This window comes from Equus caballus, chromosome 13 (genome assembly GCF_041296265.1).
Source record: "Equus caballus isolate H_3958 breed thoroughbred chromosome 13, TB-T2T, whole genome shotgun sequence".
NCBI classification, from domain to species: domain Eukaryota; kingdom Metazoa; phylum Chordata; class Mammalia; order Perissodactyla; family Equidae; genus Equus; species Equus caballus.
In genome coordinates this window covers 13174541-13292679 of record NC_091696.1, presented here as the reverse complement: position 1 = coordinate 13292679, position 118139 = coordinate 13174541, and the positions used below count along the sequence as shown (strand labels likewise).

Here is a 118139-nt window from a genome sequence, read left to right as displayed (position 1 = left end):
GTGTTGCCAAGCCCCCGCCCAGAGCTCAGGACCACCCTCCTCTTTTTGGCAGAAGGGAAGCACCTGGGCGGCGAGGGAGGATGCCGCGGGGAGCAGGTGCCGGGAGAGCGGCTCCCGCCACCCCTGCCTCCCCTCCCCCTCCCCCTCGCCTTGTCCCTGCGCTGATTATTGCTTTATTACTGTTTTCAGTCGGATATAATTCCGGCGTTTTCTATAATCTCGATCCTTTCATTGATACCAGATTGTTATACAAAGATTTGTATATGAAATGATTATGTACCCACCAGAATACATTCCCCAGCAATTAGGACGTTTAAGATGCAGCGCCTCACGCTCCTTCCGCACATCTCTCATTTATTACTTCTGAAAGTGTTTTGTGATTTTTTTCTGGTGGATGTGTTTACAAATCCAGTAACAATTCTCAATGAGAGTTGCAAAACACGAAGCCGTTTTGAACCCAGACAGATGGCAGCTAAATGAACTTTAATTAAAGAATGAGGGCTTTCAAAATGCAGGACGCTGAGATTCTGGAGAGGCTGCAGAAACAGCATCTGGGCTCTTCCGCGGAAAGCAGGGCCTGCCGGCGAGCAAAGGGAGTCTCGGGGAGGCAGCCCCGCGGAGCAGGGGCCGGGCGGGCGCAGCGCAGCAAAGCGCAGGCGCGCGGCCCGCGCCCCCGAGCACGTCCTCGCCCTCCGTCCTCGGCCGGGACGCTCCTCCCCAAGCCCGGCGCTCCCGGGACGAGGGGAAGCGGACACAGGCCCTTTCCTGGTTCAAAGGCTTCGACTTGGCAGGGGGTGGAGGCTCCCCGTTCTGCTTTATGGAATAGGGTCGGGCACCGAGGCGCGCGAGTTTGCTGCACTGACCCGGTTAATTGCACGCGTCCAAACAGCGAGAGTGAAACTAGCCAGCCGGCGGGCCGGGGCTCTGGGGCGCAGCGCCGCGGGATCGGGACCCGGCCCCGCCCCGGCTCCCAGGCTCCCCGCGCAGCCGCCCGCGGGCACCGGCTCTGGCCCTTCCGGCTCTGGCCGCAGATCTGAGCGGCGGGGCGGGGGCGGCCAGGGCCGGTCTAGACGACCCACCGAGAGGCGCCAGCCGGCCGCCGGGCGGGCTGCGGGGGCGCCAGGTGGGCCCAGGCCCCCAGGCCGCGGGGAAGCCGGTGCCCGGGCTGCAGCCCCTCACTGCTCGGTGGTGCCGCGGAGAAAGGGGGCAGGGGAGGGGGCCAGACCAGGAGGAGCCAAGAACTCAGTGCTGTGGGGAAGGAGAAGCAGTGGAGGTTTTTAAATCAGGGAGAGACGGGATTAGACGGGGAGAGGATGGGTGCCAGGAGAGGGGGCTGAAGGCAAGGCGGCAGCTGCCAGGCTGTCCTTGATTTCACAGGCAGTTTCTGCCTTGGGGGGGGGGGTCACTCTAGGCCGTCGCCCCTCCCCTGATCCTGGAGAGAAAAGGGCAGAGGTCTGAGGATGGAGGGCCTGCCCTGGCAGGTTCTGGGGCCACTGGGATGGGGAAGGGAGGTGGTGGCACCAGCAGAGAGAGGAGCAGTTTGGCCGAGGTGTGCCAAGCCTGTGGTTTCTGGCTCCTCGCATCTTTCCAGGAGGAAGCAGAGTCCGGAAGGCTGGGACGGGGCCTTCCCTCCCAGCTCTGGGCACCAGCTGAGCCAGAGGGCTGGCCAAAGCTCCTGGACTCTTTGGATCATGTCCTGAGCTGCCTCAGGACTCAGGTCCTCTAAGTCGTAGGCCTGGTTCTGGACCTTGGCTGGATCCTGCGGTCACCCTGACCTCTCCACGCCCCAGCATCCCTTTCCAGCTGACCTCTGCGTTCTGTTGGCTGGCCTCCTTGGTATTTTCCACCTGGCCCAAACCACCGCCAGCTCTTGCTGGAACGACTACAAGAGCCTTCCACACGGTCTGCCAGCTTCTCCTCTAGCCTTGGTTTCCTTTCTGCAGTAAGCCAGGCCCTTCCAAAATGCAGATCTGGTCCTGGCTATCACCCCCGCCCCCCAATCTCCTTTGCCTAGCCCACAAGTCCATCCACACGGGCCACTGAGAAAAAGCACACAGCTTGGCCCGAGTGCATGGCTTGGCCAGCAGGACCCAAGCTGCATTTCTGCCCCCTCCCTCCTCTGCAGCTCAGCACCATGAACAGGGCACAACCTGCTGACCGTCCCCACCTACCCCTGCTCTTACCTCCGGCCACTCTCCTCAGGTCCTCTGCTCCAGCGACTCCCCGTTCCTGGAACACCCCAGTTCAGTCCAGCCTCTCTGCAGCCCTTACACGCAGCTCTCCTCCTGGAATGCCCACCTGCCCCACCCCTCCGCATTAGGTCCCACCAACACCTACCATGCTCTTCAAGACCCACCTTCCAGGACCCTTTCCTGCTGCTGCACCAGGTGAGGGCCCCTGCTCTTCCCGTCAGGACCGGTGGCCCGCATGCCTGTCTCCCCACCAGGAGTGAATGAGCAGCCACGCTGGGCCAGGCCCTTCAGTCCTTCTGCTTCCAGTCTTCTTCCTCCCTTCCCTTCCCACCCACCCCCAAAGTGGTCTTTCTGAGACACAGCGGTGGCCCATCGCTCCACTGCTCAGATGGCCTGACCTTGACTGAAAACCCCTCCAGGCCCAAGGCAGAGCCCTCCTCCAAGATGCCTTCCCTCCCGCCATGGGGAGTCCACGTTTGATGGTCATGCCAACACTTTGACTTCACCTGAGTTACTGGGGCCAACAGCCCCTACCACATCGTGCACCCTGAGGCCAGGGGCTCGGCCTGGCGCTTTGCCTTTGGTGGCGCCTCATCCCAAGGTCGCGTGGCCCCAGCAACAGAGAAATGAGTGAAGTCTGTGCCCAGACACCAGGCCCAGCGGTGAGGGACACCACCTCTGCTTGGGCAAGGCAGGAGGGCCCTGGCCGGTCCCGTGGCCGGGGTCCTGACCTTGTCCCAGTGATGGCTTCGGCCGCAATTCCAAAAGAGAACATACAACAGTTAAGAGCAAAGGCAACTTTTTTTTTTTTTTTTTTTTTTACTTATTTAAAAAGGCCTTGGTGGCAGGAATATAGTGTAAAAATCCTTGGAAAAACTAAAAGGCATCGATACATATCCGAATATACATTTTGTACATAAATTACATTTCCTTAGTCTTTCTGAGTGAGGTCCTGACGGCGCTGAGGTCTAGTAATTCAGGGGTCCTGGGAGCTGCACGTTCAGGCCGGCATAGTCCACCATGTACATTGGCCATTGCTAGAGAGAGGGGACAAACGTCCGGGTTAGGACTCCAGGTGAGGCAGAAGAATGCCAGAACACTTAGCTCTGCTTTCAGAAAGGCTTCCTCAGACGCTGGGCCCAAGGAAGGCACGTGCGCTGCTCAAGGCCCCATGCTTCACCAGTGGTCACAGAGCCCTGGGACGAGAGCCCCCCTGTGTCCTGGGGCTAATGATGTGGGCCTGCCATGAAGGCCTGAGGAACTGGGGCTGGGCTCACAACTGGCAGCCACCCCCATAACCTCAGCCCCCCCAGGCCTCATCCTCCAAAGCAGCTGTCACGTCTCTCTGTGGTGGCAGGAGCTGGGGAGCCTCTGTGAGCACTCAGCCAGCTAGGGAGGATAAAGGACAGCTTGACCTTTGGGGTTTTCCAGGGAGGGGGTGAAGGGAAACATGGTCACAGGACAAAGAAATCCTAAAATCCAGGAGAAAAAAGAACTCTGTGACTATGTATGGTGAACGGATGTTACCTAGACCTACTGTGGTCAGCATTTTGCAACAGATACAAATATCGAATCGTTATGTTGTACCCCTGAAACTAATATAATGCACTGTATGTCAATTATACCTCGATTAAAAAAAATAAAAAGAAATCCTAAAATCATTTTCAAATGTGTGCCAATATCCTCCCCCTTTGGACTCACGCTGGCAAAGCTAATATTCTGAAGTCACAGTGAACTCTCAAGTGTGAGCCCCCAGTGAGCTTCTCCTCTCGCGGGGAGGGAGCCCAGCCCGGCCTCATGGCAGAACAGGTGGGCCTCTGGAGTGGGTCCTCCGACCCTTGTGCTCCTCGTCTACACAGGGTGGGTAACACCCACCCCTCACAGGGCTGTGGCAAGGCTCGGAGTGATGCAAGCACAGAGATCAGCCAGGCCTCTGGCTGCCCGGGAACCCAAGAGTCTGCTGGGGGTCCTGCTCTGGCACTGCCCAGGGGGCTGGGCAGGTCCCTTCCCGTTCCTGGGCCTCGGCTTGTGCACCTGCCCCGTGGGGATGTGACCTCTGCCCAGGCCCTGTGAGCACCTGATATGAGGGGCACTGTCTCTGGGTAGGACAGGTAGCTGCGCCTGTAACCCTGAGGCTGCAGAGCCCCTCCGAGCCCACCGCCCCACCGCCCACCGCCCCCCGCCCCAGAGCAGGTGGCCCTGCCCGGTGCGGGCAAAGGCAAAGAGCAGAGGGCAGGGCCAGCTCTGTGCAACTTTACCACGAGGGAGATCTGGTTGGAGGATGCCACGGGCTCCGGGTTGGAGGACGAGGACGAGGAAGACGAGGAGGAAGAGGAGACGGAGTTCCCCTCAGAGACCCGCTTTCTCTTGCGCTTGGGAACGCTGCTGTCTTTGGCTGGTGGGAAAGGAGGCTGCTGACGCTGGATGCCAAGGCCACGATGTCTCGGCTTCCCTGCCCCTCTGGAGAGGCCTTTTTCAGGTTTAAAGTCGCCTTCTCAGCATCCGAGGCTCCACACCCACCAGCGGCTGAGGCCGCCTCTCCGGCGTCCTTCCCTAACCAGGCCCCGCAGCCCATTCGCCCATCCTCTGGCCTCGGCTAACACGAGACCCGCACCCCGAGGCGGGCTCAGGCCCAGGCCTCGTCACACCCTCCCCACACCATCCAGCCTGCAGGGTCCCAGCCTCCCCAGAACTCCCAGAGCCCCCCGGGGCCCTGCATGCCATGGTGAAGAGCATGGCCTTCGGAGCGGCACAGACTTGGTCCTTGGTGACCGTCAGTGAATGGCCCTGCACCGTCACTTCCTCACGAGTGAGACGTGAGTAAGATCCTGCAGGGCTGCTGTGAGGGCCTATGAGATAATGCACCTGGCCCGCATAAACACTGAAAAACTGAACTGCTAGCATATCGTTGTTAGTGTTAGTGCTGATGTGGGATGACCTGGACCTGACAGTGCCGTTCCAGATGACGGTTCACAGGTCTGAGTCAACAGGCAGTGTCCCAGTGGAAAGAAACTCTGCTTTAGAGTCAGAAGTCCTAAGTTCAAGTTCCATGGCTGCCACTTTCTAGCTGTGTGACCATGGGCAAACGGATTAATCTCTCTGAGCCAAATGGGGAAAACAATGTGATGTGAGACTCAAAGGAGATTGTGTGAAAACGCCCAGTACCAAGCCCAGCAGAGAGCAGGACTCAGCAGGGGTTTGGTTGCTGCTGTGTCAAATTGATGAGGATACACAAGACTTAGAAACAAGATGTGGAGCTGTGTAGGGCGTGGGGCTTGCCTGAGTGGACCAGCCACTGCGTAGAAAATGGACACAGCCCACCAGAGGCGTCATAATGACACAGTGTGAAGGCAGGCTGGGCCCACGAGGCAACTGTGGGTCCAGCTGGTGAAGAAAGACCGGAGCCTGGGACCTGTGACATGGCACAAACAGAGATGCTGGGAGACAGAAGGCTCCGGAGCAGAAGGAGCCCAGGGAATGAGCCAGAGAGGAGGGAATTTTGTGGGAGAAGCCACAAAAAAAGAAGTCAGAGGTGCTGGTCCAGGGCTGTGGCCATCCTGGGGTCACCATAAGACCCTCAAGACGGCCACGGTTGGGGAGTGGTGGATGTAAGTGTCGCCATCCGCCCTCTGGGCATCTTCCCCCAGCTCTCCTCCTGGAGGCCTCTGCGGGCCTGTCTGCGTCTCTGCCCTGGACTTGAGGGCAGCTCCCAAAGCTGGCCGCCTCGCCACCCCCGGGGTCTAGGGCCGTGCCTAGCCCTTGGGATCAGTGCAGGATAGAAGGAGGTGGCTTCTGGCTGGACCGTGCCATCCTGGGCTGTGGACTTCCACGTGAGCTTGGACTCATCTGGAGCTGAGACCTCAGGTCAGGCCAGGGTGGGGCGGCCTTGCTGAATCCATCACTGTCCCCACTGAGCAGCCACCAACTGACTCCGTGGCCTTGGTGAGTCCCTTGCCCTCTCCGGGCCGCGGTTTCCCAGCTGTACAGGGAGGGGTGGGATGTCTCTTGATCCAGGTTTCTTGATCAGAGGCGCACCTCCCAGTCACCTGGGGCACGTCCTCCTGAGTCCTACGGAACACCTTCTCACACAGAACCATCACACCAGCAGGCCCGCAGGTCCCCACAGACTGAGAGGCTCTACGAGCCCAGGGTCTGGAGCAGGCGTGCACCCTGCGAACGCGGGCAGAATCGGGGCGGGTCCAGCCCACCTTGGGCAGCGCAAACCTGCGTACCCGCTGCCGGCCACACGCCACCCCCGCTTCCCTAGGCGGCTTCCACCATGCTACTGGCATCCCCTCCTCGTGGCTCCAGCCTGCCCCTCGTCCAGTCTAGCTGGTCTGACATGCTCAGCTGTGCTGTGGCAGGGCCCCTCTGAAGGGTACCCGCAGGCCTCTTGGGCCTTCTGGGGACACTGGCCCTGCAGATGGAAATCTCAGGCTCCCTGGGGAGGCACTGGGCAGGGGGACTGTACTTTTCTCTAGGCGGTCAGCCACTTGTTGCATGCCACCTGGACCAGATCTGTCCACAGACTGGTCCCCAACAGGCAGAACGGTGGCCTCTCCAGCCTGGGACTTACCTGGCATCTTGGTGTCATTGCAGATTTCTGCAAAAGGTCTGAAAAAGAAAGAAATGAGGTAGCAGTTGGAAATGGGGCTTTCCTTCTCCCTCTGCCCCGCTCCCCAGACATGGCGCCATCTCCCAGGAGATGAGATGCTGCCGCCCCTGGAGCCTGGTCAGCTAAGACCTACACGAGAACGGTGAGCATCCCCTGGAGCAGGTGGACACTGGCCGGCCTGGCGCCGTCAGTGCCGTGCCAGGCAAATCGGCCCCTGCACTGGGCCTGGCTTCCCCGTCTCCGAAGCGAGGGTGCTTTCTGACCAAGGGGTCAGAAATGTGTGCCCAGACTTATGGAAATGGATATTCGCCACAGAGTTATTTTTTATGTATCTTTTAATTTTTATTTTATTATTTTACTTGTAGTATTATTTACACGAACAACAACAAGAAATTAAACACAACCTGAATATCCATCAGTGGAGGACATTGTGGTGTATCTACGCAGTCATTAAAGGGAGCCGTCATGGACATGGATGACGCTCCCGTGTGTACAAGCCAGCCAGACAGGAAATGTCAATTTTGTTTACTGTCTACAGATAAACACCCTATGATCTCAGTTTCATTTTCTAAAAGCATATTTAATAGGCATTAAAGAAAACTGGAGACACGGCAGGAAACCTCCAGAACGTCTTCAGTGGTTCCTCTGGGATGTACGCCTATGGGGTTGGACATTTTTGCCTGGGGTTTCCTGCATTTTCCAGTAGTTACTTCAGGGGGTGGACTGTAGGTGGGAGGGGAGGAAGGGTCTCTACTTTTCATTTGAGACCCTTCTGAATAATTTTATTTATTTATTTTTGGTGAGAAAGATTGGCCCTGAACTAACATTTGTGCCAATCTTCCTCCATTTTGTACGTGGGATGCCACCACAGCATGGCTTGATGAGTGGAGCTAGGTCTGCACCTTGGATCTGAACCCATGAACCTCAGGCTGCTGATGCAGAGTGCATGAGCTTAACCACTAGGCAACTGGACTGGACCCATGAATAATTTGAATTTTTTTGACACATGCAAATATTATTTTAATTTTAAAACATCTACTGTAAAATTGAAAAGAAAATATGTGTCAGGGTAAAAGTACAAAAGAAATGTCCCAGAGCATTGATTCTAAAAGGAGAGTTACAGTTATGGGTTATCTTCTTCTTTTCTTCTACCTTTTTGTATTTCCCAAGTTTGCTGCAAGTATTTTTTTTAATTGAGGTCTAATTGACATACAGGTGTACAATGTAATGATTTGATGTTTGCATACATTGTGAAATGATCACCATCGTAAGTCTAGTTAACATCTGTCACCACACCTAGTCACAAAATTTTTCTTTCTTGTGATGAGAACTTTTAAGATCTACTGTCTTAGCAACTTTCAAATATGCCATATGGTATTACTAACTATAGCCACCATGTGTAATCTTTTTAAATCTGAAAATAATCAAATAAACTATTGTACTTTTTTAAAAAAGACTGTAAGGATACATGGCAAAATGTGGAGAGAGATTATCTCTGGCTGACCAGACTACTGAATTTCTGTTATTTTCTAAATATATTAAAGTGGGTAAAAATTAACAGTATAGTCAGAAAAAGTCAAATTTAATTAAAATTTTAAAAATAGACACCCATGAATGTTGAGGCTGTGTTTTTCAGTAGAACGGGGCTGGAATCAGGACACCTGGTGCCATCGACTGAAGGTCTGTGTCCCCCACCATTCATGTGTGGAAACCCTATCCCAGTGCAATGGCACGAGGAGGCAAGGTGTCTGGGAGGTGAGGAGATCGTGAGGGAGGGGCCCTCGTGAATGGGACTGGTGTCCTTATGAACCCCGGAGAGCTCCCTTGCCCCTTCCGCCACGTGAGGACACAGAGAGGAGACGGTCATCTGCGAACTAGGACGTGAGTCCTTGCCGGACACCCAGTCTGCTGGCAGCTGGATCTTGGACTTCCAGCCTCCAGAGCGGTGAGAAGTACATGTCTGCTGTTTATAAGGCACCTGGTCTCTGGCACCTGTTGCAGCAGCCTGAATGGAGTCAGATGCCCGGGTTTGGGTCCCCGCTGACCCACCATGACTTACACTGTCCCTTTCCTCGCTCTGGGTATCAGTTCCCTCATCTTTGAGATGAGGGTGTGAAGCTGCCTGTCTCCTGGATTCTGTGAAGTGAAGGTCTCTCTCTCCTCTCTCTTCAACTCCTGGCTGGTCTGCTTGGGGACTCCCCTCCCAGATCCAAGCGGAGCCCTCCGTGCCCTCGCCTGCTCTGCCCCGGCCCCGGCCACTGGGCACTCACTGGAGCTGGTTGATGATGACCATGCGGACGCGCTCCCGGGCCTTCAGGATCTTCTCCAGCCGGTGGATGTCGTACGTGTTGGGGTTCCGGAAAGGGATGTCATCGGGCAGGCCCGTGACCTCGACGGCGTCTGGGCTGTCCCGGATCAGCTTGTAAGGGACCAGCACAGGCCGGTTCAGGCCCAGGGCCTCACCTAGAGGACACAGGGGGTCAGGGCAAAGGGAAGATGCCCCCTGTGAAAGGCCCAGCGCTCTGGGGAAAGGGCTGGAAGCTGGCAGGGCCCAGCTTAGCAGCCACCACACTGCAGAGTTAAAAAATCAATACACACACGATTTTTTTTATCCAACTAGCAAAATTAAAAAGCTAACACCCAATGCTGATATTTGTTAGGATTTGTTAAGTGCGCACCCCTAGAACTGACAAATGAGGACTTGATGTCTGCTTAAAATCCACCATTATTACGTAAGAAAAAAGAGAGTCCTTACTTGAGTATTTACGGATGAAATGATATCATATCTTGGATTTGCTTTAAGGACTAAAAATATAAAACTGTGTATGTGGACAGAGATGAAATACGATTGGTAAAATGCTGATAATCAGAGAAGCTGGGTCTGGGTTACATGACGGGCCATTATGTCATTCCCCTCTGCTTTTGTATACGTTTGAAAACTGACTGCAAAATTAAAAGTGAAAAAGACACCACCACAAACCACCAGCAGAGTGGCTTCCCGTTGCTCTCAAAATGAAACCTCAGGCTTGCCCACCTCTCCCCTTCCCTCCCCGGGCGCCTCCCCACCGGCTGCTCAGGCTCCTGGCCGTCTGTTCCAGCCTGACACTGAGGCCTCAGCCGAGATGTCCCATCTTCCAAGGGCTTTCCTGCTCACCGGCCCAGAGAGGCCGTGGCTCCCTCCCCCGCCCCGCAGCATTCTCGGTCACGCTCGCTACTGCAGTTTCTTCTTTTCCTTTATCACGTTCTGAAATTCTTCTGTAAAATTTTTTTTTATTACTGCCTGTCTCCTTTGCTACAATGCAAAATGGAGATAATACTAAATTCAGCACAAATACAACGTCACGTATGTAGAGGCCCTGTCGCAGCCTGGCCGTCAGCGATCCAGAAAGTGCTCCATCAGCCGCAAGTGGGTCACTAACTGCCCTGTCGGGGGCTCTGCCCTGGCGCCCTGGGGCCTTCAGCACAGAGCCTGGCATCTCGGGGCTCCCATCTACCCCACGTTCACCTCCCGTGCAGACTGAGCCCCAAGACGGCGGGATAAGCCCCTTCCTCTAGAGGCCCGGGCAGACGGGCGCCTGCATGAGCCAGCACTTGGCCATGGGCCACCCCTCTGGGTACAGCCCGGCCCTGGGGGAGCACAAGCGCTGACCGCTGTCACTGCCGTGCGCCACAGACCGGGGTCTTTCCCCTTTCTCGGATGGGGAATGAGAGTCAGCTCCCATCAGTCATGGGCAGGGCAATCGTGTCCCCAGGGAGCAGGCAGGCCAGCGGGGGGCACCCGGAGGAGATGCTGGCTGCAAAGTGAGGAGGGGCCACCCAGGAAGGCTGGCCCCACAGACCCTGCCCCCTGGGCCTGTCCCCGGCACTGACCGTATTTCTCATTGAAGAGCTCCTTCACCTGTTCCCGGAGGATCACCTTCTCCCCCAGTCTGTTGGCATCATCTTCATCTACAAGAGGAAGATAAGGGGGCATGAGTGCTGGCACAGCCTCAGCCACTGGACCTGTTCCTTCTCCCATGTGGTGTCCCTGATCCTCACCTGCCGGAGCAGTCTCTCCAGGCCCGGACCACACCCTTGCAGCCTGTTTCTCACCTCAGTTGTCTGTTTGCATACATACCCACTCACCCACTCACCAACCAGCTACCCACCCACCCACCCATCATCCATCCACCCACCCATCCATTCACCCATCCCACATTCTCTGAACAGCTCCCCAGCATAGGCCCTATATCAGGCACGGAACACCCTGAGGAGAGGGAGGCAGGGACCCTCCTCCAAGGAACTTATAGCCTAGAGGGGTGGTACACAAGCACAGCGCCCACCCAGAAGGGCGACGGGATGCACCCACAAGGAAACATGGGGCATGAATCCAGGTGCACAGCCCCGTGTGTTCGAGTCGGGGAGGCCCCCAGGGAGAGCAGGATGTTTAAGTGGTCTCTCGGGAGGCAGGCAGGGATGGTGATGGAGGGGGTGGGGGTAGGAAAAGACACCCTCAGGACAGCATCAGAGGGTGAGAGGTCAAGCTGGATGCGGCTAGAGCACAGGGTGTGCCCGGGGAGGCAGCTGTGATGGCCTGGGGGTGCGCCACGGAGGTCTGCGGTGTGCTGGCGGGAGTGAGCTGGGCCAGCAGGAACTCAGCCTGGTTGCCTCGCAGAGTGAGAGCCCAAGGCTTCGGCCCAGAGAGACCCTGTGCACCCTCCCTGCCCAGCGGCCAGGCAGCCCTTCGTGGGCACCTGTGCCTGGACCCCGGGCTCCCTCCTCCCTTTCCTGAGCCTAGAGGAGCAGCTGCGGCCAGGCAAGCGCAGGAGACAGGGCCTGGGCTGGGTGGGGAGAAGTGGGCAGTGGGAGAGGCTGGGCTGGACGGGATGCGGGGGTCCTGGGGCAGAGCAGCCTGTGGACCTGTGCCCTGGGCTGGGGAGGGGAGCTGGTCCCGGGGGGCCCCTGTGCACCATCACACACGGTACCCACAGTGGCCGGGCCTCTGGGGCGGGGTGGGAGCAGGCAGGGAGCCAGGGCCTGAGCGATGAGGGCAGAACAGACAGAATGGGTTCGTGCAGAAAAACGACGCCTGTTTTAATCTGGAAAATCTCGCAGCACTCAGTTTCATGTTGGAGGCCAACCCGGGACCTGCATTTCCCAGGCCCCGCCCTCCCCCTGCACCCACTGCCAGGGAGGAGCCCCAGTTCCCAGGCCGGGCGCCTGTGCCGCAGGGCAGACAGCTTCCCACACAGGGCCTGCTGCCCCCTCCTGCCAGAGCTCCTTTACCCGCCACCCGGGGCCTCCCAACTCCCAGCTGCACTGTCTGGTCCCCTTCAGGCCCACACCCCTGGCTCTGCAACCGAGAGTCCCTGCATCCTTCTCTCCTCTACCACAGCCAACCAACTGCCTGGGCGCCCCAGGCCCCATCCCGCCTAACGTCCTCCTCCTGTGTCCCCGTCTCAGGGAGTGACGGCCCTACTCAGCCACATCAAGACCCCAAACTCAGCAGCCCCTAGATCCCCCTCCTTCCCACGTGCCCTGACACGGCCCTTCCAGGTGGTCTCTAGGACCACAGATGCGGCAAGAATCGACTTGACCCTTCCCCAGGTTCTGGCCCAGGGCCACCCAGAGCCTGAGGGAGGCGGAGGACGCTTTTCTTCCGTCCCCTCCACCAGGGGTTCATCTGGTGGTCAGGATTCTGTGCAGGCAAAGCAGCTTGGCACAGGACAGGGCACGGAGCGCCTGGATCCACACCAATGCGGGCCAGACGCTCTGCTAGCAGCTTCCCCAGACACCCCTCACCACAGCTGAGGACAGAGGCTCAGAGAGGTTAAGTAACTTTTCCGAGCTCACATAGCCGCTAACTGCCAGGAATAGTCTGCCTGTCGGACCCCAAAGCCTTGGTCTTCTGCTCCACCACGAGCCCCAGGTTTCCGGAAGTCTGTCTCCCCATCCGTACTAAGCAGGGCTGACCTGTGAGCCACGGGTCTACATTTGTCTTCGGAGTCCAGGGCAGGGCCGACCCAGCGGAACTCCACAAAGCCAAAGGAGGCGGACAAGCACCTCGAGGACGGGCCCCACACGTGAGGCCTCCGTGCATGGCCGGATCCAGAGCACGCATCTCACACCCATCTGCCTCCCTGGAAGCTCCCTTGGCCATGTGGGGGAAGAGACACAGCCAGCCACCTAGGCCTCACTCCGCCCTTGCCTCGGGGAGGTGATGCCAGGCCCTGGGAGGGCACAGAACTTGGAGTCAGAAACCTAGGCTTGCGGGCCATGGGACGTCCCCTCACTGCCTCGTTTGTCCCCTGGACAAAGACTTCGTGAACACAGTTGCATGTTGGGGTGGTGCGTCCCTGGGCATTTAGCAGCGTACAGAAAACGGCCCTACTCTGAGGAGGGAGATGGCGGGCTTGGTAACTGTCAATGCAGGGCCGTGGGGGTCCCAACCCAGCCTGGGATCAGGGAGGGCTTCCTGGAGGAGGTGACAGCCATGCGGCCTCAGCTGCTCATCAGGGCTCCAGGTATCCTGTGGGCACTCAACACGTTAGCAGATGCGGAAACATCCCCTTCTCCTTCCAAGTCCTGCCTCATCTGCGGGGGGAGCACCCCCAAACCAGGCTGCAGCTGACAGGGAGAAGTGACACCATGGGGCAGCCAACAGAAAGCACGCTTGGGTCCTGGGCAGGACACTGCAAATGGTGGGAGCAGTTCAGTGCCGGGAAGGTGGGACCTGGGCTGCCTGCGGAACGCTGGGGACACCAGGAGGTGCCTGAACATGTGCAGAGCCAGGCTCCTGACACCCCCAACCCGCTGTCTGGAGGGGATGGCCAGGCCTGCTGGTCACCAGGCAGCCCCCAAGGACTGCTGTGGGCAGCACTGCCCTCGCCTCGGCTGGGGCAGCCCGGGCACTGCACCTCTAAGTCTGGTCTGCTCGTGGGCAAAACAAGGAGAACAGGGGGCAGGGCCACCGGGGGGGGGGGGGGTGGGCACAAATCCTGGGGCTCTGCGGGGCCTCGGCCACCAGCCCAGAGGTCTTCCCCAGCCTCTAAGTGCAGCTCTGTGGCCGGGAGTTAAGAACACACACTGAGTCAGACCGTCTGGGTCCAAACTGTGGCTCTGTCATTAGCTCCCGACCTGGGGTGACCACTGGCTTTCCTCGTTCGGGAAACAGAGACAACAGCAGGACAGACCGTGCGGGGCTGCTGCGGGGATGAAGGGAGGACACATGCCAGTGACTGGCACGGTCGAAGGGCTGGTTATCACTGTGCTGAACCCTGAGTCAGCTACTCTGTTCTGGGGGCGCCTGCCTGAGCTCCACAGACCCAAGCTGGTGGTAAGGACACCAACAGTTGCCAACTTTCCAGGATATTCTCCACTTGGAAATGCCAGAGTTAGGGCTCAGTGCAGGGTGAGCATGTGTGTGTCCTAACATACCTGCTGGATGCCTATATGCAGTGGGGAGGAAGGGGGTCCTCAGGGCCAGCGACAGGGAAGTTCCCAAGCCTGGTAGATAGCAAGGCAATCTTGATTGTAACCCTAATGCCGTGTGGCGTTCGGAAAGTCACTCAACCTCTCTGGGCTTCAGTTTCTAGATCCCTCAAATGGGAATCCTAGCCTGTTGGGAGGATCCAATGATGTCACATATAAAAAAGTTAAGGTGGGGCCGGCCCTGTGGCCAAGTGGTTAAGTTCACATGCTCCGCTTCGGAGGCCCAGGATTTCACTGATTCGGATCCTGGGCAAGGACATGGCACCACTCATCAAGCCATGCTGAGGCGGCATCCCACATGCCACAACTAGAAGGACCCACAACTAAAAAAAATATACAACTATGTACTGGGGGGCTTTGGAGAGAAAAAGGAAAAATAAAATCTTTAAAAAAAAAAGTTATGGTCTCACGCCATCAAAGGCAAGTCATCGTTGATGTTATTAACTAGATCAATGCCTCAATTATCCTGTAGTCTCAGGAAATTAAATTTTACATACGAGACTCTTTCAGATAAAGGAAGTTTATTCTCTTAATTCCTGGGGTTTGTTTTACCCATTCTGGGTAGAACATTTTCTAAACGGCATCAAGTACCCCTTTCTCATTAAGCACGCAGTGGGGGGTCACCCTCAAGGCCCGCCCCCCAGTGCCATCCAGAACGTGCTGCTGAACCTGTTCCCCCCCGGGGACCCGCTGCCCCCTTGCCCCTGGGCAGCAACACCCTCCGCGGACACCCCGCCTGCCTTCCTCCGCCCCTTCCCCTCCCGCACTCCCGCGTTCTGGTCCCCTCTCACTGCCTTTCTGATCGGCTGGCTGTTGGCCGAGGACTAACGGAATTTTCCCCAGGGAAAAAAGCAGCCAATCTTATTCAGCCACAAGTTGGACATAACTTGAAGCCAGTTGGCTTGAGGCGATGCTGGGGTGGCCCCACAGCCCTCTCCTGGGGCACAGTACAGGAAGCGGGTCTGCACTCAGACTGATGACTGTGCTGCTGTCACCACCGTAAAGGGCACCGAGGCAGCCGGCGGGCGGGCGGCGAGGGAGGGCTGCGCGGAGGGGCAGCGGGCTCCGCGGCCAGGGTGGAAACAGTCCTCCTCTCCCCTCTCGGAGCGCCTCCACGGCCCCTCCTCCGCCCGGCCCGGCTGGGGGATCCAGGCATAAAGCAGACCCTCAAGAGAGCAGACGGGGGTTCCCACCCTGGCAGAACAGCGGCCTCGTGCAGGGAGCAGGGGCTCCTGTGACATGGCTTGCACACCTCCCCTCCCTGGCACCAGACCTTTGCCAGGACAAGAAGGCACCCTCGGGATCACCTTTTAACCCCTTCTCAGGCCTGCACACAGGTGCACAGGGACCCCATCATCTCTTCACAGATGGAGAAACTGAGGCTCAGGAGGGCAGAGGCCGGTGATCTCATGTCCCCAGGGGAACTTTTGTAGATGTGCCAGAGGAAACACGTTCAAGAATGTTAATGGTTTGGGCCGCCTGGTGGCACAGCGGTTAAGTGCGCACGCACTTTCTGCTTCTCTGCAGCCCGGGATTCGCAGGTTCGGATCCCGGATGCGGACATGGCACCGTTTGGCACACGTCCCACATACAAAGTAGAGGAAGATGGGCATGGACATTAGCTCAGGGCCAGTCTTCCTCAGCAAAACAAACAAACAAACAAACAAACAAAAAACCAGAGAGAGAGAGAGAGAGAGGAGGACTGGCAGTAGTTAGCTCAGGGGTAATCTTCCTCCAAAAAAAAAAAAAAAGGAATGTTAATGGCTCTCTTAGGAACAGCAAGACCACGGGAGCAACCCCAGTGGCCTAGAACAGCTGGATGAATCACTCAGTCACTCAACGGAATACTAAGATTCCACACAAAGGAATGTCACGGAACAGGGAAGACAAACGAGCTGCGGCTACACAGCTCAACATTATGTCACATAAGGTGAAGTGACAGAAGCAAGTCCCAGCCTTGACACACCAGGATACCTCGCTCATAAAAGTCAAGAAACAAGGAAAATAAAACAATTTGGGTTTAGGCAAATATTATACGCAACAAAGCCATTTGAAACATCAACCTGTGAACAATGATTACATCCCAGGGGAAAAGCACCATCACAGACATTCGGGGGAGTTTGAGGAGCGGCTGTGCACTGGCTGAAGGGAGCTGTGAAGCTGCCCGGTGGCTAGTGGGCGAGGCCATGCTGAAACATTTAGGCTGAAGAGTCAAGATGTCTTGCAATTTACCGCAAATGGGGAAGGAGAGAGAACGGAATAAACGGGGCGGGGCGTGTGGGGGGACAGAGGGGAACATGGCAAATGTTAAGAATCAACAAATCCAAAGACGAGATATACAAGCAGTCATTATAGTATTCTTCCATTTTTTTCTGCAGTTTTAAAATTTTGGAGGAAAAAACCCATGAGAATGACACATAGAAAGTTGGGGATATTTGTTCTGGGGAGAGAGGGGGGCAGGGTGAGGGGGCACATGGGGGTCACGCTGCGGGACTGTTCTCATTCTTATACGGGTGCTGGGTTCATGGGCACTCAGTGTAGTGTCTACAAACAAGTAAACAAACGAGGGATACGAATGAAAGAATAAAGATAAACGAACACTAAATGCAATGTGGGATCCGGGAACATAAAAAAGGCATTATGGAAAACTGATGAAATCTTTTTCTTTTTTCCTTTTTTTTGAGGAAGACTGGCCCTGAGCTAACATCTGTGCCCATGTTCCTCTATTTTGTATGTGGGATGTGGCCACAGCATGGCTTGACAAGTGATGTGTAGGTCTGTGTCTGGGATCCAAACCCGTGAACGCTGGGTCACTGAAACAGAGCACGCCGAACTTAAACCACTACGCCACCGGGCCGGCCCCACAAAAACTGATGGAATCTTAATGTAAAGTCTGTAGTTTGGCAAATTGCACGCACTCATTAATGTTAATTTCTTGGTTCTGACAAATGTACCACGCTTATGCTGACCCTACGGGGGGCAAAGCCTGCATTTGGGAATTCTATACTATCCTTGCAACTGTTTGGAAGTTAAAGATTATTTCAAAATGAAAAGTTCTATCCATCAATCAATTGATCTTTACATGCAGGGATCGGTGGCAGAGCGGGCCATGAACCCAGGACCAGGACTGATCTGAGCAGAGAGCTCCCCTGCCGAGGGGCGGGGAGGGGGGGTGGGGGGGGGGGAGGAAGCAAGCCCTCTGCCTGAGGCCGCTCTGTGCCCCTCCAATCCAGCTCCCTTCTCAGGGGTGGGAGAAAGGTGCTGGGTGGAGGTTGGGTGCTCCATGTTCCTCCCTGGACCCACTGTCTGATTCCTGCTGACCCACCACACACGAGGGGCTGGTCCAATGGCCAACAGGGGCTCTCTGGCTGGGGCCCCCTGGACAGGCTGCCAGGCCCTCTTTGCCCTCTCGGCTGCCAGACTGGGCTGCAAATCCCATGCCGCCTGACTTCATGCCCACTGGAGGCTGTGCACGGCCACTTACCCAGTGATGTCCTCTACTCCTCATGACAAGCCTGATCTCTAGGTGTTATGATCCCATTTCACAGATAAGGAAACTGAGGCTCGGAGGAGTCAAGTGTCTGCCCAAAGCCACCAAGGCCACATGGTCTGCAATCAGTGGCGCTAAAACTTGAATCCAGATCTGTGTAATCCTCAGGCTCTGCTTTCTGCCTGAGAACAGCCCAGCACCTTCTTGGAGGGCTGTCTCACAAAGTGCCCTGCAGCCTGTGGCTCGAACTCGTGAGCCACGCTGGGCAGAGCATCAGCAGGTTTTCCCCTGACGGCTGGCCCTGCCCCAGGGAAATCCTTCCTCTCCTCTCCTCCTGCCTCCTCCATGGTCCCAGCTACACAGCCGAGCAGGCCAGGGACAGCCCTGACCCCAGGCTGGCCGACCTCGAGGGAGAACTGCAGCCATGACTGGCCAGGCACAGAATGCCACGCACTGAGCACGCTGAGCTCCGCCTGGGCGAAGGTGGACAGACCGGGGCAGCAACCGCACAGGCCAGTGGAAAGGATGCGCACTCTGCTGCATCAGCTTGGGGGCGGGGTGGGGGCTGATTTCAAGGACACGATCCTCACGGTTGTACAACCGCAGCAGCCAACAGCCAGCTCCATGAGAACAGACGCCCCTGTGGGCTGAGACTGGCGTCTACGCTCATCCGTCTGTTCACGACGACAGCCCAGCACCCACAACGATACGTGACACATGGTGGTGCTAAATAAATGTTTGTTAGAGAAAGCAGGCTCTCACATGCCAGGCACCATTCTCAGATCTTTGCACGGATTCCTTTATTTAATCCTTCCGACAACCTATGAGGCTGGTCCTGTGCATGTTTCCATTTTACAGACGAGGAAACTGAGGCACAGAGAGAAAGTGACCTACTCCAGGTTAACAGAGAGTAAGTGGGGAGCCGGGACTTACCCCAGACTTCTAACCACCTCGCGGTGCAGCCTCTCTGTCCTGGCTGCGAAGACAGCGGGAGAGTGTCTGAAACCCAGGCTTTCATCCTGCTGACTGCTCATCAAGAGGTCTCAAGTTAAGACTAGAGCTACCATATGATCCAGCCATTCCACTGCTGGGTATTCATCCAAAGAACTTGAAAACACAAATGCATAGATACCTGCACCCCTATGTTCACTGCAGCCTTATTCACGATAGCCAAGACTCGGAAGCAACCCAGGTGCCCATCAAGGGATGAAAGGATAAAGAAGATGTGGTATATACACACAATGGAATATGACTCGACCGTAAGAAATGATGAAATCCGGCCATTTGTGGCAACATGGATGGTCCTTGAGGGTATTATGCTAAGTGAAATAAGTCAGAGGAGAAAGTCAAATACTGTATGATCTCACTCATAAGTAGAAGATAAAAACAATGACAAACAAACACAGACAAACAGACTGGATTGGTGGTTACCAGAGGGGAAGGGGGTAGTAAGGAGGGGGAAAGGGGTGATGAGGCACGTGTGTGTGGGGATGGATTGTCACGAGTCTTTGGGTGGTGAACATGATGTAATCCACACAGTAATCAAGATACAATGATGTATACCTGAAATTTATCTAATGTTATAAACCACTGTTACTGCAATAAAAAATTAAAAAAAAATAAAAAGGAAGCCAGTACAGTAAAAAACAAAACAAAATCCCTTGTGTGCACATGGAGGGGGCAAGCGGCTCTTGCTCCTACCCCTCCACGATGCGGGCCCTCCTCCCGCCTCTGCACCTGCAACCCCCAAACCCACGCTTCCACCGGCCTCAAGCACCTGACTCTGCACGTCCCCGAATGGCCTCTCCGACCTGCCGCTCCTCCCTGGGCTTCTTGTGGGTCGCTGGCCGCACACTCTTACACGGGTGCTCAGGACAGCAACCCTGGCTGCCTCCAACCCTGGCTGCCTCCAACCCTGCAGCAGGCTGAGTAGCAGCCCCAAAGCTGTCCTCATCCTAATGCCGGAGCCTGCAACTGTGTTTCTCTATAGGGCAGAAGGGACGGCTGGTGTGATGGAGTCACAGATCTTGAGATGAGGAGATCATCCTGGACTATTTAGACGGGCCCTAAACGTAAGGCATCCTTGTAAGGAGGAGGCAGATGGACAAAAGCAGCAGAAGGTGAGCGATGCACTTTGAACGCGAATGGGACCCAATCGAGGAATGTGGGCGGCCTCTAGAAGCTGGAAAAGACAAGGAAACGGATTCCCCGAGAGCTGGGGGGGGGGGGGGGGGGAGGGGCGCACCTGGCTGACACCCTGACTTTGGCCCTGTGAGGCTCATTTCAGACTTCCTACCTCTAAGACTTCAAAGGGATAAATCTGTTCTGCTTTAAGACGCCGACGTTGGGGTAATTTGTTACAGCAGCCACAGGACTAGCACAAACGCCCTGCGCCCCCTCGCTCCATCCACAAACCCAGGCGGTGACCGTGATGGGCCACTTTCCCATCCAAGATGCATCCTGCAGGTGCAGCCCACCGCCCACGTCACTGCGGCAACACCTCTCCCCGCCTCCCCAAATGCATCCTCTCTTCTAAACAGTCCCTCGTTTAAAGCCTACTGAGGGCTCTTGGTTGTTCACGAGCCAAGTGCATCCTTCTTCCCCTGGTAAACAGGATCCTCCGCTGGTCTGATGCTTCGTGTTTTCGCCCAGCTCCTGTGCTCTCATCCTGCTCTGCCACTCCCCGTCCCCACGCGAGAGGCCATGAGGAACTCGCTCAGTTTCATGCACAGACAATGGAAACTTGGGGCTCCCCCACCTCAGGGAGCATGGAGGGGCGGCCTTCTCCCCCTGCCCCACCTTGTGTGGCATCTCTAATTCTGCATACGGGGTCACACCTAGGACATGCCACGCCCAAGCCTGGGTCCTGCTGAGAAGCCGTCACTGCTCAGGGCCTGACCCCAGTGTCCCCATGGGACACTCAGCCAGGTCCCTGGGTTGTGGGATCTTCATGGCCATGAGGGGCAAGGGGCTCTCCCCAGGGAAAAAAGGGAGTTTCCCACTGAGCTCTAGGACACCACCCAGTCCTGGGTGCCTGCTGCCTCACCCGCTCCTCACCCTCCTGAGCCATGAGAGCTGAGGGCACCAGAGCTCCAGCGGCCTGACCCGACCCCCTGCTGCTGACCTTCTGCTTTACGGCTTTAAATACCAATGAGACGCTCCCGACTCCCAAACCAAACCTCAGGCCTGGACCGTACCCCTCAGCCCCCGACCTGAGCACGGAACCGCTACTAGATGGCACCCCAGACTTAACACGTCACACACGGAGTGCCTGCCACACCACCCCTCCCCAGCCGGCTCCTCGCACATCTTCCGTCTCAGCTGCTGGCACCGCTGTCCTTCGAGAAGCTCATCAAGATCCCTGAAGTCAAACAGGCCTCCTCTCTCCCTCTCATAGCACACCCCAGCAGGTTCCGCTGGTTTTAGCTCCAAAAGTCCTGGAGCCAATGACTTCCCCCAACTGCCACCACCAGGCCTCAGCTGGCTCTCCCTGCTTCCACCCAGCAGCCAGAGGGATCCTCTTAAATCCCAAACTGGAGTCTGTCTCTCCTCTGCTCGGAAGCCTGCACTGGCTCCCAGCTTACTCGGAGCAAAAGTCCACATTCTTATCCGGCCCCAAATAATCTTCCTTCTCTCCTCATTTCCACCTTATCTCCTACCACTTCCCCCCTCCTTCCTCCAACACCCAGGCAGGCGACCCCAGGGCCTTTGCGGATGCTGTTCTCTCAGCTCACAGGGCCCTTCCCGAGCCTCCTGGCTCACTACCGCCCCCTTCAAGCACTTTACTCAAAAGCCCTCCCTGGCCTCCACCCATCTAATGCTGCAACCCCTAAAAAAGAACACAACCCCTCCTAGCTGCTTCCTTGCTCCTCCTTAGCTCTCCCCCCTAATACGTTGTATACCTGGCAGTGTGTATTCTCTGCACCTGCACCAGCGGGTACGTGCTGTGAGGAGGGTTCTTCATCGGTCTCGGTCAGAAGCCCAGCACCCCGCCCAGTGCCTGGCCCCACAGACACCCTGGAACGGTCCCCGGGGCAAGTAACTGTGCCCGAGCTCCCGAAGGCCCGAAGGGCCCGCCCCGTCCCCACACCTGGGGGCTCCAGAGGGCTGGGGCTGTGGTCCCAGGCCTACATCCCACTGTGGGAACCCTGGGTCACCAGACCCCCCCCCAGGAGGCATGAGAGAGGGAGTCCTCCCAGGCAACCACATGTGCTGGGCCCCCCGCGCCCCCGCCCCCACTGTGGCTCTGGGACACGGCTCAGCCAGCGCCAGCGGGGGCTTCTGGTCAGCCCGTGGAGCCCGGCGACCCCCATGCTGATCTCACTCCAGCCTAAATAAAGGCATTGGTTGTTCCCGTCAGCCTGGGTGGTCCCAGCTGGGGAAACAGTTTCAGTGGAGCTTTCTGGAATGTTGCAGAGGAATCTGAAGCCCCCACCGCTCCTTTCTGGGGCCTGTGAGCCCCCCATCTAACAACCACTGGGAAACCTGAGCCCCTCCCCCACCTGGCAGGGCTGGGGGCCGCCGACCAACCCAGGGGCAGGACGGGGCTGCCCTGAGCCAGCGGAGCCCCCCAGGCAGGGAGGGGGCAGCCCCAACGTCACAGGGTGCCATCGCGCCTGGAAGAAAGGAGGCAGCGGGCCAACCCCGGCCGGCAGACGGTCTGCCCACCAGGCCTCCAGGCCCCGCCCTGCAGATGCCAGCTCTTCCCGGGAAGGCAGAGGGAGATCATGACTGGAGCCTAATTAACAGAGAAAAGCAGAGATAATTGAGTGGAGAAACATGTGGCTGGCGCTGGAATTGTGATATCTTTAGAAACCTGAGCAAGGATGGTTTTATTTTGAGCTCTCAAGAGCATGACAGAGCTGTGGGGAAGGCCGAGAGAGGGAGGCAGGGACCGAAGGGTTGAGCCAGTGTGCGGCTGGGAACGAGAACACGACACTCAGGTCCTGGGCGGTGGGAGGGGGAGGGCAGGGGGACCACGGAGGGCGGGCGGCTCTGCTCCATGCCACCTCGAGGCTCAGAGATGGCAGTTAACTTACCAAGATCACAGACAGTCAGTTAACTTATCCAAGATCACACAGCTCGGAAGTGGTGGAATTGAGGGGCAGAAGGGGACCTGACCCCGTGACACCCTCTGCTGAGGTCAACCTCACGCTGGCATCTCAGGTCCCCTTTTCCGGGAAGCCCGGTTCGCACAGAGGGATCGGAGCCCTCTGCTTGGCAGGCCCTTCCTCCACGGCAGAGCTTCTCAAACTGGGCCTCAGACAGCGCCGGGGTGCAAAGGGAATGAGGCCGAATTTCCTATTTTCCTTAGCAGAATGTAATTTAACATAGTTTCACAAATTAAAACCCAAGTGGAGACTTTGTGGAGTGGACGATGTGAGAATGCCCTAGATAAAGCTGGGGCCCCACAAGAACTTGGGCCCTGGCTCCAGCCGCGGGGACATCAGTGCCGATGCTGGGTCTGCAGGTGCAAGTCCACGCCACAAAGCCACGCCCTCCACACTCCAGCCTAGTGGCCTCTCTGCCTCGCCACCTCGGCATGAGACAGGCCCTTCGTTCCTCCCCTCTTTGCCTAGGCTGTGTGCCCCAGGACACCCCTGGTGTGGGACGTTTCCCATTTTACAGGTAGGGAAACTGAGGCCCAGGTAAACCTGACTTGCTGGAGTTGGACAGGAAGCCAGCAGCCCTGCTGCATCCCAGTGTGGAGGGGCCTGGCTACGCCTCGGGGGTACATGGAGAACCAAAGGAGAGGAAGCTGGCCTGGGTCCCCGGAGAGCCCTGGGTCGCCCAGAAGGGGCCAGGGCAGGGCAGCTGGGCCTGTAACTCGGGGTGACCATTTGGTTCCCAAACGTGCGAGGAGCAAGGGAGCCGCCTGGGGGCATCCCGCCCCCCACGCCCTCCCTAGTTCTCAGGGGCCGGGCTCCGGGCAGGCAGGCACAGACAGGCACCACAGAGGTGGCTCTGGCAGGGACCGTCCTCCCGCCCTCTCCTGTAGCCCGCCCCGTGGAAGGGGCCTCTCAACCTCTGCTCAAATCCCTCCAGTGACAGGAAATCCACCACCTTCCAAGTCTTTTTTTTTTTTTAAGCCACCGCTATTTGAGAAGTTCTAGAATGTTCTCTATTTCCTTCATCCCTCTGGTGTTGCCCAGAGGACTCTGCACACAGCTGCCCGATTCAGCTCTTCTTGCCCACAAATTCCTCTACCTCCTTTCCTCGGGCTCAGCCTCCCTCTATTCCTTCAAGGTCCCCTGGAGGTCAGTGTGTGCGTCCCCAGGCTGCCCTGGCCCCTCTGCTAGCTCCTGAGCGGTGGCAGCAGCTGCCACCTTCACATGACACTGCGACCCTGCCGGCTCTAAGCACCACCAGAGCCCCGCTGACTGCACATTTGCCCCTGGAGCTCTCACAGGCCTGCAGATCTAGCCTTGGGGATGAGCACCACGGTCACCCTTTCAGAACCTTCCGCCCTCTCTCCCTCCTCACACCCCTAACTCCACCCACCTCTGGGTCCCACAGCCCCACGGCCTGGTGTCACTGCCCCAGTTTTGCCTCCTGCAATCCACCTGTGGTGGCTGAGAGCCTGGTTACCATGGCAATCACAAGACAGTGCAAACCCGAGCCCACCATTTTGTTGACTGAAAAAACTTCCAATGTCACAAGACAAAGCTGGAGTCATAGCGTGCAGGTCAAGGCCTCTTCTAAGCCAGGCCTCACTCTTTTGTCACCCCCCCCACCGCCCCCCTCCCAAGGCTGGGGCTGGCTGGGGCCCCGTGCCACGTAACTCCGCCTCTCTGAGCCTCAGTGTGCTCAGCTGCAAAATGGGAACGACGGCAGTGTCTCCCTCACGGGCCTGTCTCGAGGACTCAAGGCTTGCTGTGACACAGGGTCCATAGCGCTGTGGGCAAAGGTGGGATGTGGTCACTTCACGGCTCCCTACCTTTCCCGAGGCTGCCACTCAGTCTGGAATTCCTCCATCCCCTTCTCCGCCTGGGGGACGTCAGCCCCAGAGCTCTCCCTGACCCCAGAGCGGGTGGCCTGCCCGTGGGAGCTGGTTCTCCCCGGGGTGGGGGGAGCAGAGGGCCGGGTCCTTCCTGCAGGTGGCGCTGACCTTGCACGGCAGCTGCGGCTCAGGAGACCAACACCGCTCCGTCACGTTTCCTGGGGATCAGCCTGCGTGCGACACGCCGCTGGCCGTTTGTACCTCGACCTCCTCTCCTCCCTCTGGCCACGTCCACACCTCTGGTCATCAGCATCATGGCCCCTCCAGGGTGTCCATATCACGCATGCTTCTCTGACTGTCCCTTCCCATCTTTCCAGCCCTCCCTCTGGGATCCTGACGCCAACAACCCCTCATCCCCATCGGGGCGCACAGTCCCCAGGGTCCCCTTCCCCGTCCCTCTCTGAGGAGCCGGCAGAGGGGCTCGCACACAAGCTCTCAGCCCCCTTCTCCCGCCCCACTGACCCCCACCCCCCGGCTGCATCACTCATTTCTCTGAAGTCATGCTGTCCCCTCCTGATCCCACTACACCCTGCAGCTCCCACCCGGCTCTCCTCCTGCCCCTGCAGAGTCACCCGCCCCTGGGGGTTCCACGTCTCTTCTCTCTCCCTCCTAAGCCCACCAGTCCACCCAGGTCCCCAGCCCTCCCCGAAACCGTCTCAACTACTCCACTCCCGGGCCTGTGGGTCGCACTGTCGCACGCTCCCGTCTCAGGTCCCCTGGACGTGACCTCGCAGCAGCATTTGGGCCCAGGAGTCACTCTCCTTCAAGTTTCTCACTTGGCTTCTGGAACACCATGCCCTCTGGGGGGGCCAGCTGTCTCACATCTCTCCAGTGCCTCAGTGCCGGAGGGCCCGTCCCGTTGTCCACACTCACAGCCGCTGTGACCCAGCTTCATGACTTAAATGCAGAACAGCCCCCAACTGCACGTCTCCAGCGGGACCCTCCCTGAACTCTAGATCAGCCCGTCCTGCCTGTCCACTTGGGTATCAAACTTGCCCATGAGTCAGATGCTGCCCCATTCGCCTCCAGCTGCTCATGGCAGATCTTTTCCTCACACCCCACATCCACTATATCAGCAATCCTGTTGGCCCTACGTACAAAATATATCCAGAGCCCCAGGGCCTTTGCGCTGACTGGCTCCTCCCCCGGATGCTCCAACTGGCATTTCTACATGGCTCATACCCTCACCTTGTTCAGGCCTTATCTCTTGGTGCAGCCTGTCTAAAGCTGTTCTCCCGACAGGCAGTCCTGTCTCTGTTGTATTTGTCTCCATGGCACTTGTCACCATCGAATATACTATTTATTCTTCATCTGTCTCTCTCACTAGAATATAAGCACCACGAGGGTAGAGATTTTGGTCTATTTTGTAGTCTCAGATCTTGCTTGGCATAGAGCAGGCACTCAACAAATTTTTTTGGTACAGATAGATGAATCTGAAGGATTAATTGCGAGCCTAAAGGGTTACAGACAGGACCAATGTTATAGATGCTGGTAGCCAGAAGGGGGAAGCAAAGAGCCATCCAGTGTAGATGAAAGATGAGGGGGAGGAGAGAACGCGCATATGCTGTGTGATCTCTAGCAAGTTCCTTAACCTCTCTGAGCCTCAGTTTTCTACTGTAAAACTAGTTACTGGGGGAGATCACATGTGCTCAGATGGGAAGGCTTTGTAATTGGCAAATCATGAGCATGATGAGTATGCTAGGTGTCCACGGTGTGAGGAGTTACCCAAATGTCCCCAATGGGGGACAGGGCAATTACGTAATCATGATGCAGCCAGACGAGGGACTATTATAAAGTGCTTTTAAAGACATGGGAAAATGCTTTTGTTTTAAGTGTATGTATAAATTTATAGAAAGAACAACAGATGTAAAATTAATAAGCTTGGGGAAAAATCTGGAAGAAATGTATCATCGTAAAAAGGAACAGCCATCTGGGGAATGAGATTTCTAAATTTCCTAAATTTATTTTTTCCTAAATTTCCACCACAGGCATGGGACCTGTGGCCCTGTGGCATCTGTTCCCGAGCCGGGCGCCTGGGGCTGTGAGGGCAGACTCCTGGGAGGTGTCCTCAGGCACCAGCCTCTCCGCCCTGTGGCCAGGCCCCCAGCTTACGTCAGCACTGCCCAGGCAGGTGGGAGAGGTGGGAGCAGCCCAGGCTGGGGAAAGGAGCGACACTGGTGTGCCGGGTGGTCCACAGTGTGGCTACAGGAGCGACACTGGTGTGTACCCCTCCCAGCACCCACTCGCTTCGGCCCTGGGGTCAGGCCTGGCTTACCTCGGCCCCTTGTGGGAAGAGCTGGAGCTCACTGGGCACCCCAGCCCCCAACCAGGCCCTCCAGAAGCACGCCCATCCCTTGGGGATCCTGTGACGCCCGGGCCCACAGTGCCCCCCGCTGAGGCCTGAAGTCCCCCACCGACCTCCAAGGCTCGGTCCAAGTCCCCTTCCTCTCCAGCCCAGCACCTGCCCGGCGCTCAGCATGGGCAGGAAGCGCCACTAGAACCAGTGGGGAAACTGAGGCCCTGGGGGCAGATGAGCTGTACCCTGTTGGGACAACACCAGAAGCCTCCTAGGGTCATCTCTTTTGACCCAGAACAAAACTAGCCCAGCAGTGGCCATGCCCCGCCGCACTCCGGCGGCCACAGCTCCAGGAAGCATTAGGAGAGCCGCAGACTAGAAAAGCGGCCTATCTTCAAAGCATCCTTCCCTTCTCTAGAATTCCTTCTCGAGACAGTGCTGTCAGAAAAGCTTCAGTAAGTGACCCAGGAAATCTCAGTGCCATCCTGCACAGGGTCTCTCCCCTCCACAGAAGGCCCCTCCGCCCTAAGCCTCACACCCAAGGCCCTCTCCCCAGCACCCCCTCCTGCTGGCGCCACCTCCCCTGGGCAGGGGTCCGCTCACGCTCAAACCCTCTGAGTGTGAAAGTGGCAGCAGGGGTGGGCTTCCTAGATGGTTCCAGGCCCCGGGGTCCTCCATGGGCAGGAACAAGGGGCATCTCTCCAACTACCAGAGAGGATGGATGTCCGTGGGTACCAATGGCACACACGACATTCAAAACTTGATGGGTCCCCGCTCTAACTTCTTGGCACTGTGAATGCTTCTGGCACTAGGCCACATGCTCAGGAAAAAGGAGATCCTACAAGGACTCAGATTAAGGTTCTGCCACTGTGTATGGGGCTTTTGGGAGGAATCTAGTTCAATTTCAGAAGAACAAAAAAGAAAATTCACATGTCTCACTTACACTTTTGAGTTTGCAGACTAACGCATATTCCACCTTTTTAGAAGAGGGTGAGAGAAAAAAGAAAAGTCTCTGGAAGTTTCCACTGTGCCCAGGATAAGGCCTGCCTCTTTGGCCTAACACGCCGCACCCCCTGAGCCTGGCACCTCCTGGCCGCGCTGACTCCATCATCCCCCACTGGTGCCCCAGCCACGTCCCCTGGACACCGCCCTGTGCCTTCCCTAGGCTGTGCCCTGTGTCAACACCACACATAGTTCTGCTCACCATCAGTCACCAGCTCAACGTCACCTCCTCCAGGAAGCCTTCCTAAGCCCCAGGGATAACAATAACAACCGCCAGCCCCACTGTGAAACACCTTACAAAGGAAAGTTGGTAAAGGAAGACTTTACAGACCTCTCGCCCAAGCGTCAGGACGATGCCTGGGCGCAGCAGGGGGAACAGCCCTCCAAGCTCACCCCCTCCACCCACCGTGCATCTAGTTCAGGCCACGCGGAGGACAGGCATGCCTCTCTCCACCTGACAGTGGAGGGACACGAAACCACATGCCCAGCCATACAGCTGGTTAGAGGGGCAGGGATTTGGACCCGGTCCGTCTGGCACCAGTGGTGCTTTCCCACGGCCCACATGCTTCCTCGGTCCCGCGATCCCAAAGTAGCTCGCAGCCGCTCCACCACACGGCCAGGGCACCCGCCTCCCGCACTGCCCACTGCCCTCCAGACCTGGGGCCGGGCTGCAGCAGGCCTCCGCGAGCGCCCGCCGGAGGGCTTGGGAGCAGCCTCTCTGGGGTGGGAGCAGCCCTCGACAGCCTCTGTGAAGCCTTGGAGGCTCCTGGGAGCCTGGACACCTTCCCAGCCCAGTCTGACAAGTGGCTGAGGAGGCGTGGCGCCAGCCTGCCAACCCACTGCTCGGGCCCCTCCAGGCGGACACCGGGCCCAGGTGCCAATGCCCAGAAAGGCGCTGCAGCTCTCTCCCGAGGGCTGTGGCCAGGGCCGCTTCCCCGTCGCCTCTTCCAGGCAGCCTGCCACCCTCTCCACACCGTGTGGGTAGAGAAAGCACTTCCACAGGTGCATGCTGCACAAAGGAGCCAATGGGAAGGCCGATGGGCGGGCAGGTGGGTGGACGGCTCAGAGATGGTGGGCAGGAGCTCCCCATGGGGCAACGGCTGAGATTCGAGAAGCTGTTCACACAGCAAGACGGGACGCCAGCTCCCTAGGCCGGAGGGCGAGCCCCAGTTGGTGGAGGAGGCCACGTCCCGAGGGGCCCAGGAGCCCTGCGGTCTGCGTGAGGCCTGCTGCCCCCTGCCCCAGGGCTCCTCCCCGAAGCCTGGCACTCCACCGTCTGGCGCAGGCTCCACAGTACAGCGGCCACCCGCCATCGGGGGCCCCTGGCCAAGCGCAGGGAGCCGGGCGCTGGAGCCACAAGTTCCTTCGCTACAGGTGGGGCATCTCGGCAAGGCACTGAGCTTCCCTTGCTTCAGTTTCTTCATCCATAAAAAGGGGACAGAAAAAGATGACAGCGCTGCACGCTGAACTGCCAGCCCGGCACACATGAAGTGTCATGAACGGCTCTTCCTCTTCTGCTTTCCAATCTCATTAAAAACATGCGTGCCCCTCGAGCACGGTATCTTCAGGCCTCCACAGGACCCTTCCTTCCGGAAAGGAGGGGTAGGCAGTGGAAGGGAGGGTGCAGAGGGGAGGCTGACAAACCCCCTCCTGCGTCTCTGCTCTCCCTCAGCAAAGGGGGCCCGGCCAGGCAGTGGAGGGAAGCTGACTTGGTGGCACTCAGCACCGATGTCTATCAGCCTGGAGATGGAAGCCAGCGGGCCTGAAACCATGGATGGGGCCTGGGGCCTCTGCCACGGGGCAGGTGAGCGGACCACAGACTGCCCACCATGGTCCTAGACCAAGGCTGGTCGACAGAGGGCCGAGACGGTCCAGGGGCCACGGGGGCACCAGGAAGGTGTGTGTCCTGGTTTCTGTGGCCGATGAGAAGGGAGCTGTGCTGTCCACAGGCCTGGGATGGCCATTCCTCTCCCGCCAGGCCCCACTGTCCCCAGCTGGCTTCCTGCGGAGGGACTCACCTCCGATGTGGCCGTCCCAATGGCGCAGCCCCCGGTTCCACCCCGCCACGGGTGTGCGAGAGGGATCTGGAGCCGCACGGCCAGAGCTCCACAGCACGGGCCTTGAGGCCTCGGGGCCACCTGCTGCCGTGTGACGCAGGCACATCGCTGACACTCCAAGCCTCTCTTTCCCCTGTAGGTCGCCCTTGCACCTACCTCACAGGTCTGCGGAGTAAACGAGATGCCCCCTGTGTGTTCATCGCTGTGACCTGGGGCCTAAAACACCGCATGCCGAGGCAGAGCCTTGGCAACAGTGCAGGACCCCAGGTGACATGGCCGGCGCAGCATCTGACACCTGGGCATCTCCGGGCACAGTCCCACTGGGCTGCCACGGCCACCGTCTCCGCCTCACTGACATCTGCTCGCTCCCACACTGCTGAGAGCTCTGGAAAACCACCTCTGGGTGGCCTTGGACCCCTGCTGCTCACCCACCAAGCATGTCCCTCTCCCCCGGTCTTCCCTGAGGCCCAAGGGAGCTGCCCATCACTCCACTCCCAGGAAGTCTGTCCCCTCCAGTGTGATGGCCTCTCGCCCCTTCTCCAGAAGCCCAGCAAGCCAGGCCTGGGCACAGGGAGTGAGCAGCTCCAGGGAGCAGGGTGCGTGGCCCTGAGGCAGGGGGGGAGGGACGTCACCGTGGCTGTGACATCAGATTCCTGTCCTGCAGGTCCCCTCTGTTCTGGGCACGGCCGCTTGCCCGCTCCCAGAACATGGGCACGGCCTCCCCAAGGGCAGGGCTGGCTGGCCTCCTGGGGCGGGGTGGCCGGGCGCCCTGTCTCTCTACACACAGGCTCTAGGTCAGCAGGTCAGTGTGTGCAGCTTCCTCCTGGGAGGCCCGGAACACTCACAAGGTGGCTGTGTCGCCCCCGCAGGGACAGCTCTGCTCATTCAGGGTGGGGAGGGCCAGGACTCAGCCGTGGAGGAGACGCAGGGGGATGGATGCCTCGAACAGGGGTCAGGAGGCACATTTACCATCTAAGGGCGGTAAGCCACATCTTACCACCAAGCTCGCGGTCTCCACAGAGACGCCCTACCCTCTGAGACCAGGAACCCACCCGCCATCAACCTCATCCACTCAGCGAGGTCAATAAGGCCCCTTAGGTCAGGAGCAGTCGGGGCTGGGTCCCCCGAGCCCCGGCTGAGTGAAGTTTAACCGTCGCCAGTGCCATCCCATCCCCGTCACTGTCCGGGTTCCCGCCTCGCCTTCCTCCTCCCACGTGGACAGGAGCCAGGTGAGCGGCAGGGCAGAAGGGCAGCCTGGCTCCCGCTCCAGGGCCCAGACCCGGGGTCCCACGGGGAGCTCAGCTCCAGCCTCAGGCACCAGCACTGTGGCCGGCCCCCCATGCCAAGTGGTCCCCCCACAACAGGCGCCTCTTACCAGGCTTTGGGATGAGTCCTTGGAAGGGCCTGGAAGAGAAAGAGAGACGGAAGTGTCGGTGGGGGGCGGGGGGCCTGGGAGCTCATGAGAACTGTCTACCGCCTCAGAATCGGCATTTTAACAAGATGCTCGGTGATTCACGTGCACAGGCGGGACACTGTGACTGTGGCAGGAAGGTGACAGGGTGTCCTGCTAGCTCTGCCCGGGCTGGCTCTGCAAGCTTGGGCAAACCACTTGTCTGGTGTCCCCCCTCTGAAGTGGACGAGTGCCTCTCCTGGGGGCTATGGGCAAGAAGGGCCCACGAGGGCCGCCTTGCTGCGGCGGCTGAGGTGGGGCTGGGTCTCACCTCTGTGGGGCTCCCCGCAGCCCGGCTGGCCTGCAGCCCCCCTCAGCCCCCCGGGATGGCGCTGGGAGAGCTGTCTGTCCAGCAGGGAGGGCAGGACCCCAGCAGCACCGGCTGGAGGGAAAGGCCAAGGTCCCCTGGAGCAAGCCCGCCCACACTGGTCTTGCCTCCTCCCTCCCCCGGGGTACCTGGTGACCGTGAACTTGATCTTGTCGGCCACCGCAAGGATCCTCTCCAGGTTCTGGGAGCCGAAGGTGCAGGGCTTTCGGAACGGGATGCCTGGGGGCAGCCCCTCAATGATCACTGAGCCGGGGTTGCTCTTGATCCGCTTGTAGGGGACCTGCACCGGGTACTTGATGCCCAAGGCTTCCCCTGTGGACGAGAGGGACAGAGGAAGTGCTGTCAGGAGCCAGAGGCGATGCCGGCGTGTGGGTGTGACGATGCTCCGCGCACGAATGGGACAGGTCACGCACACAGGGGTGTGAGAAAGCTGTCGTGTGGCACGTGGAAGGGCGCGGCCGGTGGAGGATTGGGAGTCAGGGGGTGTGTGGTGCAGGGCCAGGGCCGGGCGGGGCAGGTGTGGCCACAGCTTCTGGGGAGAGGACAGCAGCTGAGGCTGCTCAGCCTCACGGCCTGGGGACCGAGAGCCCGTCTCGAGGATGGCCCTTTGGGGGCACAGCCGGCCCTGCCTGTTCAGGACCGGCTGGCTGGGGGGCAGACTGCACCGGGAGCAGGGAGCCGGTGGAGGCCAGCCAGGGGTGGCTCAGACCCCGGGCCCTCCTCCTGCGTTGGGCGCTGGCCTCATTCCTGGCACCAACCCCCTGTGGAGGGCTGGGCCTGCCCACCCCAGCGACTGCACTCGCTCTCACAAGTGGCCTGGGGGCAGTCCCGGGGAGGGGTGGCTGCTGCTGCCCCATCCTCAGCCGGGGCCATCCCTGAGGCTCCCCCCTGTGGTCCCTGCCCGTGGGGGCAAGGACCTCATGTAGGCACTGCAGCCCTGGATGCTGTGAGGCTGGCATGAGCATCCATGGCTCCCCGAGGCTCAGATGGGTCCAACCCTGGAGCCCCTCCTGGACCAAGGGAGGGAGCTCACAGCACCCCCCAACCCAGGGCTTGTTGAGAGACCCACCCCAGGGTGGCAGGATGCTTCCTATGATGACACATTGCAGAAATCTCCACACGTCTCAGCCCTGGGAGGAAAAGCTTGACTTTTTCTGTGCAATAAACTAATGTTTTCTCATGGACACTGGGAATGGCATAACTGACCTCCCTCCCCTTTTGCTCTGGCTCCCAGGAAACTCAGAGCCTGATTTGTGCCCTGCATCTAGCAAGGACAGAATTTCTGTGTCTTCCTGCTACCCCCAGCTTCTTGCCATGGCTCCAGCCTGTCTGTTTTTTCTACAATTGAGATAGAATTCACATACCATAAAATTTACCATTTTGAAGTGTATCCAGCGGTTTTTAGTACACTCATGAGGCTGTGAGATCACCACTATCCAACTACAGAATATCTTCATCGTTGCAAAGAGAAACCCCATGCCCTGTGCAGTCACCCCCATGCCCTGGCAACCACTAATCCACCTTCTGTCTCCATGGATATCCAGTCCGTCTTTAATTCCTTATCCTGACTTTGCTGCTGACAAGTTCATATGCCATTGCAAAGAGATCCTTTTTGAAATGAAAAAAAATCAGACAGAAAGGAAAATTGACCCCCACAATCAATGAGAACCCTGTCGTCTCTGCCTCTTCACCTCTCGCCTCCAGAACGGCTCTTGCTACCATGACCGATGGCCGCCATGTTGCCAAATCCAGTAGCCAATTGTAGTTCTTTCGGCAAAACGCGACATGGATGACCACTCCCCCCACCCCAGCCCTCTCCTCGGCGTCCATCTTCCTGGGTTCCCCTCCTTGATCTGCCCTCTAAACGCCAGGCTCCTTGGCCCTCAGTTTGTAGCCCCAGGAGAGCCAATGGGTCATCTCCACTTATCCCCCAAACTGACCATCCAAAATGGAGCTCACCATCTTCCCCCTCCTCCTTGGGGAGGACACTGCCCCTTCTTCCTGGCTGGCAGTTTCGGTGTCCACCTGTCTCGAGTGGCCCAGGGGCTCCACTCCCTCCTCCTCCCTTGTCACAGTGACAGGTCCAGGTAACCCCATGAGCATGTGGCGGTTCCCTGTCACAGGGACTGGGTAAGGAATGGACATATGACTCAGTGAGGATCAATGAAAACCAAGTGGTGGGCTCAGGGAATTCTGGGAAAGAAACGACCTGGCTCTCTTGGGAGTGCCTGTGGAAGAGCCAGCCCTCTCCCTTCCAGGAGGTGCAGGCGGGCTGTCTGGACTGCTGTGGCCATTCCGTCAGCAAGCAAGAAGCCAGCCTTAGGCGATGCTGAGACGGTGGAAAGATAACAAGGACATCTCTGAGCTGCTGGATCCAGCTGATCCTGAAGGCCACCCTACTGCTGGACTTCTCGTGTTACGAGCTATGGTTGATTATACAGTCCCAAGAAACCTGCACCAATATTTCTCTCATCCCACATGTTCCTCTCTTAACAGTGTACCATCAACACTCCCCCACAGAGAACTAGGACCTGTGTCCCCTCCCCTCGAGCCTGGGTGGCACTGTGTAACTGCGTCAACTAATAAAGTATGGCAGAGGTGATGCATGGCCTGAGGCTGGGTCATAAAGGGCAGCAGCTTCCACCTGGCTGGGAATCCAGCTACCTAGAGGCGCTGTGCTGGAAAGCGACGTGCAGAGATCACATGGGAGTCGAGCGAGATGCCTGAGGGGCCCAGCTGCTCCAGCACCAGCTGGTTCCCTGCCCGGGGGCCACACCTGCAAGTGAGGAAGCTGTCGGGACGGCCCGGCCTCAGTCACCTGACTGCAACCTGGGGAGAGACCCTGAGCGACAGCCACCCAGCTGAGCTGCCCCCGACTTCTGGACTCACTGACGCCCCAAGGGATAGCGAACGGTCACTGTCATTCCAGGCTGCTGTGTTTGGGGTGATCCTTCTGCAGTCCCAGTAACTGAATCAGGAGCCCATTCACCCCCTTACCGGTGAAGCCAGCTTGAGTTTGTTTTTGTTCCTCGAGACCAAAAAGCACCTTAACGGACCCTGGCTCATCTTCCTCAAGCTGGGACTCGCTCGGCCTGGCTGCCTCCCCTGCCTGGCCAGCACAGCCCCAGGGACTCCAGCTGAGGCACATCTGCCCCCGGCTGCTTTTCTCCAGCACCGCCAGCATCTCTCTCGCCTGAATTACGGCTCCAGCCGTGGAGCTGGTCTCCCAGCGTCCCTCCCTGCCCTCCTGCAGCCTTTCATTGTCCTCACTGCAGCCAGGAAGACACTCTACCAGTACAGCTCCAGCCACTTCTGTCCTCCCAACAAAATACAAAGCAACATCACGGTTCCCTCCAAGGCCCTGGATGACTGGGCCCGCCTCCTGGCCAGCTCTACTGGGCTCCTCTTCTCCCCAGCCACTCTCATGCTTCAGCTTGCTGCCCCTTCTTAGAACAAGCCTCAGGGCCTTTGCACGTGCTATTACCTCAGCTACAATGCCTTTCCTTCCCACTCTGCTTGAGTAAGTCCTCACTCATCCTCCAGTTCTTTCTTCAGAGGCCTTCCCTGGCTCCCAATAAAGTAAATACCCAAATTGTTCTCTCGTGAGCAGCCTGATATTTTCCTGCATAATGGGACAATTCCTCACTGTTACTGGATTCTGTGTATAGCTGCTGAATCTGTGTCTCACCTCACAGGTCGACACGGCCCACGAGGGCAGGGTCTGTGTCTGTTATATTCACTACTGTCTCCCCGGTGCCTGGTGCATAATTAGTGCTCAGAAAGTATTTGTAAGTGGATGAATGGTTTTCCCAGAGTGATCACGGCCAGACCTGGGAAGCTCCGGCCCCCGCCCTGCCGTCATCCCTCCCCTGCGCCCAGGGCTCACCGTATTTCTTATTGAACAGGTCCTGGACCTGCTCCCTCAGCGTGTTGGCGATGTCGATCCGTGAGAGTCGGGCGTCGTAATTTTCTGCAAAGTGAAAAACAATTATGGATTTGAGCTGTTAAATTAAAAGGCACTTGGTGACTTTTAAGGAATACGATTTCCTAATTATAAGGAACTCCTTCTCTGGCAATTATCAGCTCCTCGGAGGGGGCCCCCCAGAGTCCTTCAGAACCAATATCTTCACGGAGATGGGTTTTTCCAGAAGGACTCACACCGTTGCGACAACAGCAGTGAGTCAGAAATTAAGTTAATTGTTGACATTTGAAAACTGCCAAACCAATAAATAAGCCCTGAAGGTGAGATCCACGGGAGAGGCAGGGGTCCCTGACAGTCGGTGGGGAGAGGGGAAGAGGGCACAGCTCAGCCAACGGGGCGGCCCCTCAAGGCAGAAGCTGGCCTGGCACCTCCCGGGGCCACTCCCTCACCCAAAGGGGCCTGAGAAGGAGCCCATGTGCCAGCACCGCCCTGGGCCCCGGGCCCCTGACCCCGCGAGATTGCAGCCCGGCTCTGCTCCTGGGCAGAGAGTAGGGGCCAGGTGGGAGTGGATCTCTGGGCTGTTGGATGGAGGGAGTGAGGACCCTGGTCTGCTAAAAGGGCTGGGGATGAGGAGCCATGGGGTGAGGAGAGATATGAACTTCTCTCATGACAGAAAGTTCTAGAAAGGAGTGAGAGAGACTGGGCAGTGAGCAGCTGCCCCTCCAGGATTTGGGTCTTCTCTCTCCGGGTTCCCCCACTCCCAGGGCTGGCCCTTCCTGCCACTGGTCTCACTGACCCCACTTTCTCCTCAGAGCCACAGTGACCACCCAGGGCCACCCACCCGGATCACTCCCAGCCACATCCTGGAGCTGCCCCGGCAGGCATGGGGATGGCTGTTCTCAGCCATGGCCCCGCCCCGGATGCCACACTTGATCTTGCCCAAAGGCCGAGAAGCAATACAATCCCCGTCCCTGATGGGAGGGCCGGAGGAGCCCCCTGGCTCTCGCCCGACCCCCGCCTGCTTGTTTCTCTGTTTCTCACGCCCAGTGGCCACTCAACACCTTCACTCAAGGCACTCCCCTTCCCCGTCTCTCCCTGGGCTCCCTCCTCTGCCCCCTCCCAGCCGGCTGCAGTCCCCTCCTCCAGAGAGCCCTCCTGGCCCTTGGTGCCCTGTCCCTCCTCTGGTGCCAAGGCACGAAGGGCTCGGCGGGTGGCCAACACACGGTGGGCAGCTGGCTGGCTCTAGCGCCCTGGGCCCCACTGTCCCCACCCCAGCGCCCCCCACGGAGCCCCTCCCTCAGAGCTGGCAGGCAACAACCCTGCCCCGGCTGCCAACCCCTCCCACCCCAGCCTGGCCCTCCAAACCCCAGCCAGGTCAAGGTCCTGGCACCGGGACAGCTGACCCCCTCCTGAGCTGCCACCTTACCTTGAAAGCCCTGCCTCTTCAGGCTCTCGTCCACCAGAGGGTCCCCGGAATCCCTCTCTGGGGGCGGGGGAGAGAAGCCACATGAGCAGGCAGCTCCTGGGACCCGGGGACAGAGGTGGAATCTGGTGGGGCAGACCCGACGGGAGGGTGGTGGGGGAGTCCTAGGGGAGGAGGGGACCAGGACCGAGGAAGCAGGAGGAGGGTGCTGGCACAGGCCTGGGACCCCCCAGTGCCCGCCCGTGACCCCGAGCAGGGTACCTTGGCTGTCCGTGACGGGCTCTTTGACTCCCTCGGTGAGCAGTTCGGGCCTGGAAAATACCACCAGCAGGGCTGTCACCAAGGTCGCTCCAGACCCCCTGGTCCTGCTCACCTGCCTCTCGGGGCCTCAGTCTACAAATCCATGCAATGGGCGGCCCCCCGCCCCCCGTCCCCCCCACTCTGGACAGCCCAGGTCTGGGTCCCTGCCCCAGCTCCCAGCCCCGGGCAGCTATCCTGCTGACCCAAATGGGAGATGTGGCGGCTGCACTGGGCTCTGAGGATTCAGCCGGAGCAAGAGCAGCCCAGCCTGGTGCTGAGAGGCTGACACCCTCACCTGGGCTCCAGGACCCTGTATGTCTGCCACCGCCCAGGGCAGAGACGTGGTCCAGGGGGCTTCCCACAGAGGGGACTTGAAGTGTGGAAGCAGTCGGGGCTGACTGGGCGGCGAGGTCTCGGAGGGGCAGGCGGGGTCCAAGGCATCTGGCTGACACCAGAGTCGGGGGCCCTGGGGACCAGGCCCAGCTCTGCAGGGACGTCTGTGTCTCCACAGACTCCACAAGGCCCTTCCCAGCACAGGTCACCCGCCCTCTGCCCTTGAGGCGGGACTGTTCCCATGGTCCCGTCCATGTCCCATCGGAGGGCGAGGAGACTGAGGCAGCTGGACGCTGAGTCACATGCCCCAGGGCACATGGCCAGAGGAGGGGTTAGACCTGGGTGCCCCACCCCTCCCCACCCCCAGCCTCTCCAGCTGAGGGACCCCGCCCCCGGGCCTCTGCTTTCTCATCTGAAATGGGATAACCCTGCCCTGGCTCAAAGAGAGGGGAGGGGGCCCCCCAGATCCAAGTGTGCTAAGGCGACACAGGACGCTGGAAGTACTGAGACCCGGGAGTTGGGACCCTGTGCACCTCGACTGTCACAGGGGACTGTGGGAATGTCATTCCACTCCCTGGGCCTCAGTTTCCCCATAAGGAGAAGGGGAGAGGTGGCAATGGGGGCTCTAAATGCAGCCTGAGGCCTTTCAGCTCCTGAGATTGTGGGTAAGGGCAGGGCTGTGCCTCGTCCCTCCTCGGCCCTGGCCTTGGGAGCTCAGCTCTGTGCCAGGCGGCGGGCTCATGCCCAGAGCTCAGGCAGACCCATCCGCACACAGGAGCCCGGCCCAGCATCCCTTTCCTTCCGGAGATGTGAAGGAGGGGCTCTGCCACCTGCCCACCCCACCAAGCCTGTCAGCCTCCTCCGGCCAGCCTGACGCCACCAGTGCCCTCAGCCTGCCACAGACCCCAGACTCCCCCACCCGGACAGGCCTGCTCTAGCTGGACAAAGGCTGTGCTGAAAAGGGGCATTTAGAATCAGTGATGGGCGAGGAATTCTGTCTGGTCCACGCCCCTGGTTCCTGGGAGAGAACCTCAAATCTTTGGAGTCTCTCCAGTGACAGGAGTGTCTTTGCTATTCACAGTGGGACCCTTGATCACACCTAAATTTATGCTAATAAGATGACTCATGATTCAGGAAGCCTCCAGCGAGTGGAGCCCCCTGATAACAGCTCACCTCCTGACTCCTAGAGAGGGGAAGGGGCTGGAGATGGAGCTCAGCCAAACGGCCAATAATCCTACTCAGCGTTCCCACCTACCGAATCCCAAGACAAACTGTGGACACGAAGCTCGCTGGAGCTGCCGAGATGGGGACACACCACGTGCTGGGAGGTGCCGGGCCTTGTTTCACGGGCAGAGGGCGTGGGGGCTCTGAGTGCGGCACCCTCCCAACCCTCACCCTCTTGTGTCTCCTCATGTGTGTCCTTTATACAAAGCTGTCCTCGTAATATAGCATTTTCCTGAGTTCTGTGAGCGTTCTAGCTCATTACCGAGCCTGGAGGAGTCGTGGAAAGCCCCAAATTTGGAGCCAGTCACTCAGAAGTGCAGGTGGTCTAGGGACCCCTGAACTTGTGGCTGGCGTGTGAAGTGGGGGCAGCTTGGCTGAGGACCGTGCCCTAAACCTGTGGGGCCTACAAACTCCAGGCAGTCATCGTGAGACCCACACTGCAGCCCCGCCACCACATGCAGCTTCCCCCCACATCCGCCCTGGACCTCCGTCTCTTGTCCCTGTGAATCCACCCAGGCTTTAATTTCTCTTTTTTTAAAAATTATTTTATTGAGGTCATAATGGTTTATAACATTGTGAAATTTCAGGTGTACGTTGTTATACAATGTACATGGTGAAATTTCAGGTGTACAACGTACAGGTGTATATTGTACAGACTGCATCGCGCTCACCAGTAATGGTCTAATTTTTATCCATTACCGTATATATACATCCCTTCACCCCTTTTGCCCACCCCCCAACGCCCTTCCCCTCTGGTAACCACTAATCTGTTCTCTTGTCCGTGTGTTAGTTTATCTTCCACATATGAGTTAAACCATACGCACTTGTCTTTCTCTGTCTGGCTTATTTCGCCCAACATAATACTGTCAAGGTCCATCTGTGTTGTTATGAATGGGACAATTTTGTCTTTTTTATGGCTGAGAACTATTCCATTGTATATACCCCACATCATCTTTATCCAGTCAGCAGTCCATGGGCCCTTGGGTTGCTTCCACATCTTGGCTATTGTGGACAGTGCTGCAATGAACATACGGCTGCATAAGTCTCTTTGGATTGTTGATTTCAAGTTCTTTGGATAAATACCCAGCAGTGTGACAGCTGGCTTGTATGGCAGTTCTATTTTTAGTTTTTTGAGAAATCTCCATACTGTTTTCCACAGTGGCTGCACGAGTTTGCATTCTCACCTTTCATTTCTAATCTTATTTCTTTGAAACCTTTCTTTTTTCTTGGTGAGTCTGGCTAAGGGTTTGTCAATTTTGTTTATCTTCTCAAAGAACCACCTCTTAGTTTCATTGAGCCTTTCCTACTGTTTTTGTTTTGGTTTCTATTTCATTTATTCCTGCTCTAATTTTTATTATTTTTCTCCTTCTGCTGACTTTGTTTGTTCTTTTTTTCTAGTTCTGGTAGGTATAGTTTAAGATTACCTATTTGAGATTTTTCTTCTTTGTTGAGGTGGGCTTGTACTGCTATGAATTTCCCTCTTAGAACCACTTTTTGCTGCATCCCCTAAGAGGTGGTATGATGTGTTTTCATTTTCACTTTTCTCCAGATATTTTCTGATTTCTTCATTGATCCAATGGTTGTTCAGTAGCATGTTGTTTAGTCTCCACATATTTGGGACTTTCCCAGCATTTTTTCTTATAGTTGACTTCTAGTTTCATAGCATTATGGTCAGAAAAGATACTTGATATGATTTCGATCTTGTTAAATTTATCAAGCTTGCCTTGTTTCCCAACATATAGTCTATCTTTGAGAATGTTCCAGGTGCACTTGAGAAGACTATGTATTCTGCTGTTTTGGGATGGAATGTTCTACTCTTATCTATTAAGTCCATCTGGTCTAGTTTTTCGTTTACTTCTACTATTTCCTTGTTGACTTTCTGGTTGGATGATCTATCCATATTTCTCCCTCTAGGTCTGTTAATAGTTGCTTTATGTACTTTGGTGCTCCTCTGTTAGGTGCATTTGTATTAATAAGTGTTATAGCTTCTTGGTGGAATGTCTCTTTTATCATTATACACTGCCCCTCTTTGTCTCTCATGGCCTTTTTTATCTTGAAGGCTATGTTGTCTGATATAAGTATGGCAACACCTGCTTTATTTTGTTTGCCATTTGCTTGGAGTATCATCTTCCATCCCTTTACTTGGAGCTTATGTTTGTCTTGAGAGCTGAGATGTGTTTCCTGGAGGCAGCATATTATTGGGTCTTGTCTTTTAATCCATCCAGCCACTCTGTGTCTTTTGATTGGAGAATTCAATCCATTTACATTTAGAGTGATTATTGATATAGGAGGGCTTAATGCTGCCATTTTATCTCTTGCTTTCTGGTTGTTCTATATTTTCTGGTTGTTCTATATTTCCCTTGTTTCTCTTCCTGTGTATTTCCTTTTTTTTTTTTTTTTTAACACTTTTTAAAATTCTTCTCCCCAAAGCCCCCCAACACATAGTTGTATATTCCAGTTGTAGGTCCTCTGGTTGTGCTGTGTGGGACACTGCCTCAGCAAGGCCTGTGAGGGGTGCCATGTCCACACCCAGGAGCCAAACGGGTGAAGCCCTGGGCCGCCAAAGCAGAGTGCACAAACTTAACCACTCAGCCACGGGGCCAGGCCCTCTTCCCGTGTATTTCTGACTGCCATTTCAGTTTGGTGATTTTCTATGATGGTTTTCTCAGTTTTCTCTTCATTTATCAGTGTGTCTCTCTTCTGATTTTTATTTAGCGGTTACCATGAGGTTTGTATAAAAGATCTCATAGATGAGATAGTTCATTTCCTGATAGCCTCTTGTCTCCATTAGCCTAAGCAGGTTCCACCCCTCTCCTCTTCCCCTTTTGTTATTGTCACAACTTATTCCGCATTTCGTTGTGAGTTTGTTATTAAAATGAAGTGTTTATAGTTATTTTTGATGCTTTCTTTCCCTTTATCTTTAATGTTACAGTTAAGTGTTTGCTAATGTGTTCTGATAGACAGGTGCAGTCCTCCTTGCTCAAGGCTCTGTAAACCTTTTCCTTTTGTTTCAGGTGTGAGGGCCTTCTTGATCATTTCTTGTAGGGGGCTCTTGTGGGGATGAACTTCCTCAGCTTTTGTTTATCTGGGAAAGTTTTTATTTCTCCATCGTATCTGAAGGATAGTTTCACTGGCTTGAGTATTCTTGGCTGACACTTTGTTTTTCAGTATTTTGACCATATCATTCCACTCTCCTCACCTGTAAGGTTTCTGCTGAGAAATCTGCTGAAAGGCTGATAGGGGTTCCTTTGTAGGTTATTTTCTTCTGCCTTGCTGCCCTTAGTATTTATTCTTTGTCATACTTTTGCCAATTTTACTAATATATGCCTTGGAGAAAGTCGTTTGACGTTGATGTAATTAGGAGTTCTACTAGCTTCATTTATACGTAATTCCAGTTCCTTCCCCAGGTTTGGGAAGTTTTCAGGTATTATTTCTTTGAACAGGCTCTCTGCTCCTTTCTGCTTCTCTTCTCCCTCTGGAATGCCTATAATCATTATGTTGCATTTCCTAATTGTCTCATATTTCTCAGAGCATTTCTTCATTTTTTTAAAGTCTTAATTCTCTCTCCTCCTCCACCTGAAGCATTTCTATATTTCTGTCCGCTAAATTACTAGTTCACTCCTCCAGAATGTCAGCTCTGTTTTTCAAGGTTTCTACATTGTTTATCTCATTCATTGTGTTCTTCATCTCCAGCATTTCAGTTCGGATTTTTTGTAAAGTTTCAATCTCCTTTGTGATGAATTTCTTCTGCTCATTTTTCCCTGAGGAAAACTTGCCTGCGCTAACCTCCGTTGCCAATCCTCCTCTTCTTGTACGTGAGCTGTTGCCACAGCATGGCCACTGACAGCTGAGTGGTGTTGGTCCAGCCCAGGCCGCTGACGTGGACCATGCCAAACTTAACCACTAGGCCACCGGGGCTGGCCCTCCTCTTTAATTTTATTCCTGAGTTCGTTCAACTGCTTTTCTGAGTTTCCTTGTAACTGAAGTTTCTTTATGATAACTATTTCGAGTTCTCTGTCATTTAGTCTGTAAATTTCTGTGACTTTAGGATTGGGTTCTGTCTTCCCGTTTTCCTTCTGTTCTGCAGTGTTAATGTATTTCTTCATGGTGTTTGATGAAGCGGACCTTTGCCAGCATACAGGGGTAGTACCTGGTCACAGATTCCACCTGCCACTGCTGGGGAGGGGCAGGGGCTGTGTTTTCTGAACCCACCATTTTTGCTGGAAGTCACAACGAGAGGGCTCACCTGCCTCCTGGCTGCGCTGCTTGGCGGGTCACACGGGCAGGTGCAGGTGCTCTCGTGCGGATCTGCTGCCCTGGCTGGCTGGCAGAGCTGGTGTGCCAGGTGGGAGGGGAGAGCAGGGGTGCCTTCTTTTGCGTGCATGAGCCTGCTCTGCACTCACTGGCAGCCCACCTGGGCTGCTCGCCTTGGTGAGGGCACCCACGTGGTGGCTCAGCCACCTGAGTGTGGAGCGTTCCCACAAGCTGGGATGCAACTCCAAGTGTGAAAGTGTTCGCTTGGAGGCTGCATGTTCCCCTGCCTCCTCTCACAGTCACGTGCCTGCCGGGCTGTTGTGTGTGGACCAGTGACCCAGATCGCCCCCGCTGCTCACCTCCTTGCACTGTTTCCCAGGATCCAGGAGCCCCACCTTCAGACGTGCGGCTGTGTGGAGCTCTCAGACGTCCTACTGTGCTGTGTGGGTTGTCCTCCGTTGGTTAGTGAATATCCCTTTGGTTGTATTTCAGGGGAGAGAGACTAAGGGAATGGCTCACTGTGCCATGATGCTGACGTCACCTCTTCCCAAATCACATCTCTATAAAATTTCATAAATCCCCCAAGTAGACTTTTTAGGAGTCAACAAAAAGTACTTCTCCAAACCATTTCCCAGCTTTTGGTGTCCCCCAGCATCGTCCCTACAGCTCCTGCGGTGGCTCCTGTGGCCTGTGCAGGTCACGGCACCACCGAAGCTGCAGCAGAGCCACTGGGGCCACTAAGGGCAGGTGAGCTGGGATCCCGACCTAGGCCGGAGTGAGCAGGGATGTCCCCAAGCTTTTACATTTCTGAAAGGTTTTTTTAACTTTGGAGAATTTGTGGAAAGCAAGGGACCCTACCCCTAGAAGGATGCATGGGAGAATATGAAAAGTTCGCATACGAGTTCAAGGGTCTGGGTTAAGAATGTTTTTGGACCAAAGGTTTAGAAAGTTTAATCTGATTTCATGTGAACTCTAATTGACCAATAGTGATTGTCTGGAGAATTGTGGATGTGGAGGTCAGGCTCAGGCAGAAAGTGTCAATCAATTACCAATGTCTGCCACAGATGATGACGTCATAAATATACATATGTGTATATATTTTTATGGGCTGAATTGTGTCCTCCCACAAATTTTATATATTGAAGCTCTAACCCCAGTACCTCAGAATGTGGCTGTACTCCAAGACAGTGTCTTTAAAGAGGGGATGAAGTTAAAACCAGGATGTGAGGGTGGGCCCTAATCTGGTCTGACTGATGTTCTCATGAGAAGAGATTAGGCCATACAGAGAGTGGCACCAGGACGTGTGAGCACAGAGAAAAGACGATCTGAGGACACGGCGAGAAGGCGGCCGTCTGCCAGCCAAGGGGACAGGCCTCAAGAGAAGCTGAACCTGCCAACACCTTGACCTTGAACTTCTAACCTCCAGAACTGCGAGAAATAAATTTCTGCTGTCTGAGCCACTGGGTCTGTCATACTTTGTTACGGCAGCCTGAGCAAGGTAATAACGCACATACACGCTTTACTGAGATTGACTCCCACGCTGTCAGCTCCCTCTTTTCAAGAGCCCCAACCAGTGGTTTTCAGTCTATTCCCAAAGTTGTTTATGCAGCTGTGCGTCTATCTGATTCCAGAACATTTACCTCACTCCAAAATTGCACCCTTTGTTAAAGTAAGATTAAGAGACATGGGTTGTTTTTCACTTAATATTCTCAACAGTATTTTTTGATAATTTTTAAAATGAGGAATAACAAAATAAATATATTCAAGTGCTCCACCTCTCTCCATTATCTCTTAAAATCACCCCAACAAAGTCTTTGGTCCCCTCTCCCCCCCAGCTGTTGAGCTTGACAAAGTGAACCACTCTGTCCTTCTTCATGTGCCTTTTAGGAAGCTGGAAGTAGTGAGATTCACCTTTTAAAATTGATACATGTTTTAAAGACGTGAACTCCTGAAGGGCACCACAGGTGAATGTCAAAAGCATTTTACTAAGAAAAGAAGCCAGTCACAAAAGGCTGCCCGCCGCACGATTCCACTTAGAAGACATCCCTGAAAAGGCAAAACGATGACACAAAATCCAGCAGCGGATGTCCGGGGCGGGGCTGCAAACAGAGGGGCGCGGGGAAGTTTCTGGGGTGATGCGACTGTTTCATTTCCTGATGGTGGTGGTGGTTACGACTGTAGCAGTGTCAAATCTCAAAGAACTGTACATTTTTTAAAAGGGCCAATTCTACGGAATGTAAATTAAACTTCAATAAATGTGACAATAAAAAAAGACCCACCTTGACTACAGCACGCCAGGCCCTTGACCTCCACTGCCACCCCACGTGGCAGCACAGCGCTCCCCACCCAACACCCAGAGCAACCTGCCCAAGGTCACGGGGGGTCACAGGAGCAGCTGGGCGCAGACCCAGGACACTGCCTCCCAAGTCTGCCACGGGGCCACCGGGCCAGTGGGCCTCCCTTTCTAAATATAAAGTGACATTACAAAATGCTCCTGCGCACAGGGAGAGGCCTCTGTGGGTCAACAGTGGGAAACGTCAGTTCTCGAGGAGCCGCTGATGATCTGGCTCCACGTCTGAGCTGCCTGAGTGCTTCCTGGTCAGGGCTGGAGGAGTGGATGGGGGAGCAGCCCCCGCGTTACGTCCCTCTGAACAGGGACAGCTCCCAACGTCCCATCCTCACCCTCCTCTCCCCTGAGCATTGGGTCCCGAGTCCCGTCATCCACCCGCCGGCCGGGCCCGGAAGGCCTCACGCACCCCAAACATAACACGTGTGAGGCCCAGCTCTCGACTGTGACCTCCACCCGCATCGTCTCCGTCCTGGAAAACGGCATCTCTGTCAGCCCAGTTCTCAGCCCCCAACTCTCACAGCCCACACCCAATATATCAGCAAATTCCGCCCCCATCTTCAAAACAGTGCCTGAATCTGACAACCTTCACCACCCCGACCTTTACTGAGTCCACGCTGCCACCCTGTCCCCAGGGCAGAGTAAAGCCTCCTCGCTGGTCCCTGTCTTCTGTCCCTGCCCACATCCCCAAATCCCCCTCTGCCTCACAGCTGGAGAAATTAAAAACAAAAAAAGACCAGATTATGTCACACCCTCCTCAAACCTTCCAGTGAGTTTTCAGTAAGTTGGAAATAAAACCTAAACTCTTTAAACCAGCCCAAGACCCTATACGATCCAGCCCTGCTAACCCCAGGTCTCACCACTCACCACTCTTCCCTCGCTCGCTCTGCACCAGCCACACCGGCACCTTGCTCGTCTTCAAACATGCAAACATGTCCCTGCCTCAGGGCCTTTGCACCTGCAGTTCCCTCTGCCTGGATACCCTTCCACCAGCTATTTGCAAGGCTCGCTTTGTTAGGTCTCTGCTACAACGTCATCTCCACAGACAGCTTCCTCCCGCTCCCTCACCCTGTGTTACACCATTTATCTCTACCTGACAGTATACTGTGACTTTATTCGGTGAGATCAGCCCACTCAGTGGCACTTGCCTGGTACACAGTGGGCACTCAAGATGTATTTGTTGAAGGAAGGAACCATGTATCTGCTATCTGCATCTCCTGCAGCACCACGCTCCCTGCTTCTCCTGGTGCAAACCAGGCCCCGTGGGAGGGCTCCCTGCCCCGCACTGTCACCAGCCTACCCCTCTAGGTGAGAAGGACACCACAAGTCCCCTAACTTGCGGGCCATCTACTTCCCCCTCAGGGGGAACAAACCCTTAAGCCTCTTCTCCTTCTTGCCACTTTCAACCAAACCAAGCCGAAATCTACAAGACACTACAGTAACGCACAGAAGCAACAAACACAAACAGGTTCTCCCAGGTCCACCCCTCAACATCCTTTTTTTTTTTGGTGAGGAAAATTGTCCTCAAGCTAACATCTGAGTCAATCTTCCTCTATTTTGTACAGAGGATGCTGCCACAGCATGGCTTGATGAGCAGTGCTAGGTGAGTGCCCGAGATCTGAACCCGCGAACCCCAGGCTGCTGAAGTGGAGCGCGAGAACTTAACCGCTGTGCCACTGGGCTGGCCCTCCTTCTTTTTTTAATCAACAGCGGCGTCTCTCTCCTCCAGAGGGACTTCGTGTCCAAGCTGGGCACACAGGCTGGATATGCTGGAGCCCCACTGGGCCCTCGCGGACAAAAATGAGAGAGATGTCCAAGGAAACAGAAAGGACCCGGAATGCCACCGCCTGCCTTTCCATTCCTGGGGCAACAGTGCCCGATGCCCCCTGGCCCACACACCATACACCTGCCTGAGAATCTTCAAAAGGGCCCAGGAGAGCAAGCGGCGGGTGAATTCCCATCCAACGGGGTAGCACACTGGACACTGAGGGTGTCAGTCCGGTGCTTGTGTCTGGCCGGCCTGGGCTAGGCCCGGGCCACCTCACGCCTGCCCACTGCAGCCAAACCGCCCCCGGCCCCCGCTGTTTAAGAACAACAAAATCTGCCCCCGGCTGAAGAAGAAGACGGAACCTGCTGCTGCTCAGGCCTGGGGGCCCCGGAACCCGGCCTTACCTCTTGATGACAAACTGGATGCTGTTGCTGGCCTCCAGGATCTTGCGCAGCTTGGCGATGCCGAAACAGTTGGGCCTGCGCAGGGAGATGCCTTCCGGCAGCCCCACCACGAACAGCTCCTCCGGGTACATCAGGAACTTGGAGTAGGGCACCTTGACGGGCTCCGAGATGCCGATGGCCTTGGCTGCAGAGACACAGCTGCTGTAGGGCCAGCCCGAGCCTCAACTCCCACCCCACGTCTGCCTGGGGGCCCTCGGGTGTCAGAGCCCCGTTGAGTTGGTTCCCAACCATCCTGAGAAGTGCGTACTGAGACCCTAGGTCTGCAGGTGAGAGACCGGAACTCAGAGGGGATGCGATCCTTGAACTGGGGGAATGTGAACCCCAAGCTCCCCCGCAGTCTGTGCCCTAATGCCTGGCAGTGCAGGAAAACCCCTGATGGCTGGGAGATCTGGTGTCTGCCCCACCCAAGTCCATTTGTCCTCGCCCTCCCAGAAAGGCCCTCCAGCAAGGCCCCACTGTCGCCATCAATGACAGCCAAACGCCTGTGTGGCCAACACCACACCTCAGGAATGGGACAGATCTGAGGCCCAGGCCAGGTTTTGCCACTCACTAGGTGTGAGGCCTCGGCCAAGACACACACTTCCCCAGCCTCGTTTGTCCTCATCTGTAAGACGGGTATTAGGGCACAGGGATTCTGTGAGGTGGGAGAAGTCCTGTGAGCCCCAAGTCAATGCCTGGCGAACCACCGGGGCTCCATACAGAACAGCCTTCTCCCTGCCTCCCCATCCTCTCTCCTGGTCTCTAGCAGGAAGGTGCTCGCTAGGTAGGAGTCCTCCTGAGGAGCCCAGACGAGGGTGTCCTTGAGGGCGGAGGGGCGGTCGTTACAGTGGGGAGAAAAGCCGAGCTGAGGCAGAGGCAGAAGTGCGTGGGGCCGAGCCTTCTGACAGAGGAGGCCGGTGTGGCGTCTCAGGTGGGGTTTTCTGGCAGTGACTCAGTCTCCCCAGGTGGGGCGCCTGGAGCTGAGGGAGCGGCTGGCCCGGGAGCCCAGGACACCCACGACCCGCTAGCCCCTCGCTCACCGTAGCGCGTGTTGAACAGCAGCTCCACCTGCTTCCGCAGCGGCCGGATCGCGTCGCCGTGGCTGTCTGCAAGGCAAAAGGCAGCTGTGGGGCCGCCCGGCGGCCTCAGCACCCTGCTTCTCAGCTCATGTCCCAGATCTGCCGGCACCACGAATGACCCTGTGCTGGGGCCTGGGAATGGGGAAGGCCGGGGGCGGGTGGGTGGCAGGTAACCTATGTCCTCAGAAACGGCAGCCCCAGGTAGGGCCACAATTCCTGGGCTCAAATATCTGCTTGTGAAATCGGTTCTAGGGCATCTCCAGGCCTGAACGGAGCTTTGGAAAATTTTCTGGCCTAAAAATGACCATGGGCCTTTCCAGATGAGTGTCACTCTAGACCAGCTTAGTAAGTGACTTAACTAGTGGGTGAACATAAGCCTGCAAATTGAGTGTGCTGCCACCAGGTGGCAGTGGACTTTGCTAACCTCGTGGTCATGTCGTGTCCCTGCCTCCCCACCCAGGGCGGCTGGGTTTGTGGAAATAACACTTCTCTCTGACACCCACTCATTCTATCTCAGGGCCGGATACCCCAAGAAGAAAGAGGCTCATCCTCATCTTAACCTCCCTTCCTGTCCTATTCCCACTCTTAAGAGCTTTGTGGAGAAAAGCCAGGTGTGTATAACAAAACGAGGCTTTACAACGTCCCTTCCCAGAGAGGTGTTGTGCCCCTGCCCAGGTGCCTTAGTTCTGGAAGACGGGTCTACAAACCTCCTCCCCTTCAGGCAGCCCACAGGATCCCCACCCAACCCGGATGCTGCAGAGACGGGGTGGAGAGAACCAGACACAAAAGGGAGACAGGGGCAGGGAGGGGGAGAGACGGGGGGTGAGAGGTGGGAGGTGGACAGCGCCTCACCCTCCACGGGCCTCTCCTCGGGCCGCGGATCCTCGCCAGGGCCTTTGTCTGAAAGAGAACAGAGGGTGCCAGGAAGCCACGTCTGCCCTCCCCTGGACTCTGCGCCACAGTCAGGCCAGACAAGTGAGGAGCAGCAGGCCGGCAGCCCAGACCCGGGAGCACGGCACGGAGACCCCCAGACAGCATCACAGACCCCGATTCTGCATGGGCACCCCGCCCTCGCCTTGGCATGACGAGGGCAGGTTTGGAGGCCAGGTGTCCATCACATTCGGGACCAGGCCCGTGTCAGCCCATCCTCCTTCCACTGCGTGCTGTTCTGCTCTACACTGAGGACACAGGGGAACGAGACAAAGCCGTGTCGCCCCGGTGTGACGTCAGACACGACACGTAACGCCAGACGGTGGTGACAGCATGAGGAAAACAGAGCTGGAGAAGAGGACAGAGGTGAGGCCAGCGGGGGCGTGGAGCCACCCCAGGTCAGGTGGCCCAGGGGTCCTCTGACAAGGTGGCCCCGGCCCTGGCCTGGCTCACAGCAATGGACACAACCTTATCCCCAGACACTCATCTACAGATGGTGAGGACAGGGTACAGTGACGACGGGGAGGCTAGCACTGAGGCTGGGTGGGTGTGAGATGAGGGTCCCTTGCTGGCCTGGGGCTGCCAAGGAGGGGAGGCTTCCTGCAGGACGGGAACACCTGGGTCGGATCCAAGTGTCCAGGAAACGCAGTAGGGCGAGAGGAACACAGCAGGGAGGGAGAAGCGGGGGGCGACAAACTCGAGATGACAAGTTTCAGCTGGAGGATGGAGTGTAAGTGCAGACAGCAGGAGTAGGGGGAATGTGGCGGGAGGCGGGGCCTCGTTCGACAGCAGCCCTTTATCACCAGGGCTGGGGGAAGGCACCGAGGGATGGTTAACACCTGAACCAGCGGACAGGAGCTGTAATCTAGGAAGCTCGCAGGTGCTGCCACATGCAGGGCTGACCCCCAATGGCCCCTTCCAGCCCACGACATGCAGCTGAGCTGGTGAGCGGTGGAGCAGTGGAGCCCAGGTCCGCAGGCTCCCTGCCACTGCCTGCTGCTCTCCTGCCAGCTCGGAGAGCGCCCTTGCCGGGGAGGAGGGATGCAGGGCGCTGTTCCAGGTGGGACCGCGAGCTGGAAGGAAAGGGGCTGATCTGGGAGAGCTGTCCACGGTCCAGGCCTGCTCATCTGGGATTGCTGGACAAGCCTGAGCCTTGGGACTCAGCCTGGAAGGAGCTGGAAGGTTCTGGAGGGTTTCACCTATGCTCAGCCACTGACTTGAAAAGGTGGAGGGCCGGCCCTGAGCTTTAGGTCTAAACTTTCCTCAGAGACATGGACACGCTGTGGGCAGCAGCTGCTGGCCCACCTGCCTGCCTGCAGGCTTTATTCTGGCTGCGGAGCAGAACCCACCAGCTGCAGGCACTGTGGTCACCACTCCAGAAACAGCTGTCAACCAGTGACGAGGGGCAACTGGGCGGATCCCCAGCCCAGCTCCCTGCCCAGTCAGCTGCACTGCCTCAGGCACCGGATTGACGTGGCTCTGGTCCCTCTGCTCGGCTGCCTGCAGCGGTGCGGGCCTGACAACACTGCTGTATGGTCTCAGGCCTGGACAGGTGTTCCCGGGGCCTCCTCCCAAATGAACCGATGCAGTTGTCCCAGAGCAGCTTCCGGGGATCCCAAACTAATAAACCTCACTTTTGCCATTTCTAGACGGCGTGGAAATTAATAAACCTCAACTAAACTGGAGTCAGAAAGCGTGGCGGGTGGGGGGAGCTCTCACACCCTATCAGAGAGCGTCAATTACACCGTCCAGGAGGAGGCTGGAAGTCTGCATCTTCTACAGGAAGTAGCACTACTTTCCTATGGAAGGCAGATTTCTCTCCCACCCAGCCACAGCCCAGCCAATGGGAAACGCTGGAGCTCAGCCAATGAGAACCCGTTACTGCCCTGGATGCTTCCTTTCCCCCATGAACTTGCATTTAGAGCACCCCTTCCCTACCTCCCCTTTTTCCTCTTTCGAAGCAGCTCCCCTCCTTTGTCTTCTGGCTTTGCGAACGGTTTGCCATAGGAGGCGCATCCCAAATTGCAATCCTCTGGAGCATTCCTGAATAAACTCATTTTGGGCGTAAAATAACAGGTGAATTTGCTGTCTAAGTTGACAACGGGAGAGAGGGGCAGACAGGAAGAGACTAGTCTGGTGGGGACAGAGGAACAAGCAGGGGCACCAGGGAGGGTTTCCCTGGGCAGGGGCCTGTGACAAGGGCTCAGGCGGCTGTATCCATCCCGGTGAAGGAAGCTGCCCAGGTACCACACCTGGAGTGAGCACAGATTAAGTTCACGAGGTGGCCTGTGGGGGGCAGGAGGGAGACCTGGGCAGGGAGAATGTCCCGCTGTGAGCTGTCTGTGTGCAAAGCAGCCCCTCAGGCATGGCAACAATCCAGAGCCAGGCAGGAGATGACCAGACAGCCATGCTGACGGGGGCCCCACTCGGGCGTCTGCAGGTCCCTCTCGGGTGGGGGCTTCTGCCAGCCTTGTTGTTGGGCCCGAAAAACAGAAGGAAGCTGGGCGGGGTCCTCTGCTGTGGTGGGGGGCCTTTCAACGGCCGAGGGAGACGACCCGAGTCCTTTAGGGGCTCAAATTCCAAACATGAGGAACTCGCCTGATTCTCCACCCAGGCATGGAGGGCTGGGCCATCTACCCCCAACAACCCGTCCTCTGCCCCCCGTTTCCAACAGCAACTGAAAACCTCAACAAAGGATGAGTGACACGCACGCCAACAGGACAAACGGCACGCCAACAAATCCCATCCATGTCGCTGCAGACACACGTCCAAGGACCCGCGGCATCAGGGGAGGGGAGGGGTGGGACGGAGGAACAACTGGTATGATACAGCGACAACACACGTCACCAATGTGTGGAGAAAAGCACAAGAAGGATGGAGACGAACCAGCAGGTGCCGAGGAGGCGGTGGGGGCTCTGCCCTTATGGGTCACAGAGTTCCACATTATTTTACAACACACATGTGTAAACAGAAAAAGCACACACACACGGACACACAAATACACACGTCCACAACCCTCTAATCCACAGCGGTCCTGGAAACCTCAGAATCTCCGTGATTCATCAGCTTTGAGCGGGTGCCTTGAAAGGAGCCCTGGATGGGGACTCGGCAAACTGGCTCCCACCCAAGGCTGTGTGACCTTGGGGAGGTGGATTGGCCTTGCTGGGCCTCAGCTTCCCACTCTGTCAAACCAGGAGGGAGAAGCCTTTCCCACAGAAATGGCACCATACTGGTCCACGCCCCCCAAACCCCCACGGTCTCCGGACTGAGACCCCCATGGTGTTCTCCACTACCAACATGAACACAGCCAGGCGCCATGTGACCTCTTAGCGGCCAGGCCACCCTGTCAGCTCATGCCACGCCTCTGGTCAGCTAACCCCCCCCACCACCAAGTCTCAGCAGAGGCTGCTGTAAGTCCGGTCATGCACAGCCCACGCCTGGACAATGACATCCTTTCTTCATTAGCAGGGTTTGAAAAGCATATCATAACTGATTTAGGAAATGAAAAAAAAAATAAATCACTTAACCTAACGTAGCTACTGTTCCAATATGTCCTTTCTTTTTTTTAAACCAGTGATGATGTCTTCAAGTCAGTTGTAAACACAGCACAGGCGTATCTTCTACATTCTCTCTTGCCTTGGTGCCTATTTTTAGTGGCTGCATAACAGTCCACGAGAACCCACCATAACGTCTCCCCGACAGTTGCACAGGCTCCTTCCAATTTGTCACTGTCATCATTAACACCACCACAAACATCTCTGTGCAGAAAATGCTGCCCATGTTTCAGATAATTTCCCAGGACTGGATTCCTGGAACTACCAGGAGGTGCTCATTTTCATGGCTCTTCAAGCTGACAAATTTCTTTAAAAAGCAACCGCCAATCTGCATTCTTCCCAGTGCCGTCTAAGTGCCCGCTGCCCAATATGCTCAACGAGAGTTCTGTCCAATTAGAACATGCCGAAGGCATCCCTCCATTCAAGCCCTCACTCCTCGGCGGCTGCACACGGTTCTTCATTCGCTTTTTTCGTGCAACTATCCACTCACATTGTGGTGGACACTGGCATGGACCGCCCAGATCCCCAGCTTGGTGCTCTAGCAGAGGGGACTATGGTCAGCAGGCAGCCCACAGTGGTCACTCCTTCCAGGACTGCCCTTCTGGGGCGGCCCACGTCCTGTGACAGATTGCGGTCGGGGTATGAAGGCCAGGACATCCCAGTTCAACTTGAACAATTCTAAGAGGCCATTCTGGCTCCAGAGCTCCGTGCAGGGCTGCACCCGCCTGTCACTGGGGCTGCACCCTGGCTCTCCCGCTCCCTCTGCCCGCTCACGCTTCCATCCCTCCCATTACAGACGTTGATCCCAAGGGCAGCCCCTAACAAACACCCCACATTAAACTCCATCTCAGGGTCTGTTCCCCAGGGAATGCAACCCATGACACACATCCTTGGGCCATGAATTCTTCTTGTGGCCTTTAGTCCAATGTTCTGGTCTCTCAAAGCCCAATGTTCTGGTCTGACAGGGAACATCACTCTTGGGTGGACTTTCCATTCCTTCCCAAGGCATCTGCAGATTGTATAATCCTGCTGCCTGAGATCCCTTCATCCAATGAACTGATCAATGGTCGAGGATGGAGTAAGTCCTCCAAGATGACTACGGGAAACCTTGCCTAGGTGACGGCAGCCCCTGCTTCCCCAGCTGGCCCAGGGTCAGCCTGGGATCCTGAGGTCCTCTGAGCTGACTCACCCCTAATGAATGACCCCACACTGGGTCCCTTCTAATGGCTCACAGTCTCTTCGAGAACTGTGCCTGGGAATGACGCACAGTCTACCTGTTTGCAATTTGGGTAAACCTTCATCTTGCAGTCTGTCTTCCGCTGTCAGCTTCTCTTCCGTCCAGCGTGACTCCTTGAACGCGCTGGATGGCTGTTATCTGCCCTGCGTGTTTCCTGCCCGGGACTGCCTCAGCAGAAGCTGATCTAGCCTCCTCCACTCTGCAGACCCTGCGTCTCTCCTCACTGGACTCCCAGGTCTTCCCCACTCTTTCCCGTTTCCAGACCACTCTCTCTGATGCATAAGATGACAGCAGACGAGGAGTGGAGACATTCTGCCTTTATTCTGTCACCAATTAACGTGGCACCACCCACCCGGGCCTGCAGGAAACCTTATTTGTTTTTCCAGTCATTTGTTTGCTTTTGGTAGGGGAAAAGTTAAACGGTGCAGGAAAGCATACAGAATGTTATACTCAACACCACGTACCCACCAGCTGGAACGAATATATATGCTAGTCTTCTGTCGTATTTGCACCTAATTTTTTTTTTTTGGTGAGTAAGATTAGCCCTGAGCTAACATCTTTTGCCAATCTTTCTCTTTTTGCTTGAGGAAGACTAGCCCTGGAGTAACATCCGTACCAATCTTCCTCTATTTTGCATGTGGGATGCCCCCACAGTATGGCTTGATGAGCAGCGTGCAGGTCCACACCCAGGATCCGAACCCATGAACCCCGGCCATTCCTCTGGCCAAGATTTCTGCAGTGCCCAGTTTCTGTCTTTATCTCCACTACTCTGCAGTCTATTCTCAGAGTAAATACTGTGGAAATGTCCCTTGTTAGCTCAACCCCCCAGTGGGTCCTGTCTCCTGAGTCAAGCCCCACTCCTCCCTTTGATGTACACGACCCTGCATAACCCAGCTCATCACCTCCCTGATCTCACCCTCCCCACCTCACTCTGCTCCAGCCACCCGGGCCTCCTTGCTTTACTTGGACATGCTGGGCATGGCCCACCTCAGGGCACTTGTACTTGCTGTTTCTGCTGCCTGGAAAGCTCTTTCTTTTTCTTTTTTTTGAGGAAGACTGGCCCTGAGCTAACATCCCTGCCCATCTTCCTCTACTTTATATGTGGGACGCCTGCCACAGCATGGCTTGACATGTGGTGCCATATCTGCACCCGGAATCCAAACCAGCCAACCCCAGGCCACCAAGAAGCAGAATGTGTGAACTTAACCACTGCACCACCGGGCCGGCCCCAGGAAAGCTCTTTCCTGATATCTGCCTGCTCCACCCAATCCCCCCACACTGCCTTCAGGTCTTTGCTCCAATGTCACTTTCTCAGTGAGGTCCTCTCTGACCACACAAAACCTGTAGTGACAGCCCCTCCTGCCCCCAACACTTCCCCTCCCGGCTCTGTCCCTCCACAGCACCTACCCCCTCCCCCCAACTTTCCACTTTACTCAGTGATTTGCTTATTCTCTGTCTCCCTGCACTGGGAGGTCAGCCCCACGAGGGCAGGGCCTTTGGTCTGTCTGGGTCACTGGCCTGTCCTCAGAACCTTGCATGGGACCTGGTACACAGCAGGTACTCAATAAATAGTTGTTGAATAAACAAACAGGTTAATCCAAATGGGGGCTCCTGAGAAAGATGTAGGAACCAGACTTCCCACAACGCAAAGCCTACTTCGAGTTTTCAGAGAGGAACCCAGCCTGGAGGCCGGGGGCGGGGGGGGGGAGGGTGCAGTTAGGCATACACTGGGATTCCTCTAAGGGGCAGTCAATACCAAGGAAAGCCTGGGGGCTTCCTGGCCCACCCCTCTCCCAGTTACACCCCAGGGAGGAGGGTCCCCAGCCTATTTCTTACCAGTCAGCATCTCCATCCCATAACCAGAATCTTCTGAGGGCAGATGCCCAGGCATCGAGTCTGTCATTTCCTCAGAAGTTGGCGAAGGGTCTGGAGACAAAACTCCAAATGACAAGAGCATCTGCTTGTCCCACCCCATCACGGTCCCTCAGGGACCCCTAGCCCAGCATGCCCGCAGCAGACCCTTAAGGAAGCCGCACCCCGGCACTCTGGCAGGGCCACCTGAATGATCAGCTGTTCCCAAGGCCAGGCAGGGGCCCGAGCGGCCTGCAGCCCTACCAACTCCCAGTGGTTACCCCACGCTGAGCTTCCAGAAGCCAAGCACACCCCTGTCTTCACAGATACAGAAACTGAGGCTCGGGGTCCCAAGTCTGGAATCAAACTCAGATCCACTAACTCCAGTGCCTTTTCTTCCCCTCCCTCCTGCCTCGCAAATCCCAGGGGATCCAGGCCAGGGAGGTAAAGGCTGGGGGCCCTTTAGGAAGGTCAGAGCCGAGGCCCAATTCCCAGCAGAGGGCAGGTGTGGCTGCAGAAAGCACACGCGACACCCCACTTCTCTCGGAATCAGACTAGAGAAACAGCATCCTGGGGACGCCGCCGTGGCGGGGCGGGCCCTCAGGAGACAGAGGGGACGGCCAGGGGTGGGGCGGCGGCTCCGGCAGGTGCAGGTGCCCGGCTTGCGGGGCTGCTCGGTTCCTGCGGGTCAGGCAGGGGCAGCCCTTCAGATGTCTGTCCCTTACCTGGGATGGTGACCTGAATGATATCCAGGTCCTCCGGCTCAATTTTGATGGGCCTCAGCCCACCCAGCTCCCCGGAGGTTCCTGTGAGGAGGAGACAAGGGATCCAGTTAGGTGTGAGCATGAGCTTGGCCAGGCAGGGCAAGCCATTCCAGAACATTCTCATGTCTATGACTTGTTAGTAGCGCCCAGGAAAAGTCATGTCAGCCCCCACGCTCCTGCCCAGACCAGGAATGGAAGGTCAGGCAGGCCCTCAGGCCTGTCCTGGTGTCTCCAACGTACAGACCTGGCATCTGAGGCCCACAGGAGGAAGCTGCCTACCATGGACGTACCAGGAGCTGGTGGCAATGCCAGAACCTAAGTCTCCCAACTCCCCCTCAACACCACCCACACCCCCCTGCCCCTCCCAGCCCCCTAGTGAGCTCCCAGCATGCTCTGAGGCCTGGCAGGGGCAGACAGAGGGGGCAGAGGAAATTCACTAGGACTCCAGGCTCACAGTCGGAGCTTGTCTCCTCCCCAAGGCTGCTGGGTGGGGCTGGCGGATGCCCTCCCACCCCGTGATGCACACAGCGGGGCCCTGCTCCCCCTCACCTGCCCCACAGTCTTGGGAGATACCACTCTTGTCGGATCTGCAGGAAGGAAGCCCAGAAATGACATGGCATCGGCCTCATGTCCCTCCAGGCAGTCAGGGGCCCACGGTGGCTGCCAATTCAGAATGCACCCCTGGGCCACACTCGCTCCCATCCCCAAGGGGGATGGCCCTTCCCCTTGAGCCAGAGTCCCAGTACCCTGTTTCCAGGGACAACAGTCCCCTGTCCACCCAGCTGAGATCCTGCTCGCTATCCTGGGGTGAGCAGTCTGGGCGCCCACCTTCCCCACCAGCTGGGAGGCCTGGGTCGCCAATCTGAGGGCCCCACAGCTTAGCACAGTGAGGGTTTGATCAGCGCTTGTGAAGGAGATTGACAGCTGCAGGACCACCACCCGGAGGGGGTATGGAAGTCTGAGGAGGGGGCTGGGGAGCAAAGATGGGCAGGGCTCCTAGGATTAATGATTCAGTTAATTCACAGAGTACTGTGGGGGGAGGCCTGGGCTGGATGCGGGGATTCCGGGGTAAATGGCCCATCCCTGGCCCCCAGTGGCCCAAAGCCTGGGTGGGGGCAGGGCAGATGGTGACCAGGCCGTGAGCTGAGTGAGGGCCTCGTGGACATGCAGGGCAGATGCCTGCCCTGGTCCGGGTGGCAGGGAAGCCTTCCGAGACCAGGCAACATACGGCCAGATCCTGAGGAGGGACAAGCGTTCTCCAGGAGGAGAAAATTGGCAGTCTCTGTCCTCCTCTGTCCCCTTAGATTCTCCCTGGGGACAGTGGGGTGAGGGCACACGGGTGTGTGGGGGGTGCCTGTAGGGGATGCCGAGGGGTCAGGAGCCGCTGGGCGCAGCATCCTCTGGCCAGCCCCAGGCCTTGCTCCCCCTGCAGTCAGACCACCTCAGGCGCGAGCAGGGTGGCCCTGGGCTGGGAGCTGGTGTGGGCCCTCACCGAGCAGTCCCGGCCAGGTCGAGGATGGCGGCTCGGGAGACCTCTGCAGAGGCGTCCTCCGGCGGGCTGGCGGGCTCCAGCTTTGTGGGGTCTTTGGTAAACTTGTTCCCTGGGTGGAGAGCAGGGCCGGGTGGAGGTCAGGGCGAGGGCTCTGCAGGCTCCCCTTGCCCGCGGGCACCTGGCCAGGGGCCTCCGCGTCAGCTCTGGAGGGACCCCTCGGGGGTCGGCTGGCCTCTGCCCCTCCTTCTTGTGGGCTCCAAGTCTGGCCAGCAGCCAGGAATGGGTCCTAGGGAGAGATGCCTCCCCTGGGAGAGGGAATAAGGGTCCCAGTGCTCGAGGAGCCCAGGATCCAGGGGAACTGAACAGGAGGAAGGGGAGACGTCAGCCGGAAACCGCTGTCCTGACCTCGCATACACTACTGGGGCCGAGGGAGCCCTCAGAAAGGGGCCGAGCCCCCCAAGGCTGCACCACGGGACCATGCTCTCTGGTGATTATCCCAGGAACCCAGAGGAAGGCACTCATCAGCCCACTTCACAGATGTGGAAAGTGAGGCCCACAGGACCCTGCCCATGGTCATAAAGCTGGTGGGAGGTGGGGTGGGAACGGAGACCCGGGTGCGTTGCACCCCAAGTTCATGCTCCCTCTGCTGCACCAGGCAGAGTCCGCCTCGCCCTCCTGAGGGGTGAGCCACCACTGGTGACGGCCTGGCTCTGCCGGCAAGTGCCTGGGTTTACAGCCAGGCCCCATCGCTCGCTAGCTGGGCCTCCGGGGAAAAATGAGAACCCACTTCCTGGCGCTGTCGAGAACTAAATGAAGTTAAAATGAACTGTGCTGACAGCTTGGAAGAGTCTCTGACACACGTTAGTATCCAGTTCTTCCCTGTCCAGGGCATCCCGAGTCTCGAGGGGCTGTCTGCACCTGGGAGCTGGGGTCCCTGTCTGCCCCAGCATGCCAAAGCCACCTGCGGGCTCCCTCCCCGCCCCAGGGGCCGGGGTGATGGCGGCTTCAGAAGGACTAGAAAGTACCCACACATACCTGTGAAAATTCGCTCATCAAACATCCTGGGGAGAGAGGAGAGCCGGCATGAGAGCAGTGCAGGCCCAAAAGACCCCCTGGGCTCAGAGAGCTGGTCACCAGGTCCCCTAGTGACCCCATATGCATGGCTCTAGCTGTGGATCTGAGCACTGGGCTGGCCACACATGGGGGCCGGAGAGGGCACAGTCCAGAAGAGCCAGGTAGCCCACACTGTTTCTCCACAGCCAGGGCAGGCACGGGCCTGGAGGGTCCAAAGTGTTCTTCACGATGCCCCAGGAGCTTCCCCCAACCCTGAGCTCTCCCTGGCCACAGCCACCAGGGTCCCGTGTCTCAGTGACAGGCACAGGATAGGCCCTGCTCCCAAGCTCTCCATTGACTGCAAAGCCAGGCGTGCCACCAGACCACAGCCACTCAGAGTGACACGTGGGACCCCTCATGTGTGTCTCAGAGGCCAAGGGGGCCCAAGCAGGGAGGGACTTGGGAAAGACTTCAGGGAGAAGGAGACAGCGAGCTCAGGTGGGATGGCTGAGAGGTCCCCCAGGGACAGGCATGGGGTGGAGCTGGGGGCTGCACCTGGCTGGCTGGAGGTGGCCTGCGTGAGGTGACCAGCCTTCAGGGCTGTGCTAGGGCGCATGGTCTCTACCCTGTGGGCAACGTGGAGACCCCAAGGGATGTGGCACCATGAGATCACTCCATCACCAGATAGGGGACAGACTGGAGGGGGACGGCTGGGGGCCCAGGGCCCACTCAGGGACCCCTGAGTCATCCTGATAAGACCCCTGGAAGGCTGGGCAGGGAAAAGGAGGATGGAGTAAAGGACAGTGAGGAGCTGGGCTCCCCCAGGGCTGGTGTTCGTCCTATTCTACCTGCGGCCCGCACCAGGGCAGCCCCCATGGGCTGGGGAGCCTCAGACAGCTGGTCTGGGGGGCCTGCAGCAGAGACTCGTGCCATGGAGCCACTGGACAAGGGGACAGGACCATGGTCACTAACCTCAGGCTGCAGAGGCAACATGGGACAAATGAAGGGATGTCTGAGTCTGAGTACAAGGGGGTCTGACAATGAACAAGGGGTGCCCAGTGGGAAATTCAAACAGGCAAAAGGCCGTGGCAGCAGGCAGAGCCTGGGTCCCCGTGGCAGTGGGACCCTGGGCAAGACTTCCATTCCCATCCTGAGAGGCCCCCGGTCCCACTGCAGCTCCTAGAGGCCCACACTCCTCAGGGTCCCACAAGGCCGAGGGGCAGCAGGGAATCATCCTGGGGAAAGCCTTCTCCTCAGGTCCACCCAGCGGCCGGCAGACCTGCGGCGTTAGCACTCGCGGCTCTGTGCATTCATTTGGAGGGAGAGTATGGCGGCTTGCACAGGTCCCTGAGGGCTGTGGACCAGGTGGCAGGGAGAAGGTCTGAGGTGCCTCCAAGACCGTGACAGACACCCTCACGGGCCGCCCGGTCTGGAATGCCCGCCTGAGGGGTGTGGAGAGGGTCTCTGTCGATCGACCACAGCACACCCCGGATACTCCTCCCTCTCAAGTTCTGGCCTAGGTGGAAGCCACACGTCCGCCCCTGAGAGGTGAGCTCACCCTCTCACTTGGGGCTACTGTCCTGGTGGGAACAGGGTATTTGGAGGCCAGAGCTCGGCACTAGTGGGGGCCCGGGGGCTTCTCCCTCTGGCAGGAGAGCACCCTGACCTCCCTCGACCTCGCAGACACGGGGGCCGGGGCAGGGACTCCCCCTCCCAGCTGCTTCCTAAGCCCTCTTTTCTCCTCACTTCTGCTAAGATGATCCGGAATGCTCCACTGGAGAGGCTGGGATGGGCAACAGTGGAGAATGTACTGAGGGCTCAGGACCGAGCAGCCAGACCCAAGCACTTTATTCAAACCCAGTCATGAGGTCTCCACTCTGAGGCATGGACAATCATTAGCCCCATTTTATGGATGAGGAAAGTGAGGCACAGAGCAGTTAAGTAACCTGCCCAAGGACACACAGCTGGGAAATGGTAGGGCCAGGATTAAACCCAGACCTTCAGTGCCGATGTGCTTAACTACTCCTTTACACACAGGGGAGACGAGGTCGAGGAACTGGACTCGTGTTTACCGAGCATTCCCCACGTGTCAGGTGTGTTCTGTCCACCTCCTCATTCTATGTTGAAAAACACTGAGGGCGAGGGGCATCACTGCCCCCATTTTGACAAACAAGGAAAGTGAGGCACAGAAGAGAAGTGTTATTCAAGGTTGCGGCGCTGCGAGTGAGTGCTAGCCTAGTCTGGCTGGTGCCAAAGCTGCCTCCTCCACAAAGCCCCACAGGCTTGCTGCTCAACTGCCACTGAGTCTATACCTGGAAACGTGCTGTTCTGACACACCCTGGACTCATCACAACAGTGACCACTTCCCATGACTGGCATGGCCTCTGGGGACGGGGGGACTGTGCCTGCTGTTTCCTGCAGTCCTCGGTAGAGCCCGGTGGAGGGCTGGGCCTGCAGGAGGTGCCCAGCAGACGCTGGTGAAGAATTAGATAACTGACAGTTTGACTGGAGGGAGATCAAGGTCAGCCACGGTGAGGACCCAGACACCACGCCAGCCCATAAGGGGACACCAGGCGTCCTTGCTGCTCTCTTCTCCCCTCACCCCTACGCCCCTAGCAAGAGTCAACTGAGGGAAAAGGACTCAGCAGCAAGAGAGACTGAAGCTAGACAACAGCAGGCACTGCCCGACAGAAGGGCGACTGATCTCAATTCACCTTCAGAGTCAGGTATCCAGCAGGACCCACAGTAGGGGTGGTGAGAGCGCAAGAGGCGGCTCAGAGGTGGTCCCACTGCCGCAAGTGAGCAGATGCGGACAGGGGAGGGCTGCTAGACGCAGAGAATACGAGCCTCGAACGATGAAGATGGGGCAGGTGTGTAGAGGCGGGTCCAGGCAGCGGGCAGAGCGCGCAAAAGCCAGGAGGCAGGGAAGGCGGCGGGGAAGGGACGCAAAGGCCGGCACAGTGGCTGCCGACAGGCCAGAGCATGCGGCTGCACCAAGAGCAAAGGAAGGTTCTGGGCGGGAGACCCACAGGGCCAGGCTGACCCTCAGAATCATCCCAAGATGCCCACCCTCTCAGCCTCTGCTGCTGGCAGCCCCACGCCCCCTCCCTCGGCCTCTGGGGTCTCTAACGTGGCATTCCCCTCTCGCCTCTATTTCTCGCCCCACCCTGTGACCCGTTCCCAGCCCACACTGACAACTCCAGTTTGTCTCCAACCTGGACCTCTCTCCCAGCTTCTGACACCGCCTGGCCTCCAGCAGTTCCGTCTCCCGAGCATCTCCGAGCTCGCACATCTGGGACGAGCTCACCATCCTGCCCAGGCTCGCTCCCCTCAAGCACAGACTCAGACGCACAGGTGATCCCGGCCTCCCCACTCCAGGTCCCATCCATTAGCAAATGCCGTCACCAGCCAGGGTCTGCCCCAAGTCCAGCCACTTCTCTCCCTCCGCCCCACGCTCCTGGCCCCACTGCTGTGGCCTCGTTGCCAGTCTCCCCCATCTGCTCTCACCTCCCTAGTCCGTTCCCCGCAGCAGCCTGAGGGCCCCACCTCAAGCACCCTGCAGAGCTCCTTCCCGCTGCTCTAGAACAACCGCGAGCCCTCAGGGCCCACCCCAGCCTCTGCTCACACCCCGCCCCCGTCAGGGCCGCTCGCCAAGGCCGACCCTTTGGCCCAGATGCTGCCCAGCTGGGTGCAGGCCACCTTCTCAATCTCCCAGCTCTGGCTAAACCAATGGGACCTTCTCAGAGGCCCTCGACCACCCTGAACAGGGGCCCCACCATCCTCCTCTCTCCCGTTACCTTGTTTATTTCCTAAGCTCTAAGTCAAAAGGCATGAGCCCGAATCTGGACAAGCATTCGTTCACTTGCCCCTTTATTCACTCATTCATTCCACAGATACATACTGAGCATCTACTACAGACCACGGATTGTTCTAGGCACTGGGGACTCAGCAATGACGGAACACAGGCCCTGCCCTCAGTCTAACGGGACAAGCCAGCAGGCAGGCACGCGGGCACACGCGCACACTGGGTGCACTCCCGGAACAGACACCTGGGAAGTGGCTGGTGCTGTGCTGCCTGGAGGCAGGCGGCTGGACGGCACAGCCTCTGCCCACCCCCCCGATCTCTAACCACCTAGGAGGACGCATTCTGGAAGTCTGGGCACCGCCTGGAGCTCATGATGCTCCCTTGGTGGCGAGTGCAGGTGGCTGTGCGGGTGAACGCCCCTCCCCAGAGGCAGTAGCCACACAGCTCTGAGGTCAAGGAGCCTGAATTCTCTCCCAGGGCCGCCCGACTCTCTGTTAAGTTACAGAACCCACTCCTTCCACCCCTGCCCATCGGGGGCCTGCTGTTGACCCCTGCCCAGCCTTTACGCCCAGCACTGCAAGCCAGGCCCAGCCTGGGGGTAAGGCCAGGCCCCCGGCCCCCGCCCTGTACCTCTTAATGACAAAGTGGATGCTGTGCCGCTCCTCCAGGATCCGCTTCAGCTTGGGGACCCCATAGGTGCAGGGGCGTTTGAAGGGGATCTTGTCTGGGATGCCCACGATTTCCACAGCCTCTGGGTCACAGGCGATCTTCCTGTAGGGGACGGGGACCATGTGGTCCAGGCCCAGGGCTTCCGCTGGAAGGGCAAGGGCAAGGCTGAGCGCAAGATGGAGGCGGCAGGACACGCAGGGCCCTGGGGCCGCAGTCATCATCACCTCCCACCTCCCAGCACCACTCCACCACGCAGCGCCCAGAGAGATCCTGCTGAAAAGTCGAACCATGGCCCTGCTCGCTTAAAGAACAGCCCGGGATCCCATCTCATGCGGTGACAGCCCAAGTCCCACCCAGGGCCCCCGAGGCCCTACATGAGCATGACCCCAGCACCTCTGACCTTATCGCCCTCCCTCCACCCCTCTGCTCGCTCAGCCCGCTCTCTCCGGCCTCCTGTTGCTTCCCCAACGTGCCAGGCCCACACCCACCCCAGGGCCTTTGTACTTGCTCCTCCGGCTCCTCAGACACTTTTCTCCCTGCTGACCGCACACTCCCCTCCCTCCCTCTCCATTCCAGCGTCCGCTCAAACGTCACATCATCAGCCTCAAAAAGCCCCCTCTGTCCCTCCCTGGCCCCCCACTTTGTTTTTCATCCCATGTTTATCACAAGCTGGCATTACAAACATTCACGTATGCGCTAGCGGTGTGGAACCGGCGCTCCGCGGGGGCGGGGTGACCGTCCACGTCTGGGATCTTGATGGGCCAGGCTGGGACACAAGCCGCTGCTCCCTACGTGCTCGGGAGCGAACCAACGGCTGAAGGAAGTGTCACGGCACTTGGCAGGACACCTCCAGCGATACAGGAGGGCCATTTCCTCCAGGGAGGGCTCGGCACCCCTCTCGCTCAACAGCAAAATGAATGAGACACCAGCCGGAAGCTGACAGCTCTGCCAACAGCAGTGTAGACAGAATCCGGGCTCATGAAGTGATGACTTATTCTTTTCTTCTGGACCGTTGGGTTTGGTCTTGTGCCATTTCATCATTTACTCACAGCCCAGCTCTGAGTTTTCATTCATTCACTCACCAAATACTTCTTGGCCACCGACTATGTTCTCAATGGGACTTCCATGGGTCCCCTGTTCCCCCCAGGGCCTGGGAGGTCTCAGGAGACGAGCTGGGCTGGTGTCCACTTCAATCTTGCCTGGTCACTCCAATCCCTCCCAAGGGTCCCACGTCTCTTCACGGTTCCTCAGGCCCCTCCCCACCCTGGCCTTGCTCTTCTGGCCACATCCTGCTTTGTCTGTGTCCCGACAAGTGCAGCTCAGAGCAGACCCCCTGCCAGCCACGCCCTGACTGGCCGGGCAGAGCTGTCTGGGGCCCTCCCCGGAGCGCCGTCAACACTGCTCTCTGTGGATGCAGCCCAGGTCTGCGTTGGCGGCTCTGGCAGCCAGATCCCACTGTGAAGTCACACTTAGCTTGTTGTCAAATTAAACCCTGGAAATCTCAACAGCTGTCAAACCAGCTCTTTCCCCACCCCCGCCCCCGGCCACCCCTCGGCCCCAGCGCTTGAGCGGCGGGTTCTGCAAGACTCCGTGAATTCATCTCCTCTTGGGTTCCTCTGATCTGCTGGGCCTGTCTCTTCAGCTGCACAGCCACCCTGGGGACAGAAGCACGGCCCCACCCGGCCTCCAGCTGCTGTGCGCTGGGACAGGAAAGCAGCCACCAGGCACAGTCCTCGTCTGTCGTCTAGTCTCAACCTCCTCCCCATCGACAATTCCTGGAGGCTTCCCGAAGGCTCGAGTCCTCCATTCCTTTTCTGGTTTGTTCCCTCTGCACCCCCAGGCCCATCGCTGACCCACATCAAGCAGAGCTGGTGGCTGGAAGGGTAGAACCAGGAGCAGGATCTGCTCGTCCAGGGTCTGTGGGATGCCTCAGGCCGCCAAACAGTGACCCCCCCATGGAGCCCCCAAACACTCCTGGGGAGCTTCCTTCTCCCCAGGCAGCTGAGGGGAGCTCAGAGGGAGCTCTGGCCTGAGGAGGGCAAGGCTTCAACCCCTCCATGCCTAACACTCCTCCTTGGATTTGGCCATGCAGAAGCCCCAGGGTTAACACCTGGGAAAGGCTCAACATTCTGGAAACATCCCGAGCGCACAACGGGACAGAAGACTGGTGGCTGCTCGGCCAGCTCAGTGGGGGCAGAGCCCTCCCAAGGCAGACAGAGCCAGCCCTCGCCAGCTCCCCTCCCCCATCACCCACCAGGCTCACACCTGCCTGGGGTGGGGAGAAACTCAGGTGCAGACAGCCTGGGCAGTACTGGGCAGAGGGGAGGCGTGGCTGGGCCAGGGTGGCCACATGGAAGGCTCCTGTGCTATCCCAGACTTCTCACTAAGCCTCAAGGCCTTGCTCAGCCCCAACTCAACACGGAAGGCACAGCCCGCCAGGCCCACATGCCCAGAGCAGTCCCAGCGTGGACCAAAGGGCCCCTCCTCCATGAAGCCCTCCCTGACTGCCCAAGCCTGTGGAGACCTGGCCTTCCTCTGTGCCATGCTCTCTGCAGGCCCCACCAGACACACTCCCACACACCAGCGTGTAGCACTGCAGGCTACCGTGCGCGGTGGTGTGCGTTGCAGACACGTCTTCAGATACCCACTGACATACCCCGAGACCAGAGTGGGCCTGAGAGCCTGGCACAAGGTGGGAGCTCAAAAGACTGGCAGGGCTGGCAAGTGAGCGGACCAGCAACTGCAGGAGAAGAACAAAGAAGCGAGGGAGGCAAGTGTGAGGCATGATGTAAGGAGCACACACTGGTCTCCAACTCTGGTTCCGGGTGCGAGAGCGCCTGTGTGTCGTTGCCCCATGGGCATCTTCTGTTATTCATGACTAGTCCCCTGCAACCTTCCTGAGTTCACCCAAGGTGACTTGAGGGGCCCCCAGATGCTCCGGGGTGGGGGTCGGGCACCAGAGGACAGCCCATGTGACTCGAGGATTGAAGCTTTGAGCCCCGGCCTCCTGGCACTAATCACCCACGGCTGAGGACGAAATCAACCGTGCCTACTTAAGGGAACCTCGGTAAGAAAGCTAAACACAGGGGTTCAGAGGACTTCCAGACCGATGAATTCATGTGCCAGGAGGGGTGCACTCCATGTTCCACGGGGACAGAAGCTCCTGCGCTCGAGACCCTCCAGAAGGAGCTTGCTCTATGTCTCTCTTCATCTGGCTGTTCACTTGTATTCTTTATAACAGACTAGTAAATCTAAGTGAGCGTTCTGAGTTCTGTCAGTCATTCTGGCAAATCACTCCAAGGAGGGGGTCAGGGGAAGCTCAGATACGTAGCCAAGTCAGATAGAAGTGTGGGTACCCTGGGACCCCCTACCTGTGATAGGCAACTGAAGTCTTGTGGGACTGAGCCCTCAGCCCATGGGGTCTGCGTCACTCCAGGAGGTTAGTGCCAGAATGGAGCTGAACTGTGGGACGCCCAGCTGGTGTCCACAGAGAACTGGAGAACTGCTTAATGTCGAAAACCCCACACTTCTGGCGTCAGAAGTGTCGTGGGCAGAAAAAAAGACTTTTCCTTTAGCGAGGCAGGAGGGGAGGGAGGAAGAGGAGGAAAAGAGGGCTGAGAGAACGAGAGAAGGAGAGAGAAGGATGGGGGCAGGGAGGGCGGGAAAGCCCCACCCCATCAGATCCGTCATGGTGGGAAGGCCAAGGTTAGGGAGGGAGACTGGCCAACTCAGGTGGTCGGGCAAGCGGCCGCAGACTCCCAGGGCGCTGCTTTCCCCCACCCCCATGTGCAGGGAGTGCTGAGCCCGACCCTCCCCCCCCCCCCCCCCCCCCGCCCCATCCCCACAACTCTGTGTAGAGTCCCCCTCCTCCCCCCGCCCCATGGAGCAGAGGGACTCCCCCACAGTGGGGCTTCCCAATTCAGGTGGTGCTGAGTGACCCCACACCTGTGTGCCCACGGAGTGATCTGGGGGTATCTGTGCCACCACCCCAGTGACTGAGAGCCACCCACCCAGGCAAGGGCCACATTGCGTCCGAGCACCAAGTGGGGCTTACGGATACAGCTCAGTAAGACTGAGTGGGCAGGCCAGTGAGAGGGAGGGAAGACTGCTGAGGAGACAGGGTGTGGGAGGGCACGGTGGACCAGCCATGGGAAGGTCTCAGAGGCCATCTGGTCCAGCTCTCACCCTCCAGTCACCCAGGGGCTACACTGTCCACTTGGCCTGAAGCTCAGCCAAATGGAGGACACGCCTGCCCCAGGTATCACCCACATTTTCTGCCCAGAGTACGGCGGGCTGACACGTGCTCTGAGCCCAGCTCTGCCCTGGGTGCTGGGGACACAGAGAGGGACCGGCGCAGTCCTGGCTGTCACAGGACAGACACAGACAAGGCACGTCAAGTGTGCGATGTGTCATGGTGAGGAAACCATTAGGGCTTCAGGAGGCCACCTGGCCCAGGCTGAGGCTCAAAGAACAAGTTCTACGCTGGTTCCTGACCTAGAGGATGCAAAAGGCATTCCAGGCAGAGGGCCCGGCACAGGCACAGACAAGGCAGCAGGAACTGGCGTGGTGCTGTGCGGAACCTGCAAGCACGTGAGCCCAGCAGCCGTTTGTCTGGGCCCTCTGCTGGTCCCCCAGACGGGCATCTGTCCCCGACCTGCCCGCCTCCCACAGGCGACTCAAGGTCTGGGGCTCTGCCATCAGTCCCACCCCCCTGCGAATCTGGAAGGGAAATATTGACACAACCACCCCCGCCCCAGACAGGAGATGACATTAGCGTTGACGGCGCGCGGGTGCCAGCATATGGCTCCCGCTGTTGTGTTGGGGAACACAAGTGACTGCCATGTAATGAGATGCTCAACACGCTGCTGGGGCCGCCCCGCGGGCCGTGCCGCCCACTCACCATATCTGCTGTTAAACAGGATCTGCACGCACTCCCGGAGCGTGTTGATGTCCTCTGTCTCCTTTATGAAGGCGTCCCACTTCTCTATCAAAACACAGGAGAGATCAGTGAGGGCAGGTCCGAGCCGGGAACCCTGGCCTGGCTGCCTCATGATGACCCACCGGTTCCTTGCTGCCCAGGGTCGCCCCCCGGACCCCTCCTGCCCCAGACAAGGGGAGGTGGGAGAGTGGGCTCCCCCAAGTAAGGAGAGGCTGAGCCTTGACCTCGAAGACCCAACCCTAGTGCCTCGTCCACCTGGGTCTCACCCAAACCCTGAGCCCTGCTGGCCTCTCCGTAAAACCAAAGCCGCTGCCTCGGTTTAATATCAATAGCAAGCGTGACCATTTGGTTCATTATAACCATAAAAATAACATCTTTAGTTTATGAAGTGCTTATCTGTGCTAGCTACCTTATATATATAATATCCTATTTAATCCTTCATGACGACTTTTAAACAGAGGTGTCAGTTCCATTTTTCAGATGGGAGAAGTGAGGCTCAGAGAGGCTGAGTACCTTGCCTGAGATCACTCAGTTAGAGGCTGGTGAGGTTCTGTCTCAGCTCGTACCTGTTGCTCACCGTGCCCTCTCATGATCATGATGCTGCTCCATGTGGATATCCGGGTCCCATCCCTGCCAGGATGGACCTTGTGTAGGGCAGTGGGGCTCTCTACTCTGATCCCAAGGAATTAGGTTTTCTTAAAGGGCCTCTCTCTGGAGCTGAAGCTGGGACATCCACAAGGCGAAACTGCTGGAAAGTCTGACCTCATCCCTTTGTGGGATAAACGAATCCCACATTTTCCTGCTCTCAGTAGTCTGAGTGGTACTTTTTAACCTGTCCATGTATTTTTTTATACTCCTTCCTTCAAGAGCTGGAGCTTTGCTCCCCTCTCTCCCCTTGAGTGTGGACTGGATCAAGTTTCTGGCTTCTAACAGGGAGAATATGATAGAAGGGACAGTGATCCCTGAGGCAAGGCCACCAAAGACAGGTGGCTTCCTCCTCTCTCTCGGATCGTTGACCTCAGGAAACCAGCTGCCGTATCGCGAGGATGCTCGAGCAGCCCCACAGAGGCCCATGTGTGAGGCACAGGCCTCCTGCCAAGGGCCACGGGGGGACCTGGAGTGGAGCCTTCAGCCCCGAGCAAGCCCCAGCTGACATCTCGATTACAACCTCAGGAGCGATCCTGAGCCAGGACCACCCAGCTAAGCTGCTCCTGAATTCCTGAGCCACTGAAACTGTAACGTACAAATGCTGTGGTTTTAAGCTAAGTTTTGGGGCAATTTGTTACACAGCAACACATAACTACAGCTGTGCGTTGCTTCACGATGGAGATGCATTCTGAGAAACGCACACGGTGCATTAGGCAGTTTTGTTGTTTCGCGAACATCACGGTGTGTCCTTACACAAACCTGGATGGTACAGCCCACCACACGCCCAGGCTGCGTGGTACTATCTACAGGACCCCTGTCGTGTGTGCGGTCCATTGCTGATTGAAATGTCGTCATGCGGTGCATGACTGTATTCCACTCTGGCACAGAGCTGTTCCTTTCTCTCACGAAGGCCCGGTGGCCACATCTCCATCTCGGTAAGCACCACCCCCATCTCGGTAAGATCCCCACGCTGGTCAGGGGGCTGCCATGGGCACCGTCCTACCTGACTTGTCGTGGACGATGGAGAAGAGAATGCGCTTAGAGGCATGGACATTCTGAATGAGAGGACCACCAGGCCCGGTGGGCTTCTGTCCTGGACAAGGGAGAGGAAAGGTACAGGGTCGACGGGGTCCCCAAGAGGGGTTCCCCAGATCCAGCCTGAGTGCACAGGCTTTGGTTCTCGGGTAATGGTCTCACCCACCCAGGAGACCCCAGATCTGAGACCTGTGATCATGAACTCAGGCAGGTCCCCTGACCAGACGCCTGAGATATTCTCTAGCAGAATCTGCCATCCAAGTGGCAGATGAGGGAGGATGGGATGTCTGAGGTCACCTTGTACAGGTGGGGACACTTGTATCAGGCATGAGGTCCCATTCCCCTGCTCAGCCCACACACTGTGAAGGGGGGGGGTGTCCTTTCCTCTCCTTCTCATAATAACAATAACAGCAAGTATAACTTATAAGCACTTGCAACGCACCAAGCATTGACTTGGTGCTTTAACAGAGCAGTTCTCAAACTTGGGCACACGTCAGAACCCCTTGGCGGACCTGTCAACACACAGATAGCTGTGCCCCACCCCAAAGCTGCAGATTCAGCAGGACTGCAGTGGGCCTGAGGATGTGCATTTCTAACACGCTGTCGTTTAGTCATGATGACAACCCTGCAAGCCAGGTACTACTGGAATCTCCATCTTATAGATGAGGGAATTGAGGCTCAGAGAGGTAGACATTTGCCCTGGGACACAAGGCCACACAGGAGAGGAGCCAGGAGATGAACCCAGGTCCTTCTCATACCTGGCTGCTCCTTCTGTTATGTGTCCAGTACCCCTCATCCAGGCTGGGTATGCAGTAGGCGCTCATTAAATGCATGTGACTGATCAGCAGGTTTACTTCCTCCATAGACTCCTCTGGGAGTCCCCTCGGGCATCTCTTGGTCCCAGGCCAAGGACGCTGTTCACAGATGGCTGAGAGGGGGCCAGAGTCTGACTGGGTCTAAGATAGGATGCCACCTGTCCCATCCCAGCCCCTTGTCCTGACCTGCCTACTTCAGCCTGAGACCTGCCCTGGGAGGGGCTCCACATGAGTGCCCTCTATCCCCCCCAGACCCAGGGCCCCAGCAGCAGCTTACCACAGCAGTCAGGGAACTCCTGAGCCCCCAGGGCCTTGGGCTCAGGGCCGGCCCGGCTGAGGCCCACGTCGCCGGGGGTGAGTGGGCAGGTGGGGGCCTCCTGCTTGAGCTCTCTCATGGGGTGGCTGGGGAGCGTGGGGCTGTAGAGGAAGCTTGCCACAGAAGAGGAGGGGGCGGGGGGTGGCAGGTCCTGGGGCGGCCCCTTGGGGGCCGGGCCGTGCAGGCTGCATTCCCGAGCCCCCTTGGCTACCAGGGAGACGCCGTTCAGCTCCACCAGGGCCTTCGAGTCCCGCCCACCATCCTCGAGTGGCCTGGGTGAAGGAAAGGACACACGATGGCTTTGCACCATGTCTGCCGGTTGTCTCTCTCCTCCACCGTCCCCAGCTTCCCTCTGCAGAACACGATGGCCTGGGAGGTGCACGGGACATGAGCTAGTACCCATGCTACTGGGGGCTGCAGGCCTGAGGTGGGGTGTGACATGCCCAGGGCCACACATCTGGGTCACCAGAGGACCCAGGGCCTGCCCCTTGGCCCCTGTGCCCCCAGTCCCCCTATTGTGTCCTCTGAGCTGCCATTGATTGTCACCCGTCTCCTATCACATCCCTTCTCTTCCAAGCCTGCACGCTGGCAGTAGGCCTGAGCACCAACGGGCAGTGTCAGGCCCCAGGCTGGCCTCCTGGCTGCAGCAACAGTTGGGGGACCTGCTGCGGCCCAGCCTCCACAACCTCATCTCCCATCCATCCCCAGTGTGACCTTCGGTTCACAGCCCAAGCGCACACAAAACGTGGCCCCCTGCCTCCACACTTCTGTATGGCCCTTCCTGACGCCCGGAGCACTGCTGGTGCAACTCCTGCCTGTCCCCTGGGGAGGGCTCCATGACTCGAGGCCCGGCTCAGATCATGTTCCATGACTGTTTTTGCCTCCCCTCCACCGTCAGGCTGGGAGCTTTTACAACTGGGTCCCGTGTGGGTGCTAAGGCCCTCCCCTCTGGCTGGGTAAGTGGCCACGGGTGGCTGAGCCAGCAGGGAAGCAGGTCACCCTCCTGGCCTGGCCTGGCCCGGTCCTCCCAGTCCAGCCGCCAGGCCCTGGCCCACTCCCAGGCCGGTTGCCTCACTCACCTCTTAAGCTTGAAGCGGATACGGTGGCTGTGCTCCAGGATGGCCATGAGGGCCTTGGGGTCATACTCGGCCGGCCTGCGGAAGGCCAGGCCCTCGGGCAGCCCCTGCACAGCCAGCAGCCCTGGCTCCCTGAGCAGCCTCTCGTAGGGAAGTGGCACCACGCTGGCCCTTCCCAGGGCCTCGCCTGTGGGGAGGGGGTCGAGGAGAGGGCCTAGTATGAGCGGGGAGCCAGGCTGGGGGTGCGGGCCACGCTGAGTGACTCCCTGTGCTGCTGCGTTCCCAGGAAACTAGACCCCACAGGCCCCCTAACTGCAAACTTGACATAGAATAACCCCCTGCAGGCTGTGAGTGGGGTGGGCCTTAGGGCGGGGCTCCCCCATCATGGGGCTCCCTGCTTCTGTCCTCATTCTCATCTCCACTCCAGGCATGTGGGTGGAGGGGAAAGCAAAGCCCGAGCCGCACGCAGGAGGTGAAGAGGAGAGAAAGAGAAGAGGGCAGGCGAGAGACTGCAAGGAAAAGCCATAGGGAGGAAGCGAGGGGAGGGAGGAAGGGATGGAGGGCGGGAAGAAATGCAGAGGAAAGAAAAAGAGGAATTTGGAAAAAGAGAGAGGAGAGACAGAGAAGAAGGCGAGGGGAGGGGACAGTGGCTGGGGACTGAGAGGGCAGCCGAGGGACCTGGGCTCAGGAACATCGCTGTCGCCCCAAACCAGAGCCAGAAAGAGGCCCCTCCCCTCATAGCCACTTCTGACTCTGCCCGAGGTGGGGAAGGGGGCCAGGGCAGAGTGGGCTGGGGCAGGGGCTCTGGGCACGAACCCTGCAGCCAGCAAAGGTATCTGCAGTGGCAGAGCCACCCACGGGTGACAAGTCCTGCCATCCCAGGGCAGCCAGCATGCCCCTCCCCCCTCGGCCTCCTCCCACCGACATGTAGACAGCAGCGGGAGCTTCCTTTGCTCCACAGAACCAAAGGCTGCGGCAGGGGAAGGGATCAAGAAGGATAATCAGGTGGGACCCCTGGGGCCCCAAGGGACCTGCAGAAGGTCACCTAGGGAGTGTGAAGGCCACCACAGGGGCTGAGAGTCTGTAACCTGACACTTCCCAAGGAAGGCCAGGCCTGCCCCCACGACCCCCACAGGAGGGACTTGGCTAATCAGTGGGCCTTCACTCAGTCATTCAACAAACACCCTTTGAGCACCTGCTGCTGGGCCTGAACTGCTGCTTGGGGACAGCAGAAAGGGGAGGCACAGTCCCTCACCCTGGAGAGCAACAGGGATAGGGAGGGAACAGGACAGCACACAGTGGGTACCCAGAAGGGCCCTAACCCAGCGCAGGGGGCTTCCCGGAGCTGAGCCTTAGAGAGTAATGAGGGGTCCAACAGTCAGAGCAGGAGAAGGCACAGTCAAAGGCAAGGAGGTGTGAAATGAAGCCAGAGGGCAGGGACAGCGGAAGTGGTGCTGAGGGGAAGGTCAACAGAGCTAGAGGCGGGTGGGGCTGGAGGGGGGGGCGGGGCCAGGCCATGGTGGGCGGGGCTAGGCCATGGCAGGTGGGCCAGGCTGTGGTTGGCGGGGCTAGGCCACGGTGGGTGGACACGCCATGCTGAGGGCAACCGGGAGCCCATGAAGGTGGTGTAGGGAGGTGCTTCCGGGCAGACTTGTGCTTTGGGAAGACGCCCTTGGTCACAGGGCAGGTGGGGATGACAGAGAGCGAGGACACCAGGGCAAGCTTGGGCCCATCTCCAGGTGGGGTGGCCCTGACCAGCACCAGGGCAGGCGGGGCAGTGGGAACGGTGGTTCAGGAAATGATGCAGCAGATCCACGCGTGGGGGTGTAGGATGAGGGAGCGCCGGGGGCGTTGCCCCCACACCTTGAGGTTTCGCTCAAGGCCCGTGCTGGGCAGGAGGGGCTCCTCTGCTGTGTGGGGACAGGGCTCCCGCCCGCCTGGGGGCCCCAAATGGAATGAGGAAGGATCTTACTATAAAGAACATCAAACACCTCCTCTACCATCTTCCGCAGAAGGTACACGTCCGAGCCGTGCTCCAGGGAGGACCGCGGGATGCTCCGGCTGCCACCCTCGCCCCGTGCCACCTTCTTGGGGTGCTCTGCCTCCGGCTCCTTCCAGGGGGACCCTCCTATGGGACACAGAGCATGGGGCCATGGTGAGCACCCATGCTCAGTGAGCTGGGATGTCCCTGCCGGGTACTGAGCCCTGCAGTCGGGCACCCAACATGGAGTGCAAATGAGTGAATGAGAGAGGAATTAATGAGTGAGCAAGCCCTGCCCCAACCACCCACCCTGCCCAGGGCCAGGGCTGGTCATCTCAGAGTTCCCAGTGCCCAGCATAGGGCCTGGGTCTCATCCCCTAGTCATCCCTAACTTGCTGTGTGACCCTGGGCAAGTCCCTTCCCTCTCTGGGCCACAGTCTGTGAGTTCCTACAGGAGACTAACTGGCCTGGCTCAGAACGGGGGTTCGAATGTCCGTTTCACCTGCCCCTTTCTGTGCTCTGACTAACACTCTGTCTTAATCAGTCAAGGCCCCAGTTTTCTGCTCTGCCAAACGGGGAGATGATGGGGATGCCACCAGGAAGCCGAGGGGCTGCAAAGAGGCAGGTTCACACCAGGCTGGGCCAGGGTGGAGGCCTAGGAGTGTCAGTGGATCCTTGGGTGGGGAAGAGGCTAGGAAGCATATTGGAAAGGGGACGAGAGGAGGGCCCTGAGGCCCCCTCCCAGCTCAGAACCTGCTCTCCTCCGGGGATGTGTGAAGCTTGAAATAAACCAGCCTGAGTTCCCGGCGCTATAAATAGCGGCTCTGCCTGGCTCCGCAAAGCCAGGTGCACCTTCCCCAGGCCCCAGCCTGGCACCCAGCTTGGCCAACTGGGGGGCACAGGACCCTGCCCGCCCTACCCTACTCCAGCCCAGCCCCCTGCCCAACCCTGGAGGGCTGAGTGGGAGGGAGGGCTGGTCAGGGAAGCGGCTGGACCCCAGGAATGATGTGCCCAGCGTCAGGGGACAGCCTTTCCTGAAACAGCTGCACCCAGGATGATGGTAAGTACAAGTATTTATTGAGTGTGAACTGAGTGCTAGGCACCGTCTGAAGTGCCTGCCATGTATTGGTTCATTTAATCCTCAGACTGACCTGCGAGGAGGGGAGCCTGTTGTGCCCTTTCTCAGATGAGGAGCTTGAGGCCCAGGAGGCAGCAAGTGGCAGAGCTAGGGTATGGCCCCAGGCGCCTGACCCCAGGGCCTGCTCGGAGTCGCAGATGGTGGGCTCGAACGCCCACTCAGGTGCTGGCCTTCAGTGGCGGGGCCAGGCCCTAACCCCGCAGGACCCAACCCACCACAAAGGTCACGCTGAGCTCTCTCCGGAGCTTACCGGCAAGTGGGGGAACCGAGCGCGCGGATGGAAATTCGGGGCACAGGAGGCTGGTGCAGCACCGGGAGCAACCACAGGCTGGGTGCCAGGGTCCGGGGGCGTGGAGGGGGCCCCAGGCGGGAGGAATGTGAATGTGGAGGCAGAGCAGGTGTCTGCCTGGCAGAGGGGAGAATGAGGGCCTTCCAGGTGGGGGGACAGCAGGGCAAAGGCAGAGGGGAGAAGGGTCACCAGCTCCAGCACCTCCAGAGTGCAGCCTGGGTGAGCGCACAGACGCGGGGAGGAGAGAACGCGGAGGCAGCTGCTGGTTCTGTGGGGCCCCGAAGGCCCAGGTGGCGTTGAAGGGTTGGGGGCTTCAGAACACCCGCCACCTCAGGGCTCCCAGCTCACAGGTTGAGTGCTTGTCTCTTGGAGAGCAACCAGGACCCCTGGCAGGGCTCCCAAGGGTGGCCGTGGTGCATCTCCCCGATTTTGAAGGGGTGCAACAGAAACAGCATAGCTTTCAGAACCAGAGACCCAGCCTGGAGCCTGCCTCCACGTGTTGGCTGTGTGCCCCTGGGGAAGCGGCTATGCTCCGTGTGCCTCGGTTTCTCATTTGTAAACCGGCGGTTACCGTCTCCTGAGCCTGCTGGGAACAGTGCACAGCACACAGCAGGTGGCCGGCCCGCAGCATGATGCATCGTAACATCACTAACCGCTAGAGCTCATCGAGCATTTCCTACATGCTAGCGTGTGCTCAGTCACTTTGTCCCCAGGAGCCACCAGGAGGCGACTCCAAAATTACGTGACCATGACAGTGCCAGTGCCAACCTCACAGGTTGCCGTCAGGATAAACGTGTTAGCATTGGAAAGGGAGTCGCATACAGCAGGCGCTCAATGAGCATTAGCTGAACAAGTACACTCAGTTGCCGTGTTAAGGACGCACAGGAACCAGGCAACAACACTGGGCCTCAGTGTCCCCTCTATCAATGAGCAGATGGAGGGGCTGGGGCGGGCCCATCCTGGGGTTCAGGCAGCCAGAACAGAAACCAGGGCTGCCCCGATGATGCCATGTCAGGAAGCTTGCAACCCCTGCCTGGTCCAGTGCATCCCCTGAGGGCCACGCTTGTGTCCCTCCAGGGCCCGGGAGCTCCCGCAGGCCCCAGCCCTCCGAGCCCAGGGTACTCACGGCAGAACCTGAGGAAGTCCGACTGCAACTCCTTCCGCGCGTTCAGGAACAGCCTCCCCTTCTCGGTGCCCACCACGAAAGCGCTCTCATCGTGCACAGCCACACAGGCCACCTCTGCGTTCAGCTTGGACAGCGCCGAGCACTGCGGGGGAGCAGGGCATGTGAGCCAGGGAAGGCCCCCAACTCGGGCACCTCCAGTGCCAGCTCTGGTGGTGGGACGTGAGCTCCCAGCTGCCTGAGACCCCACCAGCAGCTCCCGGGAGACGTCACCCCGCCAGCGTTCTCAGTCTTAGAATCTGCAGTGGGAATGAAAGAACGACCCCAGATCGGCCAAGGGCGGGGAGAAGCTAAGCTCACGAGGCCTGGAGGGGGACAAAGGCATGTAGCGTCTGCGCCCCTCCTCCCAGGTCCTCCTTGCTCCAAGGGGGGCTTCCTGCCTCTGGCCTGACCCCAGCCCCAGGGACAATGCTGTCCTGGGCTCTCGAAGTCCCAGATGAGGAGGGGGTGGGATGGGCCCCAGGAAAAACAAGGCTCAGACAGATCCAGGCTTCAATACCCTATCAGCTACTTCCTGCTTGGGACTGGGACAAGGCCCACCCCTCTCTGGGCCTCAGTTTCCAAATCTGTAGATGGGGACCAGCGGCCCAGTTCTCAGGGTTTCAATGGGCTTGGCTGTGGGGGTTCAATGAGGACTGGTTGGCACGATGGAATGTCTAACCCAGGACCTCCCGTGCAGGCACACAGGCAAAGAGCTGACTTTGGCAGCCCCAGAGTTGAGGCTGGCAGGCCCACTGCACAGGAAGCCCTAACACAGGGGGCCCTGCGACCAAGACCACCAGGATCTCAGGCCCTGACCCACCTCACCAGGAAAACCCTGCCCGCAAAGCTCGCAGCTCGCAGTCGGAACCCGACAAATCTGGTTTTTATCTGAGTTAGATAGCACTCTGCTGACGGTCAGAAAGTCTCACTCTAATGGTTCTGTTGCTGTGTGAACTAGGGCAGGTTCCTCAAACTCTCTGGGCCATGATCATGCCTCTTGCGCCATCTCCAGCCCAGAGTCACTCTTGTGGGGAACCTGGGACGTCATAGGACTAGCAGGCCTGTTCCCTGAGATCTCCTATGGTGTGTGTGTGGGGTGGTTCATCTCCTGCTAAGATTAAAACAAAAACCTGTGGCTGCCTTTCCCAGAGGCAACACTGTGAACCCTGATAAATAAATCAGACCAACAGATTCAGATGTTTCCCACAAAGGAACAGCCATCAGAGCTGGAGGAGGTCCTTGGCCCAGTGGTCACTGCTCAGCTGAAGCAGCTGAGGCTACAGCAGGGAAGGCTCAGAGACGGGGGGCCATGAGGAGACCCTGGAAGAGGGTCTGAGATGGGGGAGGGGCGATGAATGGGCAGCACCCACCCCCCGCAGACCCGGAGGATCCTGGCCCCGAGCCCTGAAGGACACCACCATTAAGTCACCGCCGAGCAAGGGCCATTGTCACCCATGAGGGTCCCTCAGGAAACGCACAATGGGCCCCAGGGCTGGGGAGCCCGTCTTGTTCATGCCACCAGGAGAGCTGAGGGTCACGGCTCCTCCAAGGAGCCTCTGAAACGCCCTCCAGACCAGCGTTGTCCAACAGAATGTTCTGCAACGAGGGAAATGTTCCATTTCTGCACCACCCAATACTGTAGCCACCGAGCACTCGATGAGTGAATGCGCCTGAGCAAGCAAATTGTTTATTTTATTTAATTTTAACTAATTACAACTTAAATGTCAATCGCCACGTGCGGCTCATGGCTGTGGTGTTGGCCACCACTGACTACATGAGCTGTACCTCCACTGCCACTAGGGTGGCACTGCTGCAGGGCAGGCCTGAGATCCCAGGCTCGCCTCTTCGTGAAGGCCACTCTGCACAGCAGACGGGTCGCATCCAGTCGGCCTCCCCAGGGGAGCCCCCGAGCTCCGGCCCAAACACCCCCTAAGCCACCCTTGAGCCACCGACAGCAGGAAGGGCTGAAAGGAGGCCCTCGGTCCTTGGGGAACTGCAGACTTTGTACCTGGGAGCCCACTTTAAAAACCAGTCCTGCTGTGTGACTTCAGGCAAGGTACTGCCCTCTCTGAACTTCAGCTTCACCATCCCGGAATGCAGGGGACAGCCAACACTGGACAGGCTTTTTTTAACACCAGCCTACCCTCCACTGCAGACCTTCCCCACAGGAAAAGGCTGGAGGAAACGGACATTGTTACTTCCTCATGTGGGGTAAACTGCTACAGGGGAGGCATGGCAGCAGTGGCGCCAGAGGAGCAATTCTCGAGGCCCCAGGTCTCCCTCCCAGCCCCGAGATGAAGTGACAGCTCTTGTTTTAGCATCAGGGGTTCCAGCTCTCTCATGAATCCCCGCCCACGTGACCCTCCAGGACTTGTGAGGCTCAGGTCAGCAAGGCTCCCCTAAGTGGCAGGGTGGGAACTGCGCCCGATGTCTGGTCACGAGGGCCAGCGGGGCACTCACCATGGAGTCTAAGGCAGACACGAGGCTGGTGATGATCTCGTCCTTGCGGGTGAAGGTGGAGTTCCAGCGGTCGGGCCCGCAGCCGTTAGCGGGGATGTCGCAGCGCTTCCCCAGCAAGGCCATGGTCGCCTGTATGGAGGGAGGGAGGGAGGAGGTGGAGGTGGGTGTGCTCCGCCGGGCAAGGCACACATGGCGGCCACCCACCCCCACCCGCCCGGCCCCCGGACCTGCCTCTGCTGCCCAGGTGGGATGAAACAAGAGCTGGCGCCCCCTCTGCCCAAGGGTCTCACGTGCACGATGGACTTAGAGCTGCAACAGGCCTGGACACGCCACAGCTCGCACACGGCCCGTACAGGCGTGGGCACAGAGGCAGGATAACTGAGGGGTGTGCCCCACGGTACGTCCTTACAAGTCTGCACCCGCAGAGCCGAGTCCAGGACCATGATCCGTCTGCCCGGCAGGCCCCAACCGCCAACTCTCTCCCTGCACGCAGCTCCGGCCACAGCTCTCCCGTGCTCCCACACCCTCCCTGGCTCCCTGCTGTTCACATGAGCTCTGGACTCCTCAGCTTGGTATTCAAGGTTCCTGGTCTGGGCTCCTGTCCCTTGTCCCAACTTCCCCTCACACCCCACGCTCTGGGGAGTCTAAGCACCATCATCTCTAAACGAACCAACATCCTTCCTGGCTCCCCAGGCATCACTGGTTTCCTCCTCCCTGACCTGAGTGTCCTTCCAGGCCACTTCCTCCTCTCCTGACTGCTCCCTCAGCCTTGAATTGTCGCCTCTGCTGGGAAGGCGCCCTGACTGCTGCCCCTCCGGCCCCCTCCCCGCCCCCGCTGGCCTCCCCACATCCCTGAGCCCCTCCATCGCAGCTGTGTATCCAGCCACGTGCTCCCGCGGGCAAGGCAACTACCCGAGGCCTCTGCTCAGTCTACTTGCTGGCTGTCGGGACTCAGCCTCAGAGGTGCAGACGGATACCGCAGGGCAGAGGCCACTTCATCTCAGACCAGGCTTTCCCCAGGGCAGGACCCTGCCCTCAGCTCGGGGCTCCTGGACAGAGCGCATCCTCCCCTCGCTGGGGCTCCCCCAGGCCTGCCGCCCCACACCACCCAGCCCGGCCCGGGCCCCCACTAGATACAAAGCTCAGGCCCCAGTTCCTGTTCCACCCTGTGCCTCCCTTCCTGACCCAAGGAATCAGGCCCAGGGGCCCCCCACAGGCTGCCCTGGCACCAACACCTTCCTCTGAGGCAGCTGCTCCCTCAGCAATCCAGGCAGAGGAGAGGGCAGAGGGCATAGGCAGGGACCTCGGTTTCCCTCTCTGAGCTCAGCCCCCTGGTGCTCTGTGCACGGCACGCAGTGCCGGCAGCCAGTTCCGGGGGCAAGCAGGGGCAGGGCTGCCGGTGTCGGGGGCCCATGAATGTGGTCGTCACTGCTTCCTGCAGACAGGCAGGGAGGAGTGTGCCCGCATCTGGGGGTGTACGCACCCCTGGGGTGCAAGGGGGTGCTGGGCAAGGACAGCTGGGCCTGGTCCTCCACCATGCCAGCTGCCCCTGGAGCGCAAGCCCTGTGAGGGCAGGGACTGGCCAGCCTGTCGCTGCTGCACCGCAGGCCCAGCTCAGGGCCCGAGGTGCGTGAGGGGCGAGGGCACTGTGGTCAAAACCACAGAGGTGGCCCTTTAGTGGGTTGTGCGATCGGTGACACGTCACACATAACCAGGTGAGGAGTGTCTGACTTCGGTTATGGCCACATGCGTGGGAACCCGAGGCACCAAGCAGGCTCGGGCCTCCATTCTGTCCCAGTGGGCCAAAATACGCTCTTGGGTTCACTTCTAAACGTTGATAAAATGTATTTCTTCTCCCAGGTTGCAATTTGTACCATTTTGAAATCCACATTACTAAGGGAAGCTGAGGTGTGACAGGCCTCGGCTGGGACGTGCTGAAGGACCAAGAGGTAGCCAGGGGCCTTCTGTGGCCCGAAGCCCACTCGAGGGTCTGCTGTGTGACCAGCCGAGAGGTTTGCCAGCTCTGAAGACTCTTGAAGGACTGCCATGCCCCCCAGCCACCCCCTGCCCGTCAGTCCCTTGAGCCATTCCCAGAAAGGCCTCGGGCTGCCAGCCTCCCAGCTGCTGAAGCTCAAATCGAATCAGGGCGAAGCAGGAGGCACCAGACAGCGCTCCAGCCTGGCCTCTGGGCTGCCCCAGACGGCTGCCGGCTCTTTCCGGTAAGGGTCCTAATCCATTTAGGAAGGAACCAGGGACTCGGGGAGGGAGGAGGAGAAGGGGGACCGGGCTGTGGGCCATCCCCTGACTCCCTGTCCCAGCCATCTGGGCCCCTAGGACCCTCTGTCCTGAGCCAGAGCCCAAGGAAGCCCAGCCGTGGGCAGGGGGGTGCCCTTGGGGAGGAGGGCGGAGGAGAAAGGAGAGAGCAGACCCTCCCACAATCACCCGGGCACTGAGAGAGGGCCGGGTGCCACGTGGCTGGAACTGCTGCAGTGGACAGAGGGGCAGGAGCCAGGAGCCTGGGGCCACGCCCACAGTGAGGGCCAGGCCCAGGTCTGCCAGGACCACGTTGGGCCAACTACCTCAAGCCCGAGTTTTCTCAGTTGCAAAGTGGGGCTAGTTCTAAACTGGAACTGAGCAAGGGGAGAAAATCACCCGATGAAACCAGCAACCTGCAGAGAAGAGGACACGAGTGTGGCAGGCAGCCCACAGGAGGCAAGCGCCCGAGAATGAGCAGGAGGGGGGTTCCTGGGGGAGGGGATAGGGAGAACGGAGCCATTAGAACCATTAGCCACAGGTGACGGGCAGCTGGCTCCTGGCCTGGGGCACAAGTGGCCAGGAGGTACTCAGTGACAGGGGACTTCCAGCTGTCCCTGGGGTCCTGGGTGGAGAAGGCCTGCGAGGGCTGACAGGAAGGCAGGCAGGCTGTGAATACCCTCTCCCTCCTCACTCTCCCAAGGCTGCCAGGGCGCCACACACCTGGCTTTCCTCCCACCTCCTGGCCACTCCCCATCCTGGCACTGACCACCAAATGCTAGAGGGCCCATGGCTCGGTGGTGGGCCCTCTCCTCTTCCCCGCCCAACTCTCTCCTCACTGCTAGGCAATCTCTCGGCTTTAAACATCATCTGAAATATGTGTGAGAACCTCTTGATTTCTCTCTCCCATCCCCTCTCCTGAGATGCATCTCCACTCTCTTCAGTGTCTAACAAGGATCTTGAACAGAACATGGCCCTCCTGCTCAGATCTGCTCCTCTCCGGTCATCCGCTCGGGTGCTCCGGCTGAAACCGAGGCCTCACCCTGGATTCCCGGCTCCCTCACCTCTCCAACAATCTGGACAGAGGCCTGCTGGCTCCAGGATGCACCCAAATCTGTCCACTTCTCGCTACCACCAGGGCCGCCTCCCCGTCCAGGCCACCATCCCCACCACCCTTCTCTTGCCCCGTGGTCCCTCCGCAAACAGCAGCCGCATGAATCTCACATCGCTCTCCTGCTTAGAAGCTTCCAGGCTCCGCCCTGGATGCAGACTGGAAAGCAGCTCCCCTCCGCACTGCGGGCCCTGTGACCCGGGCCCCTGCCCTCTGCCCTCTGCCCTCTGCACTGGCCCCCTGCCAGCGGGTAGTGGAAGCGAGGTCTGTCCATCTGTCTGTCCCCAGGCCTGGTCCTTTCCTGTCCAACACGCAGCAGGAGGACTACGCTCCTCAGACTCGTAAGGACACGGCGAACAGAAAGATGAGCTGATCGAATCCACAGCTGACGCACAGGCAGGGTGACCAAGCTGCCCTGTTTGCCTGGGACTTTGCTGGGTTTAGCACAGAAAGTCCCCTGTCCTGGGAGACCCCTCAGTCCCAGGCAAACCAGGACAGTTGGTCACCCCACAACACAGGGACCAACAGGACCAGGAGCCCAAACGCTCCTCCCAGCCACTGAAGAGGCAGACACCAACAAGGAAGATGAAGTGACAGGCGTTAGGTCCTGCCGTCAGGTCCAAAGAAATCAACCTCACCATTAAGGTGAGATGGACTTGGGGCTCCTCAGCGGAGGTGACAAAGAGAAGGGGCCTCCCAAAGGAGGAGGCAGGCCACTTTATCCGGTGAGATCTCAAGGAGGGGAGGAAGCCACTCTCCGGATGAGTCTGAAGGTCATGTGTGGGCCAGATGGGTGGTCTTGTTTCATGAACAAGAACCGGGTGTTCCCCGGTCTGTGGCAACACCGCTGTGCGACACCTGCCCCGCCACTCAGCTTTCCAGCCTCAGCCTGCCCATCTGCGAGGGAGGCGGGCAGGTAGCACAGATGCTGCCAACACCTGCCCGGGCAACTCCCAGCCTCTGGGGCCACACCCCCAGAGCCCTGAGGTGACAGGCCCGCGGCGGACCCAGGGGACTCTCACGTATGGCCAGGTATGGCCTGGACGCTCTCTGGGGACCTTTCCAGCTCCGACATCCTGACACACTCTGAGCAGCATGGCTTTTCCTGCCCGCCGCCCGCCCCCTCCCTTGCTGGGGATTCCTTGCTCAGATGGTGGCAGCTTTGTTGGCCACTGAGAGCTGGAGGCCAGCCCAGTCCCCGAGCCAAAGATGAGGCGAGTACTTGTGTCCACATCGGTCAGTGCTGTCCCAACCTGAGACAGACCTGCCTGTAGGGGAGGCAGCACGGAGTCAGGCCCACAAAGCCTGCCAGGCCTGGGCTCAGGGCGAAGGCGAGCAGAGAGCACTCCCGCTGGGGTTTCCAATCCCAGACGCCCTGCACACGGCCAGCTGGGAGGTGAAGGGGCGTGTCCTCGTGCCTGTCCTTTCTGCTGCCCACAGCCTGGATGCCTGGCAGACAGGTGCTGGCCCTGGCAGGTACCCCAGCTCCCCAGCGACGTGTGGAGAGATGACTGGGGTTCATAGGGTGGGAGGTGGGGGAAGGGTGTGCAGGCAAAGTCAGGGCTGCACACAAACCTCCCGGCTCAGCCCACTGAAGACCCTGTTGCCCCAGCCACCATCCTGGATGCTCCCTTCATCCAAGGGCTCAACCCCCCCCGCCCCCTCCCTGCTCCACTGCCCGCTCCTCCTTCCTCTTCCAGGCTGAGGAGCCACCCTCAGGCCCACGGGCCACGGCTGCCCACCAGGGCCCCCTTGAGCGGGCCTCGGCCTCCCATGGGAGGCTCCCATCCCGTTTACGCACACTCTGACATCCACGACCTCCAACTACGGAGGGGGCAGGACAGAGGGGACTGTTCCCATTTGAAGGGTGAAGAATCCAAGACCAAGGGGCAGGACATTCTTGTGACCGACAAAGCGAGTGACAAAAAGCCAGGACGAGTCGGGACGTCTGACACACATGGTCCGTTCTCGTTTTCCTCGTCCTCGGGGCTGGACTCCTAATTCAGAGGAATGGGACTGCTGGTGGAGCCCAGGAGTGGTGACAGGCCAGCTGGTGGCTGCTGAGACCTGTGGGGCTAGTCAGCTCCTGGCTGGAGGCACAGAGAGGAGCCAGGGCAGGGCTTGAGCATCTGATGGAGGGAGCCATGTGCCCGTCCTCCACACCACGAGCCCAGGGACTCGGAGCTACACAGACGACACCCAAAGGGGCCCAGAGCCAAAACAGCAAGTGCCCAGGAAGCGGGCCGGCCACCAGCCTCTCTGACGGGCTGGGCACAGGGAAGGGAGGGAGGGAGGGAGTGATGAGGCCCGATCACCAGTTAATTCTCACAAGCACCCTCATCTTACAGAGAAGGACTTTGCGGCTCGAGCACCCTGACCAAAGGCCCCAGAGCCAGGAAGTGGCACAGCCAGGGCCTCAGCCCTGATCACGTCGACTAACTCAGGTCCCTTCCACCCCAAACACTGCCTTCAGCCCATCTCCCTCGGGAACGTCCACTGATTGCTCATCAGACGGGGCCACTGGGAGTGAGAGGGGAGCCCACGCTGCGCTCTGCGACCCTGCCCGGGGTGAGGAGATCCAGGGGGTCGTTTCCCCTTCCTGGGCCTGACCCGAGCCCAGGGCCACCTCTGGCAGAGGCCTTCCTACCCAGGGCAGTGGCCCGGCTGAGACGCTGGCCCTCCAGCCACCCCAGAGCTCAAGAGGTACGAGCTTAAAGAGGCAGGAGTGTGGGTGAGTGTGTGTGTGTGGTGGGGCGTGTGTGCAAGTGTGTGCCTGAGAGCACAGTGATGGGAAGAAAGGAGACCGTGTGCCACACACAGAACAAGAACAGCCCGGCAGAGTGAGGGCGGTAGGCCTGGCCCCCATCAGCTTGGGGTGGAACCAAGAAAAGAGCCCCGCCAGCCCTCCTACAACCAGCGTATCTAGTGGGTGGCGAGCCCCCAGCCGGGTCTTCCCCGGGCCCAAGAGCGCAAGCTGGGCCCTCTGTAGCGGCGGCACAGGTGTTGGGGGCCACACCCCCTTCCGCACACACCTGTTGGACCCCGAGGGCTACATCGGGTGCTCACCAGCTACATAGCTGGGCCACACTGGGACAGAACAGGGAGCACACCTCCCCTGGCCACCTGCTGGGCCGTCGTCCTGAGCAGTGAGCTCAGCCTGCAGCAGCTCAGCTGGGGGCCTGCCTGGCTACCTGTGGGGAGGCCCCGGGGCTGGAGTGATGCTGCCCTGGCCCCCTTGACCCCGTTCACTCAGGACCTCCAGGGAGCCTGCCCCGGGGCTGGGCAGACTCAGAAATTAATCAGAGAGCCCTGCCCACCCTCCTAGAGCTCGTCCCTGTCCACAAAAAATTACAGGAGTGTGAAAGGAGGACAAGTGGAGAAGTTTGCCCAGGCAGAGCCTGAAGCAGGGAGCAGAGGCTACCTCATTATACTGAAACAGTTTCTGCTTATTTAGCTTCAGGGGAGTAGAAGTCTCCAAACAAGGTGCCCCTGAGGTGATGACTGTTCAGATGGGTTTTGAAGGGTGAAGAGGAGTTCTCTGGGAGCTCAAGTAGGACAATACTGTCATTTCTGTGGAGAGAGGCAGAGAGAAGAAGCTTGGCTTGGAGGTACACCACTTTCAGTCCATGAGTAAAGGGAGGTATTTGGTTGTACTCATGGAGTATCCACTCTAGAGGGTCAATCTTAAGATGAGAGAGGACGCTCTGGCCCTTGCCAGAATGGGCAAGGGGGAAAGGAAGCCAGGGAGGGTGTACCCGACAAGCACCTCTCTGACCCAGAGGTGAGTGTGAGCCCTGGCAACCCAGACACACACACACGCACAGGTGCACACACGTGTGTTACAAGTCCTCCCTCGGCCCACCCAGCACAGTCCACTGACTCAGGAAGACCCTCAGGGAGAGGGCGCCCGGCAGGCAGGCCACGCGGCCCCGGCCCGGCAGCACCAGCACATAGACCATCAGGACACAAGCCTTGCCCCCGGGGGAGCACTGTCCTGTCTGGAGTCACTGCCACACCGGGAGCCGACACCACCCTTGCTCCTGGTCTCACTGCTCTCCCTCGGTGCCCCCAACAGCAGCCCACAGGCCCCGGACACGCCATCCTCTGGCCTCTGGGCCTCAGCAGTTCCCGGCCCCTCATAAGAGACACCCCTCCCGCGGCCTGCCCCCTCCAGCCATGTCAGGCACGTTGGTGCCTCCTGGCCTGACCCTCCAGGCTGGCCGCTGCTCTTGGCTGGGAACCCACAGCTCCTTGTTCCCTCCTCCCCTGCAACTCTCCCTCCACCAGGATGCAGAGGTATCTGGGCCCCCCCGAGACCACCAGCTCCTGTGTGCCCCCAGTACCAGCCTGGCACAGAGAACTGGGGCTGGAAAAGCGTCCGAGGGCAGGGACTGTCTAGGCACGCTGGGGAAGATCAGAGATACAAGGAAGGCGACTGGGGGGGGGCACTCTGGGCAAGGGCAGTTGGACAAAGACACTGAGGCACGAGTGGGCACAATGTGGCGTGGGGTTCTGGGTGAGGCTGGGAGGCGAGCTGGCGCAGACTGACAAAGCACTTTCAACACAGACGGCGGTCAGGTTTGGACTGTCCAGCAGGCAACACCCCATGTTCTGTCCTACCCTCGGCCCCAGAGCCTGGGCCTGCACTTCAGAGGGTCCTGCTCCAGCCCTCCTCCCAGGGGCCTCCAGCCTGCGAGTCGATGCAGACAGGCCCACCCAGAGCCCGAGTCCACTGGCACTCAGGCCCCAGGGGCGTCTTCTCTGGTCTGTCTTCCCGTGGTGGCTTTTAAACACAGCGGCAAGTTCTCTGACACTTCTCCCATCAAGTGGTGACACCCAATTCCCTTCCTCTTGAATACAGGTCTTAACAACTCACTTCCAACGGAGAAGCCTGGGGAAGTGCCGCCACGTGACCTCGAAGGCCAGGTCCCGAAAGGCACCAGCTTCACCCAGATTCTTGCTGTCTTCGACACGCTCAGCCCTGGAGCCCTGAGCCGCTGTGTGAGGCGTCCAGCCATCCTGACACCATGGGGTCAGCTCATGACAGGTCAAGTGGTGCCTACGGAGACCCAGCTCTCCCAGGCTGCCCATCAGACCGGTGAGGAAGGAAGTGCTCGACGAACCCAACTCCAGCCATCTTTGGACTGCAACCGCAGAAGGGACCTTGAGCATGAACCACCTGGCCGAGTCCAGTCAAGCCCTAAACTGAGAGATTAAAAGGAGAACCGACCGAGGTCTGGCATTGCTAAACAGCCCCGCCCCCCGCCGAGGGCAGACCATGCAGAGGCAGGAGCACCCCCAAGGGGCTGCTGCTTGGGAGGGTGGAGAGAGCTTGGTCTATGTTTGGGGTGTCCACAGACATGTACACAAGGCACCCCCCCAGTGTGGGGGAGGGCTGAGACAGGAAGAGAAGGGGTGGGTCGGCTGGAATCTCCATGTGCCCCCCTCTTCCTAGCCGGTATATTTTTATTTTTTATTTATTTATTTTTGAGGAAGATTAGCTCTGAGCTAACATCTGCTGCCAACCCTCCTCTCTTTGCTGAGGAAGACTGGCCCTGAGCTAACGTTCGTCCCCATCTTCCTCTCCTTTATATGTGGGACGCCTACCACAGCATAGCTTTTGCCAAGCGGTGCCATGTCCGCACCCGGGATATGAACCAGCGAACCCCAGGCCACCGAGAAGCGGAATGCGTGCACTTAACCGCTGCGCCACCGGACCAGCCCCTTCGTAGCTCGTATATATTACGGGACAGCTGGCTACCAGGACGCTGCTCAAATTTGCCGATAAGGACTCGTGGCCCCAAAATGGCACCCGAAGACAATCACGTTCTGAGCCTGAAACGCCATGTGTACAGAGAAAGCGCTTCTGCAGATGTGACTAAATTAATGACCTTGAGATGGGGAGATGACCCTGGATCGCCCAGATGGGCCCTAAAGGCCATCGCACACACCGTTAGGAGGGCGAGGGACATGTGACACATCCGGGAGAGAAGGCCACATGAAGATGGAGCAGAGAGACGGGAAGAAGCTGGCCTTGGAGACCGCGTGACGCAGCCAGAAGCCCAGGAACGCCACACCCGTGGAAGCAGGAGGAGGCCAGCATGAGCCTCCCCAGAGCCTCCAGGGAGCACAGCCCCCCGAGGCCTGGATCCAGCCCCAGGGGCGCTGATTTTGGTTCTGGCCTCCAGAGCTGTGAGAATAAATTTCGGTTGTTTGAAGGCACCGGGTCTGCGGTGGTTTGTTACAGCAGCCTCAGGAACGGAGCCAGCACCCCTTCGCTCCCCACACGCTGCCCGCAAATCCTGCTCCACGCCCTCAGCCCCCTGGACACAGCGTCCTCAGCTCAGACCTCAGCAAAGCGCAGGCCTGGCTTTGCCAGAAAGTTCTGCAATCCCTTCCCCATTGGAAGCCCCAGGAACCACCACTGGAAAGAGCTGGAGCTTTCTGGATGCCGGGGGAGCACCTCTGACTCAAATCTCACTGCCCTGCGTCCCAGCTGGGCGCCGGAGCCGGCAAAAAACAAATTCCCTCCAGCACCACGGAAAAGGCAAAGACAGGAGCATCCGCTACCCAAACACGCCCCCGCGCCATCGCCGCCAGATGCTCGCGTTTCCTGAAAAAGACGCTTGAGAGAACAAACAGAAAGACACTTCTCCGTGTGAGGGGGAGGGGCGGCCCTCCTCCCCAGCAGCCACAACACCCCCACCGCACACTCCATCTCCCACCCAGGGGCTGCCCCATGGGGATGCAATTGCTCAGGGCCTGAACTCCTGTCCCCTCCCCACTGTCCACCCATCGCTGCAGCTGGCAGGGAACAAGCAGGCCACAGCCCTGACATCCCCTCCTGTCGGCGCAGGCAGGCACCGGGTGGGGCTTCGGGAGGGGGTCTCACTCCAGCCATAGTGCAATGGAATGCAGTCTGGACTTGTGGTCGAGATACCCGAGTCCCAACCCTGGCTCTGACCCCAAGCTGCTTCCCGCCTCCCTGCTAACAGAGCCCCAGCGTGTCCTGGCATCTAAAGGCAGGTGCCTGGGGCAGCGAATCTCAGTGATGCTCTCCGGCAAACCCGTTCCCTCCCCTGGGACCGGATTAAGGAGATGAGGAATCCAATCCTGCCAACGAGACACAAGGGCTTCTGGGGAAGTTTTCCTTGCTCTTAGAAAGGGACTAGGGGATGGCCCGGTGGCGCAGCAGTTAAGTGCCCACGTTCCGCTTCTCGGCGGCCCAGGGCTCGCCGGCCAGGATCCCGGGTGCGGACATGGTATGCTTGGCAAAAGTCATGCTGTGGTAGGCATCCCCCATATAAAGTAGAGGAAGATGGGCATGGATGTTGGCTCAGGACCAGTCTTCTTCAGCAAAAAGAGGAGGACTAGCAGTAGTTAGCTCAGGGCTAATCTTCCTCAAAAAAAAAAAAAAAAAAGAAAGGGACTGAAACCAGGGGGTCCTCCTTCTTCTGCATGAGACTCCCCCAACCATGACAGCCTTCTGGGGACCACGAGAGGAGCCAGCCCAGGAGGCGATACCATTCCCTGGAGGACAGCAGAGTGGACCTCTGGAAGAACTTACCCTTCATGACCCGAGCCGCCACCTCTGGGCTTCAGGTTGGACAATCAAAGTCCATACTGCTTGAGCCACTTTTAGTGGAGGTTCTTCCCCCCACCCCCACAGCTGTATACACAGGTGAAAATCACCATGCTTGACATCACGCTTTTTTAAAGATAAAAAGCATCCTAGTTAAGTCAGCCTTTACCAGCTGGAAAGTCACCTAGTTGTGTCATCTGCTGGTCTATTTCACATCAGACCACGCTTCCCTTTCCAGTCGGTGACCAGAGTGGTCATCCCGTTTGGTGATCTACCCACAGCAACAATCTAGGATTCTGCGGCAGATGCTGTAGCTGGCTCCCTCCACCCCCGTTTGACCCTCCTCTCCCCTCCCACAGAGGAGTGTTGGCTGGCCAATCTCCTCCACTTGCTGCCTGGCGGCCTGCAGCCCCTTCAGACCAGGACGACCAAGGCCAGCGCCTAGGAGGGAAGAGCCAGAGCCAGAGGTGCTGGCCCCTCAGATGTCCCTGAGCAGCTGCCCCAGGTGTGGACTGCCCATCTCAAGGCTTCGTGTTACAGGAGAAAACCAACCCTCACTTCCCAACTCCATCCGGTTACCTGCAGCTGAACACACTCTTAATGGAAACAGATTCCACGGAACGTGTTTTCAAAGTTACATTCACTTTTGGCTCCACTTGAGGCAACAGCCTCTGTTTTACTGTCTTCCTCATACCATCCTGCTATAGTTTGTTTCTTTATGAGTCTTTCAAATCACTTCTGAAATAAGATGGAATATAAATAAATAAAAATAAAACAATCCATTAACCTTTTAAAAGCTCTGGCACCGGGCCCATTCAAGGAGAGAAAAGCCCCACCTCCCGGGAGCTGGTCTGACAAGCAAGTTCTTGAATCGCCCTGAACCTTCTCTCCTCACCTGGAAAATGGGGCAAAGCAGACCCCTCCACTGCTCTGTCGGAGGATTAAATCATGTTAGTTGAACTGGAATCTATTCTTAAAGACTTCAGTTTTCAAGACTCCTGATAAATCCCACTGTCGCCCAATCCTTGCCATCAACGGACGTTCGTCCAAGCTTCAAATCCAAGCCCCTCCGGCCACAGCCTCATCCGCCTCCTCCTCAGGGGGCATCGCGAGACGGCAGAGCCCGGTCACCCTTCACTCTGCCGCGACCCCACAAGGAAGCTTCCTTCCTCCACCCCAAGGCACCCGGCTCCTGGCCCTCAGGGTCGGAGGGCTCCCACCCTGCTCTGGGCTCGCACCCAAGGCCGGAAGAAGTCTCTGTGGGTGCTGGACGGACAGACTGGATAAGGGGTTGAAAGAGGTGACTTCTCGGGTCCATTCCTGCTGAGAGCCTATATTATTGCAATGTTGATAAAAATAATAAAATAATAATGGTCTCAAAGAGACATCTGTACACCCATGTTCATAGCATTACTCCAATAGCTAAAAGGTGGAAGCAACCCAAGTGTCCGTCAACAGACGAATGGCTAAGCAGAATGTGGTATACACATACAATGGAGTATTACTCAGCCTTAAAAGGGAAAGAAATTCTGACACGTGCCACAACATGGATGAACCTTGAGGACATCATGCTAACTGAAATGAGCCAATCGCAAAAAGACAAATACTGCATGAGTCCAATTATACGAGGTCCCTGGAGCAGGCATTCACAGAGACAGAACGCAGAACGCTGGGCGCCAGGGGCTGGGGGCGGGGGAGTGGGGAGTTAGTGTTAATGGGGACAGAGTTTCAGTTTCGGAAGATGAAAACAGTTCTCGAGACCGGGTGCACAACCATGTGAACGCACCTACCACCACCAAATGGCACACTGCAAGACGGTTAGGACATAAGTTTTGTGAGATGTATGTTTTACCACAATTAAAAAAACCAATAATAATGGTGGCTGCCGCCATTGACTGAGCAGTCAGGCAACATTCTTCACGCCAGGCCCGGGATGCCCACGTGCCCCCAAGCCTGGAGTCCATGAGTGGCTCCTGCAGGCCCACACCAAGTCCAGGCTCATTATCGTCACACTGCAGAAGCTACAGGGATACCTGGCCTGGGGGATGCGGGCAGAGGTCAAGGACAGTTCACCTTTGCTTTACGAACAAAGGGAGGCTGGTCGGTCAACAGGATCGGAAGAGCAAACTTCACCCACTCAGAAAATAAACTCTCAGGGATTCCAAGTACACTCAGCGTCACAGTGTCCAGAGCAGGACGGCCCCTCACCCACGTCCGTGTGCATCTGGGGAAAGCAAGGCCCATGGGGCTGGCCTGCACCCCCGCGCAGCCTGGCGCCACACACAGCCAGGTCTCCCACGCGCTTCCTCGTGCTCGTCGGTGCGAACCTTTCCTACTCCCCCGAGTGGGGCCTCCAGGGAAACAAACTTTCTTTGTCCAAAAACGGGCAATAATTCACACGGTTTCCCGTCCAGGACAGCGTCCACGTGTCTGCTCCCACCGCGTCCTCCCCGGCGCCCGCGCTGTTGAAAAAGACCTCAGCCCTGTGAGCGAGCCACAGCCACACGCAAGGCCCCGCGGACCCTCTCAAACACAGCGAAAGATCCAGGTGTGAAAAGTCAGTGGTAGGAGCCCGTTGCCATAAGGTTCAAACACAGGCCAAACGCCAGGGTCAGAAGCCGGGATGGCGGTTGTCTTTGTGGGGTTGTGGCTGGAAGGGGGCATGAGAGGGCTTCTGGGGGGCTGGAAAAGTTGTGTTTCTTGGTCTGGGTGCTGGTTACCCGGGTGATTTGGTTTCTAAAATTTTATCGAGCCGTTTACTTACAATAAATAGCTTTTTTCCTCAATAAAAAGTTTTAGAAAGGTATCAGGTGTTGGGGCCCTGGTGAGGCAGTGGACAAAAGGAAAGCTGTCGTGACGCACCTTGAGGGTTCACCGAGGTCCCACCCTTTGATGTGCTACTTCTAATTCCATCACTTTATCCTGAGAAAATTATCCCAAACGCAAAGATTTACGTGCAAAGGCGTTTCACCAAAGCATGTCCACACACCACACACAGAGGGAACCGGCGGACAACCCAAGCGCCCCATGGGGCTAAAGTGACATCACACAGATGAGCGACCTCAGGGACACGGCAAAGCCTGGGGTGGACACTCCAGACCGTTCCTCTTGGGGGGCTGGATCCACGTGTGATTTCTTCCCTCCACTTTTCTGTATTTTGTGAATTATCTGAGAGAAGGTGGTTTCACTTTTGCAATTTGGAAAGAAATAAGAGAAACCTCATTCTTAAAAAAAACTTTAAAAATAACCAACCCACCCACACAGCTGCCCTAGCCCCAGGCCAGGAAAGCAGGCCCAGGCCGGGCAAAGGGCAGACCCAGAGCAGCACGTGCCTCAGGTGCTTCCTGGGGAAACTGAGGGAGGAGGAGCCGGGGAAGGGCAGATCTGTGGCCTGGCCATGGGAAACCCCATCTCCCCGGGACCAGGCCGGACCATGCCTGGGCTCTGGGCTCTAAGACAACGAAGAAAACCCTCAAACTCAGGTTTCCCCACTGCTCTGCAGCCCCAGAGTAGATGGGAGGAGTGCTGCTGGCAGGAGGGGAGTCCGGGTTCTGGGGGCAGACAGCTCTCCAGGGTCAGGTTTCTGCCCCGATATTTAAAGCCTGGCTTCCAGCCGGCGGGCAGGGGCAGCCACCGCCGGCGTGACCAGGATGAGAAACCGCAATCCCGACTCGGCCCGTGTGCCTATGGCAACTGGTGGCCTTGGAGACTAAGCTCCTGGCTCCTCAGCAGGGCCTCCCCGGGCGGGGCCCGCTCTCGCTGCAGAGGCCCTGGGCTGGGGACCAGGACCCATCCCTCTCCCAGCAGAGGAGGGGCACCCGGCCTTGCGGGGGTGCCCCTGGCCAGGCTCACAACACAAAGGCCCCCACGGCCACAGCCCCCGCCACACCTACCCCCCAACTCATAGTCACATCCATGGGAGGTGGCCACACCCACCCCCCAACACCATCGCACTTTATCTACACAGCGCTGGGCAGACAGCAGGTGCTCCTGCCCTTGAGAGAGTCCCAGGCTGGGAAGAGAGAGGACAATTGCAATAAAACAGACTATTTAAAGAAAAAAGATTAAAATGCAGCATGATCCACCTTAAGTTGTGGTTGCATGTCTATACACACCGGTAAAAACTCATCATGCTGGACACTTAAGATTTACACATTTTACTGTAAGTAAATTACACTCCAGTTAAAGATAAAAATAAGTGACATGCAAGAAGCACAGGATGGCGGATTGGGCAGTCAGGGAGGCTCCTTGCTGGAGGTGACACCCGAGCTGAGTGGAACGTCACGTCACGGGGGATCAGGAGTCTGCAGGGGAGGAGCAGAGCCGGGGGACCCGTGTGTAGGCACTGCTCATGGACAAGGGGGACAATGGCCCTGCCCCCCTCTCTCCCGCCCCCAGCGCTCACCTCCCTGGAAACAAAGGCTGAGCAAATACACTAAGGCCCATCTGAAGGAGCGCCAAATTACTGCCTGCCCAGGAAACCCAACCACCAGCCGGCCGCCCACGTGTCTCAGTCAGGGCCAGGGCGGGGCAGGGCAGGCACTGGGCCGGCTCTGCATGGTGGAACCTCCAGGTCAGGGCAGGAAATGGTGGGCGAAGAGACAGGCTCGGCCATGGGGGTTAGGTCAACGGCCTCAGAAGGTCATCATTTAGGGGACGGGAACCACCAGAGGGTTTGGAGTGGGGGCAAGACGTGGTCAGTGCAGGGGATTCTGGAAGGACACAGCAGGCCCATTACAGGGGGCAGGACTAGAGCCAGGGGACCGGGGGTTACCAAGCTCCTGCAACGGTCCGGGCCAGAGACGGCCAGGTCTCAGGGAGACGGCAGCAGTGGGACGGAGAGGGTGGATTTGACGGGGGAGAAGAGCAGAGCTTTGTGACCGAGAGGACGGGGGTCCTGAGAGGGAGGAGCCTGGAGTGATGCCTGAGTTTCTGGTTCCGATGATGGAGTGGACGTCAGTGCCCCCAGATCAGCAGGGAACAGAAGAGGGGAGACTGAGAGGCTGAGTCTGGGGTCAGGAACGCTACCTGTATGTAACCTGTGGGTGGTCAGGGGCTGGGGGCTTGGTGGGGCGCTCTGGGCTGAAGGGACAAGATCTGAGAGATCCAGGGAGGGGCAGCAAAGGCCCCCGCATGGATTAGACTGCCCAGGGAGAACGTAATCAGAGGGAAACTGAGGACAACGGACAGTTGAGAGTCAGAGGAGGGGAAAAGATGGGGCCCCAGGGGTGAGAGATCAGAGGTCAAAGGTCAAGAGGCTGGAAAGAGGTGGAGGCCTCCAGGTCTGGGTGAGAAAGGAGGTAGAGAAAGAAGAGGTGAAGAGGGCTCCAAATGGCTTCATTGAGGAGGAGAAAACTGGATCCACAGAGGGTGGATGGACACACACAGTCTCTCAGCTGGGGGCCAGGCCTCCCAGGTCCTTCCACATGGATCCCAAAGCCTCTGAGTTCAGGACACAGGCCCACTGCCAATCTCAGATGACGCAGGGTCCCCACCCCAGGGCCGCTCATTCCATCGACGGGAAGGCGTGTGCGGGACGGTGGAGGGGAACGAGAGGCCAACCCAGAGAGGTGGAGGGAGGCAGCTCCCCAGCTGCCCTGATAGAACATGCGCACGTGGGGGCCAGGATTACGTTTGGTTCACGCTGTGCCCCAGAACCAGAGCAGGCTCTCCAGACACACGTGCTGCGTGGATGAGCGAGGAGCCAAACAAAGTGGAGTCTGAGCGGGGGCAGATGAAACACGGAGCTGAGCCAAGCTCCACCATCCTGGCACCCCCAGCCCCCTACACCCATGTCTGCGCCCTGTCTGCTCCAGGCTGCCCCCTCCTCACGTGGACAGGGGAGCGCCTGGGCTTCGGGGTCAAGCAAGGCTGGGATGGAGTCCCTGCCTGGCTGCTACCAGCCCGTGGCTTCCATGGAGGCACTCAAACCCTCCACGCCTCAGCTTCTCAAGAGCAAGATGGCGCCACCAGTTTAGCCGCTGTCAGCACCGTGGGGACCGCACAGCCTCGTGTGAAGAGCACCTGGCACAGGGCCTGGAGCTCAGCCACGCTCGTTAAGGAACGGCAGCGATCTCGTGACGACTGCCTTGCGCTGACATCACCTGCTGAGCTGCTGTCCTCCCCTGGCATCACTGCGTCTCGTCAACTCCGGGCTGGTGCAGCAGGTCCCCCCTACACGCGGGGGCCCCGGGTGGGACACGCAGGCCCAGCACCCCGCCCTGCTGTGCTGGCTGACCCGTGGCAGCTCGTCACTGTGCAAATGTGTGTAAATATGTACTGGTTCTGACGCATCTGCAGGGCTTGGGGCTGGGTGTCAGGAGACGGTGGGAGGAGGCCAGTATGGGGTGGTGCCAGCCCCAGGGCGATCCTGTCTCTCGAAGGCCCCCTCGCCAGACGTAAACAGGCCTTCTCAGAAGGGTGAGCGAGGCCGAGGAGGAGCATCAGGCCATTTCTTGTCGGGAAGAGGCTGGGCAGAAAAGAGCGTGCGGCTTGTGGGTGATCTAATCCCGGGGCGCTGGTGACAACCGGACCCCGCCCTCCTCCTGCTGGCTTCCAGTGCCCCAACCTGAGCCAGGGGAGGGGCAGGGTCCCAGGGAAGGCCAGGCCCTGCGGTGGACTGGGATCAGCAGACCTGGCCCCTAACTCCAGATGCCATCCCAAACTAGCGCCAGGGTGCTGCCCTGCTCTGGGCCTCAGTTTCCCCATCTGTACATTGAGAACTTGTGCTAGAAGTTCTCCAAGGGCCTTCTCACCTCCCAGCCCAGGTGGAAGGACCACCACGACCCCTCCCCTGGTGTCTGGCCTCCAGACCTGCCCTGACCACTGATCAGTCACCCTGTCCCTCTCACTCGCTCATTTCTGGCCTGTCCACAGCCCTGCCCCAACCCAAATGCCCTCCAGCCCCTCACTCCTGTTCTTGCTCCTTTAAATCCCAATGCCACATGGCCAGGAGCCTTTCCTCCTGCACTCTCCAGCCAGGGCTCCCCGAGTCCCGGTGCTGGCCTGCCCACCTCCCTGGGCCTCGTACCCATCTATTGGATGCTGTGGGACACCACCCCACTGCATGGTGTTTTCACAGCACCTGCTCTGCCCCAGACTGGAACGGGGGGGGCAGGTCTAGCCCCACCCCGGGAGCTCCCAGGCAGGAGAAGAAGCCGAGGTTACAAATAGTGACCCACATCAGAGAGGAGGCCATCTCCGTCCAGACGTCCATCCATCAGGCAGGTGTCACCTACACCTGCCGCCTCTCAAGGCCTTCTCGCCCTCTGCCCCTGCTCTTGCACACGCGCACACACACATAGCAGCTAATGCCTGACAGGGCCTCGAGCCCCATTCCTCCCTCCCACAAATACACTAGTCCCCCTTATCCATAGTTTCTCTTTCCACAGTTTCACTTACTCGTGGTCAACCATGGTGTGAAAATATTAAATGGAAAATTCCAGAAATAAACAATTCATAAGTTTTAAGTTGCGCACCATTCTGAGTAGCGTGATGAAATCTCGTGCTGTTCCACTCCACCCCGCCTGGGTCGTGAACCATCCCTTTGTCCAGCGGATCCAGGCTGTACACCTCCCTGCCCGTTAGTCGCTTAGGAGCCACCTCGTTATCAGATCGACGGGCCCAGTATCGCAGTGCTTGTGTTCAAGTCACCCTCATTTTACTTAATAGTGGCCCCAAAGCGCAAGAGTAGCGATGCTGGCAATTGGGACATGCCAAAGAGAACTTACTGTTGTGAATCTCCTCCTGTGCCTAATTCATGAACCAAGCTTCATCACGGCCATATGCACAGGAGAAAACACAGTCGATACAGGGTTCGTTCGGTACCATCTGCGGCTTCAGCATCTGCTGGGGGTCTTGGAAGGCATCCCCACAGAGAAGGGGGAACTTGGGTAGTTAAGTATGGATTATGGGCTCACTGTGTGCACTAAGGAAGGCCCCTCACCAGATGGGGAAGACAGGGCCACGCAGTCCATCCTGGGGTGTCCTGGTGAAGTCCCTGCCACCCTGCTGGATCAGGCGGTTGGCTCACATTAATGACCGGTCCCAGGGGGATGACACACATTCTTTTGGGCTGGACGCTCACACGCGCCCACGCAGGTGCACCAGTCATCCCCTCCCTCCGTCAGAGCTTTCCCACACTATCACGTCTGACGCCCCAGCACCCTGCGAGGGAGGCAGGACAGGGACCATCACCCCTCCCACGCTGGACAACAGAGGCCAAGTGCATGAGTGACCTGCCCACGATGACACAGGGAACTCGTGGGAGCTAGGACTGTGCCGACGTCCAAGCCCTGTTCCACGACCTGTCCCTCCCCTCCCGTGCGCGTGCGGGCTTGTGCACACACTCACCACAGTGCTTCTCCAAGCCCCAATCCCACCTCTGCCCTCACTGGGGTGAGGAGAGCCTGGCCACCTCCAGCCACTCAGGATGACACGGGGCTCACCCGAAGCTGTAGCCCGGTGCTGTGATTCTGCAAAGTGACCCCTGCCTGCCCTTCTCTCCCACCCAGGGAGGGGGACAGCCTGCAGGAGCCCAGCCCAGGCCACACCGTCCCCTACCCAGAACCCAACAACTGATGACAGGCAGCCCCTCACCAAAAGCCCGTGGACTCAGGGGCGTGCAGGGGGCCGCCCTCGGGAGAGCCGGCTCTAGTGGAGGCTCTGCCGCCCCACTGGCTGTGTGATGCTGGGCCACTTGGTTCCCCTCTCTGGGCTTCAGTCTCCTCCTCCAATAACGATAAAGACATTGATGGCACCCTGCCCCTTCCTCCCTCCAGAGCAGTGGTGGGAGGTGACAGCCAGTCCCCAAAGGAGACTTTCTATCCAAACCCCATCTTGGCCTCAGACCTAGTGGAACCTGTCTTTCCCGTGAAGCCTCAGCCACACTATGGCCAGCAGCAGCAGCCATGTGACTACCCAGTGCTGCGCTGCTAGTGGCCTTCTTTCAGTCCCCCACCCTACCAGCACGACCCTACAAGTACCATGGCCCCCTCCTCATTTGACAGATGAGGACACAGGTGCTCAGAAAGGCTGAGTAACTTGCCCAAGGTCACATAGCCCCAAGGGTCATGGGCCAGCTTCAAAGCACAGTCTGCCAGAAGGAGCAGATGCCCCTGACCCCCTACGACGCCCCTGAGTGGTCCCCCAGGCTCGGCTCGCCGTCCAGTGACTCGCACACAGAGATCTCCAGGCTGGCACACTCCCACGGGCTCACGCCAACCTGTCTTTTCTGCCTCCCGCCGGAGGGCAATGGGCTCCAGGACAGGGGCCAGCCCTCCTCTCTGGGGTTGCAGTGAGGGCCAAGGTGGGCTTCCTGGAGGCATTGTGGGCCCTGACAACCAGAAGGGACCCCAGAGGTACAAAGACCATTTCTGAGCCAAAAACAGGGCCGAGAGCCCAGGGAGAGGTCCTGTGCGGCTGAGATGGCGGGCCTTCTGGGATGCTGGGGCGGGTTACAGAGACCGCAGAGGAGAATCCCAGGGGCGGCCAACCCTCCACACAGACCCCAGGCCCCGGGTCACCCAGTCGGCCCCCCTCATCTCGGCAGCGGACGCAAAGCCAAGAAAACGGGAACGAACAGTCGCTGGTTTCACGCCCACAAAGTTACCCCATCTGAAGCCTGGGACGAGAAAAGCACCCCCTTCCGAAGCTCTGTCCCCACAGAGGGGCATGTCACAGGGTGGGGTCACAGCCCTGCCCCAGCACCCCGTGCCCTCGGCCACTGGGCTCCGAGGTTCCAGCCTCCGAGGCCTGAGGAGTGAGAACGCGCCTCGTGGGGCCGACAGAGCCCTGGATGGGCTCCCGACAGGGGCAGCGGGCACCCGGACATGGCCAGCGCCAAGCCCACCCGCCCCGCAGTCCCACCTGAAGAGGAAAGGAGGTCAACTGTCCTGAGGTCCCTTCCAGCCCTAACAGTTGAGGATACACTCCATCCAGGCGGTTCAGGGCAGGGAGAGGGGAGCCGCAGGAGGGGCCCCCAGAGCCCTGGCCACAGTCACAGGAGCCGTCCTGGAAGACAGACCCAAACCCAACAGCCACCTGTAAACGGGACAGTGGCACCAGCTAGAACAAACGTGGGGTTAATCTGGAAAGGCTGGTTCCAAGATCACGGGGTTCTTTAAACTGAGGTGTAATATACACACAGGGAAATTCACTCTTTCAGCGCATAGTTCCATGAGATTTTACAAACGCACACTCACGTAACTGCCACACGCCCGTCCCATCGACACCCCAAACTCCCCCACGCCCGAGTCAACCTGCCCCACCCCACCCCAGGCAACCCCCGGCCTGCTCTGTCCCTACAGCTCTGTGCTCCCCAAAATGTCACATAAATGCAGCCGTGCGGACACAGCCGGGTCTGCCACCTGCCAGGCAGCCCAGCGCCTCTGCGACTCGCCTGTGTCGTCCATCTCAAGAGCTTGCTCGTCTCCACCACTGACTAGGACTCCACGGTGTAGACATACCGGGTTTCACCACGCACTGGCTGGACACGCAGACCATTTCCAGTTGCGGCAATTGTGAATAAAGCCATCACAGCTATTTCTCTCCAGGTTCTCACGTGAACCTGTTCGCCTTGCTCTTGGTGAGGCCCTAGAACGGAAGGGCTGGCTCTGCGGTGAGCGAGGCCTGACGTCATAAAAAGCTGCCCCAAATCCACACAGACACCATCAGTGGTTGCCAGGGGGCTGGGGAGTGACTGCTAATGGGTATGGGGTTTCTTTTCAGGGCGATAAAAATTTTCTGGAATTACGCAGTGGTGATGGTTACACAATCTTGTGAATATGCTAAAAACCACTGAATAGAATACTTTAAAATGGTGAATTTTATGGGGTGATTATATGTCAATAAAAATAAACCAATGAATGAATGAATGCCAAACTGTTTTCCAAAACTGGCCACTCGCTGTACACTCCCACCAGCCGTGGAGGAGTTCCAGCCCAGGCCGGTTTTACTTGTTTATTTATTTTGCTAAGGAAGACTGTTGCTGAGCTAACGTCTGTGCCGATCTCCCTCTATCTTGTATGTGGGATGCCTGCGACCGCATGGCTTGATGAGCGGGGCTAGGTCCACACCCAGGACGCGAACCAGCAAACCCCAGGCCACCAAAGTGGAGCACATGAACTCAACCACTACGCCACTGCACCAGCCTCCATGCCAGTTTTAAAGGTAAGACATCCTGGAGGCCATTCTGGGCTGCTAGGTATGGAGGAGCGAAGGCCCTGAGGCAGGACTGAGTGAGCTCTGGGCTACAGGCTCCCAGGCTGAGGAGAAAGCAGGTCTCGAGACGGGGAGGGAAGCAGGGTGCAGGGGAGGTGACTGACACTGCCCTCTGCAAGGTGGGGGCCCCTGGGCCCCAGGGCAGGGGCATGTGACGGGCAGGGGTGACTGCGGCCTACAGCAGAGCCAGGCGCCTGTGATCTATGTCCCAACCCTACCTGTGGGGGCTCCACATCCCCCTACTTCCGCTTTGAGAAACGAAGACGTTCACACTGGACTGGGCCATGAGGGGCAAAAGGGACAAGGCTCATCCGACAGCACTCTCAACCCCCTTCCTCCCCAACAGGCCAGGAAGCTGATGCCTGTCTTCCCCACTTCCTTGGAATTAGGGGGCACCATACGATCCAGGTCTGATCTGCGCAACACTGGAGAAATCCCTGAGGACAGCAGGCATGAAGGCAAAGCTTTGTGAGTAGAATGATTCTGCCCTGACTCCCTCTCTCCGTCTGGACCATGGTGTGAGGGCTGGAGGGGATGTAGCCATCTTGTGACCAAGAGACACAAGCATGGAGACAAAATCCAACATGGTAAGTCAAAACCACATGAGATGGCACTTCATACCTACTAGTATGGCTGTAATCAAAAAGACGGACAACACCAAGTTTTGGTCAAGGATGTAGAAAACTGGAATCCTCATTACACTGCCGGCGGGAATGTAAAATGGCACAGCTCCTATGGAAAGTAGCCTGCCAGTTCCTCAAAATGGTAACACAGAAGTGCCACCATGACCCAGCAAGTCCACTCCCAGGTATTTAGCCAAGAGAACCAACAACACAGTTCCCACAGAAACTTGTACACAAGTGTTCACAGCAGCATTATTCACAACAGCCAAAAAGCGGAAACAACCCAACGTCGACCAAGTGACGAGTAGATAAACAAAATGTGGCACATCCGTTGAACGGAATACTATTCAGCCATAAAAAGGAATGAAATTCTGATGTATGCTACAACATAGGTGAACTTGAAAACGTCATGCCAGAGAAAGAAGCCATACACAAAAGGCCACAGATTGCATGATTCCATTTACATGAAGTGTCCAGAATAGGTAAATCTACAGGGATGGAAAAATTAGTGGTTGCCAGGGGATGAGGGGAGGTGGGGATGACGGAGAGACTACCTAATAGGTCCAGATTTCTTTTTGGCTGACAGTAGCGAATATTCCACAGCTTTGTGAGTACGTGAAAACATACTGAAGTGTACCCTTTAAAAAAAATAATTTCAAACTGAAAAAAAGAAATCCAACATGGAGGGAGGAAAAGAACCAAGCCCCTCAGGGCATCGCAGAGCCCCCAACAGCCTCCGCCTGGCCACCCGCGGGGTTCCCCTTGTGCGGAGAAAACAAACCCTCCGGTGCAAGCCTCTGTGCTCAGGTCTTCTAGCACCTGGAGCCAAACGCACTCCTATCTGACAGCTGCAGCCCCTCACCGCAGGCCCAGACCAGAGGGGCCCTGCACACGAGGCAGTCCTCAGCCAGGCTGGTGTCAGAATTCAGCGACACAGCGAGTCAACTGGCACAGGCACTGCCTCGGCCTCCCGTACGTGCGTGCACACAGACGTGCACACACAGAAGCATGTGTCTAACAGCCCAGGGATTAACTGTGCCCTCTCCACACAGCCAGCTGCCCATCCAACAGGAACCCCAAAGCCAGGCGGCGTCCCCTCCCCGCTCTGAGACCCCGAGAGCAAGCCAGGCAGCAGAGGTGGCCCCTGGGAGGAGGGGGCATGGCCAGGGCTGGCATCAGGATGGGGAAAGCCCCCCGACCCCCGTGGCCCCACCCCACACGCCCGACCCCCAGCTGCTCCCAGTTCACTGACCAGACTGTCCTGGACACTTGCTGTGCTGGGTGCTGGGGGCAGGGATGCGGAGGGACAGGGCGGCGCAGCCCTGACCACCAGAGGGTGACAGACAAGGACGAGGACACCTGGGACCCAGGGTGTGAGGAGGGCTACGCTGGGGAGCTCAGGGCTTTAGGGACACAGAGGGGCGCCTGACACAGACTTGGGGAGGTGTCAGAGAAGCGACATCCAGGCTGAGACACGCAGGCAAGAATGAGCCCAACCAAGTGGACAGGGAGCATTCAAACGTGTTCGAGGAAGAAGCAACAGTGTTATGGAGAAGCAAGATGGAGCGTGGAATGTTCTAGAAACCAAGGGAAGCTCAGCATGGCTGGCCGACCACAGAAGCAAGAAGGGCCAGGCCATGCCTAGCCCGGAAGAGAGGTCTTCGAAAGTCCTCACCTGAACCCAACACAAGGGCCCCAGGCTGGTCCCCGCGGACCGCCTCGCCACGCTCAGAGTGCAACACTCACACGGCCACACACCGGCTGCCATTCCTGTCCTTGGACTCTTACTCACCCTGTTGGGCCCCCACCCGAGATGCCCACCCTGCCCACTCTTGGGTCTGAATCCACCCAGCCTCCAGGGCCCGGGGAAGTCGCCTCCTGCAGGCTGCCCGCAGGTGCAAGGGGGAGCAGAGGGCAGGCTCGAAAACCAGCCGCCGGCCCATGCCCCTTGTGGCCCCAGCCCCAGGGGACGAACCAGTGCTACTGTGGGGTCTTCCCAGCTTGCAGCAGCAGAAACTGAGGCACAGCAGACCCCAGGCTCCATGGGCAGAACAGGGAACATGGGTGCCAGGGTCCTCCCTGGGTAGGACTGGGGCTCCTCAAGGGCCAGCCTCTGGGGTCATCGTGTGACAAGTGGAAGAAAAATTCTTAAGCGGGACAGTGACCAGCTTCCCCGGACTGAATGTGCTGATCCTCCCAAGAACCCCGCCATGTAGGGATAACCATCCTCATTTGTGCAGAGGAGACTCAGAGAGGTAAAGTCACTCGCCTGAGGTGACACAGCAGGTCAGTGGCATAAGTGGGACATGAACCATGTCTGTCAGGCTTCAAAGGCCCTGATGGTTCCGTGGCACCCGGCTGCGAAGTGGGGAAGACCTGAGGCAGCCGAAGGAGACCCCGAAGGAGGGGTCCTGGCCTCCTTGGTTGACCCAGGGCAATCGAGAGCATCTCTCCCTTGGATGTGCTGAGGAGAGAATGTCTCAGGGAGCGGTGGGCCCCGGGCCGGTGGGCAATGGACAAGGATCAGAGGGAGGATGTGGTCAGCCCGCCCACAGAGGGCTGCCCCCCCAGAACAGGGGCAGCTACCTCCTTCCCGAAGGCCCCCTTCCCCAACCTGGGCCTCTCTGCCTGAAGCCGCCACACCTGAAAAACCAGCTCCTGGATAAACAGGAGACACACCGGGCTGGCCCAGTCACAAGACCCCCTTGGAGCCCGCCAGGACCACCCTGGTGCTGGCTGGGTGGGCAGCAGGGGTCCCGCCTGCTCCAGGCAGCCACCCAGGAGCACCTGAGGGTCCTCTGCGTGGGGCCAGCCCGCCTGAGGCCTCCCCAGCACAGCCACGAGCAATGGGGGCTCCAGCCTTGTGGGGAACAGGTGCCGGGGGAGCCCGGCTCATCAGAGAAACCGACGGATCCCTCACAGAAAACAAAGGGAAAAGCCCCAAATCGCCACGACACCTGCACAGCCACGCCATCATCCAGGGAGCCCCCTTTCTTAGAAAGCCACGGCCCCCAGAGACGGGCAAGCTCTGGTTGGGCCCCCTCCGCTCACGACACCCACCACCAGGTCACACGCAGTGGCAGGCAGAGCCGGAACCAGCCAACCTAGAAGCTTCTGTGACCAACGGACATCCCAGCGCAGCCACACAAACATTCAGGACGAAGGCCACTGCTCACGCAGGGCCAGCCACGGGCCGCGGGGGGTCCAAATGTTCTGTCCACACATCTTATCTAGAGCCCTAAAAGGTAACCTGGGGGAAAGCGGCCCTACTCTGGCCCAAAGCGGGACACACAGAACTGGAGGCCTGCGTGTCCCCACCTCCTCCCCTTGGTGGCCGTGGGCCCTCCAGGGCTCTGTGGCAGCCCACTGGCTCAGGTTACTGCAGTTGAGTCTCACGATGGCCCTGCAAACCAGATGCTCCGTTCTCCTGTTTACAGAAGACCAAACCAAAGCACAGAGATGTGAAGTCACTCGCCCAAAGTCACACAGCCCCATTCTGTCTGACCCTAAATCATGCTGCTGACTGCAATGCTGGCCTTGCTGCCCTCCTTCCCTACCCCTGGAGGAAGCCCTAGCCCTGTTTCAGGAAAACACAGGATTTCTGCCCCCAGCTAAAGAGCTGTGGGAGTGGAGACAAGGAACACACTGCCAGGGAGCCCCAGACTCTCAGGGGTGGGGCACACAGAGACAGGCGGAGACCACAGGGCACAGACAGTTCCCTGCGCCGAGCATCAATTGTTCCAGGAGCCCACCTGCCCGGCGAGGACACAGCCCAGGGCAGCGCGGGCAGGTGTAATTTCATCGGGAGTCACCAGAGGCGGAGGATGAAATTCCAGTCTGCGGACAGAGGGGTGCAGCTCTCCCCTCCCGGCTCGGGGTCAGCGCTCGATGGGGGTGGGGACGGGTACAGGCAGTGCCTTTGGGAAAATGAGAACAAGCGACCTGCCGTCTGGGCGGTCCCAATCCCCAGCCAGAGCTGGATCTCTCAGCCAGGAGAGTGCGTGGAGCTGAGTGCAGTCGCCGAACGATGGAACGCTGATGGAACACTACTCGGCGACCAAAGGAACTGGCTCCCTATGCCGACATCATGCCGGCGACTGCGTTTATGTGACACTCTGGAAGATGCAAAACTACAGACAGAAAAGAGCCGAGTGGTGGCCAGGGGCCGGGGGAGGGGGCTGGCTGCAAACGGGCGGGAAGGAACCTCTGGGGGACGGAAGGCTCTGTATTGACCGGGGCTGGACTGCATGTACGTGCACACTGGTCAAACTCCTTAAACAGCACATTGAAGACCCAGGCACCTCCCTCGACGTCCCTCACACCTCGACAACACACATCATGACACGCAGAGTGGGCCCCTCCTCCACGCCTGCCTGGGGCTGGATGCCAGGACCTCACAGAGACCTGCAGACCCCGTGCCTCTGCGAGTGTCTCACTGGCTGATGGAGTGACAGAGAGATGAAGAGACACAGGGATACTGACCCCCTTTGTGGTGCTTCTGCCAGTAGCCAGAAAAAGTACCTCAAGACCCCACTAGATCCAACCAGCAAGCAGGCCCGGCCCCGTCCAGCCCTCCAGGAGAGAAGCAGCCTACAGGGTCAGCTGCAGCCACAGGCCCAGGAGGGACAGGGGCCCCCTCCCCAGCACACAGCCTAGCTGAGCGCCTGTGAGCTGCCCAGGACCCCAAGCCTACAGGCCCGAAGCTCTCCCCCCTGGCTTCCCACCCATGTCCACTGCAGACTGGAGTTGGGATGACCCATGTTCCCCTGCTGCAGAGCCCCACATGAAGCACTGAGCCCCGAACCACAGCGCCACCCTGGGGCTCGGGCAGGACAGGGGTGTCATCTCCATTTTACATGGGAACACATGGCCAGACTGACAGGGAGGGGAAATGGACAAGACCCTGCCCATCACTTCCTGGCCCTGGGCCCCCCGCCCTGCAGGGGCCTCAGGGCTGCAGAAGCAGCCAGGGTCCTGTCATAGATGGTGGCGTGGGGGGATGGTAATTCCCAGCAACCTCAGTACTGTATTCATCGGGCGTCCTTCCAAGGGGACAGCCCCTCAAACCCTGGACCAGCCCGGTGAGGACCCTCCCCTATCAGGGACCCCAGAGGCAGACTCTCTAAGCCTTGAAGGGGGACATCACAGCACTCAGGCCTGGCTCTGCAGACCCTAATCTGGTGTCTAACAGGGGGCTACCTGGCAGCTTCCGCCCTTCTCCCAGCCTCTGTGAACAGGACACTGCATGGACCACAGCGGCAGAGGAGACAGAGAACCAGGGCTTCCCAGACTGGGGATCCCTGAGCCCTCTCATCGCCCAGGCCCAGTCAGAGGTTTGAAAGCTCGGACCGCAGCCTGGAGAGAGCCTGACTCAGGAAACGAGGATGAGCGCCACCTGATTCGAACTTGCTCCAGACCAAGCCCAGGGCCTCAGGGTGAGCCCGGCCCGGCCCCCAACCCCTCCCCGGCCCCCAATAGTCTCACGGCCCAGAGGCTGTGGCTGCAGGGCTGCCAGATAAAATATAAGAACCCCAGGCCAGTGTGAACTTCGGTTACACAAGGAAGTTTCTAGAATAAGTTACATCCCCCATCCCGCATTATCGGTGGCTTATCTGAAATCCAAATTTAACTGGGCGGCCCTATTTTTACTAGCTCAATCTGGCACCCGAAGCAGGTGGTCCTGAAGGAGGGAGACAGGTGGGCGCACAAATAGCTCCGGGTCAGCCAGGCCCAGCTCGGGACCCCAGGGAAGGGGGCTGGAAGGAGGGCTCTGCTCACAGCCCGAGACACCCCCATCGTCCCCCCAAGCCCATGTAGGGACAAAGCACAGCCTTCCTCGGCCCATTCAGGAGCTCTCACGCCCTCCAGAGAACAAGGGCGCAGCCCCTCCATCGCCCTCTCCTCGGCTCTGAGCCCCTTGCTGTCATCAGCCATAACCCACAGCACCGAGTCTGAAATGTCAGTGTGCCCTGCTGGGCATTAGGGTCACAGATGGCCCCAGCCAGACATGCCTGCAAACAAGGAACCTGGGCGCAGCAAGGGGGCTGGCTCCCCTTGGGCTCCACCTGGACAGCCCGACACCTACACACAGAAGTCTCCACTATCACCCTGCCGAGGGGGTGACATCTGACTGTCTTCTGAGCAGGTTCGCCTCCTCCTCTCCCACACACAACAATCCTCCCCACCACTCTGCCCCGCTCATGAATTCCTGCCGAGAATTCCCGTCCAGCATGCCGAAGGAGCCACGTCTCCTGGGCCCACACCCTCCGGTAGGTCTAGAGCCCTGGGCCCTGCCCCTCTTGCCAGTGTCCATGAGTTAACCCTGCAGGCCTTGTTCCCAGGCCGCCTTGAGGCCTCCGCAGGCCCCATGGAGCTGGACACACACTCCTGGCTTGTCCCAAGGAACCTGACTGTGTCCCTGGCTGCCTGCATCAGACAGAGAGATGCCCACAAACGGCCGAGGGTCAGAGGACTGGGAGAGGCAGGATGGATGACCCCCAGGGAGCAAAGCCCCAGGCTCAGGTTTGGGGGCAGACAGGCTGCGGTGACGGGGAGAAGGGAGCCCAGGAGGATGGGGAGCAGGAAGCTCAGAGAAGGGAACGTGCCCCCGAGATGGGCATTTAGGAAGGAGAGAGAGTCTGCTTGGCAATGCGGGCCATGGCTCTGGGGCAGGATTTCACTCATTTAGTCAGTCAAACAGGCACTCAACAAGTATCTGAGGAGCTCCCCTGGGGCTCTGGGAACCAAAATCAAGCCACCGTTGACTGGGGAGACGCACGTGTAGCTTCTGAGTGAGATCAACGTTGGGACACAGGAAGGACAGGATGTCATGGGCACAAGCACCTTGGCCAGCCCTGGGGACGAGGCAGGCCTCCAGCCCGAGGACCTAACGGCCAGCTAAGTTCTGATGGAGCAGAGGAAAGAGGCAAATTCTACAACCCCTACCCCCCACCCTAGCCAGGCGAGGCCGTTAAGGGAAGACCCCCAGCCCCCTCAGGGGAAGGGTAGGAAGAACCTTCCAGGTAGAAGGAACAGCGTGTGCACAGGCCATCAGGCGGCTGGCAGGACTGCAGGATTCAAAGAGGGGACGAAGGAAGCAGTGGGTGGGCAGACGAGCGCCGAGATGCACCAGACCCAGAATGAGGAGGGACCAGAGGTGGTCTGTGGCTCCAAGGTCACTCTCAGGACACGACATCCCAAGCCATCACCCACCACGCAACCCTGAGATCCTCGCCGGGTCTCTGACAACTGGGCCGCCACCACTGTGTGGACGCGCTGGCTGCCAGAGACGGGCGGGCCACAGGAACAGCTGCTCCGAGACCCCTATCATTACGTCTGCCTGCGTGTCAGAGGCTGGCCCGGCTCTGGGGGACTGCCTTAAATGAGCACACAAGGATCTGTGAAAGCACACTGCTTCCTCCAGCATCCGAGAACAGGCCGCCTAAGTGGGTTAAGCAAGCCCCCACAAGGCTGTCTTTAAGACCCAGTTTTGCAACCTTCAGCCCCGAGCTCTCCCATATTTTGAATGAGTGGCCAGAATGCCAACCCTTCCTCGTTTCCTCCGCTGGGGTCCTCTGGGACCCTCTGAGTCAGAGCCTCGACTTTCTAGGTCACCCTCAGAGCAAGCTACAGAACGGGGTGTGGTTTTAGGCCTCCCACATCCCAAAAGCAGATTGGGGGTTCTGATATCCCGCCCCCTTGGGGCCAGGCCCGTCCCTTGGTCCGCAAGTCGCTGCTCAGAAGAGGGCAAAATCTGCCTCACACCCTCCTGGGCCCCGCGCCGGGCAGCTCTCGAGAGCCCTGACGGCCCAGCCTCGCCGCCCTTGCACCCAGCCCCTCCCCATCAGCAGCCACCAGCCTCCCAGCCTCCCAGCCACCCGCCTCCTGCTCCGAATAAATAATCGATGGCGATGCCCTTTCTCTTTGGGAATGACGCTGCTGAAATAAACGGGCTGCCCCGAGGCACCTCCCAAACTCCAAGGCCCAGGGGCCAGTGCCCAGGAGCCCTAGGGGCCCGCAGACCCAGCCACGGGGCAACCAACACACAGAGGGAGAAGACGGCCAGTGGAGGTCGGAGCAGCTTCTGGCCCCTTCCTTCTCTGTGAGCAGTAGGAGAAGCGCAGCGAATGCCCACTCCTCTAGAAGCTCCTCTAGAAGCTGTCCAGGCCTGCCCCTCACCCCTGCCACCAGGCCCAGGGCAGCCCCATGCCCCACATAGCAGGTACCACACTCCATCCAAGGCAACGCTTCCCCACGGGCCATGCAGGGAGACCCCTCCACATCGAGCTCCCTCACTCCAGCTGGAGTAGGGACACAGGACCCTCCACCCCAGGCCTGGTCCTGGGGGGCTGGGTCACAGTCCAGACGTCCAGAGCTCCAGCCCCGTCCAGCACGGCCAGGAGGGGAGAGCTCTCAGCTGCACGGTCCCCCTACGCCCCGGGCCAGGCGGCAGGCGGGCGCTGGGGAGGCCAGGACAGCGGTCAGGCCCATCGTTCCCAGGGACTCAGCAGGGTGGTGGGCATCAAGCACCCTGCGGCCCCTCCACGGGCCTCCCTGCCCATCTGCAGGAATTCGGAGACCACCCACAGATGGGCGCCTCAACTTGCTCCTCTGGACCCTTTGTGTCCCCCACTGCCATCCTCTGAGTCTCTTCCCCCCACCACCCCCCGGGGGTTCAGCTGCCACCACTCAGGCCAGCCCCCACCCAGGGGACCCCAACAGGAACCACCGTGCTGGGGCAGTTCTCGCTGCGTCGGACTCAGCCTGTGAGCGGGAGACGCGGGCCAGGAGACGGCCCAGCCCGAGGAAGGCAGGGGTGGGGGGAGGTGGCAGGGCGGGGGCCGCGGCCTTCCCAGCCCCTGGGCTCCCACCCTGGCGCCCGCCACCGCGGGCAGCAAAACTGACCTCATTCGCCAACAGCAGCAGCCTGCGGGCGCCCGCCCAGGGCGCCCCCCAGCTCCGGAAGGGCCGGGGTGACAGTTCCCGGCTCCCCCGCCCGTCGCGGCAGGTGGGGGCGGCCGTCCCTCCCCTCCCCCGGCCCGAATTATAATCCCAGTCACGTGCCTCCCAATGCACCCAAAAGCCGGACCCGGATTCTGTAACACCTGGAGGGGGAGGGGCGGGGGCCACGGGGGCGGGAAGACAAGGGGAGAAGGGCCGGGGCGCCCGCCCCCCGCAAAAGTTTCTCCTACCTTGGAGGATCCCCAAGCGCTCCTGCCAGCGGCGCCCCGGCCCGGCCCGCGGCCAGGACTCAGCCTCCTGCCGCTGCCTCCTTAATTAATCCGGAGAATGGGGGACGGGGAGGCGGAGGGAGCGCGGCGCGGCGCAGGGCGCGGGCGGGGGGCGCGGGGCAGGGGCGCGGGCCGCCGGGGAGGGGGCCGCGGCGGGGCTCTCGGCCGGCCGGGGGGCTGGCGCTCGGCGGCCCCCACCCCGGCGCGGGCTGCGGCGGAGGGCGGGGCGCGGCGCGGGGAGCGGCGCCGAGAGCGGGAGCGCAGGGAGCCTCTTTGTTCTGTAATCCCAGTAAGATTGCCAGCCATTCGCCCCGGCCCTAATCCCAGCCCCGCGCAACACCACCCTCCATTGGCTGCCATTTACATACGGGATTAGCCCGCCCGGCCCGCCCCGCGCCCCGGCCTGGGCACCGCGGGGGGAGCCCCGCGCCCGCGCGCGCGCTGCCCCAGCGCCCGCCGCCGGGGGAGCCTGCGGGAGGGGCTCCCGCGGCCTCGGCGCCCCCTGGCTGCCCGGCGCCGCCCCTCCGCCCCCCTAGCGCCGGCCGGGGCGGATTAGGAAGCCGCGGCACAGCCCCGGAGAGCGGGGCGCAGCGGCGGGGCCGAGGGTCAAGGTCACTCGGCGGGCGCGGGGAGGATCCCAGGAGGCCCCGAGCGCCCAAGGCCGGCGCCTCCACTCGGGAGCTGAAGTCGGCGCGGCTGGTCGCTCCCGCCTGGCCCGGGTTATCTCGCAGTGGCTTGGCCCAGGTACCTCTTTCAGCCTTTGTCCCCTGGGATGTGAAGGAAGGCAGTGACATGCCCAAGGTCGCAGCAGATCCGCTTGGCCACGCCAGGTCCCATCTTGCCTGGGCGGCCCTCCTGATCCCCCGACCCAGGCTTCTGCCAGCCCCTTCCCCCGCCATAGCAACGGCCCGACTGGAATGAGGAGCGCACCTCGCGTCCTCTCCCAAAACGCGCGTCTCAATTCGGCACAAGGAGGGCCGGAGCCCTGTGCTGTGCCTGTGCCCTGCTGGGCACTCGGGGAGGGACACAAACGGGGCAGGCCCCAACGCCAGGGAGCTCCTGGCCTGGATGGAGAAAGCCAAATGGCCTGTGAGAATCTGCCAGGTCCTGGCAAAGCCCACAGGGTCTTCCCCCAGCCTCCTGGGCCCTGCCGGGGACACAGTGGGCACTTGGTAAGGGCTAACCTCAGCTGGCCAGCTCTCCCCCTGGCAAGCCCACAGGCCCATCAGACTGAGAGCTCCTTCCAGGCAGGCTGTGTCCACATGTCCCAGAGGAGCTCTGGTGCCCACTGAAAGCCTTGCCCACAGAGGGTGTTGGCCAGAGGGGTGGGGACTGGGAATGAGGCCACAGATGCTCCCTCCATCCAGTGCTGCCCCGTGCCCTCTTGGGGGTACCTCCTCAGCCCCCTTGTCACCAGGAGGCCCAGGGATACCTCGAGGCGCCCTCTTCTGTCGTCCCCCTCAGACACACATCCCCACCTGCCCTCTGCTGGCCCTGGCGTGTCAGCAAGGCTGAGGGGAAGAGCCAGGGTCTGGAGCCTCAGTTTGTGGGTCCACATCTTTCTCTTGCTCTCACCATTGTGTGACCTTGGGCAAGGCGATTCACGTCCCTGAGTCTCCGTTTCCCCCTTCCCGCAGCCTCTCAGTCACCTGCACTGTTGGCCCTGCGGTGGATAACCTGATGATGGGCCCCTTGCCAAGTGGCTACTGGGCGCTGCCTATATTTTGTGTAAGTTCTCTGTTCCTGACACTGAGCCTGCAAGGGGGGTCCCATTGGCCTCATTTTACAGTGAGGTGAAGTGACTTGCTTCGGGACACATGGCATGTGAGTGACACTGCTGGGACTGGCTCCCTAGCCCTTGTTCTGCCCACTGACCTGTTGTCTTTCCATTACATCTCTACTGACCCTTGAGGTGCTGGGGGCTCGCCCTCCCTGAGCTCAGCTAGGGGAAGCTGGTCCCAGGAAAGGCTGGCTGGTTGGGCCATTGGATTCTGGGCAGAATGCTTCTGGGACCACAAGTCCTGGGGCAGTGTCCCCAGGGCCTAGAAGAACTGAGGCCTGGTGTATGCTCAGGACTGCCCTCTGCAGGCAGAATCCAGAGCATCAGGAATACAAGCAGAGAGCTGGGGGTGGATGCGGCCCTCCTGCCTCTGGGCTGCTCTTCCCCACGGGAACAGCCAGCCTGACCTCAGCCTCACCAGGGCAGAGGCCGGGGGTGGTGTGGTACAGCAGAAGGTCCTGGCCTGGCACGTCCAGGCCTCACTCAGTCACATGTGACTAGGGTGTGACACCTGGCTTCACATTCACTGGCTGTGTGTCCTAGGCCAAGTGGACTGGCCTCTCTGGGCCTCAGCATCCTCATCTGTAAAATGGAACCAAGATAGTCCTTTCTTCGTGAGATTGCTGTGAGATTAAATGGCACGTGTCAAGAAAATGTAAACAAGAAAAATGTTTAGTGGAGTGCCTGGCACCTAATGGCTGCTCCGTAAAGGATAGTTCTGGACTTTTTAACTTCTTGACTTCATCTAGGGGCAAAGTCTGACGTGGAGTCTTTGCTCGAACTGCTGTTCGTGAGGAGGTGGGGACTCAGGACAAGGTCGTGGGCGTTCACATTGTGTCAAGCTCAGTTCCACCTGAGAAGGGCAGCCACGGCAAGTCCTTGCCTCCGGGGACTTCTGCCGGCTTTGTGAAGCACATTGCCGCTGGCCCTGCCTCGCCCTCCCCCGGGCCTGGCCAGGTGCCCCTGCTGCCCAGCTGTGGAAACTGGTGCTCCTCTCGCTGCCTCCCCCTTAACTCCCTCCAAGCCACAGGACTTCTCATCACAAAGCCCTTTGTGTGCCCTCCTTGACTGCGCCAGGCGGCCCTGACATCCCCGTGTCACCGGTGGGAATGTAGGATACAGGTCATTTGCGGGAGTGAGCTGCACCTGGGTGTCCTGTGTCCTCATCAGCCCAGAAATTCCCAGGTGGGAGCTGGTCTCTTCCTCCTGATCCAGTCCCGTGTCCCAGGGTCTCTGACCAGCAGACTGGCCACCAGGGAGAACTGCCCATGTGGACTCAGCCGCCTGCTCCGCTGGGGTTTGGGCGCAGTCCCATTCCCTGACCTCCTGTGTGCATAATTTCCTTTCCCGCCGTTCTGGGCCACTTCTCCTGGCTCCTTGTTCCTTGGAGGTAGGGCTCTACAGGGGCGGGGGTGCCGGTGGGACAGCCCAGCCATCTCCATCAAGGTAACCCTTCTCTGAGCATTGGGACAAGCCCAGAGGTAGCCTGGTGCTTTGCTGCCCTGGATGTGACCACAAGGGACCAAAGGTGAGGACAGTGAACCCAATGCCCTCATCTCACAAGTTGGCAGCCTGCCGTAGGGAGAGAAGAGCTGACACAGAGCAGCGGGGGAGGGGAGTGGCAGAGGCGGACCCCGGACTCCTGCCCCCACCTGCCACTCCTGTTTACTGTCTCCATGGCTTTCCTTGGATTTTCAGGAAGATGGTTTTATCTGATAATTACTATTTATCCTTTAAAAATGAGACTTGAATGGTTCCTGGAACCAACTATTCCTGTTTCTCTTCAAAGCAACCTATCTCCTGTTCCATCATGGAAACCAAAGGGAAAATCAGATTTGACATATGAAAATGTGCTTTCAAGGCAGGGTCCATAAAACAAGATCAGACAAGGCGGGCACAGAATCTAGATGTTAAATGTTATCCCTACCAGCCAGGGTGTCCAGATGGCCTGGGGGGCCGCAGAAGGGGGAGAGGGTAGGTGCTGGACTTGCTAGGGGGCCCCCTGAGTCTGTGACCCAGGTCTCTAGCCTCCCGGCCTTGGAAGGACCATCTCCCGGGCCTCCAGGGTGTGTTGGTCCATCTCCTGCCTGAGCCCTGTTCTGGATGGTTGTCTCCCTGGCTTGTCCAGGTTGCTGAAGACATGTCACTTCCCTCACTGGGGCATTTGACCAGCAGGGCAATCTCCTAGAGTCCCCAGACCTTCCGGGCCGCCCAAAATAAAGCCCTTGAGCTGGGATTTCAGGCACCCTCGCATGCTGGGGCGGGGACAACTGAGAGCCAGGGAGGTCCCAGACACGGGCGGATCCGAAGCCCCAGGGCTTGGCCCTGGTGAGTGGTCCAGGGCAGCACTGGCCAACGGAAATAGGACGCGGGCACAAATGCGCGCACAGAGGAAATTTAAAATTTCCTTGTAACTGCGTTAGGGAAAAAAATGGTGAAATTAATTTTAATGATATATTCTATTTAACCCAACATATCCAAAATGTGTTCATTTCAACATGTAATAATATTTTTAAAAATTGAGATAATTTACAATCTTTTCCTTGAACTAAGTCTGTGAAATCCAGCGTCTGTGTGATACTGACAACACATCTCAACTGGGACCAGACAGACTCTCACAGGGGACTAGTGGCTACATATTGGACAATGCAGGGCTGGGGCGTCATTTTCCAACCCTTTTTAAGTCACAAAGCCTTTTTCCCAACAATCTCTCACATAGAAACTCAGTCCACAGGTGAGCTGAGCATGGGCTCCTCTGGAAGGGACAGGATCAGGGGTCCCACAGTCCCCTCTCAAGCACCTTCATCTGCTGGTTCCGCTCAGAACCGCTCCTCAAAGCAACCATTGCAAATACTAATAATAACGAAAACGAACATCTGTCAAATGCTAACTCTAGGCAGGGCACGGTGCTGAACGTCTTACATCACGCCCTTTCTGTGGGAGGAACAGACTCGGAGAGGTGCCCCAGGTTACACAGGTGGCTTCACGTGGCCAACATCCCACCCAGAAGTGGGACTGCCCGAGGCTGGGGGGTGAGGCCAAGCTAGAAGGGGCCGGGATAAGCGGGGAGCACAGTCCCTGCCCCTCACGTCGCCCCCCATGAGGGCCCTGCTTCCCCGGTCTGGGGACTCCAGCCTCCCCTGGGCTGGCAGCCTCCCCACCCCCACCCAGCGGGAACCCACAGGCTCCGTCTTCCTGCAAGTCCAGGCAATTGCCTGCTAGCGAATTTAGTTATAAATTAGTGAAGATTTAGAACTTTGGGGCCAGAAGGGGGAAAATGAGGGGTAGCACTTCAAAGCAACTTCCCCAGATGCTGTTGGAGAAAACCAAGGTCGGTCAGAGAGCTCTGGGGGGACTAGGGTTCTGTGTGGTCTCAGTGGAGGGCTGGGGGGGAGGGGATGCCGAGAGGCAGCTCCCCACCCCAACGCTGGGAGCTGCAGCGTTTGGCATGCTCTCTTCTCCCTGAGCCTCTTGTCTCCTCTGCAAAGGGGTTTCTCACAGCCCAGGGCCTGTGAGCCCTGCCCCAGCACTTGGCATGAGGTGGGGGACCAGATGTGGCCAGGGGGTGAACTGGAACTGGGGGTCATGGGCGAGCACCTTCCATCTCAGTTCGGCTTTGACTGGGGGACCTGGCCTCAGCTTCCTTGCCTCATATGCTTGTTAAAAGCGCAGGTCCAGACCCTCCCAGGAGATGTGTTGGCTCAGACGCTGGAGGGGTTGGGGAGAGGCCCGGAACTTTGTGTTTTGGAAGACAGTCCTGGGTTGGCCTGGTGGCACAGCGGTCAAGTTCGCACGTTCCACTTTGGTGGCTGGTTCAGATCCCAGGTGCAGACATGACACGGCTTGTCAAGCCATGCTGTGGCAGGCGTCCCACATGTAAAGTAGAGGAAGATGGACACGGATGTTAGCTCAGGGCCAGTCTTCCTCAGCACAAAAGAGGAAGATTGGCAGCAGATGTTAGCTCAGTGCTAATCTTGCTCAAAAAAAAAAAAAAGAAGAGTACAGTCCCCAGCTCTTTCTGATGCACATTCCATTTGGAGAGCATGGGCCTTCATGTTCTCAGAGAGCCGCTCAAGCTCTGGCATCTGTGGCTTAACAACACTCAGCCACACAGTACCAGCCCACAGCCA

General features: G+C 58.5%; 1 protein-coding gene across 15 annotated transcripts; it reads right to left on the bottom strand.

Moving 5' to 3' along the window:
* Window positions 1-2991: 2991 nt before the first annotated feature.
* On the bottom strand, window positions 2992-113289 carry GTF2IRD1 (GTF2I repeat domain containing 1). Of its 15 annotated transcripts, none has more exons than XM_023655493.2 (27): window positions 112978-113252; window positions 80211-80339; window positions 77712-77853; window positions 75150-75305; window positions 73181-73364; window positions 72063-72373; window positions 70939-71028; window positions 69249-69332; window positions 64310-64493; window positions 59857-59882; window positions 58822-58930; window positions 57879-57916; window positions 57291-57371; window positions 56551-56640; window positions 49846-49893; window positions 48955-49020; window positions 47876-48059; window positions 37507-37556; window positions 37249-37305; window positions 35787-35870; window positions 32029-32212; window positions 31498-31526; window positions 10678-10755; window positions 9078-9270; window positions 6769-6806; window positions 4451-4587; window positions 2992-3229 (listed from the first exon to the last, which is right to left on the bottom strand). In XM_023655493.2, the coding sequence occupies exons 2-27, from the start codon at window positions 80331-80333 to the stop codon at window positions 3161-3163; spliced, it is 2835 nt and encodes a 944-aa protein (XP_023511261.1). In that variant the 5' UTR covers window positions 80334-80339; window positions 112978-113252; the 3' UTR covers window positions 2992-3160. The 15 variants fall into 15 exon arrangements, with proteins under 15 accessions (XP_023511261.1, XP_023511255.1, XP_070087855.1 ...); XM_023655487.2 differs by lacking the exon at window positions 112978-113252 and adding an exon at window positions 112191-112329; XM_070231754.1 differs by lacking the exon at window positions 112978-113252 and adding an exon at window positions 112191-112246 and having other exon boundaries at window positions 75178-75305.
* Between the last annotated feature and the right edge of the window lie 4850 nt (window positions 113290-118139).

Excerpts from the sequence above, each read along its gene's own strand:
- GTF2IRD1 (XM_023655493.2), bottom strand. The coding sequence starts at position 80,333 with ATGGCCTTGCTGGGGAAGCGCTGCGACATCCCCGCTAACGGCTGCGGG. Across the intron at positions 71,029-72,062 it reads GGAGTTCCCTGACTGCTGTG|GACAGAAGCCCACCGGGCCT; the intron begins GTAAGCTGCTGC and ends TCCCTTGTCCAG. Across the intron at positions 59,883-64,309 it reads ATCCACTTTGTCATTAAGAG|GATGTTTGATGAGCGAATTT; the intron begins GTACAGGGCGGG and ends CTCTCTCCCCAG.